This window comes from Amblyomma mixtum, chromosome 2 (assembly GCF_055824585.1).
Source record: "Amblyomma mixtum isolate Tamu chromosome 2, ASM5582458v1, whole genome shotgun sequence".
NCBI classification, from domain to species: domain Eukaryota; kingdom Metazoa; phylum Arthropoda; class Arachnida; order Ixodida; family Ixodidae; genus Amblyomma; species Amblyomma mixtum.
Window position 1 is genome coordinate 248008390 of NC_143013.1, and position 144179 is coordinate 248152568.

The 144179-nt window shown below is 47.4% G+C and overlaps 6 protein-coding genes across 6 annotated transcripts in view; 4 read left to right on the forward strand and 2 right to left on the reverse strand.

Moving 5' to 3' along the window:
* Nucleotides 1-334, forward strand: part of LOC149363374 (uncharacterized) — a 15483-nt gene extending 15149 nt beyond the window's left edge. The window contains exon 3 of the mRNA XM_089568496.1: nucleotides 1-334. This exon is cut by the window's left edge and continues 604 nt beyond it. Within this exon, the coding sequence (XP_089424622.1) occupies nucleotides 1-334 (334 nt within the window).
* Nucleotides 335-22223: 21889 nt separating this feature from the next.
* Nucleotides 22224-22820, reverse strand: LOC149363375 (uncharacterized). Its single transcript, XM_089568498.1, has one exon. The coding sequence runs from the start codon at nucleotides 22818-22820 to the stop codon at nucleotides 22224-22226; it is 597 nt and encodes a 198-aa protein (XP_089424624.1).
* A 2889-nt stretch (nucleotides 22821-25709) lies between these two features.
* Nucleotides 25710-29277, forward strand: LOC149363376 (uncharacterized). The gene is made up of 2 exons (XM_089568499.1): nucleotides 25710-25730; nucleotides 28450-29277. Exons 1-2 carry the CDS (start codon nucleotides 25710-25712, stop codon nucleotides 29275-29277), a joined length of 849 nt encoding a protein of 282 aa, XP_089424625.1.
* A 7137-nt stretch (nucleotides 29278-36414) lies between these two features.
* Nucleotides 36415-81158, forward strand: LOC149363377 (uncharacterized). Its single transcript, XM_089568500.1, has 8 exons — nucleotides 36415-36447; nucleotides 41150-41960; nucleotides 53942-54748; nucleotides 59947-60292; nucleotides 60413-60509; nucleotides 66250-66306; nucleotides 66767-67529; nucleotides 81136-81158. The coding sequence occupies exons 1-8, from the start codon at nucleotides 36415-36417 to the stop codon at nucleotides 81156-81158; spliced, it is 2937 nt and encodes a 978-aa protein (XP_089424626.1).
* A 1111-nt stretch (nucleotides 81159-82269) lies between these two features.
* LOC149363378 (uncharacterized) lies at nucleotides 82270-83912 on the forward strand. The gene is made up of 2 exons (XM_089568501.1): nucleotides 82270-82298; nucleotides 83063-83912. Exons 1-2 carry the CDS (start codon nucleotides 82270-82272, stop codon nucleotides 83910-83912), a joined length of 879 nt encoding a protein of 292 aa, XP_089424627.1.
* A 24771-nt stretch (nucleotides 83913-108683) lies between these two features.
* Nucleotides 108684-114745, reverse strand: LOC149363379 (uncharacterized). Its single transcript, XM_089568502.1, has 3 exons — nucleotides 114627-114745; nucleotides 111452-112334; nucleotides 108684-108688 (listed from the first exon to the last, which is right to left on the reverse strand). The coding sequence occupies exons 1-3, from the start codon at nucleotides 114633-114635 to the stop codon at nucleotides 108684-108686; spliced, it is 897 nt and encodes a 298-aa protein (XP_089424628.1). The 5' UTR covers nucleotides 114636-114745.
* Between the last annotated feature and the right edge of the window lie 29434 nt (nucleotides 114746-144179).

Sequence of the window (144179 nt, forward strand, 5' to 3'; positions counted from 1 at the left end):
AGCTGTTGCCACCACCACCGTCCACCACGCCCCAGCTGTGGCCACCGTTGCCCACGCTGCCCCAGCTGTCGCTGCCTACCACGCCGCCCCAGTGTACGGCTACGGCGTTGGCACTCTCGGCTACGGTGCCGGCCACTACGGCTTCGGCCACGGTCTCCTCGGCTACGGCCTGAACTACGGCTATGGCCTCGGCTCTCCATTCCACTATGGTGCCCTTCTCCGCAAGAGGAAGTGTGAGTACATTCGTATTTATTACGCGGCGTTTTTAACGCTGCTTCCCAAAATGGCTCAATGTCTTCAGCGTGTTAGAAGCAGTGTTCTTCCGCATGTCTAAATTCTAAATGGATAGAAAATGAAGTATTTCATGCCGATTTTTGCCCGCTCTGGGTTAAGCGCCTCGTAACCCGAGACCATGTATGGTTCGCTTAGTGTCTTTATATACGTGTACATTATTAAAAACTGCCGACATTTGTACTTAAGGCTAGCGGTTGAGGGATCCACAGATTTGTATCGTGGAAGTGTTAGGGATGTTTGTGATCCTAATGTGTTTGTTTTTATTTTGCTCGTTTTTCAGAGGTTTTCCATCTACAGCTCGTTGGAATCGAGCAAACAGAAGTCGTGGCTGCCCATCTCTCTTCTTTGTGGACATCGTGCCCATCGCTGAGGGAGAAATAAAGCTTGCTCACACAACAGTACTTTCCTTGGATCAAGGTTGTCACTCTAATTGCATCTGCGTTCACATAATTATTTTTCCAAACTTAGTTTTTTGATATCCCTCCGTCCTGATGCTCCTCGTGTATTTTGCGAAAAAACCTTCTCCCTAGGCCGCATTAAAGGTCGATAAATTTGTTTGGTTGTTAATTGCATTGCATCCGTCCGAAATTATGGCTTGCCGGTTGGGTCACGGCTTCGTTCTTTAAGGCAGTTCACACCGCGATGTCAGTCACTGCGTCACCTGCGTTCCTTCACGGCATTTCTTTGTTTTTACGTTTTCACAAATTACGCTCGACAGCCACAAGGCAGGATGAATCACGCAATCAGAATTACGTTGCCAGATCGAAACACCGTGATAAACAGAAAAGAAATACATTGTTATCCAAAATTAAAACCAATACTGAGGTCAAATCTTTAGAAGAATCTCCAAAGGTGGAGTCGGTTTATATAAGGGGTAGTTCCCACTTGAGCTATTCTTCAATTCCTTCTCGTCTTACGGTAAGCTTACCGTACAGGTTACCTCACTTGGTACAGCCACTGCTCCGGTGAACCGGAGGCTCCTGATTCGAGCCCCGGGACAGAGAGAATGTTTCTTACGCTATGAAGCTTCGGAGAAAGCTGTATATTTTTCCTCTGCAGCCGTGTGACTGCGCTTGCGTGGGTGTCAATGAGCAATTACACCCTTATTAAAAGAAATACGACTGCCACTGTAACTTCAATATTATTGTTTTATTCTTCCCGAGCAAAACATATTTTATTAGGTTGTCATCAATGCTAGCTTTTGCGCAGATATGAGAGCAACGACTGAAGGAGCGTACAAATGGAAGCTATATCTCCAGAGTTCACCCGCGTCCTCATCTATTGGGATATTGTGATGGCAGCAGTGCGTTCTTGACCTACGGAACAAGAAAAGTAGATATCGCAAATATTCTTCTTGCTAAATACCTCTTAAGAGCATGCAAATATTCTTTTCTCGAATGGGCACCGGAAGAAAAGAGACCTCAAGATGTTGGTAAGGTGTGTGCAAGGCCTGAACAGGACGTGTTTTTAAAATACACAACAGCCGACGTAGTCTCGCGACATGAACCATCCTTTGCAACAGAAAGGTGCCATTTTTAGTGCGTGAACACTAGCAGCCACCTAACCCGCAAAATGCGTCTGCGTGAGTGAAGACTCTGAGAAAATTACGAAAGGGGAGCAACGGCAGAAACTGGCCTCCTGGATCTATGTACGCCTCAATTGCATTTGAGTTGCGTGGTGGTAGCCGCCATGGTGGCTCAGTTGTTAGGACGCTAGGCTACTGAGCCGATGTTCCGGGCTTTGAATCTGGCCGCAGCGGCCGCGTTTCTGGAGGTCGTGATTTCAGCTCCGACCCGGCCTTGCAACTGAGGCTGGTGGAGTGGAAGGAGTAGGTCGCCGTCAGACACTGGCTGCCGGCCCCCACCCAGGACCAGGAGCCAGCCCACCTATAGAATTTTGAGCTTCAAGGGCTCCGCCAATAACAAAGTTTTCACCACCACCTCTTTTTCCCTTTCTTCTTTCACTCCCATCTTCCTGACTTTCCTTGTAGGGCGGTTAGTGTACCTAACGACAGGATAGGAGTGCGTAGGATAGGATAAACTTTATTTGCTGTATTTTACTACTTATTACGGCCGACAGAGGTCTTCCATCTTCCTGATGGCTTGCGCCCTCTGTCTTGCAAGGTCGGCGCCCCTATTCCAAGGCACCGCTGAGCTTGGCTGCTCGCTGGGCATGGATGGCCAGTTCCCTCTGGAGAACCGGGTTGCCGCTGGAGAGAACCGGGTTCCCGCTGTTCCGCACTCGGATTTTGTATTCTATGGAAAGCCTCGTTTCTTTTGCATTCCCACGTGATATGATACAGGGTGTGTTTGGCCCCACACCATCGGCATATGTCCCTGTATTGATCCGGGTACATTATGCTTAGTATATGTAGGTCGGGAAGGTTCCCATTTGCAGTTTCCGCCAGCATACTGCTTATTGCTCATCTAAAAGGTTTTAGGGAGGAGGATACTTTGCCCTGATTCTTCTGTAACAAATAAATATCTGAATATTCTGGGACTACCCGCGAGAACTCCTCGGAGGCCGCGTGTTGAAGCGCTCGATTCGTGTGCTCACGAGCTACTTCGTCGGCCCTCTGGTTGGCCTCGATTCCAGTGTGTCCCGGTAACCAGAAAATAGTGCGTCTGACTGGTTCTTTAGGAAATTCTACGCGGAGGAGAATGCGAAGTGCTTTCCGACTGATTCTGCGCTTCATATAGTTACGGCATGGCTCTTTGGAGTCTGTGAAGATCACTAGGGGTCTGTTTGCACGGTATCCCTCCACGGCCGCTAGAGCAACAGCCATTTCTTCTCCTTCGGTTATCGTGCAATGCCATGCCGATGCGCAAGTGATTTCCTTATAGTCTGAATTTATCACTGCAGCTGCAGCTTTCTGCTCTATCTTCCCCCTTTTGTAGGGGTATTGCGCGGTGTCGGTGTATACCATATTTGCCTTGCCTGCCAGACACTTTCCTACATATTTTCACCGGGCGTTTCGCCTGGCTGCGTGTAGGTTCGGATCCATGTTTTTTTTGGCAGTGAGCTTACCTTGAGCGTGCTGCGGATATCATCTGGCATGCTCGCCGTTTTTCGTTCCCTTCTTTTTAATTTCTGGATACCCTAATGTTAATACGAGCGCTCTGCCAGTGGGAGTCTGATTTCAGCGCCATTTCTTTTTCTCAAAAACTATTTTCAATTTCAATATTCCCCGCTTAGCCATGCTAAACCACCAGCAATTTTTGCAAGAAGTACTTCGGTTTGGCCAAGTTGGTTCATAGCTGTAGTTGATGTCAGGACGGCGCCAAAGGAACAAGGACGAGAGAGGCACAAGAACACAACAGGACAGGCGCCAACTCCTGACTGGCAAATGGATACGGCAATAAGGTTGGAACATACATCGACAGGGTCTGTACGGAAACATCTATGGAGGAAAGGGCGCAATGCAGAAGAAATATGCTCAAGAAGTATTTTGGGTTGAGCTAGTAGTTGATGTCAAGCTTATTGAACCTTATTATTGTTGTTGTTCCAACCTTATTGCCGTATCTATTTGCCAGTCTCTCGTCCTTGTTCCTTTCGAGCCGTCCTGACGTCAACTACAGCAATTTTTTGTTCGGTGCCACGGAGCGAAAACTAAGGTTCTAGTGTTTTTGTGCACTGCCGTCCGAAACAAGAAACCAACGAGAGCCGACGTCTTAGGTGTTTTAAAAATTAGGCAGTGGCTCAGCTCTGGTTAAGCCTGGATATACAAGCGAAAAGCTTCAGTTACGCTTGGTTGACGTCATGGCTTTCCCAGTTCACGCACAATGCACTCGGAGCACCACGATAATGATGGAGGCGTTCGGCCGTCCACACTGCCTGTGCGGAGGCGGAGGAGGAGACGGAAATCGGCGCGGTTAAAATTCAGGGGGCACTTTGGTTCTGTAAAGTGCTGCAAGGCGAAAGGGTTTCCTGGCGCAGTGTTTTTATTTCTCATATTGTAATTTCATTTTAATTTTTTATTTCTTTTTGTTTTCGTCAAGTTTTTGTTTGTGTACATATTATTTATTGTTCTTTTTCATTTTTAACTTTTCATATTTTATTTCCGTTTTAAGTTTTGATTTCTTCTTGTTTTTGTTTGTTTCGTTTTTGTACTTATTATTTATTGTTTTCTTTTTAATTTTTAATTTTTCGCATATTATTTTGTTTTATTTTTATTTCTTTCCATTTTCTTGTTTTATGTCTTTATTTTTATGTTATTTTTATGTCTGTTTTCCTTTTTATTTTCGCTTTTTTGTTATTCCAGTTTTATTTTTGTTATTTTTACTGTTCTATTCCTTTAATTTCATTTATGAGAGGCATGCATTCACTCGATGCGCCTTTATTCATACCCAAACCTTGGACATTTGTGGCGGAGTGGTAGCGTCTGCGCTTCAAATGCTGAAGGTGGTGGTGGTAGTGGTTTATTTAAAAATAAAAAGGGAAGCAAAAAGGGTTGCCGGCCGCGGCAATTGCTATCTAATATCTTAAGCACCCGAGCTGCAGGCGGCGGAAATGAAAGGGAAAGAGAGAGGATAGTGAGGAGAAGTATAGACGGGAGCGACAGCAAGAAAGGACAGCGGAGAGCTTTGTACACTAAAATGCTGAAGGCCCTGGTTCGATTCCCAGCCTCGACGCAGTTTCTTTGTAAGTAGCGCGCGGCTGCATAGAAAGGTCAAACGGTGGGGAGGAGGAGTAGCGCGTGACTCGGCGAAAGGTCACGCGACGGAGTGGTCGGTGTGACGTCACTCGGTTTCGCGCATGCGCAGAACTGGCAAATCTGCGCACCGGCTCACGGCTCACGGCTCACGCGAAGCTCGGCGGCGACCCTCGTAGTGAAGCTTTTCGCTTCAAAAACTAACGCTTAGATTCAGCAGCGATGAGGACCGTTTTACGTATTATATTTCGATGGTCAAGATTTTCGGCGCCTTTCAGCATGGGGTTGCAAGCGCGCGGGGCTTAGAAGGTTAGAATGCACCACGGAACAAAGCAAGTGGACAGCAAAGGTGAACGACCCAAACATCCGCAAGCGCTAGAGAAGTAGATACCTTTGAACTATGAATAAGGTGAAGTAGTGTAATGTGTGACCTGAAAAAAAAACTGTCAAATGTGACGTCATCACAATCCGCCTGGTACACACACACACACAAACCAGGGCAGGTTGCCCGCACCCCACTGGGCAGGTGAGCAGCCCTGCGCAAAGCAAGCTTGAAGCAAACAAAAACACACTATGGCTAAACGCTGGCATTGACCTCTCTAAGCGCTAACGCACTAGAATAAAATTAACGCGAAAGCACTAGCGGCCACAAGCAAATATGTCAACGGCAACTCATCAAAATCGTAAAATAAGTAAATGACACTGAATGCAGTCGGCGACATCATTACCGATGGAGCCCTCCGAGGAGGAGTTAAGAATTGACCTCCACCTTCCTCTAAATTGCTTAGTGTTCAAGGTTAGTTCGAGGTACTTCGTTACACAACAGAGTGGGTATGCATACATTGTATGCACCTGCTCTGCAACGTGCAATGAAATGTTGGTACATGACGCTCTCGCTGGTTAGTTTAAGTTATGAAGCTTCCAAGGCAGCCAACAGTACAGACAGAAGTTAGGACATTCAACAACAAATAAATAAATTATTGATGATTGAGTGGCGGGGGGGGGGGAGTGTCAGTCTTCAATCTAACGTTTTAACAAGGTCTTTAGAGGACACCCCCTCTCCTCCCTATAGAAAGGCAAATACTGCAGTTGCATCGTATGCGGCGAACAGCTACAGCTTGCTGGTGCCAAAAAAAAAAAAACACTGGGAAATGATTATGCCAATTTCTGAATAAAACATTGCTTGGTAGCTCTCCTGTGCGATTTTGAAATGCCAGTTAGTCCTGCGACATGCCTAGAAACGAGAATCTATTTGTTTATTTAGATATCACTCAGTGGCAGTGGCAATACAGAGGGAGAGCGGTAAATATACAAAAGGAGAGAAAAATAAACAGATGGGTAAATGAATGTTAAATCGCACCTCAACATACAATGTCAGCTACCGCTACGCGGAACTGCTAACAAGTTTCAAAGCCAGCAATTTCTGTGGTAAGCTGGTTTCAGTCAAAGGCACAATTCAAGCTTTGTGATTATGATAAATGTAGTGGCATATATAAATTGGCTGGGGGAGGATTTGGTCCCGCAGAGCGGGATTATGATTTAACTTGTGGAACAGCGCAACAACGAATACTTTTCTACGCGGTGTCAGCGATGAGGGGCAGAGATTAGACCAAGAGCAAAACCTGGGTGGCCTTCGGGTTATTTTTTATCTTAAACGAGAAGCACACTTAATAGTGATGAATTTCTGTTAACAATCGGCTGACCTGAAGGTGCAAACTATAAATTCTTTCGGGCTGGCTGCACTTATCTCCCGCTCAGTGATACGACCGCGCGCATATCGTTCGTGCTGCTGTTACTATTTCTGGGCAGCACTGCTGAGATATACAAACTGCAAGCATTGTTCTTTTTGCCTTTGAAAATTCCGGGCATGTACTTCCGTCAGCCAGTTTGAATCTCCCCTTATAAAAACGGTCTATAGACAGTCTATAGACTTCTTATTGACTCTATTCACTTCCTATAGATATTGCTTTCTGTCTATTCATAGTCTATAGACTGTCTATAGAGAAAAGTATACTAAAAGTGTATGGCCATAAATCTGTAGATTGTCTATAGACTATCTATGGCATTTGTATTGCCTATGGACTGCTCTCTAGAATTTGTCTATAGACAATCTATAGACTTTATAGACAGAAGTCTATAGACACTCTATAGACTGTCTAAAACTTTGTAAGGGTTGCAGGTGTAATTGCAAAAAAAAGCGCAAGCAATACCGATGATTCTACTATCGAAAACAAAAGCAGAGGTTCCACTTCCGGGACAAGCACACGGACTTCCATTAGCTGTGTGAGCGCTCGACCCCGAAAGCAGTGATGCGCCATCCAGCAGTACCCTGGTGGAGACCAGTGCGATAAACATATAAAAGAAAGTACCGACAGTGTGATCAATTAAGTCATGCATTGTCGACAACCCGCCAAACACATGAGATGACACCCAAGTATTGATGAGCCCCGGTTGACTCTGATAACCCAGCAAAACTGTTGGAGTGCCGAGAGTTGAATTTTATGTCTTGATACTATCAGTTGTTTGTTCCAAAGACGGGGCCAGAGCTTGGAGAGACGCCGAGTGTCGGCGTCTAGGAGCATCCTGCATAGGCCTCAGCGCACAGCACCCAGCGCAGAGAAGGTAGACTACTATGCCGCGCGTCGATCAATTCTGGTCACGTTGTGATTGCCGAGGAAGTAGCCGTAGCCCGCGCCATCCCGGAGCACCCTCAGGCAGTCGTGATCTCACTCTGTCAAGACGCGTGTAGATAGTATATCAAAGGCTGGATCAGCGCGCTGGCCGGCAGGATTTTCAAGGGCACGAGCTTTGAAACTGCAGTCATAGCATGGTTCCCCTAGACATCATTGTGCGCGAGGCAACGTACTTGCCCACGACTTTGCCCGTGAATTACTACTCCGGGCACCGTCGCAGTTGATCATAATCATGACATTTCCTGCTACTGATTTGCTCAACTCCTGCACAAGGACAGGCTAGACTGATTTGGATTTCCCAAAGTGTCGAAAAAAATAAGCAAGGACGAAGAAATAACATTAAGGAGGATATACACAAACAACTTCACTGCTGCAACACATAATCACACATGGTATTAAAACTTTGCACATCGAAATTTCGGCGGTGTGGAGAAATTGCGGATTCTACCATATGCCGTGGACTTGCTAGAAAAACAAGGCCGTATGCTCCATCCTTTCCACAATGCCTAACCCGTGGGAGGCCACTCTCTGCTAACACAGGCACTGAGGGCCACAAATGGCTCCTAAACCGGGCCGGCGAGGCATTTTGGACCAATGGAGCGCTGAAACCGGGACTTCAAACAAGGGGCTCATACCCAATGCGGTCAATAAGCAATTTCAACAAAACTGTTATGGTATGAACGTTAAAGCGAGTATACTTGCATAGCATGTGTTCAGCCTGACTGGTTAAGGGCTTTGCTTTGCTGGGTCGTAGCCAAGTGTGGCGACGATATCCCACTCAGGTTAAATTGTGATCTTGGTTAAGCTGATGTAATCTGTTCACGCAGCATAGTTAATTTGATAAAGACGACGGTGTGCAATGCACAGCTGCAAAACAACAACAGCGACTGTGTCCCGCCTTCCACCCGCGGCCCGTGGCCCGGATCGTGTCGCTTTTTCTATGATTAAAATTTTGTTCGAGGAATCTCCTGCCGACTTAGTGGTACTTATAAATTACTCTCTTAAAGCGCCATGGATTCCAAATGAATGTCGGTCATTTCAGAGAATGGGTTGCTGAACCTTTGCCAAATAGGTTTCAGGCCAGAATGCTCTTTATGGTGTGCCCACACGGACCTGGAGAGCCGCATATAGCTAGCTCGTCACCGCAAAAAATACGATGCATGTGTTAATTTAGACGTGTCTATGAAAGCGTTGAGCACTGGACGCTCTTGCCAAGTTTACAGGCTGTTAGACTTCCGAGATACTTTGTGGCATTGGTTTCAGAATTTCTGGCTTACAGAGAATTTTACGGCTTCCAGATTGGCGTTTGCTCAAGCATATTTGGACAAGCGAGAGGAGTGCCTATAAGTGTAGTCCTCTCCCCTGTACTTTTCATTACCTTACTTAGCAGTATTCCCTGCAGTCATAAGGTGTCAACCTATGTGTATGCAGATGACATCGCCTTTTTATATACTCTCTGTACCAGTCCTTAGACTGTAGTCTTACCTCAGTGTCACGGACCAATGGTTAGGGGACATTAACCTTTCGCTTAATGTCAATAAATTAGCTTTATTGGTTCTTCCGCTCTCTTATCTAGTTAATATCTCGACTGTTTACAAGCACAATGTAAATCCTCAAGTGCAAACTATTGAATACCTAGGAGTAATTTATGATCCTTCACTTTCTGGCGCGCCCTTATAGAGCGGATCACTGCGAAAGGAGTCCGAGCAATCGGTATGCTGCGCAGGCTGAGCAGCATTCGTTCCAGCATGGGAAGGCATTCGCTTCTGATAATTTATAGAATGTATATCACGCCAATGTTAGAGTTCGGCTGTGTCTTATTCTCTGGAGCACCTGCGTGTAAACTGCATCTCCTTCTTCTCTTGGAGCGAGAGGCGTTGCGCTTCTGTCTGAGTCTTCCTAAATTTGTGGCTAATTCCATTTTGTACCTGGAAGCGCGTATTTATTATTGCCTTCAAGATTTATGCTTTTAACAGTCCAATCGTTTGTAACAAAAGTGCAATTCGTCGCTTCATGCCTCAAATTTCATTTGCCTTCGTCAGCCTAGGTCATTTTTCATCGAAAGTTGGTCTCGGTTCCATACTTCACAGATATGTTTTGTGCAATCTCTCCTTGACCACTTAAACGCCCGCATTTCGGTCATCCTTCCGATGTGCGCCGCCAATTTTACATGTATTCGTATTGTTTCTCAGGACATATCTTTCCGAAACATGCAATATTAGTGCCTTTCCATTTGCTCAGTGGTTTATTAAGGGATTACTTGATCAGCGTTAACTCTCATGAGCTCGATACGACATACGCCACATAGTGCGAAGAAAAGGCCGGTGTTAATATTTTATTTCTGTCCCTTTAATTGTCACTCTCGTTCCGCCTTCCCGATTACACTCCCATTAATTTGGCCGAATTTCTAGCAGTAGTCCTCGCCTTGCGCAGAAGCACCTCTTTGTGTTCAGTCAAAATTATGACGAATACATTATCCCCGTGTTCCTCTCTCAACGCATCTACGTGATCACAGACACTCAGCTTACTGAAATGCTTGATGCACCCCACGTGTGTTCATTAAGCTTCGTTTGGGTGCCTGGGCATAAATTAATTCATTTAAATGAGATTGCTGATACCCTGGCGAAGGCATCGATTCCAGGCATAGTAATATCTTTCTTTTCGCCCTGCGCATGTGCTGCCAGGCTTAGCAGGTACCTGTTCTTGAAGAATTTTCAGCATCAGCACTGGCCTCATCTCCAGACTTCCAGCGCCTTTTCTGCCCGTGGTGCAGTAAGGGATGGCGATTGCGCAAGCTTCAGTTTTCATTCGCGAGTCTACGTTGTCGCGTGCCTCATTTAAACTAGTACCTACATAAATCTGGTCTGGCGGTCTCCTCGTTGAGCTCGCTCTGCGCTGATCCTAAAAGATAGATCACTTCTTGTTGACCTGCCGTCGCTTCTGCTCGTTACGGAGGCGCCTGCTAGAGCACCCGTTACTATAGCTCGGTCTAAGTCTGTCTGCTGGTGTTCTGTCTCTTGGTGCTGCTTCCCTTGGGCACAGTAACTGGAATGTGCTCTCCAGCATTCAAAATTCCCTTTCAGAAACAAAACGGCTGGCATCTTAAACTCTTTCTCATCTTCAAAATTTGTTTCCAACCAAAGCTTCCTAAACACGGTACGTTTAGCCCCGTTCCCACTTTCAGTTACCCATCTCACAGTGTTGGATTTGTCTATTTGAATTAAAAAAATCTTAGTTCAGTCTTATTTCTTTACTCATTGTTATTATTGTTAATCCTGTTATTCTTTGTATTATTACCTTAATATTTTTCATTCCGTTTTATTTCATTTTTTAACGTTTTGACCACCTGTCAGTCGCTGCCTGCTCTTGGCCAATCCCCCGCAGTGGGTACGCGCCATTATCCCCTTGAGCACACCGACAACAACGACTATGTTGCAGCTTAACTGGAGGCATGAGTGGCTGCGGCGATAGCGTAGTGCTCTTGTGCAGTGGCCAGCGCAGCTGATGTGTTCGCGCTGCCGCGGTCTCTAATGCCGGTCGCAGCACTATTTATTTTATTTTTTTGTATAAGGTAAATGCTTCAGCTATGACCAGACTCCTACAGCTTTGGTCGTGAAGCACGGCTTTCGCTTTCAAACAACGCACCGAGCAGAACAGGACAGGCAGCACGCGCCCAACCGAGATACTTCGTGCCCATGGTCGTAATGCGTAATAATCGTGCACCCCCCCCCCCCCCCCCCCCCCCCGGGCGCAGAAAAGATGACTCTGTAAATTTCGGCGGTACAGGGGGCGGCGTGAGATAGGACTGGATGCGAGAGACTTGCTGAATGTTTTGTTGCGTGGTTCATGCGAAGGAACAGACAAGTTTCCAGGGGCGAAGCGACGTTTATTGCCACATGTTTGTCGGTGCGTGGCTGGTCGAGATAAGCCCGCGCGTAGGTTGCGGCGCACGCCTTTTATTCGTTTTGCGTGTCTGCGTATTAGCGACGGCGGCGATAAGCCGGACACCACATCCCTCCCCTTTTATATTGGCTAATTTAACAATCTAAACTCCAGCTTGTTATCTGTCCGGTGGTCGACGGTCTCTAGTCGGGTAGCGTCTTGCACCCGCCGTCGGGATCTCTTGCGAAGCGGCAGGACCACTGCTGGTAGGAGCGGAGGATGTCACTGGGTCGACGTTTGGAGGAAACGCCAGGAACTCGTATCCCTCTTAGTTAGATGCCTCGGGGTCCGGATTCATGGTCCGCGCTAGCAGCTGTTCCTTGTGACGACGCCAGGTGAAACTGCCTCTGGGTATGGTAGCACGAACGGTAAAAGACAAAGGGCCGGACTGCCCCACAACAACACCAGGGACCCAGTTTGGTCTCCTCGATAATTGCTAGCCATCACTTGGTCACCGACTGCTATGTCACGATCACTACGTGGGCGAGCCACGGATTGCTTGAACTGGTTATATGCAACCCTTCATCCCACCGCTGGCTTGACAACATCGAGTCGATTTCGCAGCCGTCATCCTAGTAACAAGTTTGCTGGTGACTCAGTTGTCGCATGGGGCGAGTTTCGATAGGCAAAAACTTTTGAAGCCTCAGATGTAATGTGTCCGCTCCGCTAGATTTACGAAGAGCGTTTTTAAGTGTCTGAATAAAACGCTCTGCAAGGCCGTTTGAGCTGGGATGATACGAAGCTGTAATCACGTGACGACAGCCCAATTCTTTTACAAAAAGCTTGAAATCTTCGGAAGTAAACTGCGGGCAATTATCAGTGACAATGGTTTCTGGGAAACCAAACCGCGCAAACAGCTCTCTGTCGACTGCAGCATCCGACGTATTCGAGCGCATAACGAACACTTCCGGCTACTTGGAATGCGCATCCACGACTACAAGAAACATTGCGTGCAAAAAGGGGCCAGCAAAATCGATATGTATGCGCTGCCATGGTGCTGTTGGCCAAAACCAAGGATGCAGGGGCGCTCTGCACGGCTCGGAACGTTGTTCTTGATGGACGGCCTCGATGGACGGCCACCACACGTAGCTGCGCGCCAATTGCTTGCTGCGCACGATGCCTGGGTGCCCTTCGTGGAGCTCGTCCAGCAGCAAGCTGCGCAACTCTGCCGGCACGATCACTCGCATCCCAAGCATGATGCAGCCTTGGTGAACTGTGAGCTCGTTGCGTCTGTCAAAAAAGGCTTCAAATCTTTTTCAGTCACAGACGCCGGCCACTCCACGTTTATGAAATCTATCGCTTTACGAAGCAAGGGGTCCCGAGCTATTCGAGCAATGTCCTGGCTTGAAACTGGCATTGATTGCAACCGCAATGAAGAAAAAGTTTACTTTCTTTCTTGTGTTTCTTCTTTCACCACTGATAGCGGCAGTCTGAAACAGAAATTGGCTTCAGCGTTCTCGCTTGATTTTCTGAAGATAAGCGAATAGCGGTAAGGTGACAATGTGACAGCCCAGCGCTGCAAACGCGCTGCTGCGATAGTCGGAATACCGATTGTTGGGCACAGGATTGTTTGAAGCGGTTTATGGCCGATGACCAATGTTTGGTTTAGGTTTGGTTTATGGGGTTTAACGTCCCAAAGCGACTAAGGCTATGAGAGACGCCGTAGTGGAGGGCTCCGGAAATTTCGACCACCTGGGGTTCTTTAACGTGCACTCACATCGCACAGTACACGGGCCTCTAGAATTTCTCCTGCAAAGAAATTCTAGCCGCCGCGGCCGGGATCGAACCCGCGTCTTTTGGGTCGGCAGCCGAGCACCATAACCGCTGAGCCACCGCGGCGACGATGACTAATGCGAACGAACGACCGAAAATGTAGAAATGAAACTTAACCCCAAATATTATTGCAAGGGCCTCTTTCTCAAGCTGGCTGTAATTCTTCTCGGCATCGGTCAAGGTACGCGATGCGAAAGCGATTGGCTTTTTGCTGCCATCATCCAAAACATGAGAAATAACCGCGCCTAAACCCTAGTGCAATGCGTAGCATGATAGCTGCAACGGTTTGCACGGGTCGTAGCGCGCCAAAATCGGCGGAGAGGCTAGGAAGCTCTTTATCTTGGTGAACGCTTCCCGGCAACGCTCATCCCAGCACCACGGGGCGTTTTTACGTCGCAGCCTGAAAAATGGTTGCGCCACCGTTGCTAGGTTAGGAATGAACTTGCCGTAGAAATCGGCGACTCCCAGGAACGACTGCGGAGGAGGAGGAGGATGTAGAAGAGGAAAGGCAGGGAAATTAACCGTGTAGGGGTGCGTTTATTAGGCGTCCTCAAGAGACCGAACCGCCGTGCAGGATCTGGCAGCGTAGACGGGCGTAGCCAGCACCAAGAGAGCGGGGCAACTTCGTCGTCGTCAGGCGCAGCATAGTGTCGGCGCATATCTTCGTCGTCGTCAGGCGCAGCGCAGTGTCGACGCATGGCGGTAGCGGAACCTGTCACAGTAGGCACACTACAGTTTCGCCCGGGTGAAAAGGAGCCATCCTGGCGTCTTAAGGGGAAGGAAGAACAGAGGGGTCGTAGTACGGCTTCAGTCGGTCGACGTGGACGGTTTCGCGGCCACGGCGACGCAAGTCCGCAGCGGGTGCAACAGCGTCAACAATATAATTGACCGGAGATGTTTGCTTGAGAACCCGGTAGGGACCATGATACCGATGCAGCAGTTTCCGCGAAAGGCCGGGAGTTGTGGGAGGCACCCATAGCCACACAAGGGAGTCGACAGGGTAGGAGGTAGAGGCCGCGGAAGTGTCGCGGTCATGTTTTTGCTGCCACTGGGTCTGCGTGGTAAACGAGCGAGCAAGCTGGCGGCATTCTTCGGCGTACCTGGCAGCGTCGGACAGTGGCGTGAACTCGGAAATGTCGGGTAGGTAGCGAAGAAGAGTATCCATCGTGCAGGGGGGCTCGCGGCCGTACAGAAGAAAGAAGGGAGAGAATCCAGTGGTGGTTTGTGTCGCAGTGTTATATGCGTAGGTGACGAAGGGAAGAACTTGGTCCCAGTTGGAGTGGTTGGCGTCGACGTACATGGACAGCATGTCACTGAGCGTTCGGTTGAAACGCTCGGTGAGGCCGTTGGTCTGAGGGTGGTAAGACGAAGCGGTTCGATGGATAATGCGGCATTCCTTGAGGAGGGCCTCAAGAGCGTCAGACAGGAATACGCGTCCACGGTCGCTGAGCAGTTCTTGAGGAGCACCATGGCGAAGAATCAGGTTCTTTAGAAGAAAGGAAGCCACGTCGCGGGCGGAGGCAGATGGTAATAGAGACGTTTCAGCATAACGTGTGAGATGATCCACGGCCACGATAATCCAGCGGTGACCAGCGGGAGTGGGAGGGAGGGGGCCGTAGAGGTCTATGCCAACGCGGTCAAACGAGCGGGCAGGGCAGGGTAACGGCTGCAGTGGAGCAGGCGAGGTGTGAGGCGGACATTTACGCCGTTGACAGGATGGACAAGATCGCACAAAGTGGCGAACAAAGCGGTACATGACACGCCAGTAGAATCGGAGACGCAGACGCGTATAGGTTTTCAACACGCCGCCGTGGGCACACTGGGGGTCCGCATGGAAAGCGGCGCAAATGTCGGTGCGTAGATGGCGGGGGATCACTAGGAGCCATTTGCGTCCGTCGAACTGGTAATTGCGACGATAGAGGAGATCGTCCCGAATAGAAAAGTGACGGGCTTGACGTAAGAGGGAACGGGACGAATTATCAGTCGTAGGACTCGAAAGGAAGTTAATAAGAGTGGCGATCCAAGGGTCTTTCCGCTGCTCGGTGGGCATGTCGGCAGTGGCAAGCGAGGAAAAGTCGTAAGCAGACACAGGAGCAGGCGATGAAGCACTAGGTAGCGGCAAGCGGGAAAGAGCGTCCGCGTCATTATGCTTGAGGCCAGAGCGGTAAATGACATGAATGTCATACTCCTGCAATCGCAGAGCCCAGCGAGCTAGGCGGCCTGACGGGTCTTTGAGAGAGGCCAGCCAGCACAAGGCATGGTGGTCGGTTACTATACAGAACGGGCGACCGTAGACATAAGGACGAAATTTTCCAATGGCCCAAATGATGGCCAAACATTCTCGTTCGGTAACAGAATAGTTGGCCTCCGCTTTGCTCAAGGTCTGACTGGCGTAGGCGACCACATATTCACGGAAGCCAGGTTTGCGTTGAGTGAGAACGGCACCCAGTCCAATACCGCTGGCGTCAGTGTGGATCTCAGTAGGCGCAGTCGGGTCAAAGTGGCGCAGGATGGGAGGCGAAACCAAAAGGCGGCGCAAGGTGTCGAAGGCGTCATTGCAAGCAGGCGTCCAAGCGGAGAGGTTGGAGCTGCCTGCGAGTAGCTGGGTCAGAGGAGCGATGATCGTGGCGAAATTCAAGATGAAGCGACGGAAGTAAGAGCAAAGGCCAACGAAGCTACGGCGCTGCTTCAGTGAGGTGGGCTTCGGAAATTCGGCAACTGCACGAAGTTTGGCGGGGTCCGGAAGAATGCCGTCTTTAGAGACTACATGTCCTAAAATGGTGAGTTGTCGGGCAGCAAAGCGCCACTTTTTCAAATTCATCTGGAGCCCAGCGTCAGTAAGACAAGTCAGAACGCTCTCGAGGCGGATGAAATGAGAAGAAAAGTCCGCAGAAAAGACGACGATGTCATCGAGATAGCAAAGACAACTCTCCCACTTGAGTCCACTAAGGATAGTGTCCATCAGGCGTTCGAAAGTTGCCGGGGCGTTGCAAAGGCCAAACGGCATGACGTTGAACTCATATAAGCCGTCAGGTGTTATGAAGGCAGTTTTTGAGCGATCAGCGTCAGCCATGGGCACCTGCTAGTAGCCTGACCTCAAATCCAGCGAGGAGAAATACTCAGCTCCCTGCAAGCAGTCCAGGGCGTCATCGATTCGTGGCAGGGGATAGACGTCCTTGCGTGTGATGTTGAGCCGACGGTAATCAACACAGAACCTGATGGAACCATCTTTCTTTTTTACCAACACAACAGGAGACGCCCAGGGACTGTGGGAGGGCTGTATGACACCCCGACGGAGCATGTCGTCCACGTGATCAGAAATGACGCGGCGCTCAGAAGCCGAGACACGATAGGGGCGCTGGCGAAGAGGGGCGTGTGTACCGGTGTCGATGGTGTGCGCAACGACAGACGTACGGCCCAAGGCAGTCTGAGGAAGATCGAAAGAAGAACTGACGCGCTGGAGGAGGGCGACGAGTTGATCACGTAGCGCGGGTGGAAGGTCGGCATCAATGGCACGGTGGAAGACGTCGGAGAGCGGTGGATCATTCTTAACATCACAAGAGCTGAGCACATCGACATCGAAGGAAGCGGTGGTATCAAGAATAGGGTAGGGAAGGCAGGTATCAAGTTCTTCAACACGCCCGAGGCATTCACCTCGGAGCACTGCTGACGGGCTCGAAGATGGGTTCGAGACGTAAATCGCACTTTGTCCATGGTCGATCGTCAGAACAGCAAAGGGAAGCAGGAGGCAGGGATGGCGGGAAGCGGTTTCGGAAGGCGTGAAGAAAACAGTTGAATGAGGGACGCCGACACAGGAGAGCGGCACGAGGGCAGCAGAAAACGGAGGAATGTCGGTATCAGTCGCGACCACAAGTTTCGCAGACTGCGTAGGTACGTCGCAAAAGGGAGCGTCACACAGCGGAGAAAAGGCGATTTCAGCTCGAGCGCAGTCAATAACGGCACGATGAGTCGAAAGGAAGTCACATCCCAGGATGATGTCGTGTGAGCAGTGAGACAGCACAATAAACTCGATGGTGTACAAAACATCTTGAATGAGGACACGGGCCGTACAGGCGGCTGAGGGATGAATGCGCTGTGATGAGGCGGTGCGAAGCGAAAAGTCAGAAAGTGGAGTAGTCACTTTGCGGAGTCGGCGGCAGAGAGCTTCACTTATGACAGATACTGCAGCGCCCGTGTCGACGAGGGCGAGAACCTTGGCACCTTCCACGAACACTACGATTACATTAGCGGGACGACACGGAGGACTTGAGGAGTTCGAAACAAGCGCAGTTTTTGCCCCCGGAACTGCGGCTGTTAGTTTCCCTCAAGCGCGGAGCTAGAACGTCGCAGCATCGGGGAAGGGGAACGGCGTCGAGGGGAAGGCGATCGGCGAGAGGTGTAAATTTGGCGATCAGGGGAAACAAAGGGGGGACCAGGTGGCCTTCTCGGCGAGGACAGTTCGGCATCGTACGGGTAGGAGCGCAGATCAGGTCGAGAAGGCGGAAGGCGCTGGCGGCAAAGCCGCACGACATGGCCGGGCAGACCACAGGCGTAACAGATGGGTCGGTTGTCCGCAGTACGCCAGGGATTGGTAGGGTGTGGGCGAACCCCTGAGAACGGAGCTTGAGACGGGGGCTCAGACGGCGGCGGAGGACGGAAAGAAGGGGCGGCCTGGTAGCAATCGGGTGCCGGCGTATGTCGTGGCCTGGCCACCGCTTGGGCGTACGTCAGGGGTGCTGTCACAGGCGCGGGCACAGGGCTGGACGGTAGCAGATCAGCGACTTGGTCTTGTACGACACGGCGAATGGTAGGAGCCAAAGACGGGGTCGAGTCAGGAACTTGGCGGGCGGGGTCTTGAAAATGGGATATGAGGGACAGCTGGCGAGCGACCTCTTCACGAACGAAGGCTTTGATTTGGTTGAGAAGAGGGGAGTCCTCAGGAGTAGTACCGCCCAGGACCAGTGTGGAGAGGGCTTCGTCGCAGACACCGGCACGCCGTGTAGAAGCGCGCTGCTTGCGCAGCTCGTCGTAGCTCTGGCAAAGCTTAATAACCTCACTGACGGTGGTGGGATTTTTCGCGAGGAGCATCTGAAATGCGTCGTCAGCGATGCCTTTGAGGATATGGTGGATCTTGTCCGCTTCTGGCATGGCGGCGTTGACACGTTTGCAGAGGTCAACGATGTCCTCAATGTAACTTGTGAAGGTCTCGTCGGTGTGTTGAGCGCGGTCCCGTAAGCGCTGTTCGGCACGGAGCTTGCGCACCGCAGGGCGGCCGAACACTTCCGCAAAGCTCTTCTTAAATACGGGCCAAGTGGGTAGGTCCGCCTCATGGTTTCGAAACCAGAGGTTCGCCACGTCCGTGAGATAAAAGATGACGTTACTCAGCTTGATAGTGTCATCCCACTTGTTATAGCTGCTCACTCGCTCATACGATGACAACCAGTCGTCAACATCTTGGTCGGCAGTCCCACTGAAGAGGGCAGGGTCACGCTGCCGGATGGCGCCAGAACAAATGACGGTGGTTGAACTGGCCGCCGGTGTTGGGGCAGTCTCATCTGGCATGGCTGACACAGGCGGCAGCGTACGGCTGCGGAGTTCCAGGTTGGTAAGGGACGTACCCCGCACCTCCACCAATTGTAGGGGTGCGTTTATTAGGCGTCCTCAAGAGACCGAACCGCCGTGCAGGATCTGGCAGCGTAGACGGGCGTAGCCAGCACCAAGAGAGCGGGGCAACTTCGTCGTCGTCAGGCGCAGCGTAGTGTCGGCGCATAACTTCGTCGTCGTCAGGCGCAGCGCAGTGTCGGCGCATGGCGGTAGCGGAACCTGTCACAGTTGGCACACTACAACCGAAAGAATAATCGGTTTGCTACCCTACACGGGGGGGGGGGGGGGGGGGGAGGAGTTAGGGGATAAAAAAAAGAAAGAGAAAGGAGAGTAACAGAAAATTGAAGTCACTCTAAAATGTCAGTGTTCGTTGGAGTCACAGCCTATCGTGCAGGCAAGAAGTTCTCAAGAAGCGGAGCACTGCCTTGCAGGCCTTCTCTGCCGACGACCGCCGCGGCCAGTGGCCGAGAATCTGGAGCCTTGAGGAGTGCGTCAACCTTCTCCGACGTTGCCGAGATGCCTTGTGCGCTGATTGTTTGTCCGAGGTAGCGAAGGTCATGTTGGAAAAAATAACACACTCTTTCTTGACACGAACGCCTCTTTGAAGAAGTCGTTTTAACACAGCTTCCAGATTGGCGAAATGCTCTTCGCCATTTTTACCAGTGACCAGAATGTTGTCTAGGTAGCATCAAACGCCGTGCAAGCCCTTCAGCATGGTGTCAATTATTTTTTGGAAAATCCCAGGTGCGGACGAAATTCCAAACGTGAGTCAATTAACAGCAAGCAATCCTTTCTGCGTATTTAACGTGAGATATTGTTTTGACAAAAACTAGCCACCCTGTATACGCAATGCCTTGTGACCTCGAGAGTACAAGAAGCTTAGAAGAACGCTAACATTATCTTAATTCATAAGAAAGGAGACGTCAAGGACATGAAGAATTACAGACCAATCAGGTTATTGTCCGTTGCCTACAAGGTATTTACTAAGGTAATCGCTAATAGAGTCAGGACAACCTTGGACTTTAGTCAACCAAATGATCAGGCAGGCTTTCGTAAAGGATACTCGACAATAGACCACATTCACACTATCAATCAGGTGATAGGGAAATGCGCAGAATATAACCAACCCCTATATAAAGCCTTCATTGATTACGAGAAAGCATTTGACTCAGTGGAAACCTCAGCTGTCATGCAGGCATTGCGGGATCAGGGTGTAGAAGAGTGTTATGTGAAAATATTGGAGGATATAACGATTGCACAGCTACTATAGTTCTCCATAAAGTCAGCAATAAAGTTCCAATACGGAAAGGTGTCAGACAGGGAGACACAATCTCGCCAATGCTCTTCACTGCCTGCTTACAGGAGGTATTCCGGGGACTGGAATGGGAACAGTTGGGGATAAGAGTTAATGGAGAATACCTGAGTAATCTGCGATTCGCTGATGATATTGCCTTGCTAAGCCACTCAGGACAAGAACTGCAAAGCATGATCAATCAGTTAGAGAGGCAGAGCAGAACGGTGGGGCTAAGAATTAACATGCAGAAAACCAAAGTAATGTTCAACCGCCTAGCAAGGGAACAGCAGTTCGCATTTTGTAGCGAGGTGCTGGAAGTAGTAAGAGAATATATCTACTTAGGGCAGGTAGTGACCGCAGATCCGGATCATGAGAGGGAAATAACTAGAAGAATAATAATGGGGTGGACCGCATATGGCAAGTTATCTCAGATCATGAATGGTAGCTTACCAATATCCCTGAAGAGAAAAGTATACAACAGCTGTATCCTACCGGTACTCACTTATGGGGTAGAAACGTGGAAGCTAACAAAGAGGGTTCAGCTTAAGTTAAGAACAACGCAGCGAGCTATGGAAAGGAAAATGATAGGTGTAACGTTAAGAGATCGGAAGAGGGCGGAGTGGGTGAGGGAACAAACGCGGGTTAATGACATCTTAGTTGAAATGAAGAGGAAGAAATGGGCTTGGGCAGGGCATTTAATGCGTAGGCAAGATAACCGCTGGTCCTTAAGGGTAACGGAGTGGATTCCAAGAGAAAGCAAACGTAGCAGGGGACGGCAGAAAGTTAGTTGGGCGGATGAGATTAAGAAGTTTGCGGGGATACAGTGGCGGCAACTGACAAAGGACAGGGTTAATGGGAGAGACATGGGAGAGGCCTTTGCCCTGCAGTGGGTGTAGTCAGGCTGATGATGATGAGATGATTGTTTTGACGACTCAGACATGACCACTTGCTGATAGGCCCGGTTGAGATCAATCTTCGAGAAATGCTTACCCCCGACAAGGCTGTGAACAGGTCGTTCACCTTCGGTAATGGGTAGCGGTCGACATCAAGGCACGGGTTAACGGTCGTCTTGTAGTCGCCGCAAATCCGTATGCTACCATCTTGCTTGATCCCGGGAACCGCACACGTAGCGTATTCTGACGTCGTAACCGGCGATATAATTCCCAGTTGTTCTATTTTTGCCAGTTCAGCATCGAAAGCTTTTTGCAACGAAAACGGAACATTACTGGCTTTTAGGAATGTCAGCTTCATATCAGGTTTAAGAAAAAGTTAGGTGCGCTCTTCCGTTATCGTGCCTAAATCGTCCTTGAAAAGGGGCTGGTACTTCTCCAGCAATGCGTCAAGCCTCATTTTTACGCTGATATGAATAGGAGTGTCTGACATTGTAATGTTGTTCAGGTTCCAGATTTTTGCCCACTCCGGCCGAACGGCGCGGAGCCACTCCCGGCCCAGTAGAGGTGGTCCCTTGTGGTCTACGACGTAGAGTGGAAAAATTGCAGAATGGTCGCCGTGCTGCACGTTGACCGAAGGGACCCCCTGGGGTCGTACCAGTGCTGTTGTGTACGTACGAACTTTTACAGCCGAAGGAAAGAGCTGACGGAACTGCGTCCTTGACATGAAAGAAGCAGCCGCTCCCGTGTCTAACTCAATGTTCACCAGCACGCCGTCGAGGGTCATTTGTACGGTGACAGAGTCGCTCTGAGCTGACACGCCGTTAAGACTGAGGGTCGAAGCTTTCCGCGAAATAACCGTCATCATCTTCACATTCTTTTCCATTTGTTTTTTCTTAGAAAAAGTCTTACCACTGCTTCTGTAGGCTCTCTGGATATGCCCTGTTGTGTTTGGCGTCCAAATGAGGGCATGCTTCACTCGTGTGTTTTGGCGAACCACAGCGAAAACAGCTTTTGGGAGTTTTCTGCGCCTCAGCCAGCTCCTTTTGCCGATCGCTGACTGCGGCATCGATGCCGCGTGCCTAAACAGCACTCTTCTTAGCCGCTTCCATTGCAGGAGCCCTCTCCACCGCTTTCTGGAACGTAAGCTTGCTATCTTCCGTGAGAAGCACTCGCTGAATGTCTTCTCGTAGCAGGCCACACACGAAGCTGTCCGGAAGGGACTCGTCAAGGGCGCTTCCAAACTCGCACGTTTCCGACAATTTACGAAGCTCGGCAACATAACTAGATATGGACTCGCCTTCTCGTTGACACCTCCGGTGAAACTTGGCCCGTTCTTCAATGACGGATGCCTTCGGGGACAAGTGGTCGCTCAAAACTTTCTTGAGGTCTTCGAAACTCTTCGTAGAAGGGAGGTCTGGAGCAGTTAATAACTTCAACAACCCGTAGGTCTTCGGACCGATAATGCTCAAAAAGGCGTGTACCTTGACGCCGTCGGGTACTCTGTTGACAATCAGGAACGACGTAAGCCGCTCTTCGTACGAAGCCCAATCGATGGTGGAGTCTTCGAAGGGTTCCAGCTGGCCCAGGCGCCAAGCGAAGTGCGTCACTGCTGCCTCGGCCCCAGTCAAGACGACAGTCACCGGCTCCGCATACTGCAAAACGACAGTCTTCTTCATCGAGTGAATTTCGGAAACACTTGCCTTCCAAACTGAACAACGGCGTCTTCTATCCCATCCTCATCGCCAGTTGTTGTGTTGCGTGGTTCATGCGAAGGAGCACGCCTTTTATTCGTTTTGCGCGCCTGCGCAGTACCGACGGCGGCGATAAGCCGGACACCACATAGAACATCACGCCGAGCTTGATGTGAGGTAGTCTACGGGAACGTAAGCGTGATTTCTTATGTGTCTGCGTTGAGCTTTAGCAAGCACATGTACAGGCGCGAACAAAAGTAAACGGAGCACGCAACGGTCTTCGAATATTTTTCATGCGTCACCTAATTGAAATTTCCAGCAGTGGTACGCGCATGCTAGTAGAGGAGGTTGTTGGGCTCTCTTGTAGACAAACAACGCTTCTTCATTAACAATGGAGAAAGCGTGATTGCACTTCGAACGCAATAGCGTGCTCCGTTTACTTATGGCCGCGCGTGTACACCCTTTGTCACTGGTTTAGAGCCCAGGGGGTTTGCTTCTTAGCCGGACCATTTGGCTTGTATGCATCCTTAGAACCTCCTGAGGATAATATTGTTGGTCCTACCGCCTCCAATCTGCAGCACTTCCCCTATGCTACAGGAACCCCACTACACGTGTTAGAAGCGAAACCCTTCTGCGTTAAACTTTTGACAAAAGCTGTACATGCCAACATAAGGAGAAAAAAGTTCGTCGGATTACCCACATCGCCAGAGTGTAACCAAAGCAAGACAAAGTAGCCAGTAGAAAAAGAGACATTGCGGTGAGATTGTTTGTAGGATTCCTCCAAGGAGGCCTCCGTCGCTAGTATTCAGGTGCGTCCTCGGCGACCGATTGACAACTGTGTCGTGGGCTCATTCAGACGGCACAGCAGCATGACAAGGAAGAAGCTTCTTCAGAAACAGTTGTGGCTCGCAGCCGTACAAAAGGTAAAAATCAGTGAACGGAAATGTCATGGCGTACGCCGAATGTAACATAAGGGAAAACGATATCCCAGTGACGGTGACCTTGTGAAACGTTCAGGTACTCATAAAATAATTCGGAGAGTAGCATTGGCGGCCGCTCGACGGCGGAGCACGCCTTCTGGGCAATATACACAAGGTCTGGTCGTGGTCGGAGTTTCTTTGTGAGAAAGCATTGTTTCGAATTGAGCTCAGACGATAGCGCTGCGTTGCTCTTGATTGGCAAACGCTAAAAGACTAGGGGCCCTCTTGGCGTTGTGCAGGGAGGTGAAAGATAGCAGAGGTTACGTAAAGGGCGCTGTGCGTTTTCAAGTGAGCCGTGTTTTGCCGCGCGCGGCTTGCTGTGAGTTTGGCGCCGACATTTGCAGGCACGGCGCACGAAAGACATTCTCTATTTGTTGCGCGTGAGATCTGTGCTCTGGCTAAATATCGCATTGGCGGATCCGCACTAATGCGAGTGTTAAGGAGCTCGTGAAGTGGCATTGCTTGTGTCGTCATCGTCATCGCGCAGTCTACGGCCACATTCTCGCAGCAGGATTTTCCCTCGCTCCATCGCGTCCGTCGCGCTCGCAGCTGACGGAGGGACCGGTTTTTAGACTGTTTTTCGCCCCCCCCCCCCCCCCAAATCCGGCGGCCGGTGCCGCTGGGTCCTTCTCTACGTTTCCGTCGAGCGGCGGCGGCGGAGCCCCGCCGCACAGAGAGCGCGCCAGTCACAGCGCGAGTTCGCTTCACGTGACCTACCGCTTGCTTGCTGCGACCAAGAGATGGCGCTGGCGTGCGTCGCGGCTTCGGCGGCGATGCGCGGGTGCGTGGGTGCGCGGCTTCCTCCATGGTGCGCGGGCACAAAGAAAGCAGCGAGAAGCAGAGAGCAGCGAGCGCCCACCCAAACTGGTTTGCCGGTGTGCGGCGCCTCTTTCGATTAGAACACCACTCCGTTCCGTTGCGGCCGCGATTTCCGCCTCCGTCGCCGCCGCGCCGTAGAGGAGACCGGCTGTGAGAATCAGGCCTAAGGCTGCCGCGGAATCGCGTCGTTCGTGCCTAAAAAATCCAAGGAGCACCAGCGCCAGAGGACTTCCGCAGCTGCTCCATCAATGAGCGAAACTGGCAGCCACCCTCCTCGCACGCTGCTGACCACTGCGGTTAGTGATAAGCACTGGCGGCCCGGTAACCACCTCTATTAAACGCCAAGCTCGTATCCTTTAAGTTTTACCGCGCCAGCGTTTACAGCGCCAGCATGACATCACAACCACATGGCCTCTCGCGGGTACTTCAATTAACGCCATGCTATCAAAATCTTGCTCAGCCTCAATGGATTTTATCCACCAAAGAGGGCTAACCGAATACACGGACCCCATGTAACTTACCAGGATAGGCAACAGCGTGAACAGGGACACGGGCCTGGACCTCACGACACGCAAAAATCTCCCAGACTTCTCCCAAAAATCTCCAAGCTGGAGCAACACCAGACAAAATCTGGGAAGTGACCATTATATCATAAAGTCTAAAATCTCCATTGGCAATCTAAAACCCCAACCCAGAAAAAACAAAACCATCGAGTGGCACAAACTTAGGACGATCCGCGACCAAAATCAGGAACCGATCACAGACCCAGAACAGAAGACAAAAACCCCCCTATCGTATGTGGGAAAGGCCATTAAAGAACTAGTACATGACCTAGGAGTAAATACTGTTGACAGCCGACTGACACAACACAGCAGCTCGACTTCACTTGGTGGAGGTTTTCTGGGGTCCTATTTTAGCTTTGGGGGCCATAAAAAAACACCAATTGTCAATGAAGCTGTTACTAGCAATAAATCCTCGTTTCGCAGGACCGAGATCAATTATCTGGGGGAATATGGGAGACCGTGTTTCGGAGGAAGACAGCAGTTCTGAGTCGTTAGTGATGATAATAGTCGCCATGTTCATCAACCACGAAAAGGTTTTGCCTCCTCTGTAGATCAAAGACGAGTAAACAAGAACATACAGGTCTACAGGGAGCACTGCCCGACACCTGCGTTTAGAAATGTCAGTAAAATGAATATCACTCAAAGGACGAATATTTTTTTTATTAATACGAGCGCGATTCATTCCACACTAACCGAAAACTATGTGCCCTTCCTTCGGACATCGGGAATCCCCAAACTAAGCCATCGGATATTGCTAAAGCGGCCCGCATTTCCACGAAAGCTGCTGCACAAAAAAAATATTGCAAAAACCTTCGAGCAAAAACGAGGTTTTTGCCGCCATAAAAAGAGAAAAGGTATTTGAAAACACGTGATGAATAATGAATTTATCCCTCGACATACAGAATTGGTAACGCTTATGTCTAGAAATGGCGAATGAAGGCAACTGTTTTTTACTGCAATTTTAATTTATCTTAGGTCACCCATGAAAGTGCACTGGAATTTTGATCTCCGCTTTCAATCGGGCCAAAACGCTGCGTACCAGCCACCTAAAGGAAAATTACAAAAACTAGTAAGTAAAACATGAATGAAAGAGGGTCATCAAGAGAAATCCCTTCATGATTGCACTGAACAGCGAAATAATGAGCGGTAAGGAGCAGAGAATGCGACGGCCGATAAAGATTGTTAGGCAAAATCTCAGTTCCGTGCACTGGCGCTGTGTGGGTATTGTTTTGCGTTGTTTGTCTTTTAAATACTAAATAAAATTTTTATTTCTATCATCGATAGGGGAGATGCGGATAAAAGTCTCCCGAGAAAAGTGACTTGACTGAAGCCCACAACCTCCCTTACAATACAGCGAGCATCAAAATAGAAAATTATCAAAACAATCAATCATCAAAGCAAAAATTATCAAAACAACAAAAGTTCACGACGAAAAATGTTCTCATTTGAAAATATAAAAAATAAAGCGTCTTGACACGAAATATTCACAGAGTAACATAGAAAAAACTTAAAAATCACACACATTTTTTATCTTATGTCATGACTAAAAAAAACTTTGGCGTAGAGTTAGCACGAAAATATTTTTGGACAATCATTGCCTAATTTATTGAATTTAGAAGTGTTTGCAGTGTGCATATCATATTTTGTGCAAAATAATTTGTGCAGTGACCCTTCCTCTCTTCCGCGTAACGAGCTGCGCATGAATACGTGTTATAAACGAGATCCGATAACTCATAAAAAAACTTTCAATTATATTTTCCTTCTCGCTTCAAGGCCAGTCTTCAGTTATAACGATAAGCCACCCATGTTCCACCTACGTTCAGACGTCATCACAACCTAGATTATATATGGACACACAAACACATATTACACACACGCACGTACGCACACAAACACAATCACCCACAAACCTTCACAGGTTTCCCAGAAAGCGCTGGAAAAGTGTGCAGCCTGCCGCAAAGTTGGCTTCAGACAAACAAATACAAAACGGCTAATTGCGAAAGAAGGACCAGTGTAAGTGCTGTTACGTTGCAAACACTGCTGGCCTGTGGGCCAGAGATCCGGAAACTGTGCTGTGTCGCGTTCCGACCCATACTCGGCGTCGCAGAGTGCCGGCCTCGTCGCGGACGCGGGTCTCATGTTCGGCGCTCGAAAACGCGTACGTAAAAGCCGAGGGACGCGAACACGGGGACACGGCGTTCAAGAACACGACCGTCAGCGCCCAGGGACGCTTCCTCCCGTGAACCCGCTGCTTGGTCTCGTGGGAACAGCGTTCGAGGGAGCAGAGTGAACGCACGGGAGTCAACGAGGAGAGTCGTCCTCCAGCAGCGGAAGTGAGCAGCTGCTCGGGGAGCCAGCCTGTACCTTCCAAGGGCCTGGGGCCCTCTTTTATTTTGGATCAAATTCTTTTAATAAAGACCCAATTCCCAGCTATCACCGAGTCGACAGCCAGAACCTCCCAACAGTGCAAACACAAAGAAATCATTATTAGTGCCACCGCATTATAATGGCAACAAGCAAATTTAACTGTAAGCGTTCTGATCGTAAATAAGCATATCAAACTGAATACATTCATCCACACCACTGCCATTGGAATGTTTCGATGAGGATTTTAGCATTATTATCCTCCTTCCTCGAAATTGCTCGTCCGTCAAGGTTAGTGCGCGGTTCTCCCTTACACAGCAGAGTGCGTATGGCCTCTTAACATGCGGCGGCGACGTCCGTTTAAGGAGACGTACGGAATGACAAAATCACCGAAATTCCTAATACTTTTTTTTATTTTCGCTGAAGTTTCCTGGAACGGCTCACGTGCGCACACTGCGAAGGGCCACTTTTCTGTATAAAAGGGCCCGAGAACTGAGCTCAGTCAGCAGTCGGCTCAACAGCAGCTCAAAGTCACCATGGTAAGCAACTGAAGCCTTGTATTGCTACGATACAACGGTCCTATACTTATATATAAAGCTACACCTTGATGAGCAAGTGTACAGCCTTCTAAAATGTTAGAATTATCCAGAGCAGTCACTGACTTATTTCGTATGGTGTCGGTAGCAGTTGGCTGAAGTGCAAGCTCAGAGCATGATGTCTTTCAATAACGGCACCGAACAGATGACAGAACAAATGAGGCTCCTCTGATGTGCGCAAGTCCAGGGCTACATAGTTCTGGAGGTGCCGCAGTTAGTACTGTAAACCTTAAATACGCAACGTTCTTAAAGCCTGACTGCCGCATGCAGGCCTTAATTTTTGGAGTTAAAGAGCTATAAGCAACGACTAAATTGTAACAATATTGTTTTGCAGATCCGTGCTTGCGTTCTCTTGGCTCTTGCCACCAGCGCCTTCGCTGGCTACACTGGCTACGGCCTTGGCTACGGTGGCCTCGGCTACACCGGTCTTGGCTACGGCCTGGGCTACGGTGGTTATGGCCACGGCCTTGGCTACACTGGCTTCGCTCCATCTGTGGCCACCGTCGCCCACGCCCCAGCTGTCGCCACTGTGGCCCATGCTGCCCCAGCTGTCGCCACCGTTGCCCACGCTGCCCCGGCCGTGGCTAGCTACGCCGTCGCGCCAGCTGTGACCCGCGTTGCTGCCTACCACGCCGCCCCAGCTGTCGCTACCTACGCTGCTGCCCCAGTTGTTGCCGCTGCTCCAGCCGTGACCAGGGTTGCCACCACCTACGCCGCTGCCCCAGCTGTCGCCACCTACGCCGCTGCCCCAGCTGTTGCCACCGTCGCTCACGCTGCTCCAGTCGCCACCTATGCCGCTGCTCCAGTCGCCACCTATGCCGCTGCCCCAGTCGCCACCTACGCAGCTGCCCCAGCTGTTGCCACCACCACCGTCCACCACGCCCCAGCTGTGGCCACTGTTGCCCACGCTGCCCCAGCTGTCGCTGCCTACCACGCCGCCCCAGTCTACGGCTACGGTGTTGGTACTCTCGGCTACGGTGCCGGCCACTACGGCTTCGGCCACGGTCTCCTCGGCTACGGCCTGAACTACGGCTATGGCCTCGGCTCTCCATTCCACTATGGCGCTCTTCTCCGCAAGAAGAAGTGTGAGCATATTCTTATTTTTTACTCCTGGTGTTAAAAATGTATGCTCGATATGGCTCAGTATCCATTGTATTGTGTAGAGTGTTCGGCCGCTTGACTACACTCTACATGAATAGAAAAGTTTGGACTTGAAGCCTAACTGCTCTGTCCACGAAACCTTAAACGCGTCCTTAGCCGAGAACGTACCTAGGTAGCTGGGTGTCTTATGTAGGTGCTGTAAGAGTAAGCGCCTATATTTTTCTTAAAGGTTGAGGTTGAGTCCCGGGACTTGTATGTTGCAAGTGTTGGAGATTTTCCTTATTCCTAATATATCGTGTTTTATTTCGTTTTTATTTCAGAGGTTTTCCAGCTACAACTCGTTGGAATAAAGCAAGCAGAAGTCATGGCTGCCCATCTCTCTCCTTCGTGGACACTGCGGCCATCGCAGAGGGAGAAATAAAGCTTCTTCACACAACAGTACGCTCACTGGAAAAGTTCTTTACACTCGTATTGCAGCTGTATTTCAATAATTATTTTTCCACGATCAGTTTTTTTCGTACCCCTCCCTCCTGGTATTCTTTGTACGTTTCGCAAGCCGACCACTATGCCACATTAATCGTACAAACGTTTATTACGGTGTTGATTGCCTTCCTTCTATAGACGCTTTCGCTTCTTTTAATTAGAGAACAACCATGCCCATTAACATCTAGCTGTGATAGGATGCTGTTGGAGAAAGGCGCATGTTCTATACCGCCGCTCCATCAAGTCGTTGTCCAAGGTATTGCCTTGTGAGCAGCTGCAGTGACGTGCCGACAGCTTTTGCGAAAGCCCTACATCAGCTATCAAGCCTGGAAAAGCCCTTTCTCGTTGATGCCTCTCAGGATCCTCCAGGAATAAAGTGAATACTGCTGCGACTTTGTTTCCAATCAGCGGAGGCTCGAATAGATCAGCTTCGTTGATCTCAGCACAAGAGAACTACTCTATCGTCAAATACGATGATGTCTTGTGTAAAACTGCCACACTCTCGTGCTGTGTACTGCAGTTCGTAGTCTTCATCAACTTTGTCCTTTATCTGTGTGCGAAAATCATGAAAGGAGCATTAACGTATCTAACTTGCTACCTGGATCACCGGACAACTCATTCGTGCTCGTAGCTGCTTAATTGGCGGAAGTGACAGGGAGATATCCCCTCATTGCGTTTGCGTTGACAACGTTTTAGTAGAATCACGGCACTGGAGTGACAGGCCGCCTGAGTGATATGGTTTCATTAGCGTTGGCGTTGACAATGTTGTAGACTCCGTTGATTTTGAGTAAAAGAGAGGCGCATAACTGGCTCCCGCGGTCAGCGAATACCTCAATAGCGCTTTCAGGTACGTGGCTGTGGTGTCAATATTAAAAATAACGGCTTTCGCACAATATTTCGTGCATAGCTATGCTAAACGTCCAGCATTTTTTTTTTTTGCTGGGAGCTACTTAGCTACAACGGAGGTTGTAGCGCTTTTATGCACATTACAGTCCAAGATTAAAAAAAATGGCTGAGGCTTAGCTAAGGTTAAGCCTAGTCAGATGCGAAGCATATTGATGGCTAGGCTTGGTAATACATGGCTTCCCTTGGTTGACGTTCATCCCGCTCTTCATCGGTCTCTGTGGCACGCTGAAGCTTTCGCTTCTCGTTCAAATCAGCCCTGCTTCTAGGCGGCATCCCAACACCTGGCCGCCTCGTAAGTGCCCGGAGAGCGAGGCAAGCTCAGCTTTATACCACTGCTGTAGCGTCACGTGGTCAGCTGCAGCGCCTCTGATGTGGAGCCTCCACCGCCGCGGCCGACCGCGCAAGCCGGCAGCCCATCTCTCCTCTGATGTGACGTCATGTTGTCACGTGGTGTCACGTGGTCACGCTAAAGGTCAATGATAGCTCCACCGCCGCGCTCGACGGGCTGTAGTGTAGGTCTAGTAATATGCTTCGCATAAAACGAACGACAGTCGACAACCTAGATGTTTTCAACGATCACGCTTAGATTCAGCAGCGATGACGAATTTTTTGCTGTTATATTTTGACTGTCAATATTTGTTGATGCCCGTCAGCATGGCGCTGCAACCGCAGTGGGCTTTGCCTACACGTTACATGTATGCTCCTGAGATAAACTCTCCAAGACTGGAGTGCGAAATATAGTTTTCTTCGACAGGCAACTCCAGCCAAACTCGCGAATGGTGAAAACACATGAATTGAACTCAGCACTGTCATGGCGGCGCCAGCCGCTGCCTGCTGGAGCCGAGTAATGACACGTCCAGCGAAAATTTTTAGCGTAATTTTCGGCTGCGACGCGAGCTAGGCGTGTTGGGCGTGAATCGGTCACGGTCGAAGAGCAAGGCCTCTGTGCCCTGCGATTCTAAAGGAGCGCAAGTTAAGAGGGAAGCGTCGGCTCGGACCTGTGCATTGGAAGTCATCTGAACACTAAGTAGTTGTGTAAGTGATGTCTCCGACGCGCTGTGGAGAAGGGGGGCTCACTTGCGCCAAGACTGCAGCCAACCGCGCCGATATAAAGGAGATTCCTTGTTCATGGCACAGTTAAAGAAGTCGTGGGATAAGCTGGCGGCACGTACATCGCAGCAACGCCTCCTTTAAACTCTCACCGAGACGCGATCAAAGAACAAAAGAAATAATCTGGCATGAGAAAGGCGGACAACGACAAAAGGAGTTATTCCGCGCACGTTCACTCACTTAAATTTGTAAAAGATGCAGAGACACGGAATGAAAGCAACACCATTTATCGCAATTATCAAACTCTTCCACCTGTTTATGTTTTGGGCGTTCATAATGAATACAACTGAACTGTGAAGGCGTGTACAGACGTAGATTAAAACCCGGTTTTTTTACGGAAGCTTAACTGTCTAGCTTTCTATGCAATTTCTTTATTGTGTCATTAAGGTATGTGCGTACGCAAGGTTATTTTGTGAAATATACTTGCTGCCCAAGAAAAGGCAACACGAAGATAGGCATACGGAAATCAGCCACGGCCTCAATTTGAGGTGATTTTCCTTAGATATGAATTGCAGAAATATTCTTTCAGTCAACGTGTCACTCGCTGTTCTGCATAACGTTTAGGCATAGTTCAGTGTTGCGATTGAAATGTGTTAGAAACGGTCACAAGTGACCTAGCCCTTAGCCTTAACAACCCCCTATGTCCCCTTACAACCCCTTACAAAATGAACTCTAGTCAGGGTGTAATCAGAATTCAGTATACGTATTTCTGACAATGTAGACTAAAAACAGGTGCTCTCATGTGCTCGCATGTGCTTAATTGCGAGAGACGCCTCACCATGTGAAGAATAGGCCGGTGCTGGTATTTTCTATCGCTCCTTTCACTGGTCATTCTCACTCCCCCTTCCCGATTACAACACCGTTTGTTTGGTTGAATTTTTAGCAGTAGTACTGGGCCTGTGCAAGATAAAAAGCTCTTTTTTTTCTGTGATAATTATGACGTATTTATTCCCCCCTGTGTTCTTCTCTCACCGTGTCTGCGGGATCTCAGGCACTCCGCTTACTCAAATGCTTGATACCTTCCAACATGTGTTCATTAAGGTAGGTTCCTGGACATACAGGAATTGATTTAATTGCGTTGCTGATGCTTGCCAAGCTTGATGTGAGGTGGTCTACGGGAAGGCCAGCGCGATCTCGTAGGTGCCTGCGTTGACCTTTATAGCAAGCACATGCACACCCTTTGTCACAAGTTTACACCCCCGAGGGTTTGCTTTTTCGTCCTGTTCCCTCCAATGGACAGGGCTTCCTGAATGCTACAGGAGCTCCACTACACATGTTAGAAGCGAAACCCTTGGGCTCTATAAACTTTTGGCAATGTCTGCACATGCCAACATAAGGAGCGAAAAGTTCTTCGGACTGCCCACGTGGCCAATTTGCAACCAAGGCAAGACGATGCAGCCAGTGGAGAAAGAAACATTGCCGTGACGGAGGCAAGATTCTTGCTGGGAGGCCTCCGAAGCTACCAGTCAGGTGCCTGCTTGGTGGCCGACAATTGTGTCGTGGGCTCGTTCAGAAGGCGCAGCAGCAAGATGAGGAAGAATCTTGTCCAGAGGCTGTTTCGGCTCGCGGCTGTGCAAAGGGTAAACATCAATAACCGGAAATATCATGGCGTACGCCGAAGAAACGTAAGAACAACAATATCCCAGTGACAATGACCTTGTGAAATGTTCAGGTGCCCAAAAAATAATTCAGAGAGTAGGATAGGCAGCCGCTCTCCGGTGGAGCACGCCTGCGGGAGAATATACACAAGGTCTGATCATGGTCCTGTCTGCGCTATGAGCCAGCATTGTTTCTTAGAGAACTCAGACTATGGCGTGCGCTGCTCCCGGCTGGCAAACGCTAGAAGACTAGGGGCCTTCTGGGCGTCGCGCAGGGAGGTGAAGAATAGCAGAGGTTACATAAATGACGCTGTGCGCTATTCAAGCGAGTAATCTTTTGCCACGCGCGGCTTGCGGTGAGTTTGGTGCTAACATTTGTAGGCATGTCGCATGAAAGTCATTCTCTACTTGTTGTGTGCGAGCTCTGTGGTCTGGCTAATTGTGACAATGGCGGCTCCTTTCTAAAGCGAGAGATTAAAGGAGCTCTAGAAGTAAGTGGCATAGCCGGCGTCGTCATCCTCGTCGCGCAGTCTAAGGCTGCCGTGGTTGCCACGGCACCATCTAGTCGTTCGTGCCTGAAAAAACTACACAGAATGTTTACTACATTCAAATCGGAGCTAAAGCAAGGATTTGTGCTGCGTAGAAGGCGACGGTGAGCAGGCAGCGCCGCGGGACGGAGCATATGGAAGTTTATGAAGACGACGCTCTCCAATGCACAGCGCGAGAGAGTATAGTGCAGTTTAACACGAGGTGGTGGTGGTGTAAAACATTTATTTATACTATATACAAGAGAGGTATTGCTTGGACCGGGCCTGAAGGGCCCGACCCTCACAATCACTAGGAGGGATCCCTAGTCCGGGACCCCTGTGGCCTCCGCGGCGGCCCGGGCTCTTGTCACCAGGGCTCGTTGGTACTGGAGAGTTGAGCAGCCGAGCAGGGCAGCCTCCCAGTCCTCTCGGGTGGGGTGGGGGTGGGGTGGGAAAGCAGGATTGGCAGGGCATGCCCACACCATGTGATACGTGTCCGCAAACACTTCCCCACAGTGTGGACACTCACCCGAAAAGGCCGAATTGAAATGTTTGAGCACTGCCGGGCACAGTACCGTGTTGGTGTAGAGGCGAAGTAGCCAACGCTCCTCTGCCTTCTTGAGGCCTTTACAGGTGGGTGGGTATCGGCCGTGAGCGTTTTGATACAGGAGAGAGATATCCCGAAAAGTAATAGCCGGATTAAAATCAGTAGCCGGATCAGGCGGCGAGAGAGGCGATGCCCGGTGGTTAAGCGCGCGGGCGGTAGTGTCCGCTACCTTATTTCCCTCTATCCCCGCATGTGCTGGGGCCCAGATGATGGTGCGCCGGGTTGGGAAATCCCGGTACTCACATCTGTGTAAAATTTGGAAGGCACGATCTGGAATTTGGCCCTGTTCAAAATTGCGGCAAGCTTCCCTTGAGTCGGTGATAATGACTCGGGACGCTGGATCCGCAGCTGCAAGTGCGATAGCAACTTCCTCCGCGAATGTAATGTTGGGGGCATGGAAGGTGAGGCCCTGAACTGGGTCGTTTTGGTGGACAACGGCACCCGTGTACCAACCCCCATGGTGTGGACCGGCCGCGTCCGTGTAAAATACCCCTGGTCGAGCACCATACTGCTTGGAAATAGCCTCCGCTCGCGCGAGGCGGCGACCATCATGGGCATCTTTTGTCATGTTATTGGGGAGGGGGCGAACCTTTAGTGCGAAGCGCCAGGCCTCGGGCGTGTTGGCTTCGGCGATAGCCTCCGATCGTCCAATTGCCGTCTGTAATGTAAATTGCAATTTTTTTGTAAAGATTCTTTGCAATCGTCTGCAGCTAGTTGTAGTTCACTTAATTGGCACTCAACAGGTCTGCGGTATCAGAGGCCGCCACAGCACCCAAATCCATATTCATATCTCGTTCAATATTAGAGACAGTATTATATGAGACCGGAGAAGTAGCTGCAATTAAAATTGACCTTGCCAAGGCCTCTGACAAAGTTCGTCACGATTTCTTGGTTGCGGTCTTAGAGCATGCAAATAGTGGAGATGTTTTGCTGAGGGGCAAAAGACAGTTCTCTAAGAAGTACTATACAAAGCTAACTGTTAACCAAGAGCTGACAAAACGTTTCTATTGCATTGAAATTATCTGTTCGCCAAGGCTGTCCATTATCGCCTGTGTTGTTTGCCCTATATCTTCAACCCCTTTGCCTGAGTATTAACAGCGCAATTATCCGTGGTTTACCCGTGCTTATTAGACGTCTCTGTGCTCATTCGCCTTTCCTACTTGCACCGCCTGAACACACTCGTGAGGGGCTTTTATGGGTATTCCTTAAGGAAGTTGCTGACGGCTTCAGTTTCCTCACTGTGCGCTTTTCTTAAACTACCTGTACAGCCTCTCCCGAAAGCAGATGACTCAGGCACTTGGAGAGTATTTATTTCCAGCACCGTTGCATCGACAACCGTTTCTGCAGTTCCGTGGCACTAGTGTTTTAAAACGTGTTAAGCGAATCTGCAATATCTTCTGCTGCAAAAACATTCTTCTTTAAACTGCACACATCAAAGCTGCCTGTGAAGGCATGACTTGATGCTAAGTAGATGCTTGCGCCATGGGCGGTGAATTTCCGCCTGTTCTGTACACCTCATACAACTGATCATTGTTTTGCTCTGTGCATTGATGTTGTGTTGTTCTGTAACATATTACAACGAACAATTGAGAAGGGCATTGACATTACACCCTACATTATCCGGTTTTTTGCCCGCGGAGAAAAACTGTGTTGTGCCATATTGTTACGGTATGATCTATTAATGTGATCTATTAATGGTATGTGAATAATATGATCTATTCATGTTGCTGGGACTGTTTAGTCTCAGGAAGAGCCGCATGACGGATCGCTACGCCGAATCACCACGGTAGTCGAAGTCTTCGTTTCATGAACAATGCGCTTCGGTACGGGGACTATATGTTGCCCTGCAAGAGCTGCCTAGCTGGCTCCCCTGTCTGGATGCATGTGTGTGCCGCCAGGCTTTTGATGCTTTGGAAGTTGGGGTCATGAAGGAGTATGGTGGGCTGCTGTCTTGTGGCGTAAGCATTCTTAGATTTTTCTTTTGGGCACTATTTCCATGCAAAACAGAAAAGTGCGGTGATAACCTAGTGGTCTCGATGAGCAGCCCTTAAAGGAGATCTGTTCGCGCGGCCGCGGGTTCGAATCCCAGTCGTGGATATTGATTTCATTCCTTTTTTGTCTTTTTCATGGTTGGACCTCGTACTCGCATCTCCCGCAAACTAGGTTCGTCCCTGATTTCGAAACATTAGTCGCCGCGGGAGGGAGCAGATGGAAGTTGAAGAAGACTACGCTTTCCAATCCGCAGCGCGAGAGTGTGGTACAGTTTAGCACGAGGCATGTAGGCTGCGGCGATAGTCTAGTACGGAAAGAATATATATACATATACAGGGTGTCCAGGCTAACATTAGAAAAGGCTTGAAACATAAAATATTTGAGGTAGGCTAGGGAAACCAGTTTCATAAACCTACGAACCGGCTTGTGCGTCATAGGCAACTTTTTATTTTGCAATTAATAGCGAATAAGATAATCCTTAAACGGGTAAATATTGACTTTAGACAGAAAATGTAAAAAGCAAAGTTGGAGAGCACCTTCAGAAACCCCTATTTCCGAGCTCCTAAAAAAGTGCGCGAAATAAAAAAAAATCACATGACTAACACATTCGCGCGCCACGATTGTGCTGCTCTGAATCCTGGCTTGAGTCAACGAAATTAGCTGCTGGCAAGGCACGACGGCTTCATTCCTCCGGCAGGCCGATATGTCGAAGGTGGTTGTGGCGCAACTTGCGCCGTCACGCTTGCAGACTGGCTATCGCGGGTGTCGCAACCAACGTCGGCATATCGGAATCCGGAGCATTAAGGTCGTCGCTCTATACCAACAGCTGATTTCGTTCACTCAAGCTAGGATTGAGAGCAGCACAATCGTGGCACCCGAATGCGCTAGTCACGTGACTTTTTCTTTATATTTCGCGGACTTTATTTGGAGCTCGGAAAAACGGTTTTCTGAAGCTACTCTTCAATTTTGCCCTCAAATGAGATCTGTTCGCGCAGCCGTGGGTTCGACTCCCAGTCATGAATATTGATTATATTTCTATTTCTTGATTTCATGGTTTGCAGTCTAACCCAGCTGGAGGTCAAAACTAGGCACCCGTCGTTCGAAGCACGAGGTCCCGTAGTGTAGCTCTCGCTTCAAAATCCAAGGAAGCACCAGAGCTGGAGGCCTTGCGCATCTGCTCCGTCAACGAACGAAACCAGCAGCCCCCCTCCTCCGACAGTGGTTGCCGATAAGCCGCGGCGGCCCGGTAACCGTGTCGTGTTCTGCTCTCAAACGCCATGCTTAAGCGTCCTCCAAGATTTAACGGGTCAGCGCTAAAAGCCCCTGGCTGCATAAAAAGCGGGGTCGGCGTTCACTGGCGGCGTGCCCGAAAAATTGCAACGAACAGAGCGGTTTGTGACGTCACAATCAAATGACCTCTCGCAGGCAGTTTAAACAACCCTGTGCGATCACACTCTTGCTTCTGTATATGCTATATGCTGCTCCGTCAACGCGCGGAACTGGCACTGTGAGACTTAAATTGGTGCTAACGTGCTTGGATTGGTCTCAACCGTCATAAGGACGTCTATGTATGCAATGTAAAGTGATTGTGGTGAAACGTCAAGTAGTGTAAATTAGGTGGGATTAGAACCCACGGTTCTTACATTGCGAGCCGGGAACGCTATACATAGTAACAAATGTTCCTCTATTTAAGCGGCAAAGAGGTGGCCTGGGAAATGCGTTGAGCGCTTTAATTTGCTCTGCTGTCTGAAAGACATGTACAGATGCGTGCATAGATAATTTTGACTATGCTGAGTAGTGATTTTTGAATTCAACTGATATAATTCGATTTCTGCCATGGTTCATTGTACTTCAACGGTTCGATGTGCGTGTATGTGCGATATCTGGATGATGTAAGGTAAGATTCGGGCATCAGTAATCGGAGAAAGAGAGATAGATATATAAACCTACAGCGGGGCCTAAAATAGAAGCCACAATGAATCATCGGGAGGAATAAGGTATACCCAGTTTTGGAGGAAGGCAGCACTTTTGAGTCGTTACAGACGATAACGGTCGTCATGTTCCTCAACAGGAGAAGCTTTTGCCTGCTCTGTAGTTCAGAAACGAAGAAACAAGAACTTCCAGGTCTACGGGGAACACTGCCTGACACTTGCGTTTAGAAATACCAGAAAAAATGGCAGTCGCTCAATGGACGAATATTTTACTTGCGAAAGCAACACTACGCAAGTCGCCGAGCCATTTTGCGGAGCTGTGGAAAGGCCATACTACGCATGCGCGAGGACGGCGCACAGCTGGCGCGCCGCTGCCGTTACAGCGCGGGTGACTCAGAGGTGCCGCCGCCGCGCTCGCCAGTTGTGGATGCGCAGTAGCGGCGCATAGCTAGGGTGCCGGGGCCGTCGCCGCTGCCGCGCGCTCTCCATCGCTTCTATCTCTTTCCTCGTTGCTTTCGCAACCCTCCAAGTTTAACCAGAGCTAAACCACCGCCAATTTTTGCACATTTCCAACGCGATTGCTTTCATGCTGAACAAAAACTATGTGCCCTGCCTTCGAACATCGGGAATCCCCAAGCTAAGATATCAAACGACGCTAAAGTGGCCCGCATTTCCACTAAAGCGTCTGCAGAAAAGCAATATTGCTAAAGCCCTCGGGCAAAAACGAGGTTATTGCCGCCATGAAAAGAGAAAAGGTATTCGAAAACAAGTGATGAATAATATATTTATCCAGTGTCCAACGCAACAAAATTGAAAATGCTTGTGTCTGGAAATGACGAATGAAGGCATCTGCTTTTCACTGCACTTATAATTTATCTAAAGTTAAGTCACCCACGAAAGTGCGCGAAAATTTTTGATCTGCGCTTTCAATCGAGCCAGAACGCTGAGTACCGGCAAAGAGAAAGAAAATTACGAAAATAAGTAAGTAAAGCATGAATGATAGGGGTTCAGCAAGACAAACTCCCGTTAATGATAGCACTGAAGAGCGAAATAATGAACGGTAATGCTCAAAGAATAGGACCACCGATTCAGGTTCTTAGCTAAATCTCAATTAGGTGCACTAGAGCTGTGAGCACATCGCTTCGTGCTGTTTAACTTTAAATTAAGAGTAAGTAAATTTTTTATTTCTATCATAGATAAGGGAGTCTGCGGGTAAAAGTCCGTTGAGAAAAGCGACTTGACTGAAGTCCACAACATCCCCTGTAATGCATGGAGCATCAAAACAGGAAATTATCAAAGCAAAAATTACCAGAACAGCAAATCTGCACAACGTAAAATGCTCTTTACAGAAAATATAGAGAATAAAGCGCCCTGACATGAAATATTCACAGAGTAACATAGAAAAAAAGAGAGAAAAAAGATCACTCTTTATTTAAACCGCCATTTTTCGTGTACAGATAGCACGAATGTTGTTTGTCAATCAATGCCTCATTTATTGAAAATTGAAGTGTTCACAGTGTACATGCTATTTTTTGCGCCTTAATAATTTGAGTAGTGACCCTTCCCCTTTTCCTTGTAACGAGTGGCGCATGAATACGTGTTTTTAACGACATCCGATAATTCATAAAGAAATTTCAAAATTTCTTTCCCTTCTTCCTTCAAAGCCAGTTTTCAGTTATAATGAAAAACCACCCATGTTCCACCTACCACCCAGATCACGGGACGTCCAAACGTCATCACAACCTGCTGATTAAAAATGGACCCACAAACGCATATTACGCACACGCACGTACGCACGCGCACGTACGCACACGCACGTACGCACACAAACAAACACCCACAAACCTGCGCAGGTTGCAAACAACCCGCTGGAAAAATGTATAGCCTCCCGCAAAGTGGGCTCCAGACAAACAAATACACAGTGGCTAAATGGGAAAGAATGACCAGTCTAAGTGCTAACACACAGAAATCAATTTATGTGCCTGCGCACTATAGTGACAACAAGCAAATTTAACTGTAAGCGTTCAGACACATAAATATGTATATAAAACTGAGTACATTCAGCCACACCACTACCAATTGAACGCTTCGACGAGGATTTAAGGATTATTATCCTCCTTCCTCTAAATTGCTGGGCCGTCAAGGTTACTGCGCCGTACTCCCTTACATAGCAGAGTGCGTATGCCCTTTTAGCATTCGGCGGCGACGTCCGTTTACGGATACGTACAGAATAACAAAATCACAGAAATTCCTATCACATTTTTTTTTTATTTTCAGCTGAACTTTCCGGGAGCCGCGCACGTGCGTACACTGCGAAGGACTGCTTTTCTGTATAAAAGGGCCCAAAAACTGAGCTCAGTCAGCAGTCGGCTCAACAGCAGCTCAAAGTCACCATGGTAATCAACTGAAGACTTGTATTGCGTCGATACAACGGCCCTATACTTAGATATAAAGCTACACCTCGATGAGTAACTGTAGAGCCATGTAAAATGTCATGAATATCCACAGCGCTCACTCAACTGTTTCATATGGTGTCGGTATCAATTGGCTGAAGTGCAAGCTCAGAGAATGATGTCTTTCAATGACAAGAACAAATGAGGCGCTTCTGATGTGCGCAGGTCGAGGGCTACATAGTTCTGGAACTGCCGCAATTCATTGTTAACCTTAGCTACGCAGCAACCTGAAAACTTGCGTGCCGCATACAGGCCCTAATTTTGAGAGTTAAAGAAGCTATTAGCAACGACTAATTTGTAACAATATTGTTTTGCAGATCCGTGCTTGCGTTCTCTTGGCTCTTGCCACCAGCGCTCTCGCTGGCTACACCGGCTACGGCCTTGGCTACGGTGGCCTCGGCTACACCGGTCTCGGCTACGGCCTGGGCTACGGCGGTTATGGCCACGGCCTTGGCTACACTGGCTTCGCTCCATCTGTGGCCACCGTCGCCCACGCCCCAGCTGTTGCCACTGTGGCTCATGCTGCCCCAGCTGTCGCCACCGTTGCCCACGCTGCCCCAGCCGTCGCTAGCTACGCCGTCGCCCCAGCTGTGACCCGCGTTGCTGCCTACCACGCCGCCCCAGCTGTCGCTACCTACGCTGCTGCCCCAGTTGTTGCCGCTGCTCCAGCCGTGACCAGGGTTGCCACCACCTACGCCGCTGCCCCAGCTGTTGCCACCGTCGCTCACGCTGCTCCAGTCGCCACCTACGCCGCTGCCCCAGCTGTCGCCACCGTCGCTCACGCTGCTCCAGTCGCCACCTACGCCGCTGCCCCAGTCGCCACCTACGCCGCTGCCCCAGTCGCCACCTACGCTGCTGCTCCAGCTGTTGCCACCACCACCGTTCACCACGCCCCAGCTGTGGCCACCGTTGCCCACGCTGCCCCAGCTGTCGCTGCCTACCATGCCGCCCCAGTCTACGGCTACGGTGTTGGCGGTCTTGGCTACGGTGCCGGCCACTACGGCTTCGGCCATGGTCTCCTCGGCTACGGCCTGAACTACGGCTACGGCCTCGGCTCTCCATTCCACTACGGCGCTCTTCTCCGCAAGAGGAAGTGTGAGCATATTCTTATTTATTACGCCGCGTGTTGAAAACTTATGCTCGATATGCCTCAGTCTCAATTATATTGTATAGAGTGTTCTGCCGCTTGACTACGCTCTATAAGAATAGAAAAGTTTGGACTTCAAGCCTAACTGCTCTGTCCACTAAACCTTAAACGTCTCCATAGCCGAGAACATGCCTGGGTTGCTGGGTGTGTTATGTAGCTGCAGTAGGACAAAACGAATACATTTTTCGTAGAGGTTTAGGTTGGGTGCTCCGCAGATTTTTATGTAGCAAGTGTTGGAGATTTTCGTTATTCCTAATATATCGTGTTTTATTTCGTTTTTATTGCAGAGGTTTTCCAGTTACAACTCGTTGGAATAAAGCAAGCAGAAGTCATGGCTGCCCATCTCTCTCATTCGTGGACACCGCGCCCATCACAGAGGGAGAAATAAAGCTTGTTCGCACAAGTGTACACGCCTTGGAACAAAGTTTTTTTACTGGTATTGCAGCTGTATTTACCTAATTACTTTTCCACGATTCATTACCTTCATACCCCTCCTTCTTGGTACTCTTTTTCGTTTCGCAGTGGGGATGAACACAGAAGAGAAGAAGATGCATGGCTTGACATCACGATGAAAGAGATGAGTAGATGATGATCGATGAGCGCTGATCCTAAAAGCTTCCAGGCCGCAGGTCACCTTGAGCAGACGGCCCAGGTCCAAGGGCGCACCAAATGACATGGGCAGGAGAAGCTGTGTGCGCACGTGTCTCGGATCGGTCGGGTCGGGTAGGGTCTGGTCGGCAGGATCAGTTCGTGGTGTCTTGTGGTCGGGGCGGAGGACCGGACTAGGGCGAATGGCGAGGACGGTACTGGTCAGGCGGGCTGGGGCACAGCCGGGCGGTGTTGTCCAGGGACACAATGCCGACGACCAAGACAGACGCAGCACCCTGAAGTGCCAAGACCAGCATGGCGCAGATTTCCCAACCCCTCACGTCAAATGTTACGTGACGGCAAGCCCGATGAAGACATGACTAGACTGATTGATTGTAAAACATTTTGTTCGCCGGAAAGAGCTTGGTAAGAGGTCGCGTTAAGTGGTCGAAAGTACATAGCTCTCGACGACTTTGTCAGCCCACTCCACCGCCAAAACTTGCGTTCTTGGGTCAGAGCTAGCCCGCAAGGTCACCCACAGCTCGAGAGAAGGAGCGGTAACTAGACCACCCGGAGGTGGCTCTATTTTGCAGTCCCACAGTATGGGATTGTATTTGGCTCGTTTGCCACAGTGTTTACAGTTTGAGTTGTAAAGATCAGGATAAATGTGCGCTATGAGTGATGTGGTGCGTATCGATCTCGTCTGCAGACGACGCCACGTAACCTCTTGTTCTTTAGTCAGGCTATTGTTATGAGGGGGAAAAACTCTTCTCTAGTTTAAAATGATTGGTGAGATCATGATATGTGATTATGGAGTCTTTAGTGAAATTCAGGAAGCTAGACTCGTCCACTGCCCGGTCGGTGAAACCTCGGGCTTTATTGTGGGCTGCTTCGTTCCCCGGATTCTCCGAATGGGCTGAGACCCATATCAGTTCGGAATAATATGGTGAGAATTCGGTTTCTTTAAGGATTCTAAGAGAGGTGTTTGTAATTCGCCTTTTTGCGAAATTATTGATACCCATTTTGGAGTCGCCGAGGATGATGCTCTCTTGGGTATGCGCTAGTGCGAGGGCTGTACCCGCCTCTTCTGCCGTTTCAGAGGATTTTGTTTTGACTGTTGCCGAGACGATGTGGTCACCATTCTCGTTCACAGCCACAATTGCAAAGGCATTGGCATGTTTGTATTCTGCCGCATCTACATACAGTGTTCCAGCGCACTGTCCGTATTTATTATGTAAGGCTTTGGCTCGTGCTTGTCTTCTACCCTCATGGTGTAAGGGGTGCATGTTTTTGTGGAGTGGTTTGATTAGTAGGGCCGTCCTATAGTCGCGGGGTACGTCTACTTTAGCATCTTTATACGGAGGTTGAAAGTCAATTCCGAGCCTGGTAAGAATACTCCTGCCAGTTCTGGAGTTGGTTAATCTCGCTGTTTGAGCCATTAAATGGGCTTCTTTCAGTTCACTGTAGGTGTTATGAATTCCTAACCTCATAAGCCTTTCGGCTGAGGCATTTAGTGGTAGTCCTAACGCAGCCTTATAGGCCTGCCGTATCATGCTATCCAATTTGTCCTTTTCTGCTTTCGCGAATTTGAGATAAGGGGTGGCATATACTATCCTGCTTGGCGCAAAGGCCTGTACTAGTCGGCATAAATCGCTTTCCTCACTCCTTGTCTTCGATTAGCTATGCGGCGGATTAATCGCGCCGTGGCTCTGCCATGCGTATTAGCTTAGTGAGTGTGTCAGTATTCTTTCCATTTGTTTGCAAATACAACCCCAGTATTCTCATGGTTTGTACCTCTGACGGATCGTCCATTAAAATGAAGTTTATTTGCGGTTATGACGTATTGCGAAGAGTTAACATTTTTGCTCTTAATAAGTAAGGCCGGATTCGCATGCGCGTGTCTCAATGATGTCCACTGCTTCTAGGAGTGTGTCTTCTATGTAGCCTTCGCATCCTTTGGTTACCCAAAGAGTGAGGTCGTCTGCATAGAACGTGTGATGTAGGTATGGTATATATACCAGATTGATGGGAATTTTGATGAGGAAGAGGTGAAAAAGGAAAGGGGACCGGACGGAGCCCTGTGGTGTTCCTTTACTTCCTAGTGTGATTGGGGTAGACTCTATTGTTCCGACCGTAATCACTGCTGTTCTGTTAGTGAAGAAGGATCGGATGAAGTTGTACGTCCTTTCTCCAGGGTTGATTTCGGACTAGTTTGTCAAAATGGCTTTGTGGATGACGTTGTCGAAAGCCTTAATAAGAGCTAAACCCAGTATTGCTTTCGTTCCTTTTCCGTCGTCAGCTTCAGTTACGCACTTGTTAAGCTGCAAGAGTATGTCCTGGGTAGATAGTTGGGCCCTGAGTCTTAACATTGTTTCAGGTAGGAGGTTCATGTCCTCCGCACAGTTTTGGAGCCTGTTGAGCATGACATGCTCCATGAGTTTGCCTAGGCATGATGTTAATGAAATTGGTCGTAGATTCTCAGTGCTGAGTTTCTTACCCGCTTTAGCAATAAAAGTGATTTTTGCTTCTTTCCACTCTTGTGGTATGTTCCCGGCATGCCATAATTTGTTCATAAGGTCTGTAACCGCCACGATCGACTTTGTGTCTAAGTTCCTGAGTGTCTTATTTGTTACTTTGTGTTGCCCTGCCGCAGATGTCCGCAGTTTTCCAATTGCGTACCAGACCTCTGCGTCTGTGAAGTCTGCGTCTAAATTTAGATTAGGAGTCCCCTGGTAGTCTGGTTGTCTGGTACCCTCATCCGTGTTTAGATAGCGTTCTGCTAGCTCTTTGATTGGGTCTTCACTTGTACTCTCATATTTATGTATGAGTCTGTACTGTTGACTTTGTTGCACGGGACGTGTTTGTTCTAGGGCAAGCAGGCGCCTTAGAAGATGCGATGTCTTCTTATTTCCGTGCTGTCCGTTGATGCTTTCACATACCTGGTTCCATTGTTGTGTTTAGAGAGTTAGTGTATGTTCCTAGATTCGCCCCTCGATTTCAGCGATCTTTTTGCGGAGTCGCTTATTGTGTTTTTGCTTCTTCCAGCGTTTTTGGGGGCCTTTTTGTGCTTGCCACAGGGTCTAAGAGTTTTGAGTCTGCAATCTGCTCCTCTTTCTCAACTGGCACCACGACGCTAATGAAGCTGACATCCTCATTCAAAGAGATTACCCAGTCGCTAAGGTTAGAGATCTCCTTTGGAGCTGTTTTGTTGCGAAATTCCCTGAACCTGTCCCTGTCCGTTAATTCGTATTTCTTTAGGTTTGTTTCTTGAGTTTTGTTGTGGGGAAGGTGATGTTAAGGATGAAGTGATCACTACCAAGATTTTACCCGGTGTTGATACACTTTGAGTCCTTGACATTTTTAGGGAGGGATAAGTCTAGCCCCGCCGCGGCGGCTCAGTGGTTACGGCGCTCGGCTGCTGACCTGAAAGACGCGGGTTCGATCCCGGCCGCGGCGGCTGAATTTCTTGAAGGCGAAATTCTAGAGGCCCGTGTGCTGTGCGATGTCAGTGCACATTAAAGATCCCCAGGTGGTCGAAATTTCCGGAGCCCTTCACTACGGCGTCTCTCATAGCCTCAGTCGCTTTGAGACGTTAAACCCCAATAAACCAAACCAGATAAGTCTCAAGATGTGTCTACACATACACTGTTACCCATGCATGTGTGAACACTCGGGTTGTTTAGCGTTGTGAGCTTTAGTGATTGAATGATTTGCCAGAGCAAGTTTCCTTTCGGAGTTGTTTTGGTATATCCCCATACTGGGTGTTGAGAGTTGAAGTCTCCCACCAATATTAGTTGAGCTCTAGCAGCCAGCTTTATTGTCTTCATCAACAAGTGTGGGAGTCCATTGCCTTAGTTTCTGGGCGTGTTGGATACATTAAGGATGAAGAGATTTGATTCTCCTTTTTACCTTGGTACTATCTCAAGTAGGGTGTTATCTTCTTCCGATTCGTTTATAAAGTGTTGAATTGCGGAGATGTTTCTATGCACCAGCGTGGCTGTGAAGGAGCCGGCTGCGTTACGAGTGTCGTAATGGGATGGATGGAAAACTTTATTAAGCAAGTGAGTTTGGACCGTACAAGGTCTCAGGGCCACCGCACAGCCCTCACATTACGCGCATGTGTCCAGGCCACGTAGGGCCATGGCACTGGCACCCCGGTTCACACAGCGAAGTTGCGCGTCCGGGTCCTGCGACGCAAGGAGGGCCTCCCATTCCTCCCATGTACCGATGGCGGGCTGTCCCTGCGGGGGAGGATCGGCAGGGCAGCCGAAGAGGATGTGGTCAAGGGTGGCGTGAGGTTGGCAGATATACTTTATAGACTGGCAGTGCAGCCCTGCCGCTAGCTCCTTGCAATGCAATCACGTTTGGGGTTGTAACAAACGGTGTTTGGTGGATGTGGAGCTGCAAGTATGCCCGCTTACGGCGGAAGCGCCTGCAGATCCATTGCCAAATTTCAAATTTTTGGCGTGGTGCCATGTTGGGTTATAGATGGTTGTGGCGTCGTGGACCGATTCAAGAAGGCGGGCCTCGATGGTTGTAAGCTTATCCATTATTTGCTGCATGCAGGTGGCTATTTGGGATACCTAACTTTCTAGTGTTGCAAAGCGAATCTATCTCTGGAAATATGGTGGTAACGAGGCTTTGGAAGGTTGATTGTTCTGTTGATATAGCTCTAGTTCTCTCTGACAGAGTATTGATGTCCGCCCTGAATTTGGCAGGCGCTTTCGACGGCTGCGGCGTGTCGGCTTCCGACACCTCAGCCTTTGTTTTGGATTCCTCGCCTTCTTTTGTAGGAAGCGGTCTCTTCATTGCTATTCTGGCGTCTGCAGAGGGACGCGGTAGAGGGAGTGGGGAAAATGGCGTCTGTTTCCATCGCGTTATTGGTCGAAGCCTGGGACGCGGTGGGTGGCGTTCTAGACGCAGTGGCTGTCTGTTCCGGAGGCGCTTGTAAGAGGCGTTTAATTTCAACCAACCCCTTTGTAAAGCTGGCAGTTTCTCTGTCTCGGGATTGTAATTGGATCCTAAATTCCTTCTCTCGAGCGTCAAAAGAATGGGAGGCCTCTGCTGGCCAGCTCACCTTTTTGTTGGAGCGGCTACCGCTGCGTGCGCGGCTCGAGCTTCTTTTCTCGTTCCCTGCAGGGTTCCCCAGGGCCGGTAAGGAGCTAGAGTCGTTCTGGTTGTGGCTGCCTCCTTTTCCGGTAGCTCCGTGTTCCTTCTTCCTGGGCCTTGACTGGTGTCCGTGTTGTGGTGAGTGGTTGTCCCCTTGCTTGGGTGTCTGGTTGCAATGGGGCGTTCCTTGTTTGTTCTTGTTGATCAGCCGGAATTTTCAGTTCCGGCTTCCTGTGTTGTGGCCCCGTTGCAGACGCTGCAGACGAGTTGGCAGGTTGGCTGTTCTCCCTCAGGTGGGGGTGACTGATTTTCTCCGCAGCGGCGGAAGAGGTGCATGGCAGACTTCGGCCCGGTGTCCTACCCTCCAGCATTTGAAGGAAACATCATGCTGCTCCCTGAAGGGGTGGACCCGAAAGACGCCGCATTGATAGATTACTTGGCTGGGTAGCTCCTTTCCAAAAAAGGCGATTTGTATCATTCTGGATTGTCCGATCCTTCCGGCATCCACCACTTCTATTCCTTCGTTTCTGTTTCCGAACCCTCGGCGAACCGCTTCGGGCGAGTCTACCGCGTAGGCGTTGTAAATGACCCCTTTGACAGAGCCTTCGGGAGCCGCCACGCACGACGTCGCGTTGTAAGTTTTCCTTGCAGATGCAATTTTTCAATCTTGGCGCATGCAGTCGGCCGTTGACGATCGGGCGTGCAAAGCGTGAAGGTGGTGTTGTCCGAATTGACTCTGATAATGTCTTCATTCTTCACCGTATAATATGGTAGCCTGGCCACCTCGCAGGCGCAGAAGAGTAGTAGTCCGGGCGCAAAGTCCCTCAGATTCCAACCTTGCTGTCGGCTGACGATTTTGTGATCATCAGTCGGTAAGCGCTGGAGAAGGGCTTTATTGCTGAGTGAGAGTAGCTTTTTCCCGTTCTTTCGCGATGGAAAATTTGCGTCCGACTTGCCTTGGCCGTGCCACTACGCAGGCTTGTCGTCAGTTGAGGCGGACCCTTTATTCTTCAGGCTCGATGGATAGGCCCGGAGACGGCCGGCAATATGCCTAGGTGTCCGTAGATTGGCAAACTCCGGTTTCAGCAGGCACTAGACAATGGTCCAGTGCCCGCTTCCTGCAGGCACTGGACCATGCAGTGCTTCCAAAATATTCGTGCCCGAAGGCTGACTCTTTCCTCCGAAAAGTGGCTTCCAGGACTAGATGACATATAATGGCGGCTGGCCCAGCGCGAGCGCTCCTTGCCGCGCCACTGCACACTTTATCGTCTTCTAGTGCGTGACAATATATTTGTTCCGCACCGATAAAAGGTGTGCAAGCAACTGCTGAAACGAAAGAAGCTCGACAAGCTGCACAGAAAAAGACTTTTTCGCCGCTCCTCTGCCACCGCTATAGGCTCTGCGTCACTATCGTGCACACATGATTCCGCACAGCTATCCTTCAGAACCACCACTGCACCCAAACAATGCGCGTCGTTTGCCAGGTCACGGGAAAAGAGGACGCCCCCGACCTGTGGTATTTTTGCATGAAGTCAAAGGCACCACAGCATAGGACGCGATCATGGCTTTTCCTTGCCGTACAAGAAAAACTGTAATAAATCTAAAATTGTTCGAAAGTCCAGTGAGTATGCGTCTTGCGCAGTTAAAATGCTTAATGAGTAGTACGAAGTGCGTCCTAATAATGCACTAAACATGGTTTCCATTCTTTACTTCACAAGTAACGCACTTGGGTGAAAGATAAACACATAAAAGAAGGCGCTGACAGTGTGATCAACTGAGTCTTACTGAGTCGACAACCCGCGAAACACATCAGATGACACTAACGTTGTAATAAGCTTATTCTGATCAACCAATAGAATTGCAGGAGAGCCGAAGATTGAATTTTGTGTCCTGATACTTTTAGTTTATTCATCTAAAGGCGTCACCACAGCTCGGGCAGATGCCGATCGTCTCCAAACGCCGCGGGGTGCTGCGATCCTGTTCGTCTCCCGAGAAAGCAGAAACATGACGCCTCCCGCTCCACTCTCCCACACGCGCGGCTATTGCGTTCAGCCGTTAAAGGCGAAGCTTCAGCGTCCTTCAAGTTTTGAAGCGAAAAGCTTCACTAGGCCACCCCTGGGCGCCGCCGCGGCGCGCCCTTCGTCCTCCTCGCCACCGATTTACCCCTCGCCTCGCCACGCGGTCTGCGCGGTCGTCCCAAGAGGAGAAGATTCTTTCGCAAGGTGTTGCGAGAACGCGTGAGCGGTGGCGGCGGCCATAAAAGAGGCCGCGCGCTACCTCGCGCGCCAGCTGCTTGCTACTACTACTCTGATCACCGGGCCATCTTTATGGCTATACAGAAAGTGCAAGACATTGTGTCCATTGAAGAAGAACAAATAAAGAGATTTTAATAGCCTTGTATAACGATTGTACAAGCTTTGTATGCCTAATACAACCCATTTTGGAAAAACTAGAAAGCTATACTCAATTTGTAACCTGCTCGCCGTGGTGTCTCAGTGGTTATGGGGCTCGGCTACTCACCCGAAAGGTGTGGGTTCGATCCCGGCCGCGGTGGTCGAATTTCTACGGAGGCGAAATTTTAGAGACCCGTGTACTGTGCGATGTCAGTGCACGTTAAAGAACCCCAGGTGGTCGAAATTTCCGAAGACTTTCACTACGGCGTCTCCCATAGCCTGAGTCGCTTTGGGACGTTAAACCCCATAAACCAACCAACCAAATTGTAACACTATGCATTTAATTTAAGCTAAACCATAAGCATCGCCACGAAGCTTTTCGCTTCAAGATATCCAGGCTTAACACTTTAGCCAAGCCTCAGCCCAACTTTTTTTCTTTTGCTTCTTGCGCGATTCGCTTGAGAGCTGTCTTTCTACGCCTCAGATAAAAGTTGGTTTCCATGCGGTAGAATGGCAGTAAAGAGTTAGCTTGCAACGCCTTAACCTGGCATAACTGGGGACCCCGATCCAGTCCCTTGCTGCCTTATTTGCATAGCACATTATCCGCGTTTCTGCTCCACCCCGTCTAGGCAGGAAACCCTGTAGCGCCCTGCTTGGGCTGCGCCTAAAAAAGCGCTCGGATGTAGATTAAAGTTAAGCACGCGCTGGACGAGCGCACTTGATACCACCACAGAGCACTTTGTTTCTATCCTCGATAAGTCTTTATTGCTGTTTTCGCTTCGCGCCGTGCCTAGAGTCCACCGGTCGGTCCTTTGAGCTTATCATTTCTTTGAGATTCCTTTCTAGATAAACAAGTTGACTGGAAATACAAACAGAGGTGCTGTTAGTGGAAGAACCCCTATCACATTCTCGAAATATTAAAAACGAATAATTATGCTGCACCATTCTGCTTTCTGGATCAATTCCAACAAGTGACTCAGAGATCTTTGCCTTCATCTTAGAAATAGAGGTTCATTTAGAATCGTGCTTTTTGAGCGGTTCTGACGATTCTATGCCAGAAGCTGCTATTGCACAGATGATCAGCAGTGCAGGATGAATAACTTATGATGTTGAACCTGAAACGTGAGCACTTCAGACATGGAGAAACAGCTCGCGTTGATTTGTACCTGAGGTTTTCTAGAATTCCATTTTAGTTTTGGAGGCCACGGAAAACCACCAAGTTTCAATGGAGCGATTACTAGCGATAAATCGTGATTTCACAGGATGGATTAAAATAGAAGCCGCAATCAATTATCCGGAGGAATAAGGCAGACTGAGTTTGGAGGAAGGCAATACTTTCGCGTCGTTAGTGATAATGGTCACCATGTTCCTCAACCAGCAGAAGCTTTTGCCTCCTCTGTCTTTCAGAGACGAAGAAACAAGAACACCCACGTCTACGGGGACCACTGCCTGACTACTACGTCTAGAAATATCAGAAAATAGGCAATCGCTCCACAAAAAATATTGTGTGCAGATTACGAACAGGATTGCTTTTACAGTGAACAAAACTATGTGCATTTCCTTTGAACATCTCGAGTCCCCAAGCTAACCCATCCAATCTTGCTAAAGCAGCCCGCATTTCCAAGAAAGCGCAGAACAAAAGCAATACGCTAAAGCCTTCGGGCAAAAACGACGTTATTGCCACCATGAAAAGGAAAAAAAGGTATATGAAAACATCTGATGAATAATAAATTTACGCTGTGAGAAACGCAACGAAACTGGAAACGCTTATGTCTAGAAATGACGAATGAAGACATCTGCTTTCACTGCAATTGCAATTTATCATAAGTTAAGTCACCCACGAAAGTGCGCGGGAATTTTAGGTCTCCGCTATTAATCGGGCTAAAACACTGCGCACAGGAAACCAAAAGGAAAATTACAAAAATAAGTAGGTAAAACATGAATAAAAGGGGGTCAGCAAGAGAAATCCAACTATGATAAAGTGAACAGCGAAATAATAGGCTCTAATGCGCAAAAGGAAATCACGGCCGAATGAGGTAGCGAAGCAAAATTCGAACTAGGTGCAGTATCCTTGTGTGGGCATTGTTTTAGACTCTTCATATTTAAAATAAGAAGTAAATAATTTTTTATTTTTATAATCGATGGGGAGATTGCGGTTAGAAGTCCCATAACTACAGCGCAACGAACGGGACAAGAAGAAGGACACAGGCAGAGACACAACACAGCGCTGTGTTGTGTCTCTGCCTGTGTCCTTCTTCTTGTCCCGTTCGTTGCGCTGTAGTCATGGAATATCAGAACCAAATCGCCCAGCAACTTGCCTGGTTAAAAGTCTTTTGAGAAAAGCAACTTGACTGAAGATGACAACTTCCCTACAATACAAGGAGCATCAAAAGAGAAAATTAATAAAAAAAATTATCCAAGAAAAATTATCAAAACACCACATCTACTCAACGCAAAATGTTCTCTATGGGAAATATAATAAAGCGCCTTGACATGAAATATTCACACAGTAACACAGAAAAAAAAATCACAGTCTTTGTTTAACATTTAAGCAATGACCCATCAATTTTTCGTGTAGAGTTCGCTCTAATGTTTTCGGCAATCAATGCCTCATTTATTGTATTTAGAAGTGTTCACAGTGTACATGTTATTTTTTGTCCAGAATAATTTGAGGAGTGACCCTTCCCCTGTTCCATGTAACGAGTGGCGTATGAATACGTGTTTTTACGAGTCTTCACTTACAATAATAAGCCACTTATGTTCCACCTGCCACCTAGATCACGAGAGGTTGGGAGGTCATCACAAGCTGCAGATTATATATGAACACACACACACACGCACGCATGCATCAGCGCGCACGCACACACGCACGCACACGCGCGCACACACACACACAATCCTGCGCGGGTTGCCCACAACCCCCTGGAAAAATGATTAGCCTGCCGCAAAACGCGCTTTAGACAAACAAGTACACAACGCCTAAATGCGGAGAATGGCCAGTATAAGTGCCAACACGCAGAGATCAATATAAGTGCCACCGCACTATAGTGGCAACAAGCAAATTTAGCTGTAAAGGGTTCAGATACGTAAATAACCATATCAAACTGAAAACTTTCAGCCACACCACTACCAATGGAACGCTTCGACGAGGATTTAACGATAATTATCCTCCTTCCTCTAAATTGCTCGGCCGTCAAGGTTAGTGCGCGGTACTCCCTTACACAGCAGAGTGCGTATAGCCTCTTAACATGCGGCGGTGACGTCCGTTTGAGGAGGCGTACGGAATAACAAAATCACAGAAATTCCTATCACCTTTTTTTTTTATTTCACCTGAACTTTCCTGGAGCCGCTCACGTGCGCACACTGCGAAGGGCCACTTTTCTGTATAAAAGGGCCCGAGAACTGAGCTCAGTCAGCAGTCGGCTCAACAGCAGCTCAAAGTCACCATGGTAAGCAACTGAAGACTTATATTGCTTCGATAACACTGCCCTATATTTACGTATAAAGCTACACCTCGATGAGTACAGCCTGTAAAATGTTATGATTATCCAGAGCACTCACTGACTTATATCGTATGGTGTCGGTATCAGTTGGCTGAAGTGCAAGCTGAGAGCATGATGTCTTTCAATAACGGTACCGAGCAGATGCCAGAAGAAATGAGGCGCCTCTAATTTGCGCAGGTCCAGGGCTACATAGTTCTGGAGGGGCCACAGTTAGTGTAATACTTTAAACCTTTATAACCTGTAAATACTGTAAACCTTATATATGCAACATCATTAAAGCATGACTACCACATGCAGATGCAAATTTTTGGAGTGAAAGAAGAGATTAGCAACGAGTATATCGTAACAATATTGTTTTGCAGATTCGTGCTTGCGTTCTCTTGGCTCTTGCCACCAGCGCTCTCGCTGGCTACACCGGCTACGGCCTTGGCTACGGTGGCCTCGGCTACACCGGTCTTGGCTACGGCCTGGGCCACGGCGGTTATGGCTACGGCCTTGGCTACACTGGCTTCGCTCCATCTGTGGCCACCGTTGCCCACGCCCCAGCTGTCGCCACTGTGGCTCATGCTGCCCCAGCTGTCGCCACCGTCGCCCACGCTGCCCCGGCTGTCGCTAGCTACGCCGTCGCCCCAGCTGTGACTCGCGTTGCCGCCTACCACGCCGCTCCAGCTGTCGCTACCTACGCTGCTGCCCCAGTTGTTGCCGCTGCTCCAGCCGTGACCAGGGTTGCCACCACCTACGCCGCTGCCCCAGCTGTCGCCACCTACGCCGCTGCCCCAGCTGTTGCCACCGTCGCTCACGCTGCTCCAGTCGCCACCTACGCCGCTGCCCCAGCTGTCGCCACCGTCGCTCACGCTGCTCCAGTCGCCACCTACGCAGCTGCCCCAGTCGCCACCTACGCTGCTGCTCCAGCTGTTGCTACCACCACCGTCCACCACGCCCCAGCTGTGGCCACCGTTGCCCACGCTGCCCCAGCTGTCGCTGCCTACCACGCCGCCCCTGTCTACGGCTACGGTGTTGGCGGTCTTGGCTACGGTGCCGGCCACTACGGCTTCGGCCACGGTCTCCTCGGCTACGGCCTGAACTACGGGTATGGCCTCGGCTCTCCATTCCACTACGGCGCTCTTCTCCGCAAGAGGAAGTGTAAGCATATTCTTGTTTATTACGCTGCGTGTTGAAAACTTATGCTCAATATGGCTCAAAGTCGCTATTGTATAGAGTGTATATTGTACAGCGTGTTCTCCCGCTTTACTGAGCTTTGTATCAATAGAAAAGTTTAGGATTTGCAGCCTAATTGCTCTGTCCCCTAAACCTTAAACGCCTCCTTAGCCGAGAACTTACCTGGGTCTCTGGGTGTCTCATGTAGGTGCAGTTGGACAAAACGCCCATATTTTTCCTACAGGTTGAGGTTGAGTGTTCCCTAAATTTGTTTGTTGCATGGGTTGCTGATTTTCGTTATTCCTAATAGTTCGTGATTTTTTTCTCTCTTTTTCAGAGGTTTTCTAACTACCACTCGTTGGAATAACGCAAGAAGTCATGGCTGCCCATCTCTCTCATTCGTGGACATCGCGCCCATCACAGAGGGAGAAATAAAACTTTTTCACACAAAAGTGCACTCCTTTAAACAAAGTTTTTTCACTCGTAGTGCGCTTGTATTCAGATAGTTATTTTTCCACAATTTCTTTTTTTCATACCCCTCCCTCCTGGTACTCATTCTGCGCTTGGCAACCCGACCTCTATGCCACATTAATGGTGGAAAAGTTTTCTACATTGTAAATTGGCTTCTTTCTATTGACGTTTTCGCTTGTTTCGATTATAGAACAGTCATGCCCTCTAGCAGCTACCTCTGTTAGGATGCTGTTGGAGAAAAACGCACAATATATACCAGACCTCAGTCATCGTCGTTGTCCGAGGCTATTGTCTTGTGAGCAGCTCTAGTGGCGCACCGACAGGTTCAATTTCGAAAGCACTACTTCACAAGCAATCCTGAAAATGCTCTGCCTGGTTGAGGCCTCTCAGAATCTGTAGGAATAAAATGACTATTGCTGCGACAGGATTTTGATTTAGCAGAGGCGCGAATAAATCAGCTTTGTCACGGCACAAGAGAACTTCTCTATCGTCACAGACGATGATGCGTTTTGGTAAACTTCCACACTCTCGTGCTGTGTATTGCTGTTCGTCGTCTTCATCAACTTTATCCATGTGTAAAAGTAACGAAAGGAGTGTAAACGTATATATCTTGCTATTTGGGTCACTGGACAAGTGACAGAGATTTGCGCTCATTGCGTTTGCGTTGACAACGTTTTGGCAGAATCACGACACTAGCGGTAGGCCGTTGCAGTGCTACGGTGTCATTGCCGTTGGCTTTGCCAATGTTGTAGACTCCGCTGAATTTGAGAAAATGAAAGCCGCAGAACTGGCTCGCATGGTCAGCGGACACCCCAGTCGCGCTTTCAGGGACGTGGTGCTGGTGTCAAGCTTAAAATAACTGATTTCGCACAATATTTTGTGCTTAGAAATGCTAAACCGCTGGAATTTTTTTGCTCTCTGATACGTATCAACAATGCAGGTTGTAGTTCTTTTATGCTATAGCAGTCCAAGATTAGAAACGAATGGCAGTCATCGCCTTATGTGTTTTCAACAATCACGCCTAGAGTCAGCAGCGATGACGGCCTTTTTCCTATTGTATTTTTTCTGTGCAGACTTTTGATGTTACTCAGCATCGCGATGCAATCGCGCTGGGCTTGGCCTAAACATTACCTGTGCGCACCTGAGAGCTACTCGTCAAGAATGGAGTGTGGGGAAAACACATGAGTTAAATTCAGCCCTATCTTGGCGGCAGCAGCAGATTCCTACTTTTGGAGTCGAAATTCTAGAGGCCCGTGTACTGTGCGATGTCAGTGCACGTTAAACAACCCCAGGTGGTCGAAATTTCTGGAGCCCTTCACTACGGCGTCTCTCATAGCCTGAGTCGCTCTACAGTAAATTACAGTAAAATTTTTACAGTAAAAAAATACTGTAAATAAACCGACGCCTCTAAAACCTACAATTGGCAGAACCGTTACTCTAAATAAATATGAAGCAAACTTACTACTCATACGCTTTATTATAGGCAAGGTGAAACGAAGCGAAAAGCAGGTGCCCTGTTTATGGCCAGTAAACGCACTAAAAAGGCAACAACAACGATGAATTCCGTTGGAAGCTAGTGGTCCTGCTTCAAAGTGCACCGCAATGTTTGTCGCCGTAAATTTTTTCCGCAGCACGAAACGGTCCTCGGAAAACGGTCAACGTTCCCCGAGCGGTGGCGTCGCGATAATGGTAAAGTGTTCTACTCTGAAAGGCGAAATTTAGATGCACACTAAGTTTTTTTTTCTTTTACTTCTTGTGCAATTCGTTTGCTAGTTGTATTAATTTTGCGCTGCAGAGGAAAGGTGGCTTCTAGATGATAGAATGGCAGCGAAGGGGTACTCTGCTTGCATCGCCTCAACCCGGCGTACCTGGAGACCCCGATTCATTCTCTTGCTGCTCAGGCCGCCGCGGTGGCTCAGCGGTTATGGCACTCGGCTGCTGACCCGAAAGACGCTGGTTCGATCCCGGCCGCGGCGGTCGAATTTCTTTGGAGGCGAAATTCTAGAGGCCCGTGTACTTTCCGATGTTAGTGCACGTTAAAGAACCCCAGGTGGTCGAAATTTCCGGATCCTTTCACTACGGCGTCTCTCATAGCATGAGTCACTTTGGGACCTTAAACCCCATAAACCAACCAACCATCTTGCTGCTCAGCCTTGCTTGCAAAGCACACCGTCCTCCGTGTCTGATGCACCCCGTCTAGGCGGGGGACCTTGTAGTGCCCTGTTTGAGCTCCGTCTAAAAACATGGTCGGACGAAGAAGAAGAAATTGAAGCACGCACCCGGCGTGTGTACTTGATGCCACGGCACGCAGTTTGGTTCCAGCTTCCATAGGTATCTGACATTTTCGCTTTGCGCCCGAGCCTAGCGTCCACCATTCCTTTAGGCGTATCATTTCTTCGTGGTTCCTTTCTAAATAAACCAGCAGATTGGAAATATTAATAAATGTGCTGCTAGTGTGAAGACAACCATCACATTCTCAAAATAGTGAAAATGAATAATCATGCTGTACCATTCTTCCTGGAGGGTCAATTCTATCTAGTTACTTGTGGAACAGCAGCAACATTTTGTGAATAAAGCTCCATTTATAGTCATGCTTTTTGACTGGTTGTAGCGATGGACGCTGCTGTAGCACAGATGATGAACAGAGTGGACGACCTCGACTGTCAACAGATGATTTAAAGTTTGCTGTCATTAAGAAATCCGTGAGAGGCGTCCAGCAGAAACTGAGAACTCTTATGAATACATTCAATTTTCAATGTTTTATTGTTAAAACTGAAACATATTAGACTCGAAACCAAATACAGCATGCTGCACTCTGGATTTCCCGAGACTTTAAACCTCAAAAGCAACAGCTCGACTTGATTTCTGGCGGAGGTTTGTGGGATATATTTTACTTTTCGGTGCCATGGAAAATCGCCAAGTTTCAATAGCACTGTTAACTGCGTTAAATTGTGGTTTCACAGGATGGGTCATCATTGATGGCGCAATAAATTATCCAGAGGAAGAAGTTGGGCCGATTTTTTGATCAAGGTAGCCGTTTCGAGCCGTTAGTGAAGATAATTATTGCCGTGTTCTTCAAACAACAGAAGGTTTTGCCAGCTTTGTCCCTCAGTGACTACAAACAGTAACATCCGCGTCTGCTGCGAACGCTACCTGAGACCTACGTTTAAAATTATCCTCAAAAATTGTAATTGTTCAATGAACAAATATATTGCACACTAGCAATCTGCTTGCCGTCACACGAGCTATATTACCCTTCCCTCACCTATCCTTTCCTCGAACATCTGGTATAAAATAGCTAGACCATGGAATATTTGAATATATGGAATATACAAAAACAAGATGACTGCCACCATGAAAATGAAAAAGCTATTCCATAGCATGTGGCAATAATAAATCTATCCGATGGAAAAAAAATAGCTGATGCTTTAGCATTGCTAAGCACAAAAGTTTGTGCGAAAGCAGTTTTTTGGCCGTGGACACCACCGCCATGTACCTGAAAGTACGATTGAGGTGTTCACTGACCCAGGGAGCCAGTTATGCGCGTCTTAAACTTGCTTATCGTCAGAGCCAATTTACTCTAATTTACGCCCGCGGCCTACGCTCCAGCGTCATATTTCCGCAGCAGTGTTGTCACCACCAACGCTTGTTCTTCTATAGTGCCGTGTTTTTTTCCGAAGCGTTGTCCACGCAAACACATTAAGCGTTCTCTCTTTCACTACCGGCACATAGCTCAAAGCGCGATTATTATTTTAATAATGGTATTAATTGATGAAGAAGATGATGTGCAATGCAACACGCGAAACTGTGTTGCAGTTTAGCACGAAGTGTGTCTGGCTGCGACGACAGCCTAGTGCTCTCTTGCAGTGGCCAGCAAAGCTCCTCTGTCTACTCCGACGCGGGCTCGAATCCCAGTCATAGATATTTGTTTGATTTATTGTTTATTTCTTTCACTTGGAACAAAACTACAAACACCGCAAGCTCTTGCTCAGTGTATACCCACAAAATAGTGCTTTTGCAATAAAATGCTGCGAAACTGGAAACGCAGGAGAATGGAGCTGCGATCGCCGAGGTGAGCGGACGCGTTCACATCGGCTCTGTCTTCTACAGATGTTTTCGCAGCGATTTCAACAGCATTTTACCGCCAATATTTCACCAACGGATCCGTGAAGTCGAGAGGCATCGACGGATACCCAGTTTTGAGGTGGGCCACCATTCTTCTCAGAGATATTGAATTATCTACATTCCGACCACGCCGTAGCTTCGCTGGGCCTAGGCGCGTTCGCCAGACGCTAGGCCTAGCGGCCGCAACAGCTGCGCGCCGCCGACGAACGCGGCGCCAAGTGTACGGACTGTTTTGAACGAAGCGGCAGAAGCCGACGAACGTCGCTCAAAAATGAACGTCCAAGTGATGGGGGAAGACATTTCCGCCGAAGAAATTACCGAAGAAGCCGGATGGAAGACCGCCGGAGAGCGGCGTTCGAAAACCCGAGACCGCGGTACGAATTCGACGCACGACATCGAGGCAAGAACGAACGCGCATGGCACCAGCCAGCAAGGTACGAAACCCAAGAATGTCAAAGGAAAGGTTATTAAAGCGGGACGCATGCCCAGACTACCGAAGGAGGAAATCAAAATCGTGGTTCGACCACAAGGCGGTCTCGACATCGTTAAGGTCGGCGCCCCGACGGTCACCGCCGCAATCTTCGCAGCCGCTGGCATAACGGGAGACGAAGGTGCAGAAGACACGGTCTGTCCCAACTCACACCAGAACATCGTCGTCGTCAGCACAGCGAAACGAACGAACGCGGACCGCTATGCCAAAATACGGCAAATTGACATCCAAGGAAAATCACATGCAGTCAACGCGTATGAAACGGCACCCGATAATACAACCAAGGGAGTGATTCATGGCATCCCCATTGCGCACGGACCCCAGGCACTGGACGAGAACATCGTAAACCCGAGAAACCCACTTGCACTGGCGGCCAAACGCATAGGCACTACGACCACGGTCGTTATTGCCTTTGACGGACTCAAGGTGCCCAACGTCGTCAGGTACGGCGCAACACTCGTCCGTTGCACGTTGTATCGCAAGCAAATTGACATCTGTTACAAGTGCGGACGCCTCGGCCACCGCATGGACGTTTGCCCAAATCCCGCCAACCGCATATGCAGGGGATGCGGAGACCGCGACCCCGACAAGGGACACCAGTGCTCGCCCAAGTGTAACCTGTGCGGCGGCGCTCACATGACGGCCGACAAGGGCTGCAAGGCAAGGTACAAGACTCCGTACGTGATTCGCAGGCGACGATGGGAACGCCAAAACGCAAATGCCCAACTAACGCAGCAAGACTTCCCGCCCATCCAGCCGCCCAGATTGAGATCAACGTCGAGTTCGCGTGACGGATCCCGCTCCCGCAGCCGGCAAAGGGACAGCCGCGATCAGAAAACATCGAGATCCAGGACACCAACTCCCGGAGACAAGGTGAGCTGGGCGGATACTGTCCGGGGCACCGCGCGGGAGGGGGTCGTAACAGCGCCTGTAGTCCCAGGGCAAAATCAGCAAAATCACAAAGCCGATAATGGCATTTTAGAGGCGCTCAGGAAAGAGAACGCAGAAATACGAAAAGAGAACGCGGTAATGCGCGAACTAGTGCAAAAGCTCATGCTGGAGGTGCAAGAACTCAGACGCGAGCACGCCGTGGTGGAACAAAACAAACAAATCGCACAACAGCAGGCGCCAACGAGCGTTCCGGACGCGAACGCGCCCGCCCCGAAGAAACGCGCGCTACAACAACAGCACGAGGGTGGTTTCGAGACCCAGGTTCCAGCCGAAATTACAGACATCAAGACAATGCTGTGCACAATGCAAAGTACCATTGAGACCCTTCACGCAACAGTCCTCGGGCTAGCAAACAGGACCACTAACCTCGAGGGAAACATGCAGATAATAATGAATCACTCCGTATTCACGCAACACGGACACGTGCCGGCTAGCTGTGATGTGGGACCGAGTCACCATCAAGGGCAGGCGGACAACTCGCTTCAGCATCAACATGGCCAATGACAACCAAGGGATAGTAATATGGCAGTGGAACTGCCGTGGCTTCGCCGGCAAAAAGGCGGTTCTACAGCAACACATCCGGCACGCAACACGTAAACCGGACGTAATATTACTCCAAGAAACACTCACCAATGCGGCTACTTTGACTGGCTACAAAACGCATGACAGCAAAATCAAGGGGAGGGGTGTATGCACGCTCGTTAGGAAGCGTCTCACATTCGTTGAACACGAACTAAGTGGCGTCCAGATGGAACACGCTTTCATCGAACTGATACCCACCAAGCAGAGGAAACAAAGTATATTCATATTGAACGTTTACAGCAGCCCGTCAAAACACCGCCAACGCTTCCGTGCGCTGTTTCAGAAGACGCTGAAGATTGCCGGGTCCCGGACGTTGATTGCAGGGGGCGATTTCAACGCGGCAGACACAGCATGGGGTTACGGATACAGCACGACCAAGGGAAGACAACTCGGACAAGATGCGCATGAACTCGACTTCATGTTACTTACGGACCCGGCGCACCCGACAAGAATCGGTAACTCTACTACCAGAGACACGACCCCGGACCTTACGTTCGCCCGAAATACCGGGACGACGGCCACCACGTGGAAAAACACGTCGACCGACCTTGGGAGCGACCACATGATCGTCGAAATATGCGTCCAGACGCCAGACAAGGCGCAGGGCAGTAAGCGAAAGTTCCAATGGACCGACTGGGAAGACTTCAGAAAGAAACGAGACCAAAAAGAATCTGCAGGTGATACAATCACGGACATCGAAGCCTGGACCCGCTCGCTGGTTGCAGACGCCAAAGCGTCAACCAAGACCGTCGAAACTGAGGTTGAAACTGACAAGATGGACAGCCGCCTGGCGCATCTCATCGAGGCGAAGAATTCGATCCTGGCCAGGTGGAAGGGCCAGAGACTCAATCGGAGACTTAGAAAGAAAATAGCTGAGATCAACCGCAACATCGAGGAGCACTGCCGAACGCTCAACCGCCAGCAATGGGACGAGTTATGCAATGCAGTCGATGGAGAACTGCACAACGGGAAATCGTGGAACCTGCTCAGGTATCTGTTGGACGAAACGAAGACCAAATCCCACCAGAGTGACTGCCTCGCACGTCTATTACACAGGGAGCTCGAGAAGTACGGTGAAGATGCAGTGACCGACCAGTTACTAGCCAAGTACTTGCCGCACACGTCGACTGCACAACACGGCCCTTATGATGGGGATCCGAATGTAGAATTGGATAAGGACTTTAGTGCAGAAGAGATCAGGACGGCGCTGCACAACCTACACAGCAGATCGGCGCCAGGCCCTGATGGTGTGTCGAATCGCGCCCTGAAGAATCTTGACGACAAATCCGTGGAACAGTTAACGGCATTTATCAATGACTGCTGGCAGCGCGGCACCCTCCCGCAACAATGGAAAACTGCGAAAATGATACTAATCCCGAAACCCGGAAAAGCACCGAGCCTCGAAAACCTTCGCCCCATATCGCTGACGTCCTGCGTCGGCAAGACCATGGAGCACGCATTGCTTAACCGCTGGCAAGCCCACTTAGAGCACAAAGGGGCATACCCACCATCCATCATAGGATTTCGCCCACAATTGTCCACGCAGGACGCAATGATACAACTGAAGCACCACGTTCTTGATGGCAAGACGAGAGGCACCAAAGCAATTCTCGGCCTCGACCTTGAAAGCGCGTTCGATAGAATCGCGCACTCGGCGATCTTACACCAGATATCGCGGCATAACCTTGGTGTACGCACGTACAACTACGTTAAAGATTTCTTGACAGACCGGCGAGCTGTTTTAGTAGCAGGGGACCTCCAGCTAGAAGAGCAAACGCTGGGGAGCACCGGCACCCCGCAGGGCTCTGTCATCTCGCCCACGCTCTTCAACCTGGTCATGATCGGCCTAGCAGAAAAGCTACAAGAACTGAAAGACGTCCGGCACACAATATACGCCGACGATATAACCTTTTGGGTGCACAAAGGCAGCGACGGCCACATCGAAACGGCACTGCAACTAGCAATCGAGACAATAGAGGAATACATAGAGGGTACGGGTTTACGATGTTCGCCGAAAAAGTCAGAACTCCTACTCTACCGCCCCACGCAGAGGGGCAGACCACCCGGGAGTGGTCGGAATGCGGCAACGACAAAGCGCGAGTACGAAGAGATCAGACTACGTACGAGAAACGGAGCAACCATCCCGATAGTACACACAATTAGGGTCCTCGGCATGATAATCGAGGCCAACGGCGTCAACGGCGAAACGATCACTAAATTAAAGCACAAGACAGCTAACGCCATGCGAATCCTCAAGAGGGTCACTAGCAGAAGAAACGGAATGAGGGAGGAGAGTCTCACACGACTCATACACTCTTTCGTCATTAGCCATATTGCGTACGTTGCGGCATTCCACAACTGGTACAAGGGAGAAGAAGCCAAGATCAATGTCCTCATTCGCAGGGTGTACAAGATAGCACTGGGTCTACCCGAGTCCACCAGCACGCATCGCTTGCTCCAGCTCGGACTTCACAACACGCTTAGCGAAATCGCCGAGGCGCAGCGCACTTCACAACTGGAAAGATTAACCGGGAACGACTGCAGGCCGCCAGATCATGGAAAGTCTCGGCATCCGTTACCACGTACAACAAGGCCAGAAAGTCGCCATTCCAAACGCGATCAGACAAACGCTAAGAGTCGACCCGATTCCACGAACGTCACCCCGGAACACAACCGGGGAAGAAGAGTGGCCAGGGCCAGAGCTCTCCTGCACAGCCACGGAGACGATACGGGGACAAGGTTCGTTGACGCCGCGGAATACGCAGAACGTTCGCGATTCGCGGTTGCGGTCGTCGATTCGTGCGGCAAAACGCGCATAACGTCAAGTGTAGCGTGCGAACGCGCAGAAGAGGCGGAGGAAGCGGCGGTGGCACTCGCCCTCACGGATCCGACGTGCACCGTGGTTCTCTGCGACTCGCGTCAGACGGTTAGAAACTTCGCCAAAGGATGGATCTCACAGAGAGCGGCCCAAGTCCTGAGGAACCGGCAAGTCCAGCAGGAGGTAGAATTCCAAACCAGAATTCAATGGTTCCCGGCGCACATGGGAGAAGTATCGAGGACGTATCGCAACCGCAACGAGACGGCACACGCCAAGGCGCGCGAGCTCGCGAACCGCGCCGGCGACCGTCGTCCGTGGAATAGCACCAAAGACTGCTTGACCAGCTACAACGAAATTACCAAGGCCCTCTGCCTGGCCCGCCGAACCTTCCCTCCGCCCAGCGACAAGCTGGACAGGGCGCACGCGGTGATCCTCAGACAACTGCAGACGCTCACGTACCCCACCCCGGAACTATACCACAGGCTTTACCCCGGTACATACCCGACAAATATATGCAAGGTCTGCCACACCAATGTAGCCACTTTAACTCACATGCTCTGGGACTGTAACAAAAACCTTCACGGTGCTAATTCCGGAACCCTCCCGCCGCGGTTGGCCGCTGCCTTCCGCAGCCCCAGCCTCGGGGACCAACTCTGGGCCGTCCAGCAGGCCCGCGAGGCGACGGCGAGGCAGCGCCTCGACGTCCCCACGTGGGAGACCTAAGGCCCCGTCGGCGAAAGCTCTGCAGGACTATGAATAAAGTTGTTACCAACCAACTGGAAACGCATGTCTGGAACAATTATGAATGATATCCTTTGCATTTCAACTGAAATTAAAGTTTTGTTACGTCATTCACTCAAGTCCGCGGCAGCTTCTGACCTGCACTGCTAATCGGGTATAGGCAGACAGCAGGAACATAGAAAAAGTAAGCAATTAAATCAATTACGGAGAGAAGTAAAACCATTTTATTGACCCATTCAGTTTATTGGGGTGCTGTCCAAAGTTCGGGAGTCCAAAGGCGATTGCTACTGCCGAATTGTGCAAATGAACAACAAGCACATCCTTGGAAGAGACAAAATGTATACCGACTCCCGCGCACAGGGGCTTAGCAGGAAACAAAAAATAAAAGTTGTCCAAGAAAATTACCTATTATGACGGCACTGAAGCCCAAAATTAAGCGCAGAAATGTGCAATGAAAATGACAGTGGATTTGTCTAGTCGGGCCAAACTAGAATTAGGTGCGCTAGCGACGTGTAGACATTCTTTTGCATTATTTATCCGCCCGCTTCCACTTGGTTTACGTAACCTTGTGACGTGATCAGAACTTGCCATGTTCATACACGCCAGGAATGAACACAAACCCGGGCAGGTTGCGCACTATCTGGTGGGTAGATGGGCAGCCTGCCGCTAAAGCAGACCTCACTGAACGGCTAAGTACGGCTAATGGACACTATAAGCACTAACGCATAACGCATAACGTGGCAGCGGGTCTTTCGCCCGATAATAGTACTTCATACACCGCTTGGACACAAGGACCTCATCATCGTTCACTGCTCGATTTCATTCGATCAGCGAACCTTTCCTCATTTGTTTAGGCATCCACATTAATCATTATATGCCGTTTTATGGCCTGAGGCAATCAACATCGCAATAAAAAAAAATAAGCACTAAAGCTCTAAAATCAATATTACTGCCAGCGCCCTTCTGACCGAAAGCAAATATCTTAACGGTAAGCGTTTAAATACGTAATATAAGTAAACTAACAGAACGCTGTCAGAGGCACCAATACAAATGGAGCCATTCGACGAGGATTTAAGAAATGACATCCTCCTTCCTCTAAATTCTTTAGTCGTCAAGGTTAATGCGCGGCCTCCTTACACAACAGAGTGTGGATGGAATCTTATCATGCTGCCGCGAAGACCGTTCGCGGAGACGTATGGAATGATAAAATCACAGAAATTCCTACAGTATTTTTTTTTATTTTCAAGTGAAGTAACCTGGAGCTGCTCACGTGTGCACAATGCGAAGGGGCACTTTTTTGTATAAAAGGGCCCGGGAAGTGACCACAGTCAGCAGTCGGCTCAACAGCAGCTCAAAGTCACCATGGTAAGCAACTGAAGCCTTGTATTGCTTTCGAACATAAATAGGACTGGATTCTGACAGTCCATTATTCCAGAAACTTCAGCGCTTGTTTAACATGGCCTTCAACTTATATCTACACCTAAGTCCCCGTCACTCACTGCAAAAGCCTGTAATATCTTCTCCTTAAACCGAGTTCTCTCTAAATTCCTTTCTACGGCTTTGCCTGCAAGAAATACTTAGTTGCAAGTTCATAAAATTATGGCTTTAACTGACGATATCGAATAGATGTCAGAAGAAAACAAACGCCTCTAATGTGCGCTGGTACAGGGCTATGTAGTTCTGGAGGTGCTATAAGTAACAGGTAATTCTGTACCATTTAAATATGCAACATCTTTCAAAACCTAACAACCGCATAGAGCCCAACATCTTTGGAGTTAATGAGGTAGTTACAAAGGATTAAATGCGAACAACTTTTTTTTTGCAGATTCGTGCTTGCGTTCTCTTGGCTCTTGCCACAAGCGCTTTCGCTGGCTACACCGGCTACGGCCTTGGCTACGGCGGCCTCGGCTACGGCCTTGGCTACGGTGGCCTCGGCTACACCGGTCTTGGCTACGGCCTGGGCTACGGCGGTTATGGCCACGGCATTGGCTACACTGGCTTCGCTCCATCTGTGGCCACCGTCGCCCACGCCCCAGCCGTCGCCACTTACCACGCTGCCCCAGCTGTGACCACCGTCGCCCACGCTGCCCCAGCCGTCGCTAGCTACGCCGTAGCCCCAGCTGTGACTCGCGTTGCCGCCTACCACGCCGCCCCAGCTGTCGCCACCTACGCTGCTGCTCCAGTTGTTGCCGCTGCTCCAGCCGTCACCAAGGTTGCCACTACCTACGCCGCTGCCCCAGCCGTCGCCACCTACGCTGCTGCCCCAGCTGTTGCCACCGTCGCTCACGCTGCTCCAGTCGCCACCTACGCCGCTGCCCCAGTCGCCACCTACGCTGCCGCCCCAGCTGTTGCCACCACCACCGTCCACCACGCCCCAGCTGTGGCCACCGTTGCCCACGCTGCCCCAGCTGTCGCTGCCTACCACGCCGCCCCAGTCTACGGCTACGGTGTTGGTACTCTCGGCTACGGTGCCGGCAACTACGGCTTCGGCCACGGTCTCCTCGGCTACGGCCTGAACTACGGCTATGGCCTCGGCTCTCCATTCCACTACGGCGCTCTTCTCCGCAAGAAGAAGTGTGAGCATATTCGTATTTATTACGCAGCTTTTTCAACGTTCATTCACGAAATGCGTCAAACTCTTCAGCATATCAGAAAGAGTGTTCTTCCGCATGACAATGTTTTAAATGAATAGAAGAGTGCCGTACTTCAATCCGATTTGCTGTGTCCGCTCAGGGTTAAGCGCCTCGTAACTGAAGACAATATATGGGTCTATTAGGGTCTTTACATATATACAGAAGGCGAAAATGCCGACATTTCAACTTAAGCTAGCGGTTGAGGGCTCCCCAAATTTCTATGTAAGTGCTAGCGATGCTTGTTATCGTAATATTTTTTTTTGCTTGGTTTTCAGAGGTTTTCCAGCTACAACTCGTTGGATTAAAGCAAGCAGAAGTCACGGCTGCCCGTCCGATTCAATCGTGGGCATCGTGCCCATCGCTTATGGCGAAATAAAACTTGTTCATACAACAGCACACTCCTTGGTGCAAAGTATTGTATCTATTATTGCACTTGCATCCACATGATTATTTTTCCTTTATTCGTTTTTCACACACATCCTTCTTGGGCCTCTTCGTGCAGTTTGCGAAAGCATCATTTTTCTGTGCCGTCTTAGCGCACGATAAATTTCTTAGGTAGGTAATTGTATTCTTTGTCTCGAAATATTGCCTCTCCGGGTAGCGAGGTTGCTTTCTTCGTCAAGGGAATTATTATCTTGGTGCCTACCATTGCATAACCTACATTCGTCCCTCGGGGACGTTGCTCTGTTGTTTTTACGTTTTCGAAAATTACGCCCGATAGCCACAAGTCTGGATGTAGAACACAGTCAGAAATACGTTGCGAAAATGCAAAACAATCACAAAAAGGGTGTTTTAACGTTGTAGAACAGAGTAAACGTCCCAAAACAAGAGATGCGAAGGCACCCCTTTTTTGAAAGGCGTGAAACCAAGGGTCCTTGAGGGTACAAAGGTCACCCTCAAAGTCATCATCTCATTACATACAGCTTACGGGACTGTCCTCCGAGCTTACCCGAGCTTCCTCCCATTGGCAGTTGCTTCCGCGCCGCGCCTTTCAGCTAACACTGGCTTACCCGAGTTACTCCGAGGCTTCATACAAGTTGTCTGTTGCGACCCTATTAAACAGTCCTTTGTCACTAAAGTAAAATGTATAGTGAACTGAAATAAAAAGAAATACGAGTACCCCCGTAACTTCTTTGTTATTATTTTATTTTTCACGAGAGGAACCGGGTTGTAATGGACTGACATTCATGGTAGCTTTGGCTTAAGTGAGAGAGAAACGACTCAAGGAGGATTCTGATGAATGCTACGTCTCGAAGAGCTCCCTGGCGGCCTTCTTTGTGAGGAGATTGTGAGCAAGAATTGTGAGCGCACCACTCTATTCCGTATCTATAAAACAGGAATGAAAAAACGAGGTATTAGGATCATTCTTGCTAGATAACTTCTAACCGCGTAAAGTGCTTCAGTCACAAAAAAGGCACCATGAGGACAAGTACCGCTTTCGTCGACAAGATGGTAATCTTCGTGCGGGTGGCCTGAATGGGAGGCGTTTGTGCAAAACGCAGAGAAGGTCGGCGTAGTGTGTCCACAGGAGCCGTCCTTTCTCGGAGAAAGGCGGAAATTTTTGTAATCTTATCCAGTTCCTCTGATAACAGAGCTGGTATTCTTGGTACGCTGTAAATAGTTCCTAAAAAAATGTCATTTTATGGATTTTACAGGTTGAATCCGCTCAGGAATACTATTTCTTTATTTCATAAGCGGCCAAAAATATCACCCGTCACATGCTGGATGATAAATCTTGTCTTCCGTATACCTGAACCGTCTCTGCACTTCCTGCCCGATTCAACTGTTCTCAGCTGCCAGGCTAGATTTTAAAAAGCAGACAGGCAATCGATGGGCCAATCCAACGGGGATGCGTAACATTAGATATTAATTCCTTTTTTATGACACCATGCATCAGACACATTTCTTTACGTCGACCTTTACTGCAGACTTAGAATTCTTTATATTTATTTACTCTTCATTCCCTTGCACATTTGTTCTTCTATTCCATATCTGAACCCTGTGCCAATCGACACAGCGTTTCGCAGATCGCTCGCACGCAACCACTTTAACGGAAGAGTAGGAACAGGCGTGGGCTTGCTGCTGTGCTATCTCCGCTCCCCTCCTCCGTCATACTTCTGATCCTTCGCCTTCCGAGGTTGGCACCCCCAGGGCTGTTGCCGTGGCAACCAAACCCCGCTTGAGCATTCCTCCGGCATTATGAGAATATCCTCCGTCCATGTTAGCCCCCATCTGGGCTCTTCCCGCAACAGACATCCTCTGGCCTCTCTCTCTCTATCCTCTCCCCTACAAGAAAGAAGGGAATTTAGCTCTGGCCACTTTGCTATTTATCAGCTGTTAAAGGTGGTTCTTGGAGGAATCAGAGAACTGGGGACGCCAGGCTGTTCCCCTGCAGGTTCGAACGCAGTCGCATTAAAAATATGTTACTTTTTTGGAGATAAATGTTACAAAGAGTTTTCAGAGGGCCACGTGACTGCGTTTGAGACAATGACCCTTGTCCAAAAAGAAATTGACGGAGGACGACGAGGAGGAGGAAGAGCAGGCAAGGCAGAGTGGTTAACCGGAACAATACGAATACAAGAGTAGCAGATAATTGAAGTCCCTACGAAAAGTCAGCGCGCGGTAATGTCCTAGCCTATCATGCAGGATAAAAGTTCGCAAGAAGCAGAGCAGTGCCTTACTAATTACTAATTACAAATTACTAATTAGCAACCATCAAACCGAAGCCCTACGGCTATAATGGTAAGTATACGGCATTAACAAAACATTCGCAGATGAAAAAAAAATTCATCCTGGTTAGTGCATAGATCTTGAGACCTCAATCTTTGTGGGCAAGTGGCTCTTCCCAGGATGCATAATAAGTGCGCTAATGAACAACGAGCTTGCAAAAACACTGGTTACTCTGCAAACAGCGGAGATAGATGAAAAACGTAGGCGCAAAGCAGTGGACCAGCTCTTTGAACGGTCATAACCAAAAAATAACTAAAATTTAAAATTCGAAAGCCCATAAATTTATTGGATATGAGCTGATGTAGTCGATGATAAATCTTGGGCACATAACATCGCATTTGAAACTCACAAAAATCGCACACAGTCGAATTGGTTAACTGCTACATGGTTTGATGAACACTCCCACGAGTCCGTATTTTTTTTGTCGCGTTCTTTGTTTACCGCAGGTAGCACGGCTCCTCGTCAAGATTTCCTGGTACGCGAGACGCGACCAGGGAGCAGACTTAGGATGATGATAAAGACCGGCTGCTTTTACAGTGTTAAAAATTTTGTTTTCGTTGACAGCTAGTCTCGAATGCTTAGTTTCAATTTTATACTGATCGCTCTCCAGATTGCCCCGACGGCCTTCGATCGCGCCTGCTGCTATCGTCGCCGCTCGAGTTGTTTTCCGTTCGTGGGTACAACTTCGGCATGTAAACAGCTTTCTGCCGAAGCCTTCTCATGCATGCATGCGTGTCGTCCCCAACACGGGACAATTTGTCCTTATAGGATATTGGCACGTATGAGCCCGGAACACAGTATTATTTTAATTGACTGCATCAAAATATTGGTTCGAAGAAAAGCGCGATTTATAGCGAGAGAATGCCGACACAAGCAGGTACCGATCTACAGCACAATGGACAAGGCACCATTATCATTTCAGCATCCAAGCTGCGGTGCTCAAAAGTAAGAGGCAATGAGAAGTAAAGCAGTTTCTAAACGAAATATTAATGGGGCAACTGCTTGAGAAACTGAGGTGCCTACGGGTGCTTTCAATATAAGAAACCACACGCTCGATGCCTAATCCGTGCTTGCTCCACAAGATATTACAAAAGCAGCACATCCCCTCTGCCCCTAGTGGTGGTCTCAAAACACCCTTGTCAAATAGAAAAGACTGACATCTCAAAAGTACCAGCATTTTCAGGTGTTTACTGCAGATAGATGACACCTGTAATACCAATATAATAGAGTGCAAAACCAAAGAACAACAGAAACCTAAGCAGCTATTTGTTTACGGATGTCAGTCTTTGCTTCATGCGCTGTAATTCTAAAGAATTAATAGACTAGAAATTTCTGCATTTGCAACATTTGGTTGAACAGTTGTAAAGTGAGCGCCTGTGGCTGGAGCGTGGTGGCACACGCGTTTTAGTGAATATGATCCGCCAATCGCTTTGGGCTAGCCTCTGATGAAACATTTAGGGCAGCAATCGCGAATGTTAGCGATCACTGTTCCGTTGCACGACCGCAAGCTTACAATAACCACGGGCATCTCGGCTATCGAAACTGTATGAAAAAGGTTCCTTAGAAATGACGGCAGCAAATGAAGGCTTTACAAATGAAAAATACCGCGAAACCTCTAAAGCTTGTGCAGAGATCAATATGCCTTGGTACACAGGGCAAGTGGCAATTCCACTTTACTCGCTCGTAATGGTACGCTCAAATTTTACCCCAGCAGTGTTGTTAGAAGCTGTTTTTTAAAAGCAGCCTCTCTTCGCGGTCTCTGAAGTTTCTTCATTTAATAGTAGCACCTCGCACGAGTGCAAAAAGATCTCCAGCCACGTGTGATATAAGAACGCAGCTCAGGAGACAAGAAAACTGGCAAGCGTCTCAACACAACGCGTGATCGAACTTGATTGGAGACGTCCTCGCCGCGAAAGACAGCGCGGCGACCTTGCCAAGGAAGCGCAGCCGAGAAAAGTGGTTCATTGCCATTCCAATGCGGCCACACACGTCACCTTGTGCCTGCTCCACGGAGCAGCTGCTTTTTACTACGTGGTGTTTTCGCATTCTGCCCGGCTGCGGCCAGTCTCTTTCCTATTCTAAGGCATCTTCTGTTTCTCCCCCGCTGGGGCACTATCGGCGTCGACGATGCATACCGATTCGCAGACAGTCCAGCTGCCCTGCCTCAGGTCTCGGCGCTGTTTTCACAGTGGCGCGATGTCTACGAGGCAGGCTGTTTGAAGTCGCAAGGACACAACGGTATCCGGATGGCTCAACGCAGCAGTGTCTTCGAAAGCGGTCCTTTCGTCATCCTCATTTGTCTCCCGGTCTCTGATGATGTCATCGATGGAAGAATACTGCACATCGCATAGCACATCTAAGTCACGCTGAACTGCCACTTCACTGAATGAAGGACGGACGGAGTCACACAACTTAAGTGCAGTACCGAGAGCGATGCAAACGTTCGTACTACATTTTATTAACAGGCACACGTCGTTCACACTTTACATGATTGCACGGCAACTCTTTCTCTACACGTTTCTAATAAATGTACTCTTCACCACAAACGATTCGTTTGGGCCAGCGTTAATTCGTCTACGTTCTTACGATTCACGTGAGCGGTCGCAGATGATATTCTCCTAAAGCATAATTTGCCTTCTTAATTCGTCTGAACGCATTTTACTTGCGAGTAGCGCCATTGCAGCAAAGATTCAGTAGCCTTCAGTGGACGTCAATCAATCTGCATCCTTCCATTTTCAAAAACTCCATCATGACCCGTTGTTACCCCTTGTAATCCATTAGGTACATACACACACTGAACAAAAATCCGTAAGTAACCAGCAAAAAAAAAGAGAGTGTTTATTGTAGACGGAATGCTGCTCCACAAACATTTAAAATTTTAAGGATGTATATCGGTAATGAAGGCGTTATGTCAGCGTTTTCGTTACGTTCGGTACAGTTCCCTTACTTTAAGAATGTGTATTGAGAAAACGAAAAAACACCGCCAACGCATTTCCTAGCAGCAGGAAGCTTTCCGACACGTGCAGCTAATAATGATGAGAAGCGTCCGCAATCGGCGCTAAAGTGGTTTGGTACTTTGTGCTTCGCTAGCATAAATACAAGTTTCTTGACGGCGCATATAGCGTGTTAGGGCAAGTTCAATACCATGTTAAAGTTCGTCTAAGGTAGGACCGGTTTCCTTACCCTTACAGGTTATGTAGCTTTTCTACGACCGATTAGGAGACGTCATCGGGCAAGCAATATGGCGGACAAATATGTCCATGAAAATACTGTACAAGAAACCGCAGTGACAGCCTACAAGAAAATAGCACCCAGGGAAAAGCTCATGACGGTATTGTGTCGTGTGCTCTTCTCTGGGTGCCGTTTTCCTGTTGGCTGTAACAATCTTTTCGCTATGCAGCAACTTCCTAAAGAATCGATTCTTCTACAGTGCAGCACCTGTTCACTTTGCAATTCCGTATCTAGAAGCGGGGCCTACCTCTACGAAAACTTGCATCCCTGACGTCAAAACAACACGGCGGATATGGGATGCACTCATGAGTTCACTATATTAACACTATGGGTCCGTTCCTGGGTCTTTACCGCAAACGTCTCTGCTACGTATTAAACAGAAGACAGAAAAAAGGTACAACCAGGGTCTGTCGTATGCCTTTGTGTGTTGTGTTTTCTAAGTAGTCCATATGTTTGCGAAAACTCATGGCTTCACATTGAAATAATTACTCTCCTTAGCGAACAGTGAGTGACCACCAATACAGCAGGGGCGGATAGCCAAATTATCTAGGAGGTGAGGACACGGAACAATTCCGCATTAGACAAGTTCGACTTTCGAACTTCCTTTTCTACTACCGGCCTCTCCGTAGCGAGTTCTTCAAAAAAGATATCTTAAACTGAAATTGAATCTGAAAAGCCATACTTTGAATATTAGCCTTAAACATGTTAAAAATAAAGAAGAGCCAGCGCTGTTCCTTGACCGTAAACGTTTAGCTCGGAAAGTGGTGAGGGCACCCGGGCCCCAGTAGTCTTTCTTACGAGACCAGAACTATTATCGCATGTGCCACAATCCGTGTGATCTTACTACCAGAGCGTCGAAATGATAGATGAGATTAGCGACGCCGTGCTGTACAATTCGCATTGTTGCGAACAAGTTCAAACCATAGCAGTGCATGCCAAACGAAGCAGTAGGGTATTTATCTGTCAATTAGCAAACGTCGGGAGCATTGTACGTGCAGCAAATGGGAATCCGGTATGCGATCTTACAGAGAACCAGGTTCAGAGATTAAAAACCAAGCGCTTTATTATCGATATTTTAGAGGTTTTAGGTTTTTTTTCTGGCTGCCTGCATGCTTTGATCACTCAAGGAAACACTGACGTAAAAAAGTAAAGACAGGAGCAGGCGCGGGCCTGTCTCTCCTTTGCAGCATCCCTGTTTGCTAATTACTTGGGTCAATATAGGCTTTCTGTTTCGAGTCATCAACTGGGCCGCCGGACTGTGTTAATTCCGTTCGTTTTCCACTTATTTCTGAACTTGACCTACGGTGCTTTCTTTTCGGCAATAATGGGGCTCTATGGCCAGAAGTAGCTCCTGCGCCAGAAATACCAATATCAGCATCAACATAATTTCTACTAGAAACTCTAACTCCTCACACGTAAGTGGCAGTTGCGTCAATAGAGTCAATTTAATCGAAAGCCATGCGTCGAGGCCGCCTCAGCGGCGTTTTAAACTTGCACAGCGATATACATTTTTCTCAGGCTGAAGGCGGCTATAATTGTTTTCCTTCAAATATGTTAAATGGACAGCCGTAATGTTCGTAGAGTTAATCTCGCAACACTAAAATTTCGAGTTTTTCGCACGAATACTGTGTTTACGCTTCAGATACTGAAAGCAAGATCGCAAGAATACCAGCACAAGCCGAACTGCGATATGTTTCTTCGGCCAATTAGGATAGCAGGTCCTTGCTTGTATCTGAGTACTCGCCGTGGAAAGCAAAAAGTGGGCATGCACACAGTCGACTCTGACAACCGGAGGCTTAGCCAACTTTCCCTGACATGAATGCAGCAACCTCTTGCAAGCAACCTTAGGTGCGTGCGTTGTTTATTATTTTGTTCTCATTCCTGGTTTGGTTTCTGCTAAATTTTATGCTATGCATACATTACAAAACGTTTTGAACGGAGAAAAATACTTCTGTATTCAACTGAAGGCTGCACTCCCCGAAGCTTAAACCCGGGTAAGTCAGTAAGTATTCTTTGCGCGTGTACCCCGCAAACAAGAGAGTACGTAGCGTGCATGTCTGTGCGTTTCCGGGTACACCACGTCATTGTTTGCGCTGTTGATGCAGAATGAGTACATTCTTCTTGTTTTCATGTAGCCTCGATGAAAAGGAAGGAGGGAGACATTACACGTGTAAAGGTTTTCTGGTGAACAAAAGCTGGCCTCAAACAAGTACGCAAAAGCATCAAGCTAAGTATATTGAGAGTTTTGGAAATCAACCGCAAGTCAGGATATATTTGGTGAGGGTGTAATGATTTTTGAAGTCAGTGTTATGTTTTCATTATACATTTTTTTTTGGGGGGGGGGATGGCGATTCCCAAACAGTTAAATTTGAAATAAAGGTATACAACTTTTGAATAAGGCTGAACTCAAGGCAGGCGCGGATTTTAAAACAGAGAAGGCAATAAAACATACAAGGGTACAGAGACGTTCTTTTACGGTGCAGTCTATTACCATTTCTGTAATGCTGAAATTTGTGATGAAAACCATTACACAGGCACATAGAAAACGCAAATTTAAAGCGAAAGAACCACGTATTCATTTCGTTTACCATGAATATACACGTATTTTGCACTGCATAAGACGTCTGTGGTATATGCGGAAGTGCATATGTACCTGTTCTGTTCTTCACCTGTGACAGCCGGCCATTAACATTATTTCGTGACTGCTCGCTGAGAGCAGTGATGAACTGACGCAATTTTTCTTTCTTTGGCCGTATAGAACGCTTTATATATCTCTCTGATTTTGTTCTCTTAGCCTCGTAGCAGAAAAGTTTTTTTTTTAACATAGGTGCACACTTGCACGTTTCGAACCGACCATCCAAATTTCCTAGGGTCACCTGTTCACCCTTGTTTCTAGTTTTTCGGTAATCTATCTTTTACATAGCACCCCATGCACCAAAGTCCACTCGTCTGATTGTCAAAGGGTACCCTCTACATTCCGTTCTGTGCATATTTCACAAACATTTCCACATTAAAGACACCGTTTGTCCTGACACAGTTTTCCTGTACTTTGCTCGTGTACAGCTTCTAGCGCATCGGTTACAACTTCCAGGCAGTATCTACCGGCAATTAATTTTCTCTTAAAGGACATTTGTGCTGATATTCAATAACGAATGGGCGTTTTCTGCTGAACTCCTTCTGAGGTCTTCCCTCGCGTATTCCTTATTTTACTCAAAAATGCAATATTTATTTTTTATTTAATTCGAATATTTAAACATACTGCTGTCTGTTCTGTTGGATACCAAGCAGGAGTTGGTTATTGGACGCTTGAATACAACAAATCTAAAGTATTATGATTAGGAAGCTCTTTCTGACATTGATTATTAAGCAATAAATACACAGAACCACCTAAATTATTTCGCAACTCAGCAGTCTGGGGGGATATGACAAAATATAAAACAATTTAGGGATTGAATAAATAGAGCTGTATTCTGTGGGTCATGCAGTCAGCCGCATAACGCGCGCAGTTGAGGTCATCAGTGAGAAATTATTGAGGTAGACATCATTGTGTGCTACGAAAACCGGCCTAATGCCAGCTTCTTCACTTGTATCTCTGGTTCTCTCAAACTCGTCGTTACAAAATGGTTCGTAAAAAGTTCGCGACAAAACACGCTGTCGCGATAGTTCCCTTGGAGACCGTGAATCCCAGGAACCGTAGCTTGGAAGCTTTCTTGCTAACCTTTTTCTCTGGAGCAGAATTTAAGTACACTGTTGTCAGGGATTGATGCCTAGAAAATGACAACCTAGTTTTTGCTCTTCAAAACGGGTAACTCATACGGCAAGCTAGAGAAAATGTGTTGATATGAAAGTAGAGTTATGCCGCCTACATGCCGCCTACAGAAAAGTATATAACAGCTCTATACCGGTACTAACCTACAAGGCAGAAACGTGGAGGCTAGCGAAAAGGGTTCAGCTTAAGGACAACGCAGCGAGCTATGGAATGAAAAATGATAGGTGTAACAGTAAGATACCGCAACCAGGAAGGGTGGGTGAGGAAAGAAACGCGGAAGGCTGACATCCTGACATGCTGAAGGCTGACAGGAGGAAGAAATGAACTTAGGCAGGGCATGTAATGCGAAGTCAAGATAACTGCTGGTCCTTAAGGGTAACGGAGCGGATTCCAAGAGAAGGCAAGCGCAGCAGGGGGCGGCAGAAAGTTAGGTGGGCGGATGAGATGAATATCGCTGGGTTCCAGTTGCCGCAGCTGGCAAAGGACCCGGTTAATTGGAAAGACATGGGAGAGGCCTTTATCGTGCAGTGGGCTTAGTCAGGCTGATGATTATGATGATGATGTAATGGCTTTGACGAGGTACAAACAAGAAATAGATTCTGAAATGCAATTTAAATGAACCGAACACTGTATTCAGCTCTGAGAGGGGAGTTATTGTTTCTATTTCCATGTCTTGGATTTCTTGAAGTTGATTAGTTTTATTGGGGCAAGTATATATTTTTCTATATATCTCCAATGGGACGAGGTGTTTTCATTTACAAACGATGAGGTCGAAGACCCAGTTCCCAAATGTTTCACATGCGAGAAACAGGGCATCAAGCCAAGCAAAAGCTGTACGAACCGGAAAACAGTGAGTAACCGGTGGTGCGGGAGATAGGTTCGATCACTGCTCCATGTGGACATGCGAGGTTCAGTTATCTCCAGGTGCAATCGTACAATGCCCCCACTACACAGATGCGAAGACGATCGAACTTCACATATCTCCCGTATACGAGGCTGCTCAGGCTATTAGACCACCGCTGGGGCGATCTTGAACTTCTTAAAGCAAGCTTAAACCATACCAAGACTTTCAATTCTGTGAATTTTGGATTCCATTCATATAGCGCGATTATTTTGTCTTTGGAGATAGCAATAAGGCATTGAATTTGAACAAGAACTGCCTAACAATATAATTTCTGTGCAACTAAAGCTTTGCGCAAAGAGCTCAGATAAATAAATCCACCTCGCGGAAGTACAGACCCTAAGGCCAAATTCCTAGAACAAACTGAATAAAGAATAGATAAAAAAACTACCATCGAAAGCGAATACCCACTGCAGTTATGGTATCAAAAAAAAAAGGCAAGAGCAAGGCTTAACAAATGAAGCTAGAGCACATCGCAAAGTTATAAGGCATTGATAATAACTTTTGAAAAGTAGCATTTGTACCACGCACTCGAAACTTTCTTTTCTACGCATTTGAAAAGCAATATCTCTAGTCGTCGCAATCACGTTGACCCTAAGATTCAGCTTTTCACTGACAGTAAAATGCAGTATTCGGAGAGCCGGAGGCATTTTTTTTAGCAAGTTTGTTCAATAAAGCCTTCATCCTGTTTTTGCCTTCTGGGCGCGGTGCGAGCCAAAAGGAGGCAAGAAGATGCAATGCTATTCATCACTGTTGTCTTCCAACTGTGTCTTCCAACTGTGCAAGTCTTTGGTTGCGGGATCGAATTCTGCACGCGGCGACCACATTTCTTTGAATGCACAATGCATTGACGTTTGCGTGGTGTTCGTTGTGAGTGAACTTTAAAAGCAATGAGTAGTTTAAATTAACTTGGAGACGTCTACTACAGCGTCCCTCATAGCTAATGTGCATCCTGAGCACCTTAAGCACTGCATACTGCAAATCTCGATGCCCTGTAAATTCAAAGGCGTAGCTAAATTAAGACCTGAACAACAGCCAATCTGGCTGTTTCAAATCAGAGAAGCAAGTGTAGCCACTGAGAACCATTCTATTTTTCTACCTAGAAGGTCAAATGATGGGTACTCCTGCCATCACGGATCAGTTGAAAATTGTCAATGACGTATTGATTAGTGAAGCGTGAGGCATTAACTTATACCATTTGGTCGTTCATGTCGTCCGCGTTTCGAAAGTGGCCTGTTCCTGGCTGGTGTTAGTAAAAAATCATGTACATAAATATTATTTTGTTAAACAGGTCTAGTCCCTTGTTCAATAAGGAGGTTCGTATTTTACGCACATGCGTGCATCTGTGTGGAAGTGTACTTATGGCGTGTAGCTCGTGCCTAGGAAATGAGTTTAGGCCAATGATTTCAATAGAGAGCTGCATTTATAATAGGCATCATAGCGCAGCTATCATGAGCAGTGTAAGGTGGATCCCATACCTGTGCCTCACATGTTATTTTACGCTTAGTACATTCAGAGTCATCTTTAGTACAGGTGGATTATTTTAAATAGTTTTTCTGAACCAGACTTCTCATGCACTTCGTAAATGGATGTCAACCCTCAGGCTAACATAGCTTGATATTTCTCTGCTGTATTAGCTTCCCATCAATGTTACTGCGTAAGAACTACAGGAAAAAATACCTTAATCGCAACTGCCCTCCTGATAGGGAAAGAGTGATCCGGTTTTCGGCTAGCGCCTGTAATCTAGACTCAGTGAGTAAGTACAACCTAAATATACAAATAAACATATCACGCTGGTAACTAAATCTGAACTCATAGTGTTGGAGCAAGAAGCTGCTAAGTAGCAGTAGCAGCTTCTGTCTATGAGATAATAATGCATGTAGAAGAACTGGTCGTCGTTTGCCGCAGCCATTCAAAACTGTACATGATGTGTGAACTTTTGACGTAGTCTATAATCGAAAAACGTGGCGCACATTTGAGGAAGAACTTTATTGATAAATGTACCAGCAGAATCCGTGCTTTGCTAGGGGTTTCAGATTTTTGGACAGTATTTAGCTGCAACAGAATTTGCCTCACTTTACGCCAATTAGATGGCATGATTGAACTATAAAAGAAATGCCTCATGCTCCCTTAAAATGCACAAATAAAATTACAGGCATCCAGCCATCACAAATAACTGACATCCGTGCGTTGCACCCAGGACACTACGCGACAGCAATAATTTACATACTTGAAACGTGTTATCAGCGAGACAGCCTTGTATTGTAAAAGATAAAAGATCGGATCCCGCACAGTCAGACATTTCCTCCAAATACGCGCCGCCAATAAGCGGTCTCGGACTTACTGGGTTCAGCGTCCCAAAGCGACTTAGGCTATGAGGGTCGCCGTAGTGGAGTGCTCCGGATGACTTCGGCAACCTGGGGTTCTTTGCACCGCACTGACATCACACAGTACACGGGCCTCTTGCATTTGACCTCCATCGAAATGCGACTGCAGCGACCGAGATCTTATCCGAGTCATTCAGGCCGCGCAGTTGAGCGTTATAACCACTGAGCCACCACGGCGGCTTTACAGAGCGTAGTAGTATGCAGATGGGTATAATGACATGCTATGTACCTTTCAGCCGGCACAAAATAAAGTATGTCCTTTTTTTGCGATGCTGAAATTAAATTGAACTCAATAAAGTACAAACGAGAAAAAAAGGAAAGGCACGGAGGTCAACCAGGCGATGCCGAGTGGGCTACCCTGAAGAACGGCAGATGTAAGGAAAGCAAGAGAAGAGAGGCTGTTTACCTCATTGACCAGACTCATTAACAAGACTCATTAGCGCATTGAAGACAATGTTATTCCCAAATTTAATATTAAATACCTGTTTGTGAAAGTCGTACTTTTTTCTGCATGCTTCAAATGGCTGTTTTTCGTCTGTGCAGTTGTCAAAAGATGGCCCTACTAGGACAATTCGGTGAATTCGCATCACTCGGAATGTACTGTTCAATATGTGTTCATGAAAAGATACGAGTAGTTCCCTCTGTTCCCTAACAAGAGCAGTATCGTCTTGAGGCAAAGTGACCAAGAATTCATAATAATGCTAACAAAACCTTCCCAGGAGAATGATCAACGTTAAAAATTTGTTGACGTTGCGTTTCATTTTAGCTTTGGGACTCTTAATAGCAGTTTAACGTTTCGTTTTCTTGGCGCTTCCCACCACCTAAAAAAGGTTGCTCATGGCTTCTAACATTATGCCAAAAGAAACCTCCTGTCTTCAGTCCGCATACGCGGAACGTAGGAGAGAAATTGTATTAAAAAAAAGCTGCTCAAATTTCTGCCGATCATAGACCGAAACATTTTTATATCAGTGCTGATTCCCATGATTGGTTTTTGATAGACTTCAAGTATAGGCAAAAAGTTCCAAGGAAAGACAATAGGATGCAATTAAGCTCTCAGCGCATCTTCACAAAAAGAATTTCTCCGTCTACCAAGATCGCTTCACGCGCATTTCAATTTACGCACGCAAAGCCTGTTGAACTTCTGGCTCTCTGGAGTCTTCATAATAGCCTTAAAGTGACGTAAAAATGTTCAAAGATAAGGTGGCTTCCCGCGGAGCTGATAATTAATCTTACGCATCTCTCAACGAATTAGGCACAAGCGTCGGACTCGTCTAAAAATGGACATCAGCCAATATCATCTCTTTCTTTCGTAACTCCACGTTTTCTGTTTTTTAAATGCAGGCCTTGGATCTAAACACAGAACAGATCTCACGCCACCGCCTCGTGTCCGTCCCATGGCCTTCCATACAAAATTATTTTTCTTTGTATGCGCACTATGAAGTTTCCTTTTCTCTGCCGTTTTCTTTCTTACACCTTTCGACTGCGCGCTCGTCGCATGCTTACACTCACGCGTCCTACTGCCTTGATGCCTCCTGACCCCTCTTTCGCAATGAGGAGTAGAGCACGTCGCATGGCTCTCCATTTTTACACTGAGATCACTCCTCCTCTCACCAGCGTCCTCGTCAAGGTTAGGGCGCGGTGCTTCATTACAGTTCGAAGCGCGTACGGTTTCCCATCATGATGCCGCTGCGGCAGTTTGCGGAGACGTGCGGAATAACAAAATCAAAGAAAATTTCATCGTTTTGTTAGTTTGTTTAAGACTGCTTGGGGCAGCCCACGTGTACACAGCATGAAGGAGCCCATTTTGCTATAAAAGGGGCCCCGAACCGAGCTCAGTCAGCAGTCAGCTCAGCAGCAGCTCAAAGCCAACATGGTAAGCAGCAATCCTTCCTATTCCTAGCGGAGAAAAACTCACCATAATTCAGACATTGAGCTCGGCCTGATCTCCTCCGTAGCGCTTTACCAAAAAATTCAGTTTGCTTAATGCTACAGCCACAAGCTTATCGCTTTGAGCAGGAGTGTATGTAACATGCATTATATCATTACTGAGGCTTTTTCATAAGCCCATTTCTACGGCGTTCTACGCGCCAAAAGGGCCAACTGTAAGCACACATGAGGATGCCTATTCGTGCCGGAAATAAAGACGAGAAAATGCAGCCGGCTCTTTTTACCGCAGCCAGATTTGAGGTTCCTTCCAGAGGCCCAGAGCTGCATATGTTATACGGGGCAGATCATCAGGATTCCCGGCAAGCCGCCTCTGGTTTGCTTCGTCTGCACTTCTTGCTTAAATTATTCCCACATTTTCGTTCTGACCCTTTGCATGTCTACAAGTCTTCCGTTACTTAACTAATAACGCATGTTTAAAAGTCGAAAATAGCTTAACGATTAAATATCGTACATCATTAACACTTAACTACGGCCCACGCCAACTAAGATTTGCAGTTGATTTAGTACTCGACGCACAATAAAGTCGAACCACAATTTTCTCTCTCCAGATCCGTGCTTGCGTCCTCCTGGCTCTTGCCACCAGCGCTCTCGCTGGCTACACCGGCTACGGCCTTGGCTACGGTGGCCTCGGCTACGGCCTTGGCTATGGTGGCCTCGGCTACGGTCTTGGCTACGGAGGCTATGGTTACGGTCTTGGCTACGCTGGCTACGCTCCATCTGTGGCCACCGTTGCCCACGCTCCAGCTGTCGCCACTGTCGCTCACGCTGCCCCAGCCGTCGCCACTTACCACGCTGCCCCAGCTGTGACCACCGTCGCCCACGCTGCCCCAGCCGTCGCCAGCTACGCCGTCGCCCCAGCTGTGACTCGCGTTGCCGCCTACCACGCCGCCCCAGCTGTCGCCACCTACGCTGCTGCTCCAGTTGTTGCTGCTGCTCCAGCCGTCACCAAGGTTGCCACCACCTACGCTGCTCCAGCCGTGACCACTGTCGCCCACGCTGCTCCAGCCGTCGCCACCTACGCTGCTGCTCCAGTCGCCACCTACGCCGCTGCCCCAGTCGCCACCTACGCTGCTGCCCCAGCTGTCGCTGCTGTCCACGCCGCCCCAGCTGTTACCACCACCACCGTCCACCACGCCCCAGCTGTGGCCACCGTTGCCCACGCTGCCCCAGCTATCGCTGCCTACCACGCCGCCCCAGTCTACGGCTACGGTGTTGGCACTCTCGGCTACGGTGCCGGCCACTACGGCTTCGGCCACGGTCTCCTCGGCTACGGCCTGAACTACGGCTATGGCCTCGGCTCTCCCTTCCACTACGGCGCTCTTCTCCGCAAGAAGAAGTGTGAGTATATTCTTCGCTATTACGCTTTGTATTGAAAACCCTAGCAGGGAAAGCTCTTAACTCAGTGCGAGAAGAGGAAGCGTTGCCCTCATGCAACATTACATGGTAATTTTATTTCTGAAGTTCATGTCGTTTCGGCAAGATGGCATATTTACTGAACTTTAAGAATTTCATCGGAAAAAAGTAACATTTGGCCTTGTACTTTTGTGTAGGTGCACTAATGGAGTGACATTATTATACCTAAATGCATAAGCTTTGATAATCGATTTACCTCACCGCTTGCACGCTTAAACGGCGTCAGTGTGTGATGAGTCTAACAGCGCTTTTCATGTTTCTTTTCTTTTCCAGAAACTGTCCAACTCTAACTTATTGGAACCACAAGAAGACAAGTCCTAGCAACCAATTCCTTTTCTGCGTTTGCCCCGAGCATGGCGCTGATGAGGAAATAAAATCAGTGTTTATGGCACTAAATTTTTTTGTGCATGTTTTCTTGTGCAAACTGCAAGTGTATTCCAATAGAAGCTTCATTACAGATGTAAGAATTTTTCCAAACTACATCGGCCCATCATGCCATGCGGCTCTCAGTTGTCACCTTAAATTGGCTTATGGATCCTCTCCTTATACTGCTACACTAGGAGGAAAACTTGAAAGGTTGACTTTTAACCGACGGTGATGACGTCGTCTTTATTGTCTCTTTTTGGAGCAAAGTTGCGCCGATCACAACGACACCATAGCGATGGTCTCAGGGAACCTGATTGCTGTAGAACTTGCAGCTTTTAACAGCACCTAGCCACTTTGCGAAGGTGAGCAGAAATGATAGCTTCAGGATTCCTATCGTGTTATCATTGCCTCGTTTCAATGGGTAAAACTCATGATTATATGATGTTTTTTTTTTCGAATAACTGCAGGGAACAGTTTCTAAATATGCATTAGTGAAATTTAGCATGTTTGTTCATGGTTTATGTCCGGTTAAGGTGCCAAAACGGCTCAGGCTATGAGGCTGAGATCTGGGCGAGTTGGTATGCATTCATACTGGTGAACAGCGCAAAAAAGGCGGGACAACAACAAGACAAGCGCTGTGTCTTGTTGTTGTCCCGCCTTTTTTGCGCTGTTCACAAGTATCAGGCTATGAGGGATACCATAGTGAAGGTATTCGGAAATTTTGTCCATCTAGGTTTTAACGTGCACTGACATCGCGCAGGAGACGGGCACGTAGAATTTCGCCTTCATCGAAACTCGACCGCCGCCAAGGGGTCGAACACGCGTCTTTCGGGTCTGCAGTCGAGCGTCATAACCACTGAGCTACCAGCGTCGAAATTATGCATGCCTCAGAGGTGAATCAAATTGGAAGGCAGCGCAGCCGCCTGCATGTTTATTATGCTCTCCTGAAAACACATTTTAATTCAATTGTCGCTGACGTTCTCAAAGCCACCAGGGCTATGGAAGGCAATAACGACTTCTCAGCGTTATCTGCACGGCCACAATTATTTATATGGCAACAAGTGGTCGGTTTCACCATAATTTAGCTCATCAGTATTTCTTAACATCAAGTTTGGTTTGAGATTGTAATGAATGAGGATTGAAAGTGTAGAACTGCTCAGCGAATGTAGACCAATCATTGGCACAGTCATTTTTTAAAATTAATTACCCTCTGAAGACACCATCAGTGAAGTCCTAAGAGCCAGGTAAGATGAAAATCAAGAGCAGCGAGCTGAAATTCCTACTCTCTGCCTGCCTACCCATACCACCTGAAAGCAGCATTGTAGCACATGTGTTTTTCGCTGCATCTATTTCCTCCAGCCGCTTCTTAAAATTCAGCCTCGCATGATAATAAAATACAGAGAATAATTACTACATGTGGATCAGTGGAAAAACACGTATTTTTGCTAAGTAGAAGACGACGATGAGCGGTTACTGCCATGGGACAGAGCGCTCGCGCTAGGCGAACGCATGTTGCGCGCAGACAACGAACGATTTTGTTCGGCTTTCGCAAAGATCGGATTAATACTTAGTCCCTAAGAATCATTCAAGAAGTTCAAACAGCACAATGTGTTCTGAGTTACTAATACACAAACTCTTTTTTTCTTCACAACGCGCAATGATTTGGGAACGTGTGGGCTGACTAAAGAATGTGTACTGAAAATTCAGCACATTTCCGACTAAGAAATCCGAGTCACCTCCCACACACATAGTTTTTAAGTATATGCTATCTATAACCGGAAAATCAAAGAGAGAACATATAGTGCCCATGCAGCACCTGAAATAGCTTCACGAGACGCCTCAAAACTGCTTCTGTTGGGCCGCTTTAAACGCCACACCACTTTCTGAAATATTCGAGGGTCGCATTTGGCTGATGACATTCGTTACGTGGCTCAGCTTAACGCATCCTATTTCGCTGACGCAGGCCACGGCTGGCTTCTACAATGCACGGAAGGTATTTCTTAATGCGCAGGCAGACGGCGCGGAAAAGCACTTCAGGGCATCAAAATTTGTTTCCACCCTTGTTAAGCTTGTGCTACTGTGCTGTTTCCTATGGGCAAAGGGGCGAACAGGATTGGCAAGAAGGGAGGATGTAAAACTAGAACAGAAAACTGGGCAAGTTGGAACGGATTCATCTTAATACAGCGCGATACACAGGACGAGAGAAAGAAACAAGAGACGACACGAGCGTCTCTTGTTTCTTTCTCTCGTCCTGTGTATCGCGCTGTATTAAGATGGAGGATGTAAAGTCGTAGCGAAGCTTCTGTAGACTCCCACCCGTCCAAAACATGTGGCTCATGAGACTCTCCAGCACCCCTCGGTACTGGAAGGTCAATTGATTTTAGAAATGACGCTAAGTGATGTCACGGTTAGGAGTCCTTTTGGCGCGGATTGTGAAGTTTTCTCCTTCTAGATTCGACGCACCGCACTTAAGGGCCCGTTCTTCTTGGAGATTTTTGGCTTTCTGCGCACGCCAACCTTTCTGTGTGCAGTTGACACCGAACGAAAGCGGCTGGCAGTGAAGGCGGCGTAGGAAAGAAGCCATCCCTCAAGTGAGAGATCCGCCATGGCGCCCAGCTGGTGCGTTGCACGGTTGCTTACCTGAAAGATGCGGTTTTTACCCGGCACGCGACAGCAGCCTTTAGATAGAGGCGAAACCCAAGAGGCCTATTTTCTGCGCAATGACAGTGGATATTAAAGCACCTGCGGTGCTCGAAATTATCCTGAGCCCTCTTCTACGATATCCATTATAGCATGAGAAGCGTTTGGTCGTCAAACCCCATAAAACTAAACCAAACTTTCGAGACAAACATGCTAAGCACAACCAACTCTATCCTGAGGTCTGCTACGGCAACATCAAAAAGATGTGCGAAGTAGCTCTCCTAACGTAGACGCCGTAATTGATAGGTGGCGCGATAAGTGCGCTGCACACAAATTTTCGCAGATCGTTTTAGGTAAAATGCTGTATCACGCTCATAAGTGAAAATATTTAAAGTGTAATTTTTGTTCCTTTTAGTATACGGGATTCGAATTGTTATTTAAATTATAATGTTATACGAGCATGTAGCCTGCACTAACCAGGTCAGCTTGAATCTCTCCAGCATGCATATGGGCCTCGGCTTCTGCACCATTTTGTCCCGCTTTTTGACAAGCGCCGCCGTAAATTTCTGTGGCGAATATAGCACGTTCTACCGCAATACTGAGCTCGCACTCCTTAGCTGTGCTTTTCCGGTGCTGAAAGACACTTCAGCAAAACCTATTTTGTTTTATTCTCCTAGGCCTAACTCCGGTGTCCGTGCCTGAAAATATCAGCAGCCGCTTCACGTGAACACCGTCGATGTCACTGGCGCCGCTGCACGAGTACCCAGTGAAGCCAAAAAACCCTTAGACGCTGTATGCTGGTACACTCTATTCGAAGATATTGCTACGCACTCAGCACGCGCTGTGCACGTACTAGGGCGTGTATTTTGAACGTTCTGTGACGAGGACAGAGAAATCGACTCGGCCAGGCCGACCAGCTTCTCCTATACCTCTACCCTCCTATTCTCTTTCGCTTCGTCGTCGGCACAAAGTACTTACAATGTAGTGAATACACTAGTGTGTGTGAGGCGCGTTGCTGCGACATAACGACCGGTAAGCAGCGCGATAGCCACAGAATACCAGCAGGTGATACGGATGAGCTCCGCTTCAGTGTCCTGCCGTGCTCTTGTGTCCTGTATCTTCTGCGCTGTTTGCTCATCGGCGTAGTTTATACTGTGTGACTGCTCATAATAAACCATGAAGAACAGTGCTGCATTTGTGCCATCGGGGGCAAATGTCTTTTGAGGCAATGAATTGCAAAAATAACGGAGTGGGTGAAGGTGCCTTCTGAGCGGTAATCAGCGCCCCGGTTTGTTTCTTGTATTTCTGCCGCGGTGTTCCCGAAAGGCGACGATCCCAACGCGCATGATGCTGGCCACATATAACCGGCTCATGCTCCTCATTCGTCCAACTTCATCGATAAATGTTTGGTGATCACGTGATCCGCCGGCAGGTATGGGTGGCTAGCGTAGCCGCGTTTCTCTATTCAGCATGACGCTTTGTAACTCCTCAGTATAGCTGTGCTGCAGTAAGAACTAGGGTACAGACGCGAGCTGCGATAGTTTTCTCACATTCATGTTTGATTGAATACAACCATGGCGAAGAAGAACTAATAATGAAAGAAGAGGACACAATACACCATGTGTGCTCCACTATCTTCTTGATAACAACAAGTATACTTTCTTCAGGGGCCAACAGTTTAAAAATTGGAGAATTGTAAGACACTCTTAGGGAACTATTGAAAGTAATGGTCCATTACTGTGATACGTAGCGTAATCTTTCTCTCAAAGTGCCTTCATCGAACGCATCGGACAGTTAACACTGACTTAAAAAAAAAAACAACGGGGAACGCTTTTGACGATAGCAAAATCCTGAATAGCAAAAATAAAAGACTGCCGTCGGTTGATCTGCAGACATATTGATTATTATAGTGAAATCTTATATTATATGAAAAAATTGCCTTCGTAAACGGTTTCCCGCTGAAAATGTTTTTGTCCAGAATTGCTGGGTATGGATTCACGAGAGATTGTAGCCCTGATTACTTTGCGGTCGTAAATGTAGAGCCTCACTGAGAGCCCGAAATAAGTAAAGGCTAGTGGTATAACGATACTAGATATCAAGAAAGCCACTAAAGTTAAAGTTTTTGTCAAAAAATCACGAAACAGAGCAACATTTCGCTGTAGTTAGTGAGGCACTGGAAGTAGAAAAGAATTGCCTTTGACTAAGACTGACAGCTACCGCAAACTTTGGTATAGCGAAAGGAATTATGGTTTGTGGTTTATATTGCTTTAACGTTCCAAAGTAACTCAGGCTATGAAGGACGCCGTAGTGAAGGGCTCCGGAAATTTCGACCGACCGGGGCTCTTTAACGTGCACTATTATCGCACAGTACACGGGCCTCTATAATTACTCCTCCATCAAACTTCGAAAGAAGTCAGAGTGGGTTGGTGCGCGTTTCACAAGCACACTAAAATTGCGAACATTACATTGAGGTCCTACACAGCGCGAAATGGTGAGTACGAACACAAAAATTGGACCCTTGTAATGAACATCTTTTCGCTAATATACCTCAGAAGCAAAGAATCTAGCAGTATCCGCGATTCCTGATGTCCTCCAAAGCAGGACAGCAGCCACGGTCTGCACAAGAGCCATGATAGACAAAGCCGGGACATTGTCGGGTCTAGCAGGAAAAAAATAGAGATAAAAAAAAGAAGCAGCACTGCTTGAGCACGCCATCAGCACTGTTAGCGGAAAACGTACTTGCCTTCGTAGGTATAATTCATAGTTTAAACTGCGCGAAGAAATGAGGATACAGCGGAAGAAAATACACGACACAGGCGCAGACTAACAACTGATTTTTATTCGCGGAAAGGTACCTATATATGCTATTTCATAACCCGCGTCTTAACAAAACACTATCAAAACAAAAACAAAAACGAAATCAATATTGCCACGGCTAGACAGTCGGGACCAACGTTACTAGATTACTTCTTTAGTTCGCAAACTCCGACGCCGCGGATGTCACCCTTGCCTGTACCGCCGAGCGGGGGCGCTCTCGTCGCTGTTTGACCAGCTGTCTCGGCAGAGTAGCCGCGCTGACCACGTCAGCGAACACTACAGCGAAACGTTTTTCTGCCAGGCGTTCCTTTTTTGGGTTGAACTGCGCTGCAAGTTGATCGCTGCTCCTCTGTGTCCTCGCCAGATTTATATACGTGCGGTTCGAGCGACGCAGCTCGTGCGGCGTTGGCTCCGGCTGCAACGCAACACAGAAGCGCAACAGCGTCGGTGCACCCGAGCTATGCCTCTGTGAGTCAGTGCGGCCGGGCTGTCGACCTGTCTGCTCCCAAACCAAGGGAAGATAAGCATTCTACGTAATGTGCGACCGCAATTCACACTGGCAATCGCCAAGGCTGCAAACATTTTCTGGAAAGTGCTGGAAGAGCTAGAGAAGTGCAGGCTTGCTTGCTTTGGTTGTGCTGAGCACGTGTCGGCATTCACTTGTGAGATACTAAAATTTGTTATTGCTAGAAGAATGCACTTTTTTTCTAGCACGTCTCTTGTCTCTTGTAAAAGCACGTCTCTTGTAACTGTTTGGCCCTTTAAAAGTGGCTCCCATTAAGATGTATATGTTTTTTTCCTATATGAATTGAATAAACTGCTTTCAATCTGACCTGTGCTATTACCGTCATTTTTCGCGTTTTATGACCTTAAGAACCAGATGTCTCGTCGAAATAGCTAATGATTCAGACATCCCAATCGTACCTCTGCCGCCCAGGACCGTTCGCGCAGCCACTCTCGTTGCACATTCAGAATAATATTTGTGCACTATCTTGGAAATATCTTCGTTAAACAGGAATTACCGGCGTAAAGTGGCGTTAAACACGGCGCGCTCGTCTGATAGCGATAGTTCGTGTGACGATAGACCGGCCGGAACAGGCCAGCAGCGTCGAAAGCACCACCCCACGAGAGGGAGCCGATTGGGGCCACGTTTGGCCGCCGAACTGCAGCGGAGTTTGCAAACTGAACCCGAAGAAGAGACGACGAAGAAGAAGCACTGCCCGCCACCATGGGTAAGGCTAGCCAGGATAGCGGTTAATGCAGTTCGGCCAGGAGACGGCGCCACGAGAATGTCCAGGAATGTGGCAATATTGCATTTTTCTTTTTCATGTGCTACGGAGCTACTGCCATATCATAATCACGCTACAGCGCCAAAGAAAAACCAAAGTCCGGATGATAAAAAAGTCAGACCATCCCTACATATTGCCGACTCGCACTGAGATATTTGCGCAAACATTCTACCTCCCGATTGAGCAGGCCGACAGATGGGGATGCGACGCACGTGTCCTCTTCCTTCTTAATCAGGTATGCTTCTATAAACTCTCTGCATGTCTGATCTTTGTGTCTGAATAAGACGCCTGCCCGGTTCAAATGTGGAGAGCAGCCTTTACATTTTGTGCAGTGTAAGGCGAGATTAGATGAAGCCGTACCCTGTAACGATCTTCGATGCACGGCCATCCGCTCATTTATACACCGGCCAGTCTGTCCTATGTAATTTTTTCCACACCAAAAACCCAGCTTTCCGTGATTAAAAATCATATAGGCACCTTTCCGTGAATAAAAATCAGTTCTTAGTCTGCGCCTGTGTCGTATATTTTCTTCCGCTGTGTCCTCGTTTCTTCGCGCAGTTTAAACCATGAATCCCCACCAACTCGCCCAGTTCTCCGTCCTTATTTTCTTAGGTAATGCTGAAGCAAGAATTAGGCCTGGGTGAATAAGGCAGCACCAAGTGCCATATTACTCTGGGGGAGCGTTATCTGCGTTTTCTTTACCAGCAGCCCTGTTATTTTTAGTAGAACAGTTTTATTTTTTGGTTATACCTTTATTTCGCGTTGGTGGTCACAGGGTATAAAAAAGCATGCGCACGCGAATAGAGATATGTCCTAGAGCTCGCTTGTGGGATTGTCTGTTTTTTTTTTGTCATACACGGTACTGGGGCCACCCCTTACCCTTGGTTGGAGGGATAAGATGGTAGCCTGAATTCATCTCATTCCCGTTTTCATGTGTGCCAAGATTTATTCGGTTTATTTTTTTGGTGTCAGCAAATTTCTTTTATTTTTAATTAGACTTTCTATAACCCGCCATACATTCGCGATGAGGGCAAGGTCTTCTATTAAGGTTAAGCACACGTTATCTTGTAATATATCTTGTACCATTGGGCGCAGCAGGGATTTTAAATCTAGCCGGCCTCTGTGACCCCACGAAAAGGGCTTAGATGCTTCCAAAAAACTATAGAGCACGTTTACTACATTCAAATGGGAGCGAAACCACAGATTTGAGCTACGTAGAAGACGACGGTGAGCAGGCAGTGCCATGGGACGGAGCAGATTGAAGTTGATGAGGAAGACGCTCTCCAATACACAGCGCGAGTGTGTTGTGCAGTTTAACACCAGGCGTTTTGGCTAGTGCGATAACCTAGTGGTCTCGCTGAGCAGCCCTTAAAGGATAGACTCCCAGTCACGGACATTGGTTAAATTTCTTTTTCTCTTTTTTATGGTTGTACCTCTAACACAGCTAAAGGTCAAAGTTAACCAGGCCGCGAATGAAGCCCGAGGTCTCGTATTGAAGCTCTTGCTTCAAAAAAAGCGTCTAAAGTCGTTTGCCCAATCGCAGATGCTGTGCACCAAACGGCTACAGTCTCTTCGTCCTCGATGCGTAGCGCAAGTTTAACCAAGATGAGATTGGAAAATGTTCTGGTTTAAGATTGCACAGGCTCGCGAAGCCAGGCTGATTTCAGATCGGTGTCGCCGCCTTTGTACTGTAATCAACCATAAGTGTTATAATGAACATGCAGAAAAGCAGAGTAATTTTCAAAAGTCTCGAAAGGGAATAGCAGTTCACCGTTGCTAGCGAGATGCTGGAATTGGTAAAGGAATCCACCTTTAGGGCGTAGTGGCTGCTGATCAGAATAATGAAGGAGAAATAACTAGAAGAATAAGAATGGGGTGGAGCTCATATGGCAGGTTCTCGTTGATCAAGAATTGCAGTTTTCCAATTTTCTTAAAGAGTACGGTATAAAACAGCTGTATCGGTACTCACCGGTACTCACCTATGCGGCAGAAACGTGGACTGTAACGAAAAGGTTTCAGCATAAGTTAAGCGCAACGCAGCATGTTATGCAAAATAAAAATGGTAGGTGTAACGTTAAGAGACCGCAAGCGTGCAGAGTGGGTGAGAGAACAACCGCGGGCTAAAGACATGCTGGTCGAAATCAAGAGGAAGAAATGACCTTGTGCAGCCATGAATTGCGGAGGCATGACAGCCGCTGGTCCTTAGGGGTAACGGAGTGGATTCGAAGAGAAGGCAAGCGTAGCAGGAGGCGGCAGGAAGATTGGGCGGATGAGATTAAGAAGTTTGCGGGGATACGGCGGTCGCAACTGGCAAAGAACAGGGTTAACTGCAGAGGTATTGGAGACGAATTTGTCCTGCAGTGGGCGTAGTCAGGCTGATGATGATGATGCAGATCCCTCACTACGCAGGCAAAAAATATACACATGGCGGCAAAAAGACACACTCAGAGTAAGCACACAGCAAGAGAGCGGAGCAGCGGTGGCGCATTTGTTGTAGCGAAATCGTGGTTTGAGCTAGTTGATACATCTTCAAGATTTCACCAGCGCTGCGACGAGGAACAAGAACAGAGAAGGAAGGACAAGGGCAAGCGCTACTAACAACTGAAAGTTTATTTGAAAAAAACACAGATTATATGCACACAACTGACAACCCAAAGCGCCTGCGCTTCCCGCAAAAAGCACGCAAAAGAAAGTTACGAATCTAGATACAAAATTTCACACTCATGTAAGTTTACAGATGGTGTGCTCACGCACGTGTCGCTGTTCTTGTGAATGTGATAGGTTTCACACAACTCCCTAGTCAGCTGATGTGGATGTCTGAATTTAATCTTAGCCCTGTTAAGCAGTGGAAAGCATGCTTTTTTATTAGACACCTTGGACACACCGGGTTTGGTCAGATTACAATCTCTGTAATTGTCAATCTCGCATTTGTTGTGCAAAATAGGTGAGAAATGCCAAAGGTCACGGAGCGTGCCCGCGAGCGTAGATTGCGCCATATGCGCAAAGCGAATAAAGTCCTTAGAAGAGGCAGTGGCGCCATCTGTGAGGTCAATCTGAAATCCACTGCACCACATAAAGGCCTCCGAGATTACCCGTCACGCTCGTTTCTCCGAGTTCGAAAGTAATCTCGGAGGCCATGGCCACACTCGAGCTTACACGTGCGCTTCCGCTTCGTCGAAGTCCACACAAGAAGTCTCTCTTTCATGAGAAGGCCGCCATGCGGCAGCTCTCGTCGTCTGGTGCACGGAGGTCGCCGTGCCTCTAAGTCGCACTTCTCGCGCCGATATTTGGATCTCCGAACTTATAGCATACTTGCGTCTTCTAGATCCGTTGTGTTACATTTTAAGGGCATGATCTCATGCCAAAACTCGCGTTCAGTTTGCAGGCAACCAATGCAAGCGCAAATAGGGCATAGTTCTCGGCGCGCACACTGGACGGCAGCACGATCGTGGCAAATGCTTTCATAGTACTCGCACTGTTTTTTTTTGTTTGTTCTGCGCCTTCTGTCGGCAAACAATCACTAACAATTAGCCGCAGTACTACGGCTGCGCGAATATTCGAAATTTTCGTATACAAATCGAAAGTACCTTCATTCGATTCTCTATCGGGATGAATAGCCCGCTAGAAATCATTCGAAACGAATCGAGTACGTTCTGAAGTTTTTTAATGATTGGCACGGAGTTCGAATAGTTCACACCATCGTTTTCTTCGACTTGCCGTCTCCAAACAGGGCCCACTCCGTCACCACGCAGCATGTTCCTGCAATCGGTAGGCGCGGGAACGAGGGATCTACGCCACGACGCGGACCATTCGTGTGGCGGCGTTCATAATGCTCGTACATAGGACAACAAGACTTCTCGACGTGGCGCTGTTCAGCTGGCTTCAGCAAAACCTGCCTAGATGCCCGATAGCAGAAGCCATGGCTGACAACTCTCGTGCCCCGCATCAACTTAGATATTTCGCTAGCTTGTTCACTATCACTGTCAGTAGCGAAAATGTAACTATACGCTGGACATGGCGGTCACAAACGATGTACTTACTTCCTTTTCCATGTGCCCTACTAGAAATCAGTGGGGCGTCTTTCGACAGCTGCACCTTTAACTTCGTGATTTATAGCCACCGCTAACGCCTCCTTGTTTCGTACAAATATTCGCTTGGCACCAATATGCGATTCCATATCAGAGCTGGGCTATTCGCATTCGACTCGGTTTTCAAAAATAATCCATTCGCACACGCCCACGCATTACAGCCAGCCTTGGCTACCCATAAGGGCGTCTGAATCCTGAACTGCAGCATAATTTTGCAACATTGTACTATAATAGAGTGCAGAGATTTTTGACAATTGTGTGCCGAAGCTCTCTCGGACAGATGGCATGGGCTAGTTTAGAAAGCATTGCATGGTCTCAAAAAGTGCACATCACTTTTGGCTCCTCCAGTTGCAAGCAGCGTATCTGATGCCTGTTTTTGCAAAGCGCAAAGAGGGCCAGTTAGTGAACGACACGTGTACAGAATTTATGAGTTATATTTCTTCGAATCACTCCACACATGCATCCACACTTTCATGCATGCATTTATACATACATTGGCACGTATACGTACGTAGTGTGTATTGCCTTTGCCTAACCAACCAAACAGGTTTGTTTCTATGCCGTGTAGCCCTTCAGCATTAAACCTTCGAATAAGCACAAAACATCATCATAAGATAAATAAGAATGGTTCAAGTGACCTGCACTCAGAGAACGCTTTCAGAGGAAGTCCCCGAGATGACGCTTCAGGACTCATCCCAAGAAATATCATAACTGGATCTATTCTGGAACACGGCGCACATTTACTTTCTTGTTCTTAGTAGCCCTGAAACATGAACATAAAACGCGAAAGACATCTGAAACACTCTCTGCGCGAAAATAGTGTGCATTTGCGTTTGCTAGGTACCGGCCAAAATGGGTGCATAGGCACCACTTCACGCCTATGCACGCAACTTTTTACAACCGAAAACAACTTTTTACAACTTGCTCAGCGCAGCATTAATAACATACGTAAGCACTATATCCGAGGCGTTTCTCACTGTAGCCAGAGGTCTCTAATTGTGCATTAGAGTATGGTCAGTAATTCATGCCTCCCTGCGTGCTGAAATGTTGAACGGTATAATTAGTTGGAAGAGAATTTTTTTTGCACTGAAATTCACAATATGAATTTCTCGTTTTTGTCTGTGCTCGTGCGCTCCAGCTGTGTAACGCCTGAAACCACGGAGGACAAGTGCCTTATTCATGAACCTCTATGTCTTAGCTAGTTCTGAAGTGCATTTTGGCTTAGCAGCCCAGCAGTATAGATTTCTGTGTGGATTGTGTCAAAGGGCAAAACTCCAGTTATTACATTTTAACTGCTACGTTCAGGGATCGACTTGGTAACTTCACTAAGGCCTAGAGGAAGTAGTATGAACGCCACATAGCTCCAAGTGTATTTCATTCTCCTGTACTGTCACCATCATAATCACCATCACCCTGACTGCGCCCACTGGAGGGCAAAGCTCTCTCCCATGTCTCTAATTAAGCGTGTCCTTTGCTAGTTGTGGCCACTGTATTTCCGCGAACTTCTTAATATCCTTCACCCACCTATCTTTCTGCCGCCCCCTGCAATGCTTGCCTTCTCTTGAAATCCACTCAGTTACCCTTAAGGACCAGAGGTTATCTTGCCTTCGCATTACATGCCCTGCCCAATTCTTCCTCTCGATTTCGACTACGATGTCATTAACCCGCGTTTGTTCTCTCACCCACTTCCCCGGTTCCGTTCTCTTAAAGTTACAGCTATCATTTTTCTTTCCTACCTCGTTCCGTTGTCCTAAACTTAAGCTGAATCCTACTTCTTTAGCCTTCACATTTTTTCCCATAGGTGAGTACCGGTAAAACGCAGCTCTTGTATACTTTTCTCTTCAGGGATACTGGTAAACTGTCATTCATGATCTCAGAGAACTTTACTTATGCGCTCCATCCCATTTTTATTATTCTAGTTATTTCCCTCTCATGATCCGGATCAATGGTCACTACTTGCGATAAGTTGGCATATTCGCTTAGTACTCCCAGCACCTCACTATCAAAGCGAACTGCTATTTTCCAGCACCCATACTTGAATCATAAATTTAATTCTTCTTTTTTTAGAATATTTCTGTCCTTCTCACCATTGTGATATGCTGCTCCTGACGGAAAGGCATATTAGTGTAAAGTTTAAACTCTGAATTAAGTAACTTGCTACCACAACTGCAAGAATTTAGGCTTTTATGAGCTCAAACATATAAGTACACTGAGATGCCATCATTCAAACTTTTCGTTTTGCTATCATCGTCCTCAGGCTGTTTTTTTAAAACACTGCCTTTCAATCTTCGCCAACTATACGAACTGCAAACGATATTGTTTTTTTTTCTATTCATGTATAGGTGCAGAGTTAATTGGCTGCTAGCGGAGCTTTTACTCGGCAGACATTGGAAGAAAGAGGATCCCAAGCCGCTGAAAGCACCAATTATTGCTATCGCGTTAAACCCTTAAGGCGAAGCTTAAGTGTCACTTCAAGTTTTTTTAACACTCTTTCAACCTGTCAAGCTGCCTTTCTTATAAAATTTTAACATCTTTGCCTCTAGCCACAAGTTTTGCTCTGAATTTATGCGCAAGTATACATAGTTCGTAGTATTAACACATATTTGTGTCTTTTTATACGCATGCGAACAACGCTGACGTAGCCTTGTATGTCTAGTTCGCGTTCATACAGATTGAAAATTTGTGGGAGCATTGTGGCGAACAACGCTGACGTAGCCTTGTATGTCTAGTTCGCGTTCATACAGATTGAAAATTTGTGGGAGCATTGAGGCAAGTGGGAAATTTTCAATAAGAGTGGCGTATGTCATTGAGCTCTTTGCTAACGCCTTTAGACAAATTGTGCTTACAGAAGACTAGAAGCAGAAGTAACAGCTAAAGATGCATCTTTTGCCATACTGCTCAATTATGTCAAGCCCAGCTCAAAGTATTCCTTAAAATTCATGCATAGCATGAAAGCAAACCTGCCGCAGTCAGTCCCGGAATGATACGGAAAACAGCCTGAATGTTCTTCTTCAGGACATTTTGATTACCTTCCCCGTGTTTTAATTTTAAGAGTTTTAATTTTACCATTGAACTTCCTGAAAACTCTTGTTTGCTATTCTTAGATTGAAAATAATTTTTGAACAATCCTGACCACCTCTGCTGGGCGTACATGCCTAGGTCGAAAAAGGCACTCTTGCCCTTTAACTCGCGCCATTCGAAGCTGGTCAAGAGGGGTATTGTATCAACTTGCCTCAGGGCTTCATTAGCCAAGTCCTGTCCACATAAGGTTCAGGTTAGCTTTGAGGCTCAGGTTGATCGCCTTAGGTCTGCTGGTTTTCCGCTGGCCCTTCTTCAGGCTGTCGCTGAGTCCCTGTTAAAGTCCTTCCGCCCAAACTCAAAACCTCGGGGGGTGGATGCACAGGAGAGGCGGAAGTATGAAGTTATGCCCTACGTTCACAGGGTCTCGCATGGCCTGAAGAGGGTCGACGGAAAATTCCGCGTTGAGGTCATTTTTTCTGCACCTTGCAAGTTGTCACGTTTGTGCAATTTGGCGAAAAAAGATAAGCAAAAGAAGGGTGTGTGTGGCATTAACCACAGGAATAAGTTTGTACAGTGTACATGCAATGTACTTTATCAGATTTCCCTGAGCTGTGGTAGGGTCTACATTGGGCAAACTGGCCGCTGCGTCAACATTAGATTATTAGAGCATGCAAATTCCTTAGATGATTCAAGCGGGTATCATCTGCCTAAGCATTGTCCAACTTGCAAGCATGATGACAAAGATTGTAATCCGCTTTTTGATAGGACTAAGGTTATCGGACGCTCGAGGGATCAGAAAGAACGGGAAATTATCGAAGCCTTTGAAATCGCGAGATTAGGGCCTGACAAATGTGTTAGCGATGCTTCAGTACACCTGTACCGCAAGGAGTTGGAGTTCCTTGATTCCACGAGATGAGTTTGGCTTTTGTTTTTGTTTTTGTGGTTGTTGCGCATGTGCTTTGCTGCTGAATGAAAGAGGAGTGGGTGGAAAAATCAGTTGTCAGTCTGCGTTTGTCCCGTGTGGTTCTTTTTCTCTTGTCCCGTCATTTTGCGCAGTTATTTTTTGCTCTCATAATGTCGTACCAACTAGCCCCTCACCGCACTCTTCTGCCTTCTCCGGACTAACAAATTGATCCTGTTTTGATTGCGTGGAGGCAAGGAGCACTATCTGAGGATGTCCGAATGACATGACTGAGGAATACTGAGGGGATCCACTGGACAAGTTGGCATTGACTGGGCTGTGTAAGGTAAGCATGAAACTTGTCCTCGCCTTTAGACACAGTTTAGTATTCAGAGTTGCCGTAAGGCCTACACGATACACCTGAGAAGCACATCCCTCCACGTGCACGCTTTTGGCATCCAGGTGACGGATGCTTCTCAAATCCGTCCGTCTGTACGTCGGGGCATGTAGGCATGCATGCATGTACAGTCTTTGTCAAAACTAGCCAGGTGGCAAGGTTTGCTTCTAGCTTGTACAGCGGAGCCCTTACAGCTTTCCTGAAGTTTAAATGGTAGTTAAAGGAAAGAACTCGGGGCCTTCTTACCTTCCAATAACTTTTGATCTTTAGGAAATTCACAAGGGCTCCACTATACAAGCTAGAAGCAAACCATGCAGCCTGGTTACTTTTGACAAAGACGCTACATATGCAAGGATAAATGGATCAATAACAGCATTGTAAATTATAATTTACGGTAGCTACGTTTCCTGCGATGCACATAAACTGTCACATCGATCTGGGGGTAGTGAAGACAGCCCAGAAATAACAGCGTTCTGCTCACGTCTACGGCTTTCGCTAAGGGGTGTGCGTGCCAGGTCAACAAACGCCGCAGGGGGCCGGCGCTTGCAGAAAGAACCAAGTCCTTGGCAGAGGCTGACTCACGCCGAATGTATGCTGGCCGCCTGTTGTGCAATGCTCGCATCCGTCCCAGTCAAGCAGCGTATACACCGTACCTCTAGTGATAACCGCAAGCATTGCCGATTCTCATTTATGCTGCTTTGGAGCAGACCGCTCCGTTAAAGTGTGATATCAGCCTATGTTAAAGAGCCAGAGATGGCCTTGATTAAATCCGCTCAGAACCCTCTCACCTAGGGATCTCTCAGTTACTCCGGAGGATTGAAAACGCCAAGCATTTCTGACCTCTTTACTGCAGCCCTGAGCAAAATTATCTGGTTTACTAATCTCTTTTTCTCTTTCCTGTAGTAAAATTCCGTCACCTACTATTGGCACTGCTACAAATATCTGCAGATAATTCCTATCCGTATGATGTGGGCAATAAACAAGTAATCTTTGCAAATATAAACTGCGAAAAGCTGTTCTCTATGGCGATTTTTGCACTGCCTTTTACAATGCGTAAGTGCAGCGATAGCGTTCTTATTTAATTATTGCTAGATTTACTCCACCTTAGCTTCTATCGCATCGCATAATAACGCTTCTACAGCTGTTTACCTAATAACAGCCAATATGAGGTTTCAAAGATTCTTGCAAGGATATGTTATAAAACTCTCAACGAGAAGCAAGACGAATTTTTCTTTAACTACGAAAAATATGTAGAAGCTGTACAGCTTTCCTTTGCAGCCAGCCGTTTGGCTGCGTTTGGGTGGATGCGAATGATTAATTAGTCCCTTATTTATAAATTAACTCCACCTTGGGAGATTCTCCTAAACATCCGACCAACACAGTTCGCACTTCGAGTTACTGTTCAATTACTCTCGCCCTACTGTACGTCAGCCGTCCCGGTTAGCTCAGTTGATAGAGCGACTGCTCCGGTGAAGCGGTGGTCTCGGGATCGGACCCCGGATCAGGGCGAATTTTTTATCTAACCTCGAAGTTTTTTGTGCAAGACGTATAAACTGTTTTGATGGTTCCAAACAAACATAAATGCTGATGATGCTACTAGCCCTAAAGCGCTTCCGGTATCAATGGCGCGGTGTTTGAAAAGGTTTGCGCCGGTGCAGAACTACGACTTCTCCCCTGCAAATTAACATCTATGTCAATGGACGATCCGTCAAAGAGGTACAAACCATGAGAACACTGGGGTTGTATTTACAGAAAAATGAAAAGAATAATGACACACTCACTAAGCTAAAATGCACGCTAGAAGCGACGCTGTGATTAATCCGCCGCATAGCTAATCGAAGACAAGGGGGGAGGGAAAGAAATTTATGCCGACTATCGCAGGCCTTTGCGCTACGCAGGATACTCTATGCCACCCTTTATCTCAAATTTGCGAGCGCAAAAAATGACATATTAGATAGCATGATACGGCAAAGCCGCCTTACGACTCCCACTAAATGCCTCAACCGAAGGGATTAGGAGGTTAGGAATACACAATACCTACAGTGAACTGGAAGAAGGCCCTTGATGGCTCAAACGGCAAGATTAGTAAATTCTAGAAATGGCGGTAGTATTCAAACTAGGCTTGGAATTCACTATGAACCTACTAGTCAAGGCGCTTAAGTACACTTGCCCCGCGACTATAGGGCAGCCCTACTAACCAAAGCACCTCCCAAAAACTTTCACCCTATACGCCATAAGGGTAGAAGACAAGCACAAGCAAAACCTTACATAACAAATACCGGCAGTAGACCGGAACAATTCTAGATGCGGCAGAATGCCACCATAAGAATACCTTTGCAATTGTGGCTTTGAACGAGGACGGTGACCGCATCGTATAGGCAACAATCAAAATTAAATCCCCTGAAACGGCAGAAGAGGCAGCTGTAGCCCCCGCCCTAGCGCATACTCAAGGTAGCACGATTCTTAGCGACTTCAAAATTTCTACCAATAATTTCACAAAAGGGCGAATTACCGACAGCTCCCTTAGAATCCTTAACGCCACCAAATTCTCAACACATTATTCCGAACTGATATGGTTCCGACCCAGCATGGGTCTCAGCAAGGGTTCCACATGGGGCTGGGACCCATATCAGTTCATAAAGCCCGAGGTTTCGTCGACCGGGCAGTGGATGAGTCTGGCTCCCTGAATTTCACGAAGGACTCCATGATCACATATCATGATCTATCCTTTTAAACTAGATAGGAAAACTTTCCCACTCCGGACAAAAGCTTGTCTAAAGAACGAGAGGCTACGTGGCGTCGTCCACAGACGAGATCGATACGTACCCCATTACTCCTCGCGCACATTTATCCTGATCTATGCAACCCGAACTGTAAACACTGTGGCCAACGCGCCAGCTGCGGGCATATGCTATAGGACTACAAAATAGAGCCACCTCCGGGTGATCTAGTTACCGCCCCTTCTCTCGAGCGGTGGGAGACCGTGCTGGCGAGCTCTGACTCCAGAATGCAACTTCTGGCCGTGGAGAGCGCTGACAAAGTTGTCGAGGGCTATGTACTCTCGATCACTTAACGCGATCTCTTAGCACCGAGCTCTTTCCAACGAATAAAATATTTTACAATCAATCAATCAATCAATCAATGAATCAATCAATCAATCAATCAATCAATCAATCAAAAAATAAATAAATATACCTATCGAGAAGCGATCGAAAAAGCGCTGATGTAGATGACACATGTCTAGCAGGTTTTGAAAGGCAGCGCGGCAGCGAAACATTCCGCGCAGTGTTTGATATGGCGCCGGTACAGGTCACGCGCCGGCTTCGTACAAACAGGCTGTGTTCTGAGGCTGAATCGCAGTTTTACCGGAGCAAAAAACGTTCGAAAAAGCTGCATATTTAGCTTTCCTTTGTACCTGTTTGGCTGGGCTTGGGTGTATGCCAATGAGTAACCACTCCCTTATTACAAAAGGCTCCTCCACCTTGGGGGATTTCCCTACAGACTGGACCAACCCCTCTCCTACTTCGACTTATTGATCAACTCGCTCTCACCCTTTGATATGCTAGCTGTCCCGATTAGCCCAGTAGGTATAGCGACTTCTCCGTGGTCCCGGGTTCAATCCGCGGACTAGGACGAATTTTTATGTTCTGCCGAAGCTTTCGAGCTTTCCTTTGCGTTCGTATGGGTGCGCTTGGGTGGATGCTAATGAGTAATCAGTCCCTTATCACAGATCAGCCCCTTTCTTGGGGGATTACCCTAAACATTGGGCCAAAATTTTTAGAACTTCGAAGATTTTCTTTTTCTGTAATTTTTTTATTCGCCTACTTGAGCAAAACTGTTTTGAAAACGAAGCGCTACGGTTAATAGAATTTCAAGGTGCATTGGTGCTACAGCGCCACCTTTCAATGAACGCATAGTGATCGTGAGGTAGACAGACTGAAGTATGTAAACACTCCTCGATATGGTATCGATTATGTACAAATGTGGGCTGCATGAACACGTGTTCAGTGTGTTTCCAAATGCATTACTACTTCAATGAAAAATGATTACTTCAGAAATAAGCACTGGGTATATTTCGAAGAGTATCTCGAGGTAGCCGAGAAGAAAGTCTCCATCTAACTGATACCGTCAAACAACTTGCTATTGCTTGTACCCTAGAATAAAAAAAAAACGCGTCATGACACTGTACAACAAACTTTGCTAGAGGAGGCAATATACCCCATGCATCTGACAAGCCCCCTTGTAACTCGTCTCGAGTGATATTGACATGACATCTGCCGCTGCACTCTCGAACGCTACCACTTGCTTTACAGCGGATACACCGGACCTGTGTAGACGGCCTTGAACCACTCCGTGTTGCGCACTCCCTCGTACGTCGACACCCCCTCAGTGCCGCGCACATGTCCACGTGTCGTGACGTCTATTCTCAGCCTTGAGCACTCTTTACGGTCTAAGGATTACCCTGGATCCAAATCGGCGAGCAGGCCCTCCTCAAGGGTTCACGAGTGACTGGCGCAGGCCAGCGAAGCTATCTGGTGCTGCCGAAAAGCCCATCTCATTAAGAGTCAGAAATTTGCATTGAGATATGTCCTGACTTAAGAAAGCGTGTTAGCGATATGTTATCACCCGTATTGCTGTTGGAGGTGTAAAGGAGAAAAGCTTGGAAAGTATAATTACTGTCACTATGACAACAGCGAAATCAGTGGTAGCACACTGCACGCCTCCGCCGACATATAGACTTGATTTCACGCTTTCCATGAGCCGCCACGCAGTTTCCAGCTGAGTGTAAGCGGAAAAATGAATAAAACGTTTACAGTTTGTACAAATTGCATATATGCATTATGGCTAGCATCATCTCTGCGCAAATGGACGGCGACGTAGAGCCGCAGAGTGCGCTGGCTGGGCGCGAATGTAGAGTGACTTCTTATGGAGGTCGCTTCATTGAAACCACCTACAATTACTCATAGAGTTTGAGTCAGGCCAACGAAGAGCTGTTTCTTAACACCCGCAATAAAAAACTTACCCTCTTGTCCTCCGTTATGTTTGGGCCTGCGCGACGGAAAGGCTGCTTCATGTGATGAAGAGTGGCAATTTTCAGTATTTCCTTCATTAGTGCGTCTGTTTCTATCTTCAGTCATCCTTGCACTACGCTCTGCTTTGCATCTTCACTTCATCTTTTAACGTACGCCTTCAAGCTGTCGTATGGATGCTATATGCTGTTCTGCGGAAGTAGTTAAACCTGTCCTTTTTGAAATGCGCTTGTGAACGTACGGAGCATTTCCGCCTTGAATGTGACCTTAGTACTGAGGCTGGATCGACGGTCTCATACAGTGTCCTCGATGCATATTGCACTGCGAAGTTAACATGACTCGTCTTCGATTAAGCGTTCCAGGGATTAAAGATTGCTACCCGGTGAAATTGGTCAAGCCGGAACTCAGCCTCCTCAAGGTGGTAAGAGATGGAAACCTGGTGGATCGCGCTGGCGTTGCAGCCGGGCTGGCGGTGCTAGTACCGGCAGATTCATTGTCACAGTTCCTGCACACCATGTTGACATTGGCCAGGGAGCGGTCCTTATTCGGGAAACAAGCACTGCAATGGTATACTCTCCCGATTAACTAGTGCCTCTACTTAGAGAATTCGTCTCCTGGGCTGGGCTGTCTGGGCTGCCTACTTGGGCTGGAGACATGGCTTGTAGGGGGCGTCGATTCATTAAAAGCATAGCCAGCACCTCCAGAATGTGTCAGGAGGATTAATAAGCTAGCGAAGCGTCCAAGGCCAAACCCACGAAATTATAAAGAGCAGCACTGTTCAAGAAAGACCCGCGATATACGACTCTACTTCGACTTCCATTCACGGGGTCTTTGTCTTCATGGTGGAAAAAACAGAGCAAACATAGACAGAAAACACAGAAAAGAGGGGAGACACTACAAGCGCTGACTCGCAACTAAGGTTTATTAGAAAGAACAGAACACAATATATACAAAAACCACCCACGACTGCGTACGTCATAACAGATTACTTCTTTGTCATAAGACATATGTCTTTGTAATAAAGACATAACAGTCTTTGTCTTCTTTTCGAACGCTTGTGGTCATAATATAATTCTGACTAATCTTCTGAAAAAGACAACAGGAATGCCGGCAAGATTAGCCAGAAGGTACTAATGAAAAACATGTGCATGCTAAAAAAAATACGTGAGAAAGAAAAATAAATGAAAAAAATGTATCAAAATATAAACTGCTGAAAATGCTTCTAGAATACTAAAGAAAGCGCTGAAAAAGCACGGAGCGGTGCCGTTCCTGGAACTCGCTGAAATCACCAGCGGCGGTTCGAACGTGGACGCAGGATGTAAGCGACCATATCTAGTGAAGCAGCGCAACGGCACAAGGCCAAGGGAAGAAGAGGACAAACACAGCGCTGAACTGACAACAAATGTTTATTCCGGATGCAATCAGCATATATATACTTCAGCACCTTCGAAAAAAAACAACAAAAGAAAGAGAGAGGAGCGGAAGATTTCATCCCAGTCACTATGCGCATGCAGCTGTATCGCGTGTACATCGGTCATATGACATGAGATAGTTGTACTCTTTCAACGAGATGGCTACGGAAGGGGTGCTGATAGAATTCGCACCCAGCTTCATGATTTCAGATGCCTCGATAATCTCTCTAGTAAGTTTATCCTTGTGTAACTACGTGGCTGTTTTTGAATTTCGGAAAACAGGAACAATCAGGACAGTGAATATCTATGTGGCGGACCGCATTCTTAGCGTTGTTTCCATGCTCTCTAAGTCTTTCATTCAGACAACGGCCCGTTTGGCCGATGTATGAACCACCACACATCAACGGGACTGAATACACCACGTTATCTTGGTATGGCACGTACTTCGTCCTGTGGTTTTTCTTGCAGTCATGACCAGATTCTGATCTTATATCCGGGCCATTTACCCTCGCACACAAGCCACTGAGTCTCACAGGCGCCGAAAAAACATCAACTCCAGCCTTTTTACCTATTCACTTCAGATTGTGGGACACAACATGGACATAGGGTATAACTGCCAGATTTCTTTGTTTAGAAAGAGGGACAGTGTTGCGCCCCTTTAGCTTTTTCAAATTCCCTTCTGCTACTGACGCCAGAATATGAAGCGGGTATTTTGCATCGGTTAGTCTTTCAACCTGATTGAAGAAACTATGTTTTATCCTGTGTGGACAGGATTTTTTCATGGCATTTTGAAAGCATGACGCCACAATGCCACAAAGAGGCATTGCTTCCAGAAGACACTCAGTGTGTGAGCGCGAAATTCCGGCAGAGGATAAAGGAGGAGGAGGAGGATATAGAAGAGGAACGGCAGGGAGGTTAACCGAAAGAATAATCGGTTTCCTACCTTACACGGGTGGAAGGGGGTGAGGGGATAAAAAAATGAAAGAGAAAGGAGAGTAACAGAAAATTGAAGTCACTCTAAAACGTCACTGTTCCTTAAAGTCACAGCCTATCGTGCAGGCCAGAAGTTCTCAAGAAGCGGAGCAGTGCCTTGCAGGCCTTCTCCGCCGACGACCGCCGCGGCCAGTGGCCGAGAATCTTCATTTCCGTGAAAGGGCGTGTATCTAGGCGCTCCAGCGCACGGCTGAGAGACTGCCTTTCGGTGGTGTAGGAAGGGCAGTCACAAAGAATGTGGGTTATGGTCTCGTCATGCCCGCAGATGGAACATGCAGGACTATCAGCCATACCGATTAAGAATGAGTAGTGGTTGGTGAAAGCTACACCAAGCCAGAGGCGACACAGCAAAGTTTCTTCTCGTCTTGGTAGGCCTGATGGTAGCCGGAGCTTCAGATCTGGGTCCAAGGATTGTAAACGGGAATTGCAAAATTGGCCGGAATTCCACGCGGCAAGCGTGATGTCCCACGCAAGTGCGCGAAGCCTGCTCGCTGCATCCGATCTCGAAATGGGGATCGACACAAGATCGCCGTCGTCGTGAGCAGTTCGCGCGACCTCATCCGCGCGGTGATTACCTGCTATGCCGCTGTGCCCCGGTAGCCATTGGTGGATAATGTCATGTCCTTTGTTGATGGCAGAGTGATGTAGCTGTCGAATTTCTGCGACCAGTTGTTCGTGGGCTCCACGGCGAAGAGCAGCTTGTAAGCCTTGGAGGGCAGCTTTCGAATCGGTGAATGTAGACCACCGCTGAGGGCGCTGCTGACTGATGTATTCAATGGCGACACGAAGAGCGGTGAGTTCTGCACCCGTCGAAGAAGTGCGGTGACCTGTCCTAACTCTAATTTCTGTAGTGCTTGCGGGTATGACGACGGAGCCAGAAGAAGAGATAGAGGTTGACTGAGCCGTCGGTGTAAACGTGCACCCGGTTTGCATGGTGCTCATGTAAATATTCAAGGGTGACTTCTTGTAGTTCTGTCGGCGATGAGTCTATCTTCTTCCTGATGCCAGGTATACAGAGGATAAAGACGACTACGATAAAGAGACTACGCAAGAGCTTGCGCTGGTCTGGTCGTCGTATGTGCTGTGTTTCGTTATTTTCAAACTTTTCAATTTTGGATGCCCCCCCCCCAGAAAATCAAGGCCTGTTGTGGCGTCCCTTTTGTTTAGTGAAATTACTTCTGGTTCATTTTTAGTGGCGCCCAAGGTGTCCGCCCATTTCAGAAGTGGCCTTGGCTCTGCCCCATACGCCATCGTGTTTGGAGCCTATGGGTTTCTATCCAAACAGAGCTATCCCTCTACCGTCTCTGCAAAACGTAACCAGGAAACAGTGTTTGCTTTGCAGCCGTGCAGAGAAGCTGTCGAGGCACCCATAAGGACTTTAGGGTCTCAGAATGTGAGGACAAAGGCTGTTTTTACACAGATTTGGGCCTTATGCGATGCCAAAAGTGCTCCACTACAATGCTGAAAAACAAACCTTCTTGCCTGGTTACTTATGGCATAGACAATATATCTAACTTATTTAGTGTTCAGGTTATACAATGCATGCGGTGCGATTATTTCATTCAATCATTTTTATTACCAAAAATGGCCTGAAGCCTCATCGGGACGAATAAGAGGATTAGGTGAAAGTTAGAACCCCAGGCTCTGAAACAAAGAACAGCAGGGCATCTTGCTTGCGCTTGTTTGCCGGGTAGTTACAAAAACGGCGGATAGATGGAAGCATAAGAAGAGGAGTGCTGTTACTACTGTTCGTATATCTAAAAATTAAGGAAATGCATCAGGCTGCGAAAAGAACAATTTTAGGGACAACATTACGATGCAGAGAGACAGAGATGAGCGCGCATCACAAAGCAAACTCGAGGTAATGATCCCCCGCTTGAATCCGAAAGGTGAATCTGTACCTAGGGAGGAGGGGAGGGAGAGAGAACCGCTAACGTGAATAAAAGACTACAAATAGTACGTCACAGTAGAAAATTCAATATCAAGGGGAGAGAAATGCAGCACGGGACGCCAGATAGTCACGAGGCGCGATGAAATGAAGGAATTTTATCATGGTGTGTTCCTTGTGGTTTAGTACCAGTGTAGTAGAGGAATAATTTTAACCACCAGTGAGATATCTGCAAATAATGCCAAGAAATGCTGGTTATCGTAGTAAACGTGGTCGTGCGGATAATAAGAAAATAACGGTGTATAAGCTAAACATTCAGATGTTAAAACACGACTCTCGCTGTGTGCGCTCTGAAGACATAGATCGTATCACTGCTGGCCTTCGATTTATCAAATGAGCAAACAGCCTTGAGACCACTTTCCCCGAGTTCTTCCTCGTTGCCCCGCAACGTGTTTACTAAGTTTGTGTTTGTTTTACCAAGATGCTCCGAACAATGTTTGTGCAACAACCCTTCACCTGGTGATCTGCGGTCAACGCGCCGTTCAAACGCCTGTTTTGTTATTTTTTTTTTTGCCCTAAAAGCGATTTCATCGTCTTTTCACCGCTGGTGTCACCTACGTTCTGTCTTTACTTTTACTTGAACGAGGGAGCCCAGTTCTTACTTCTATTGCAAGGTGCTGGGTCTTCTCCCAAAGAAACATGCGCATTCAGCTGGATGGCATTTGGATCTAATCCTGTCCAGCCTGTTTTCACATCGCTGATGTTGGGGTGGGAGTGGCTGCGTTAAGTAGCAGGCGAGGCTAGCCTCACATTCATAATGAGAGCGATTGCTCCGTCAGTTTCACATATTCTAAGCAAAGATTGCTGCAAACAATGTCCCAGGAGGCCAGTATTGTGTAAGAAATTAAAATGTAGCCATGCTACTGCGCATATCATCGTTCGTGAACTTCCAGAGATCACCCTGTTAGCGACGTTGACCAGACACCCATTCCTTCTCCTCAGGCTGCTTAGAGATATCATACGTCCGTAATTTGCAGACTTCACTGCAGACACCAGCGCAATAGACATGTATTTGAAGGCAAGAAATGCGGGACAAACGTTGACTTCCACTGCGCATTTTATAGGAAAATCAAAATTTGTTCACGAAGAAAAAAAAGACAATGGCAATCAAAGTGTCTAGTCATCGAAGCTGGGCCTGTGTCGACGCTAGGCTGTGTTCCATGCCCATATTAGGCAGAGTACGTGTTCCTGCTAGGCTGAGCATGTTTCCTAAGATATGTCTAGGAGCTATTATTGGAGCTGTTGTCGATAGTTTTTTAGCATCTCGTCTTGATATAAAAACTGTGCTTTACAAATAGGAAAGCTGACTTGAAATGAAGGCTTGTCTCATCTTTCTTATCTTGAAATCCGTGTTGTTCACCACGTGGTTGTCTACCAAGAATCTGTACGAACTTGCAAAACTTTTGTTGCTAATGGATATCTAGTTCGCATCGCCTATGTGCATTGCAATAGACCAGGTGGAGGTCACAGCGATGAAGTCTTTAAGGAAACGTGAGCTAAACTGTAGTTTCAGGAATAGAGCGCATGCATTCACTTTTCGCTCGCTCTAATATCCACTGCAAATTTTTTTTTGCTGCGAAGATCGAGGTAGCAGCTTCGTACGTAATATCGTACATGAATTCCCGCTCATTTCGTTATCCTAGGAATGAATGGAGCTGTACACAGCATTCATGAATCCTATTTGTGAAGCACGAAGAACTTTCTCTGACGTTTTGAATATTTTATTTAGTTCTTCAAAACAATCATTGGCACAGAGGGATGGTAGTTCCATAGAAACGTCGAAACTGCAATCATGCCGCTTCTTCTTGGGAGAATAATTTCTGCAATAAAAAAAAACAAACAATGGCGCCACTTAAATACGGCGAGTGCAGAACAATATGAGCTTTGAAAAGCGAAATAGTATTCCTTGAAAACTGTCAGCATATTTTATACCAGCCAATATCCTAATAGTACGTGGTCTCAATTACCAACCTCACATATTTATGATTTCAAACGCAACCACATTTCTCTGTGAGAAGCAATGAAGAACTCTATTCAGTGGCGCATGTCATCTTACCTTATCATGATTACTTTGCAAAGGAAACATGAAATATGCAGTAAAAGCCTATACAGGGTTCATCTTCACTGTATTCGAGCTAGGGCGAAGAGGTATTAAGGCTTGGTTTAGTAAAAGTGCACTTCTGTTCGACTGCTTAGGGGCTTCTGTTTTACGAGCTGACATAGCTCCGAGCTTCTTACATATGGCCTGTACTGTTACATGCAAGGATGTCAAGATAGTGATGCAAAACAGTATGCAACGGGGTTTACAAATTGCCTTGTTTTGAGAGTTGGAACTGGAGGTCCAAACTTCATCACCATCACCATCATAATCATCATCATCATCCGCCTGACTACGCCCACTGGAGGGGAAAGGCCTCTCCCATGTCTCTATAGTAAACCCTGTCCTTGGCAGTTGCGGCCGAAATTTATACACATTTGAAACAAAACAAAAGTGCATTGCTGCATCACTGGCTGCCTAAAACGTGTAAGTAATCCTGCTCTGAATTACCACATTAGTAAAAAGTGATGGCAAGAATCCGCCCAACGGAGGTACTTACACTTCTTCCTGCGGAGCAGACCCGAGTAGTGCACGGGAGATCCGAGGCCGTAGCCGTAGTTGAGGCCGTAGCTGCCGAGACCGTAACCGTATCCGTAGCTGCCAGTGCCGTAGCCAAGAGATCCGACGCCGTAGCCGTAGACGGGGGAAGAATGGGAGATGCCGTAGGAGGCAATGGCAGGACCAGCGTGATGAAGGCCGACACCGTAGGAGGCGACAGCTGGAGCAGCGTGAGCAAGACCGACTCCGTGATGAAGGCCGACTCCGTAGGAGGCGACGGCTGGAGCGTGGGCGAGACCGACGCCGTAGGAGGCTACAGCTGGGGCATGAGCGAGGCCGACTCCATATGAGGCGACGGCTGGAGCAGCGTGAACAGCGGTGGTGACAGCGGGGGCGTGGGCGACGCCATAAGAAGCGACAGCTGGAGCAGCATGAGCGAGACCAACGCCGTAGGAGGCGACGGCTGGAGCATGGGCGAGACCGACGCCGTAGGAGGCGACGGCTGGAGCGGCGTGAGCGAGACCAACTCCGTAAGCGGCGACGGCTGGAGCAGCGTGGTAGGAGGACACAGTGCGGGTCACGGCAGGAGCAGCAGCGTAGGCGCGTCCCAGAGCTCTGTAACCGTAGCCTAGACCACCGTAGCCATAGCCGAGACCACCGTAGCTGAGACCACCGTAGCCGAGGCCGTAACCGGTAAGACCGGAATAGCCAACGCCGTGACCAGAGAAGCCGTAGCCGTGACCGAGAGCGTAGCCACCGTAGCCTCCGGCACCGCTGGCGTAGCCTCCATAGCCGTATCCCAGGGCAGCGTTCCTAAGCAGGGAGCCGCGGACGTAGCCGGCGGCGGCACTGGAGACCAGGGCAAGCAGGAGGCAGGCGTGCAGCTGCAGAGTCGGTAAAACACAGGGTTCAGGGTAAATTATGAAGCACTTTATGATGTACATGGGCACGCATTCGTGTCGCGTTGTTATGGACGCCTCTGTTCCCAAGCAAAACGAATCGCGAAGAAAATAGCGTGAAAAACAATTTATGAATAAATTTTCTTCTGTGCAATAATTGATCGCCGTGAAGTGTAAATCAGACAAAATTTAGGTAGCCCATATTTCATTATGCTAAGAACCGTAAAGTTTAAAACAAAGCAGTGCAGCCTGAAAACATATGATGGCATCTCATGGTATGACGGAGTGTCTCCTACTACGATTTTTCATATCCTACAGACCCCTTTAATATATCTATAGTCTTTCTGCTAGCTACCAATGTAGCACAAGCTGCTGAGAGTGTTTTCCTCAGAGCCATTTACGTAAGACGACAAATGGTGATGCGTGTTACACCTTGGCGATCTACATCATGAAACTACGAGAAAATAAGGTTATCGCTCAGGCGTTGGCGCATTTTCACTGTATTTGCTGGTTTACTCCACTGAAGTAACAGGAAAAGAAAAGAAATATCTCATTGGGGCAATTGGGGTTTGTTTTCATTGCTCTCCATATTAGGACCCGGAAATACATGGGCCCAAATAGAATTTCTGCGTTTTGCTCTGTACATTGTCTGCACTGCGAGTTTCCATGTTAACGAGGCGTAAATACATTGGAAAAGCTTGCCTCCTTTAAGACTGTAGATAATTCGGGTCGCCCGTATAAACAAGCACGACTATACTTGAGAGAGGCGGTGCTGCCGCCGCCTTCTTCCCGGAATCTTAAAATTTTCAGGAAAATATAAATTGCCCTTGATGGGTTTTACTCGGCGAGAAAATTCGACAAATCTATTGCAAAAATAGGCTCGGTCTGTACAAGGTTTTCCAGAAATTTAGCCCTGCTGTTACTACTACAGCTTCTCGTCGGCTTTTCACAAAGCAGTGACTAATCTTAACAGGACTCCATCTTCTATAGTTGATCCCAATTCAGTCGCTTCAGCTCATTAACATCCTTTTTTTTTGTGCCTTGTGTTATTAGACAAAGTTGTCTTTCTATTTCGTTTATCCATACAATGAAAAGAATCAGTTCTCAGCACGATCAAGGTTATGAATGCTAAAACATTTCACACTGCATACACTCCTCCGTGCCCTATCATAAGAGAGCATATCCGGATATTTTTCTCAAACTATCGAGGACAAAACCATAAATTGTTAAGTAACCTTCTTAGCTTCCGTTTCTCGTGCATCGGCCAATTACAACACACTATAGCTTTCATCAAAGCCAGATGACTATGCTGGCTTAGAAATCCCTCATGCATGGCCATAAAATCAGCATTCTTGGAAGCCCACAATGTTTCCGCCTGTCTCCAAATTCTACCGCTTGTACTCATGAGCTCTTCTTGGAAAAAACACGCCTGCTGCAAAATATTCCGCGGCCGTCGCCAGTAGCTCATATCAATTCTCGCTGCCACGAACGAACTGCCAAAGGGTATCGCATTATCGGAAGCGTTTCGTTCTTGGCCCGTCCAGCTTATTTCGGGATTTCGGACTTCGTGCTGCGGTTTCACTTTCGCTTATTCTCAGAATAAAACTTGGCACGAAATCGATTGTTTTCTCATTTCAACCGCGAACTAAATTTAAACGCGGTTAAGCGAATAAACACGCCGTTTTTATGGCCACATGTCGACACTGCGTTGTCCTAGAACCATTTAGGGCGGGAAGCATTGCTGCGTCTGATAGGATACCGCTTCGCTTAAGCTGTGGCCTTGCTTTACCGCTTTTCGCTCTGACAAGGACGACGAAGTACATTGCAAAATGATCAAAGCCACGCTTCGTATATCTCTTTCAAGGTTTTCGGGCGGTACATATAGGCGTAAGCAGGCAAAAAATCCTCCAGATGCGCGAGCAGTCTGGCACAGAAAAGTGACGACGGGTACTTTAGTGCTTCTGTTCCCCCCGCCACGCGCACTACGAATCTACGCTAGGTCCGCGAGCCGCTCCTTCGAATAGGAAAGCAGGCACCACCAATAAGTTCCGCTTTGCCCAGGCTTGAAAGAGTCACGCGACATTCCCTGGCACACTGGCCAAAAGCAAGCGGCCCAGTAATTATCCTTGTAAGACCCTCCGCCCCGCTTCACTGCTCGTAAAAATATAATTTTCTTGCTTAGGCACGATTAGAAGGGCTAACTGTTAAGCTAGCGAAGAACCGACGACCAAGCGCGCAGAGAACGAAACGAGCTATAGGAACTTGGCGCACACTCACTCCAGTCATGGTTGTCTGTGTTCAGCGTACGGCGATTCAAGGTACACTGCTCGACATGTGGCAGCGCCGATGTCCTCTTATACATACTGGAGAGCGAGTGCCGGAGCTTCCGGAGAGAGGTACCGAAGAGCGTGAGAAGAAACTATTCATGTTTGTTCTCGTATCAGTACCCTCTTTTCACTGCTTCTTTCATTACCGGGCATCCTTCCCTCTTCCTGATCGCAGGCTTCGATGAAATTAAGTCACCTCGCGGAGAAGCGGAGGAGGACGGTACGCTTCTTATTCAAACTAAGAGTGCGGGGATTAGTTCGTTACTCGTTTGGGTCATTATGTAAGCATATGCGAGCCAGCAAACGGAGACGTATGGTGCTGGGCACGCGCACAAAGCGCCGTGCTCATCGCAAAAGATAGGGATGCAGCGTAGCCTGCACTTGCTGTGCGGAAAAAGCTAGTAAGAAGGCGACATCCGGCGCAGAGGAGTCTGTCTAGAGGAGATAACTGGAGCGGCAGTGCGCAGTTTCCGAAGAGTAGCCGATGGTGATGAACGGGGAATAGGCGTGGTGCCGACGATATAGGCGATGTTTCAAGCACATATAGATGGTATGAAAATGAACGTGACCCTTGAAAAGAAAATACTATATGTGCATACTTGGTTTCATTTAGCTATTGGAGGATATTGTGTTTTTTTTTCTGCGCGATTTCTTCAACCGCAGTACATAGTGAGACGGTCGAAGGTCAGCTGTAAGCCGATAAGCTATTGAGAAAAGCTTTTTTTACACCTTTCGGTGCAGGTTGACTATGCTAACGTCGACGGTTTAGAAAGCAGCCACAGCAAAAATGTCCCTCAAACAAATAATTATGACAGTAATGCCGGTGCTATTATTAGGCAAAACACCAGGAAGACACGACTACTTCTTTAAATTTTTTAAAAAATATTAGTGCTAAAGCACTAATTCGGAATTGAGAGCATGGCAAAATTTCGCGTTTTTCTGTCGGAGAGTAACCTGGATCATAAAAATTCTACCGGCGGCAGCACCTGCGATCTCAGGCCAGTGGCGCACCGCTTAACCTTTGCACCAAGGAGCTAGGAGTGGTATGAGGACTCCCAGGGATCTACGAATGTGAAGTAGAGAAAGACAAATTCTGCATATATAGATAGGCCGTGTTTCTGCATTGTATGCGAATGTTGTTGCAAACACATCTCTGTCAATTTTTTCATTTGATTTCATACTTTTTCTTGAAACAAACCTTGTGTGCCGTTAAGAGAGCAGGGTAAACCCCATCCTTCCGACGCATTTCACTCCATGTCTCGGCACACTGTTTTGAATAAGCAATAGAGATAAAGCCTACCTCTTTATGTCATTTCTATCGTTGGCTTATGCCCTATCGACTGAACCAAAACTATGTAATACAATGAGAACTCTAATTTCTTATTACTTCTTTTTCTCCGGGATTAGATAGAAAATCGCTTTTGTCATTGTTTTTGCCCATAAAATAAACACAAACTACTGCACTATACTAATTTTAGTTCACTGTATTCCTATTGCTCACTACAGACAAAAATTTGACCATCTGCGTCGTACCGGTTTGGAGATAATGATACCATCGTGACAAAAAAAAAAACTTTGCTTGAGATTAGAGTTCAAAAGCAAATGTAACTTTATTAGGAAGGTTTTCGCTTCGCCAGCATTTCCTGACCAATTTATTCCTGGGGCATGATCTCCATAGTAATTATTATACTCGTCGTTGTGTTTCTTTACGAATTGTTTAGTTTTCTGGGCTTTTTTTTAATTGCTGCGCTGCTCGGCTAGCAGAGGAGACTTGTCGCCGGTGAATTTCTCTCAGCCGGCGGAGAGATTTTCTCATTACGGTTAACGCAAAGGTCAATAGAACCTTTTATCTTGCTATGTTTCTATGTTTCTTCCTTTGGATGTTATCACAGGATGTGCTGTTGATGTTTTTAGTGCTAATGGTACTAGAGAGGCATTTTTGGGAGCTTGTTCCCGGATGATTGCAATGAGGAACTAAATGTCATCATGGAGCCTAAAACGTCCATGATTGCTTGTACGTATAATTTTCCTCCAACTGAACTGTGAAACATTCGGTTCCAATCAAGGAATTATATTTCAAGTGGCTGTTGAGACATTGCCTCTACAAAAATCGCACTCTTACCATTCGATTCCCGTTTTCAAAGCTGTTCTTTAAATAGAGATATACAACGCAGGAAAAAGTGCGACATTAGAAAACATACAGAAAAGAGTGTCCTATCAGGAATCGAACACAAGTGAAATCAAATTTTCTTTATCTTTAACCCTGCACCCTTAAATTATGTACAGTCTTCGTCAAAAGTTTACAGCCCAAGAGGTTTGCTTCTAAGCCTCGCAGTGAGACTCCTGTAACATTCGTGGTAGTTCTACTCATTAGAGGAGGCAGGATGAGATATATTCTTACCTTCAGCAAATTTAGAGCGCTGGTGATGCATTACGAACCAGACAGTGCTCTTCAGAAGCAAACCTCCTGGGCTCCAAACTTTTCACAAAGGCTGTACATTTTAACTACACTTAAAATTTAAGTTGTGTAGCATAAGCTTTTGAATTAAACGCATTTTTATAAGCTGTGATTTTTCTTACAAATTTACTTATAGTAAGCATATCATTAAACACTGGGTCAGTCTAGTTTTGCCGCAGAAATTTGTGCGAAAGTTTTTGTTATTTAATTACACATACTGCAGCCCCACAGGGGCTATTGCAGGAATGGAGATATAGGATACATGGTAAGCAGTTGTGTATATATGTTGATTCATGCATGCATACATGCAAAAACGTACGCACAAGATACAACATAACATGAAAAATGCATAAGTGTTAATGACATTAATGATAGCCAATAATTCCGGAAGCGAAAGTGAACGCATTTCACCGGGAAGGGGCTTTCAGCATGCGATGGTACGTGGGAAGAAGCTGTATTTGTATGTATCAGTGCGCTCTACCAGGGCACGCGCCTGCAGTTTAAGTATATGGCAAGTATATAACTGCTTTGACTTTCTAATGATAGAAAGAAACAAACTTACTTTTTCTCTGCCAAGTATTCATTCTCCAGAGAGGACTAAAAGCTCCTGTTGTTTTCCCTCCCACTCAAGGTGAGGAAGAGACAATGAAATCAATAAAAGTACTGCACCTGCCCTCCGTTCTTCGTAACCTTATATGCGCGTACACTTTCAAGCCCAACTGGAGAATCCCAAATCCGTACTTTGTACATTCTTTAGACAGCCACCTTTCTCTTTACCCGGCAAGAATTCTTAGCAGCCGGTAGTTGACCTCTAAGTTCTTCTTAAAGTCACACTGTGTTCGGTCAAGGTGTACAACGTCTTGCACAGAGGAGTTCGTCATACCAGTTATCGCTGTAGTGAAATTTTGCCTCCTAGCACTATGAGACAGTAGCCCCGGCGTTCCGATTCCTAGCTCGGTGCATCAGCCGAGTACATTTACAGGTCGATGAACGCCGACTTTAGAATGAAAACTCTTAGTAGCAGCGTCGCACGGTAAACAGGCGCGTCCCTTATCAGAGGAAACTCCCGGTGACGTGATGGGATTTAGGATTGGCCGTGCCGAAAATTCCTTCTCCCGCGAGGGGCGATCTGCGGCCATTTTCTATAATCTGTCTATTTTCTGTTGTGCATTTGTGCATGTATGTATGTATGTATGTATGTATGTATGTATGTATGTATGTATGTATGTATGTATGTATGTATGTATGTATGTATGTATGTATGTATGTATGAATGTATGTATGTATGTATGTATGTATGTATGTATGTATGTATGTATGTATGTATGTATGTATGTATGTATGTATGTATGTATGTATGTATGTATGTATGTATGTATGTATGTATGTATGTATGTATGTATGTATGTATGTATGTATGTATGTATGTATGTATGTATGTATGTATCTACGTACGTACGTGTGTATGTATGTATGTATTTATGTATGTATCTATGCATGCGTGATTGAGTGATTGCTCCCCCACTTCAAATCTCACCCCCCCCCCAATCGGTTTCAACTCATTGGGGTCTCTGAAACTTTGTACCATGTGCCAAGAACGCAAAACATCAGTTATGACAGTTATAACTGAAAATAACTGTACGCCATGACTTATGAGGACGTGCTGCGCAGCCGTACTTACCACTCTCGCTGTAATAGATGCTACTCGGCAGCGCAGCTACCGACGAAGCCGTATGACTGACATTGTGACGCACTCGGAATCAAGTAATCTTAACGGAGTAAGTGATGCGAGGCTAAAATGAAAGAAGTCAGTTTAAAGTGGCCGCAAAAGCGCCAGGAGAAAAGTGCTCAAAAAATAGAAACAGGCCTGATATACGCTCAGTAAAGGGAATGGCGAGCTGCGAAGGCAAAGAAAAGGTGAAATAAAGTTAAAAAGAAACTTGTAAACAGGGATTTCGTTGACGCCAAGAAGAAAATATGAACAAACATAATTGAGAGAAACTGTCCGCTTACTGTAATTAAGGAAACACAAAAGACAAACGAAGTTATCGTGCGAGCTCACTTCTAGAAAACAGTCTGCTTACTGTATTGATGAAAACAAAAGATTATCCAGGTTATTATACAAGCGGAAATTTAGAGAGCAGCCACAGGGCACACAAATGCTGCTCTTTTATGAACGGCAGCTCGAAATATCCGTGTCAGAATCAAATATCAAAATCAAATATCCGATCATGAAATATCCGTGGCATTGTAGGTCTCCGTGAGTGCCTGCAACCTCAATGGGGCATACGCTTACGCCAATCATTTTACAGCACTTACTGAGCACTAGACATCACATCTGCCTGCGGCATGACCAAACATGTCTCAGCTAAAAACCTATTGCAGTGTTTCCACAGGCCTATTATTAGAGGATACTCCATTGCCGGAAGGCGCTGTATTGAAGAAATGGCTTTTAATCGGCTGTTAATTATGCACAACGGCTGGGAACCCATTTCTGCAGCAGTTCCTTCGGGCCTTTCATATTTGGTGACTCTTACATAACAACACTTGACCGGACGTTACTCGAATGAGGTTCATCGCAACACGTTGCCAGTTTTTTAATGTGTATTACCATCACGGTTATTGCAAACACAGTGGTAGATTTATACTGCCGCCAGTTACACGCTGTAGCCAGTGTCGTACGCCTCCTGCTTGTATCTTGCAATGTTGCCTGAAGTTGCATTTCTTTATTTAAGTTTTGAAAAATGGAGCGTAGGACCCCTTTTATTTTGTATAAACGTCATTCTGCATTTAACTGCCACTGCTTGAAAAAATCTTCGTCACCCAGGTGACAAGTACAACATCATGAACTTGATAACATGGCTATATGCGCTATTTGCTTGTTGACGCTAATTTTTTTACCGTATTATGGCACTAGTACTGCACGATTTATTCTGAATACTCTGACAGCACTTCATAGCTTTATTTACGGTCCCAACAGTTGGAAAACAAAAAGCAGATTGGAAGCGGCAGCAAAGAATGTCTACGTCACAAAAGGAATCGTTAATTGAGGGCCGATGTAAGTATTACGTTTGCAAGGGTCACCTGTGTTCTCTTTCACTCCTGTAGGAACCTACAAAGGTCAGCAAGTAAATACAACAAGAAATGTCCGAGGTTGAGTCTCTGAGGGGCTCTGATGCTTACACCTTATATTTTCAAATAAACAAAGAACGCAGCCATTTGTATTGTCACAATTTTTTTTTGCAGTGTTCTCCTGCTCATCCACCACTGGTAGCTACTACCTGTGGTACCATTATCGATAGCTGCAGCGAGTAACTTGTGCCACAAGTATTATTATGAAAGGTGAAGCACACCGATAGTCCTAATAGCGGAAGGCATATAAATGCTACCTGTGCAAAATATGGCGGAAGAATTTTACCTTAATTTACAGCATTGGTTGTTATTGGAAAATTCCTCCTCTTTTTCGTCTGGCGTCGTTACCCTCAAGCAACCGCTGAACAGATATAGCCTCGCGGAAGCACTGCACATGCACAACTAGAAAGGAAGCACAGGAGGAGGAGAAGGATGCTTCCCTCAATGTTTTCGCTTATTCATGTGCTGCTAACCCCGACCGCTATTTTTCGGCCTTCGTTGCCCATTCGCGCTGCCTTGGCCGCCTTCTCACCTTGGTGCGCGGCCACAAAATGCTGCCATTGTCGAGCTTTTCGATCTTTTGATTTACGCACCTTCACTGCACGGGTGTGGCGGCATCACTACAGCCTCCAGCCATTTAGATCCGGAGAAAGAACAGGTGAAAATTTACGGCGGTGATGAATCGTGGTATTATCTTATAGGCAGTTCCACCTTGAGTAAATGTGATGGGTTAAGGGTGCACTACATGTGGTTACACGAAGCAGCTGCTGAAAAAAGTTGTATGATGCAATAAACATATATTTTCTCATAGAGATATCATAGATTATCATACAAATCATAGAAAATTACCATATAAATGTCATACATATCAGTAAAATCATACAGTCATCATAGAGATGTCATAGAATATCATACGAATTCTTTGATATATCATACAAATTGTATGATATTCTATGATGAAGCCTCTATGAGGTTATTGCATCCTAGAACTTTTTTTCAGCAGGGCTACAAGCACACTGTAAATGTCACCATCAGTTACGCGTATGTCGATTGGGTCCGTAACAAGTGCCTTGTACCAATTAGAACGCACAGCACTATGTGATGCGGTGATGGGCAGGTTTTTTCAGGCATCATGAAAGAATCTGCTTGGTTTACTCCGGAAGTGTTGCGTATTCTGCCAGGGGCACTGGGATGGGAAATTCTTTCTGTTGGATACCACTGAGAAAAAGCGTTCAATTTTAGTCCAGTCGTGCCGACGTCAAATTCTGCTCTTGCTTTGTCTTTCTCGCATCGGCTTCTCTGCAGTTTCAGAATGATCTTGGCTTGAATTTTCAGAGCATACGAGCTAAAAGAATGTCATGCTTAACAGCATTACCTCCGCAGCGCGCTCTGTGTTCCCAGTGCAGAATAATAACGAAACTGATGCAAGAAAAATTGGGTACTGGTTACGAAGTCTACAAAGTTTGTTTACGAGGTACAAAGCAATATATTATGTTTATAATATATTGTTGATCACGGACGTGTGGTTTACTAATAGAATGTGGCCCTCTTAGGGCTTGGCAAGCCGGTCGCCTGGCTATGTGGCAGTCATACCGTGTTGTATTTCTTCTCTTTTCTTCGTCTTGCAGCTCTTCACTCTCATGTGTGACTAACAGTATTATTGAATTTATTTGTAATGTTTCTTTGCATTCAATCTTGAACCGTGCATTTCATTCCAGAGAATTAGCGTCCTGGCGTAATCAATACTTCCTAACCGAAAAACCCGGTGTCCAACTGAGGGAAAAAGAGTTTTTTCAGATGTGCCCAAGACAAGGCAGGTTGCAGGGCAAGTTGGTTAAGGTATGTTCTGAGAAACACAGCGCTGATAGACAACGGACGAGAACAAGGAGAATACACAACTGTGCTCAAGTTGTTAGTGACCAAGAGCAACGTTCACTAACAACAGTTTTGGGACCCCCTTGTTCCCGTCCGTTGTCTGCCAGCGCTCTGTTTCTCATAATGCCCAATACATCAGAGGGAAATATACAAGCCAGTGGCTGCACCAGAGAATGCCCCAACTACGGTTATTTGATCCATGTTACCCACGAAGTGGACACTCCCGCAGGGAATTCGGGCTGTTTGATGACCTGTCACTTTTGTAAAGGCCAGTTAAAATGTTCGTGATCGCCGACTACCAAATCTGAGTGTGGGCACCAATTTCACTTTTGCATTCATTTCAATTCTGCTCACAATATTTCTGATCGGTTCGCAAGGAAGCGAGAAAAACAGCTTTACGTTTTACGATATATGCACGTCCTTGTCTTTTTCTCTCGTTGATTTTGAACTTAATGCAACTGGGGCAGGTTGTTTTTTTTTGTTAGTGTATAACCAACAATAGCTCTATTGCCAATGTTGTTTATGTAATTTTTCACTATACACGATACACCACCGCTGCTATGTATAGATTATATAGAATCTCTGAAACAATTCTCAGAATTTAGCCTCTTGTCCCATCATGCTAACAAAAAATCTAAAAGAGATAAGACACTAACTCTACAGAGTCCGCGGATGCATCAGGGCATCCGACTACGTCCGCTCCAGGCACACGTTGATCGCCTTGAGTGTCGCACGGATGCGTGCTGTCCCTGAAACCGTTTCTTCTTTTTCATCTCAGATCGGCAGTGGTTTCATTCTCATCCGACCGATGCGCTTCCCTTACCAACGAGTTTACCTCGCAGTCGTCCCAGGACGGACTGCGATTGTTCATTCGCCTTGCGTCCTCGGCGATCGGGGGAGGATCCTTCAAATCGACTAAATAACTTGAAATAAAGCGCAACAAAACGCGCTACGCTGGAGCGATGCAAGAAGATTGTCGCGATATTTTAATCAGACGTCGTTTCCAGGCCGTAGATCGCCCGCCTAGACAAAACGACTGCACACACGTACACAATACACGCGTCGGTGCCGCTAGTTCCGCCCAAACGTTTTATGGGTCCACCTATGGCCTATAGGCGCAGTAAAATGTGAAGCAATTGGGCGCGGCAATGGTTGCTGTTAGTTCAGAAACTGCTGTTCGATTTGTTGTTTACCACTACAAAGCCCTTCGGGAGAAGAACGAAACGCGTTGGGCAATGGTGTGGCTTCAATAGGCAGTGCGTTAGAGCGCAACGCTGCACGAGCTTAAGCTAATTGAGATAAGCCGCTCACACGAGCGCCCTCCTGGCGGCAACCGAAGCAAGAGCAAGGCCACCGCAATGTACGACGGCCAAGAAGATCGGGGACCCTGCTGTCGGCGTCTTTCACGTGGCGCGGCAGCGGCCTTCGAGCAAGTGCTGCGATATATCCCCAGCTCGCGTCGTATTTGGGTTTAGAAAAACAAGTTCTAGCTGGAATCGTAGGCGCTCGCATCCTCAAGGCGCAGCGGGAGGGCTGGCTACAGTGCCATTTTTCACTGCAGAAGCCGGCGGAAACTTTCTGATATTCGCGTGAAGGGAAGAAAAGAAGCCTAATATAAAAAGCAGGAGCTTAGTTTGCATAGTTAATCATTATGAACGATGGCATTATACGCGAGAGCTTAACAGCACTTTTATATTTATATAAAAGTGTCGCCAAGCTCTCGCATATAATATCATCATTCATAAATAGGCATATACGCTTAACTTGCTGGCATCCATATCGGTCCAGCGGCTCGAGAGGGAAGCGCTGTGATAATCTTTCACCTAGCACACGCATGCTCTAAACTTTTTCTGGTGACTCTACCCGATTTTGTTTTGAGTAAGAAAAATACTAGGACAGTACAAGGAAAAACAAACCCACACACAGGCACGCAGACCGATGATACTTTAGTGGTACGCATATCACGACCTTCTGCTCTCCCAGAGTTGTTACTCGTTTACAGACACATAAAAAAAATCGTGCTCAGTTAATCAGCTCATGTCGACAGTCATGTAAAAGACGACCTTTGCAGAGTATAACGCTGCGCGAGAGTTTGCCGTCAAACTTGTGATGGCACTTTTCAAATGTATGGCATCTTCTGTGTCCGTCCGCCAATGTGCCTGTTTACCTTTCTGGTACCGTGCCATGCAAGAAGTTCATTCCCGCAAGTTCGAACTTAAAGGAAACACTTAGTAAGGCGCACATCAAAATGGTAATTGAGCAAAGAAAAACCATCTTCCCGGTTACGGATGAAAACTTTGAGGGAATTAGCAGTTTCAAGCCAGTTTGTCGACATGACAATGACTTCCAGGAAGAGATAGTCAGAGGTGTACACTTGAATGGAAGGGACAGCTCCAGAAGTTATATTTTCTTGAAGGTATACAGTGTTTCAGATCAGGCTGACTTCTATCGAAAACTCCGTACACCTCCAGCTAAGATGACACGCATGCGATACTAAATTAGGGCCCAACAGATGGTGCCCTTGCACGCACGAAAAACAAAAGCGCTCAGTGTTAGTTTCATCTCGGGCCGACCCGAAAATGCGGTCTTTTGCCGGGCCCAGGACGGGCCCTAGGTTGACACTGTGTGTCTGGTTCGGGCTCGGGCCTGATCATTGGAAGCCTGCGTCCTGCTTTTGGTTCACTGTTGCATGGTGAGGGGAACTTCGGGTGTTTTAGTAGCGATACGAATGAAACAAGGCAATGGTGGGGGGTGAGAAGATTACTCACCGCTTACCTGACCAAACTGCTTTTCTTTTTAACCTGTGGCCTGGAACGCCTCGCAAATGAAGGAATCGCGGTGTTTAAGTTTCTTCGGACTATTGATCGATGGCGCGGAATAAGAGGCTTATCTAAAATGGGCATAAAATGGGCCTTTAAAACCTATGGAGTACCGTTTTTCTAATAAAATACCTTGATGAACTGGTTTAAAACCTTTAAAAATGGCTAAAAATAAAGCAACACTAAACACATTTTGATCGAAAGCTGAAAAACGTTCATCGGAGAACTCTTCCAAAAGAGCTACAGCACCACGACCGGCAACAAAATCAAACTGACGGGGTGAAAAAATAGAGACTTTTTCAACAAACGGTGAGATGCATCTGAAAACAACTTTTTCAATTATGTGGGAAAGAATAGTTAAGATCGAGATGGGTCGTTAGTTTTTAATGTAGTCTTTTTGTCCCTCTTTAAATAACGGTTTAACTATAACAGTTTTAAGCTCATCCGGGAAAAGCACAGTGTGCACAATACCTTTTAACATGAAAATGAGAACATCAGAAAATGCCTCCAAGTTCCTCAGGAGCAAATTTGCTGACATGCCGTCAAAGCTAGGAAGTTCATTTCGCTTGAAGCTAAAGATAATATGATGCAGTTCTTGTTTTGTAATTGTGACCAAAAAAGTGTATGCAGAGTTCGTTTCTTTGAACGTGTGCTGGTATGCCTCAGTCGCAGATGATCTAATAATAATAAATAATAATAATAATAATAATAATAATAATAATAATAATAATAATAATAATAATAATAATAATAATAATAATAATAATTTATTTTGTCACCCTCAATAGCAATACAAGCGAGACAGGCCGGTCTAAGCCTTTAGATGGCTTGTAGGACCGTGCCTAAAAAAAAATACGCAGTGACTCAAAAGCGTAAAAAATGCTTACATAGAAAAAACAAAAACAATAAAGATGAAAAAGGGCATACCAAAAAGTAGTGAGTTCATACAAAACAAAAGTGAACGGAGAATAAAGGCTTAAAATCAGACAAAACGAAACAGATTGCACTAAACCAAAAACTCTGCCATTCATTATTCAATAATTCTCGAAGCTTGCCTCTGGAACTAGCCGTAAAGGTTTCATCCGGCAATTTGTTAAATAATAATAATAATATTTTTCATTTCCATCGAGATGATGGAGGAGGCTCTGGGTAAAAGGGTAATCAGTGCAGTGTCCAAGTAACTTCGGATGCGCCCACCCGGCGACGTTGAACGTATAAGAATAGATGAATGTTCGTTTTCATTGAGTGAAGAGTGACAGCGAAAGTCGGTTCTCGCAGGCTCTACAGCACACGATCCAGCAGCGGGCTCCACTACTGAGCCCTTCTTAGTGGAGCGCTGTAACGCCCGACACGCGGCTCATTGCGTGAGCGGGTTCGCATCAACGCTGGCTTAGGCTGTCTCAGTTATCAGCGAGCAGACCGCATTCGTTTTATCAATAGGCGCTCCGCATCTGCTCCGTTTCATGTTGCCACTAGAGACTGGTCATTTGAAACGTCAAAGACCACCGGATAGGGACACCTACTCGCATCTGATTGATAGTGGATCACCATCCTTCCCAAGTTCGTTTACAGTGTTTGAACCTCCTAAAAGGACATTTGCACGCTAACGAAAATGCCGTTCGTGAGGAGCATTTTGTTAATGCCACTTTCAACCCTTCAACACATACGACTCAATTAAAAAGGCACTTTTGCGTTTTGGCCTCCACTTAAACGCTGGCTTAAACATGGTTACTAGCGCTTAAGAAAGAGAAGGGACAGCGAAAAGATACCGACCGGAGATACCTCGTCTTTTTTAAGCGCTAGTAACTTTGTTTCAGCGAGTGAATAAAAAACATACACTAGCCCGTCTTTCTTGTTTACGGTTCAAAATTTCCATACTCATAATTACTCATGAGCGCATCAGCACAGAAAGGCACTTAACGAAGTCAAAGACCACAACGCATGCATTAGGTTTGCTTTTTATTCAGTTCTAACCAACGAGCCTTCTTAGCGCGTTTATGAAGATCCTGCTCAACGCACAGGAATCGTATCTCATACGGCGTCAATGGTAAGTCTTTATTTATTGCCTGCTGGAAGATGTCCCAAAAGAGCACCGCATCTCAGCATTCATTAAAAACGTGTTCTATTGACTCTGGTTTATGACAGGCCAAGCAGTCTGCTCCCAGAGGTGAAAACAATCCCTTCTCTCCCATTCATGTTTTCGCCGGGAATGTACAAGTGTGAAACATGAAGAAAAATGTCTTCACACCCTCTGGCACCACCATTTTCCTTACTCTTTTCAAAACATTTCCTCCTTGACCTCCCCTATATAAAGGGCAGTACATTGGCTCGGCGAAGACACACTCAAGCAAATCTTTGAGCAATAGTTTACGCGTAACATTTGAAAGGTATGAATCCGGAAAGACAATATCACTGCTTTCAAAAGTCTATTTGTACTGTATCGCATCCCATAGGCAGCGGAAATAACATAATTTAGCAAGCTGAAGCATTCTTCACTTGAATAAAAGTCAATCGCGCTCATCCCGAAGAAACAAGTCTCGGCACCAGTGGCCTCAGGTAAAAGTGTGGCAAGGAAACACCCCTTCTTCTGAAACGTAAAAATAAATCATCTCGTTTAGTCCTCTCCCATGAGGACTGCCAAAGGAAAACTGCAAAGAGACGATGAAACATTTGAATGATAATTCGAGAGCGCAAAAGGATCTGTAAAAAATAGCACACTTTTGAAAACAAGTATACATAACATATGTTTGCGCGCACGAATATAGACAGTTCCTTTCCGGACCCTATTTGGTGTACGCGTGAATAATTCTTGAATTTTCTCCTTGAAAAATTACTCGTTATCTCGATACCTGTCGAGAAGAAAACCTGAGTATTTGGAAGGAGCATGTGACCATTTTACACTCGCATGAAACAAAGGCGCCGATGCCCAGTTCCCATGCCAGAATACCGCACATTTCTCTAGATTAAGAACGTTATTTGTTACATCACAAAACCTGCGAAAAACCGACGTCGCCAGTTCTATGCTGCTCTGGTCGCTACAAAAAATTGCCACATCATCGGCATTAGCCAATACTTAATTTCACATGGTTCAAGGTGAAAACCACGACTACAGGTGTTATTGATTACATTTCGGCAAAGTGGCTTTAGGTACAGAGCGAAAAGTAACGGCCACAATGGGCAGCCTTGCCGCACGGATGCTCTCAATGCTGTTCTGCCTTCGAACTCTCTGTTAACAACCATATTCGTAGTGCAGTTGCTACATGCTATTTTAAACCCTTTCAAAATTACTTCTCGAACAAACAACAGAATGAAAAGCTGGGCTAGTTGTAGGTTGTTCATGGTGAAAATTTGTGGGCGCGAACAAAGAAAAGACAGCGAAGAAACCGCAGGACAAGCGCCCTTTTCACAACTGGTTTAATGGGAAGGTAACAAACACTTAAATATGAAAAGATATCACAGGTAGGTATAGATAAAAACAGTTAAAATTCCATGTTATGACTGAACAAACTCAAAAATTACGCAGATAACCTATTTCCTTTTTCGTGAGCGATACTGACGGCTTACTCACGCAATTACCGTGCGAGGCAATCTGGAAAGCTTCCATCACCTCCCTGATTATTTGTTCAGGGTGGCGCAATAGAACCTGTGTTGCGCCTTTTTCACAAACCAGTTATGAAAAAGGCGCTTGTCCTGTGGTTTCTTCGCTGTCTTTTGTTTGTTCGCACCCACAAATTTTCATCATTCTCGAACAAAGAAATGTTCGAGGATATTAAACTGAATGTCATGATACACACGGTCAAAAACCATCTCTAAATTAATTTGCAGCATTGCGACTCGCATAAACGTCGGCGTCAAACCATTTCAGTATACTCTGAGCGGCATAAATATTCCTGAAGATGGTCTTCTCTTCAATTCCACACGTCTCTATTCTTCCTACTTGACCTGCACCGTATTTGGCGAAGCAGTATAGCTGTACGACACTGCGATGAAGATGCGCGGTCTGTCCGATATTACATCAAATAAAACGTATTTAAGCCCTGTGAAGTGTGCAAGGAGGTTTTGATTTTCTCCTTTGAGCGACACACATGTCCGTTCCTCGTATTTCAGAATGCTGTGCAGAACATAGTAACTTTGTGACTTATTCTTAACTGTCGGAATAGGCAAGAACCGAAAAAATAAGCGCCTGCGTAGCGTGTTCTGCGCGGGCTCGCCTCGCATTCTGAACGCCTTTGGTTTGATTCCCTGTATCTCCAAAAGATTTTTTTTTATTTAGATATTCCCGTGTTTCGTGTAACAACGCCGACACCGGCATTTCTGCGACAGGAGATACTTAACGCTGTTGAGTTTTAAATTCTTGCCGAGGGCAAGAATTTTAAGCGCCATACGCAAATTGATCATTTGCTGTGGAGCCGCATTTGCAAGTTCAGCTACCCTAGGGAACATTCATCGAAAATAATATTCATTAGTGCGAAAGCACTTTCCGATGACGAAACCCTGAGCAATATCTTGGCACGTTTGTATGCTAGCAGTATTTGTGGGTTTGTGCCGAGGAAAGCATTAAAAAAAATAATCAAATATCCACGACTGTGAGTCGAACCCGCAGCGCCGCGAGCAGATCAGCTCGCAGGCCACTGCGCGAGAGTAGTTGGCTATCGCCTTTTTTTAACACTGTATATCCGTACGCGCCTCCTGGTTGTTGTTGTTGTTTTTTGTTGTTGTAGCCTTTGAAAGAATGGCACATACCCACACTGGGGGATAGGCCAAGAATCGGGACGTAAAGGTTGCTATTCACCTGTACATGATAACGGCAAAAGAAAAGCACACGGGAGAGCAGCACCGGGGAGGTCTACCGCAAGGAGAGCGGGTAGTGAAAAAAAAAAGGAGTTTGGATTGGAGAGAGAAAGAGAAAGAGAGAGAAAATAACTGCAACTCATTCTCGCGCTGTGCATTTCACATCGTCTTCTTCGTCAACGAACATTGCTTTAAAACTTACATCCGCGCTTTGAGGTATGTGGTGGGAGTGACAGAGAGATGAGCGCTGCATGCGTTGGCGTGGACAACTTTGTGCCAGAAGCAGAGCACTTGTGCCTTACCTTGTGCCATGGCACTCTTTGACCCCTGATGTCCGTGGCGATAAAATCTATCATCATCAAAAACACAGTACTAGAACAGTAAGCGTCGGCGATGACAACACTGCTGCAGAAATGCGGCACTGGAGCACAGGCCGCCGGCGTACATTAGGTGAATTGCCATTCACGATCAAAAATTTGAAGATGCGTATAACTGATCACTGGGTTAGTGGAAACCTCAATCGCGCTTTCAGGTACGTGCATTGGTGTCCGCTTGGAAATAATTGTGTTTTCGCTCAATATTTCGACCTTATCAATGCTCAACCGCAATTTTTTCCAAAAGAGGACTACAAGGAACATCAAAGCGAGAGGAGGTTTAATAGGTTGTCGTTTTATTGGAGTGAGAGCTCCACTACGGGTCCTCGTGCTTCGATCGCCGGGTGCCCAGTTTTGACTTGCAGCTGAGTTAGAGGACAAACCATATATATGTGTGCGCGTGTGCGCGTGTGCGCGTGTGGGCGTGTGTGTGTGTGTGTGCGTGTGTGTGTGTGTGTGTGTGGGCGTGTGCGCGTGCGCGTGTGTGCGTGTGTGTGTGTGTGTGTGTGTGTGTGTGCGTGCGTGCGTGCGTGCGTGTGTGTGTGTGCGCGCGCGTGCGTGCGTGCGTGTGTGCGTACGTGCGTGCGTGCGTGCGTGCGTGTGTGTGTGTGTGGTTGTGTGTGTGTGTGTGTGTGTGTGTGTGTGTGAAAAAAAACATTTAGAGGGCAACTAGGTAGGCGCTACGTGGCACAAACATGATAGAAATCATAACTGAACTAAAAGGCCGGCAATGATATACAGCGCATCAGGAGAGGAAACCAATCCGATAAAAAGTCCAATCCTTCGTAAATGTTTGTTAACTGCAGCAACATTCCGCTAATTCTGGGTGAAACAACGGGTTCAACGTTGCGGTCTTGCATGCGCGTTTTCCATAGGCTATGAAGTCCTATCAGTAAAATTATATCATAGGATTTCGATTCAGGTTCGGAAACAACAAGGTAGCGCACGCTGTAATAATTTCGGAGAAAATCTTTCTGTAGCGTTCTCTGCCGGACATCCCAAAACAAAATCGCGTCTTTGCAGTATATAAAACAATGTTCAATTGTTTCAGGTGCATTGCACAAATGGCAATGTATAGAAGACACAAAAACGTTTTTCCTATCGAGTCCCGTGTTGACAGAAGAGTTTCGGTATGTAATTTATAAAAATTGTTTTAGTGCAAGGAGAAATTGGCATTTTACGCACTAATTTCAAAACATCATTAACAGTGAGACCAAAGTAGACAGAACGATATAGTGGGGGGCGTGAAGAGCGTCGTTATCTGATCCTTGCACAGATTTTTGCGCGAAACAGAATATTATGTACTCACTGGAAAACCGAACTGTCAAAAACCGCACGGAGGCATAAACTTCCTGCATAAAGCCTAGTAGACAGGGGCGTTCAGTAAAATTGTTAGAAAATACTCAGTTCAGAAGCAGAGCAATGAAGTTAACCTGCAAGAAGGCTCTAATAATCGGACGGGAACAATCACGAAAAAAGAAGAAACGGGATACCATCTGTCTCACATATAGGTGCTCTATGCCCAGTCCCCCTGCACAAACAGGCCTGAAAAGGTTAACACGCCGCATGGGCTCAACTTTAGAAGACCAAATAAATAAACGTCGCAAAAATACGATGGAAATGCTGCATGTAATATCTGGCGCAGTGAAGGACCTCGAGCAAGTAATAAATTGTTGTTTCCAGAATGGTGTTGCAAGCCTGGGCTGAGCATAACGCTGAACGGCCGGAACCAGCTCTCTCCAGCAATGCGCACTTTATTTCAAGGCATGAAGTGTAACACCAAGGTATATCGGAGGCATACAAGAACATTCTATTCGAGCCTACAGGGGCGGAGTTGTGCTCCTTGAACCGAGCCATAGGACAGAACTTTTGGAGAGATTCATTTGAGCACCAGAAACCATGCCAAACCGATCTACCGTGGACAGCACATCATCGATGTTGGGCTTGTGAATCACGAAAATGCAAGATCGTCAGCATATGCTAGCAATTTTACTTCGTTACCCTTAACAGGGAACCCATGGATGTAACTGTTACGCAAAACACTCGAACAAAGCTGTTCCAGGTAAAGAGCAAAAAGCAGAGGAGACATCGGACAGCCTTGCTTCACGGAAGAGTGGATCGCCACGGGGTTCGAGAGCTGGCCATTAATAATTAATCGCGTTGAACAGCTGCTGTACTTAGTTAGTGTTGCTGTAGCAGGCACTTCACTCCCAATAGAGGACTGGCAGTGACAGGACGGTAAGTGTAGTTAAACGCGGGCTAGACAGAAACCAAGGGATTACGTTGCGAACTTCGTGCAATGGAAGCGTTAGGGTTCCGAACTCTACCCAAAGAAATTTATTCAGCAAATTTCAACTAGAAAGATTACAGCAAGAGCCTTTTAAAATACAGGAAGTGTTTTATTATTGAACTGCACCCCCAGAGAACGAGCACTGGAGGAGCGTACGCTTAAGTAACGAAGGCAATACGGTAGAATTAAGGAAGAAATGCCCTGTGGAGTTCACGGGAAATGCTTAACGGCAAGTAAGTTCACGACGAGGCACCAATATACAAGTCTCGTAAATACAAGCTATCTGGGGATGCGGCTTCATTGAGCTTCATGCTCAGACCTGTCTGCCGGTGATTACTTTTTCCTTCGTAACCCAAAAAAATTTTCTGCGTCGACAATGATTTCCTGACGATACTGCAATCAAAAAATGTGGTTAGAAGGTTCCTGCGATATCAAGAAGCCACCTCAGTTCTAAGGGTGACAGCACAAGATGAAATGGAATGAGCGTGTTGTCAAGACAATTAAACTGACAAGTAATGATTCAGTTTTCTCCGAAAATTGTGTTTTCATATGCAGGTAGGCAACTTATTGGCACTTGGCGAACGAATTCACTCGCTCAGAGCTTGTACTGAGCAAAAAAAGAAAGCGGGCAGTATTTATTTTTGCTCACCTTGAGCAATGTAAAGCTTCTCATTGTTTTTTCAACTTCGGTACTTTTCGCCAGTTTTCTTTGAACAGATAATACTGGAAATCCTGGGGGCCTAGGCATTTCCATTTTAGATGCCAAATCGTTTTTGGTGGGTTGCAAATTAGAACTCCTGACAATATCTTGACTCCCCAGGCAGGGATATCCTGGGGAAATTTCAACGCCTAGTGAAAAGGCTGTGCAGAATGAGAAAATCCAGCTGAGGGATGAAAGTGAAGAAATGTAAAGACCAATGCTTGGCCCCATCCAGGTCAATGCTGCTTCGAGGTGCCTCCATAGCGTAGGTATTTTGGTTTAAAGTGCGCTCTTAGACACTTAATCGGGGAAGGCTTTGAGTGTCTGAATAAAAGATTGAGCTCATTTACAGTTAATAAAGGCACTTTATGCGCCCCGCCCCCTTATCAACTGCAGCTGCGCCCCCTGGGCTCTGCATCCTGTCGAACTTCGCGCGCGGAATGGTGCATGCTCCCCTTTGGGCCTGTAGGGACGGCGAACCCCAAATACACCGCTACCAGCTGAGTCCATTTGGGTGCCTGCGCACTCAGGCCGTACCGGGAACGAGGTTGCCTGTAATTTAGTCCGAAAGTTAATTTTCCAGGCCCCGGTGGACATCGTGCCTGAACGCTCGCGGGAGTGAATGCACACCTTTGCCGAGCTCACAGCGTCCCATTCCCTGAAGTGTCGTACCCATCCGCCGCACAGCCACACAACCATCCCTAAGCCACAGGGTGGGGCGGCGTGGAGGAGACTCCAGACGCGCACTCCCCCTACCTCCTCTATTCTCTCTCATTTTCGTCCAACAACCCCGGCCTGTGCTTTCTGCGTATCCCCAATGGCCACCCTTATACACATCTTTCTGGACTGCCCGGCGGATCTTCCCCCGCTGACCCGCAACACCGAAGACCTGGGAAGATTGCGAGGACACACTACGAACAGAGGATGCTGCTCGACAGAAGATCGCCGCCAGCAAGGCCATTAACTTCATGGACCGGCATCACATGGACGTTTGAACGCGGGTGGGCCCATGTAGGGGCCTAGAATTCTAACGGGTTGAACACCTTTGCCATAATGAAGATTTCATCACCACCACCAGCAGGTGCGGACCCGCGCACCCCCTTCGTGACGCCAGTGGTTCCATTAAGCTGATTGCAAATCCACTGACAACGCAAAATTCTAGAAGCCCGTTATAAGAATTTCCGAAATTGCTACTTGCGCACGCTCAGGGAAAGTTCCGGGTAATTAATTAACGTCTTACTTTTTTCCTGGGGGGGGGGGTGTTAAAGTTCGGCTTTCCAAGCAACTGCCCGCTTCTTTTTACTCTTCATCTACTCAGTCAACTAGTAGTCGTGCTTTCTTTCGTGGTGCCTTTCTTCCTGATCCGGGACCATAAATTGAAGCGTACTGAAGGCTAATGAAGTCCACGAGCCCGTTTTTACTGCCAAGCTGCACTCCATCTATCGCTGCTTCCTGCTATAATCTAAAGAGCGCTTATGACATGCGAATGCCAGTCGTTAAATCACTTGCTTCGCAACTCTTTAAGTGGAAAAGGGTCACCGTTAATTGAAAAGACTGATTAGATATTCCGCGCGCATTGCTTGGCGCCGCGAGGCGATGAAATGAGAATAATAAATGCGCGTACACGTGTAAAGAAGCCTAAAATGGGAGCATGAACGAAGTAGCAGAGAGCTTTTATCGATCAAGCGATGCCCAGCGTCATATACGTGGAAGCAAGAATAATTCCCGTGGAGGAAGTTTTCCGTCGTCTAAGTATTTCTCGCCGCTCTTTTCTTTTATCTCTCACTTTTGTTCTCTAAGCTGTTTAAGCAGCCTGCATGACTACCCCCGGGCATCGGGGCTACGGACGGACGTGTTTTGAAACTCTTTTCTTCTCAGCACGCAGACTTCGTTACCGATCGAAGATAATATGCGTATCCAGGAAAAGAAATGCCTAAGTACATGCGACAGGCAGGACTTGGGTTATACAGAAGCTGAAACAAAGAAAATTCTCCTCTCCATTTTTCTTTCACAACTCTCGCTTCGTCCTTGCCCTCTCGAGGCAAATATGGAGCGAGGTAAGAGGGAATGACGTCAACTGATACGATCCGATGGACGGCACAGCGGCCGAATTAGTATTCGGAGGTGCGGCGACTCCTGACTTTATAGTAACTTCTAGATCTGCTCGCTCCCTGCGACAGGCGCCTATTATTCACAGCCCGCAACGCTCCGGGCTCCCTAGGCACTCCGTATATAAAGGGAGCGACGCAGCGCACTAGAGCCTTTGTCGGTCGCGGCGCGTAGTCGAGGCGAGATCGCGAAACGCGGTCGGGGACGTCCGTAAGTTGTCCTGGTGTTCCCTATAAAAAGGCGCTGATGCACCAGAGTGAGGACCAGTTTTCCACAACTGCATTCTTCCGTGCGATTAGAAATGGGCCACAAAATGCAAGGGATCAGCCGCTATCACAGTTTAACTCAATTTGAACCGACGTACTCGCGACCAATTCATAGTATACGTGAGATGCGCATGATCAAGGCGTCGGCTTGCAGTAGCCCAAGGCCGCACTCGCCGTGTTTATGTCGCAGGGGGAGCAAAAAACCGGACGTTTTTCATCGTTTGGCCTTTTATGCAATAACAAGCAGGTTTTACGGGTGCTACGCGGCCCAGTTTTCTGCGAAGCCTAGGGTGAGCTATGGGCGCAATATATTCTGCGTTACCTTTGTCGGTAACACGTGCTGCATTCTCTGATGCACGGTTAATAGCCACTCCAAAGCGACCTCCAAACCGTGAGCGCCGGTTTCGCGAAACTTATCACCGACCTTGACATATGTATATAGCGACCTTAGCAGACTGGGAAAGAGTTGTGAAGGTGTAGGTTGCGCAACCACGGGACAAACCACGAAGAAAGACAGAGACACACACAAGGAAAGAGTGCTCACTGCTGGTTGCTTTTCGGTGGGCTTTGAATGCGTCCAGAATGTAGCAGTGGCGTCACAGATTTTGGCTAAGGCTATCAACACCATAGGCGTTCCTCATCACGTTTCAACGTTCGCTAACAACGTGCGTGCTCGTCCGCAACAGCACGAATTTAGTGCTTTACTGCAATATGCTCCGACATTACTCATATGCGGATTCTAGCTTCAAATTAGCGATAGATATCGAAGCCCTGTAGTTGTCTTCAAAGGAGCCTTTTCGTGCGAGACACTATGGGTAAACAGCTTTTCTCGAGGAATCACACGCATTTACCTTTTTCCGATAGTGGCCATTATTGCAGCCAATTGAATGTGGAAATAATGCTCCAGTCTTCCTCACGTAAATTACGAGGCACAGGCAGAACAACGAAACTTGTAAAAGGCGGGTATTGTCCTCATTCGAATGAAAAAAAAATCTGCACACCGGTAAAAACTGCGTGGTTACTGCAGCCGCAAACGTCTTAATCTTCTATCCTGACTCCCGGCAAGCATACAAGAAAGCGATAATAGCCCTTCAAAGACTTGGTGGGGTGGAACGACTACGGAGGAAATAAATTTGTACAATTGAGGAAAACACAATTTGTTAAGAGCTAAAATGTAAGTTTCTCTATATTTGTTATGATGCTAGTCTTTGAACTGGCAGACGGAAAGAAGTATCCTTCTAAAAGGGCTAGAACCAATTTACTCACAAAGCTTACAATTACTCAGGCTCCCCATTTCATGCTTGGTACTGAAATCCTGCCGATGCAAAAGAAATGCAGTTTAATGCGCTCTACGAATAAGCTACCCTAATTCCGGAATACAAGTGTACTTCGTTCTTTTTTTGTATCCGGCGAGGTTGTTCCTGCTCACACGGTTTGTCGGAACTCTCGCCGGTCACACGTGAAATGTTTCGGGCTCAAAGTGTTTGATCCTGCTCGTGGGAGCTTCCGCTCAGGTCGAAAGCATTTGGTTGTTCATGCCACGCGTATGTGTTCGCTTCATCTAATTAAGGAACGTTCATTTGGATTAATTTTCTGGGGCGAGTCTCACCGACATTCCTCCTCATGTTGCGGCTGAAAACAACTCCGCAGAAGTATTTCGCATGCCAAGAGCCAAAGATGGCTTGTTGTGATTTAGGGATCTCAACGAGCTGGCGCCAGCGTGGAAGTTCTCGCCGCTGATGATGACGCAGACGACGTATTTGTAGCTTGTTGTGGATGCGTAAGGCTCTTTTGTAGCGAGAGCTACACTACGCCACCCAGTCGAGCATTTCGCCGTGGGCCTGGGAGGCCGATAGTGCGCATGCGCGAAATCACAGAGGAGCAGCAGGTGCGCGGCGCATGACGTCAGAGTTCGCCGCCGCCGCAGCCGCGCGAGGAGCCGCGCCGACCCGACTACAGGTACGAACACACTAGCGGCAAAACGCGCGGCACGCTGATCGTGGCGCAACCCGCGCCGCGAAAGGGACGGCCACACCGGCGGCAAGGAATACGCGGGAAAGCGCCGCCGCGCAAAGCTCCCTCCATGCCGAACTGGTCGAGGTCCGACTCTGCAGGAGCGCGAGCGGCACCGCCGCCGCCGCGGGCATGTAACTTTAGTAGGAGCCAAGAGGTGTCGACACAGACGCTCCCCACGTAACAAAGCCGGGCGCCTCTCATTGGTCTCCCCGCTCCTCGGCACGCGGCAAGCCGCCGAAAATGGATCCTCGACCCATTCGCTGCGCGGCAGATCAGCCCGCCGCCGCGGCAGGTTTCGCGGCAAGCGGATTGGCGCCGGCGGCGTGCCGCGCACGTTTTGCCGCCAGAGTGTCTGTACCTTACGCCCGCCGGTGCCGCGCGTGAATGCGCATGCGCGGCAACCGGAGAAGCGCCGCAGGGGCGCGGCACATGGCGTCAGGGCTCAGCCGCCGCCGCGGCCACGTGTGGGGTCGTGTGGATAAACTGCGTATGAGCGCTGGTGTGTATAAAAGCTGAGGTGATACGACTAGGTGCATCACAATCGCTTCGTATGAATGACGAAAAGGAGACTCCAGCCGCCACTGTGCGGCGTTGTTTTTCTGCTGCCCCTTTGTTGCTATCACTGCTCGATCCGACGTCAGAGCTTCCTCTCCTCCTCCTTAAAGCAGCAGTCATACTTCCAAGAGGACGCAGCGTTTCCATTCCCATTTCAGGCGCAGCAGCCATCCTCTTCGCTTCGGTGCAACGCTTGTCATTCACCCTTTTTTCTTTCAACTCCCTTCTTTGCGCACGTGATACTGGTCATTCACCAGTTGGGGTTCGAATGCGGCCCGTGCGGCTAGTTTCGATTGAGGAGAAATTCAAAAGGCGCGCGAGTAAAGACATCGAAATGGTCTCTGTTATCAGCACTGTGTAAGAACAATTCTTATCACACATCCCTTTGCTATGGCGCTTACTTCTATTTCTCCTGTCACTCCCACCTTCATTCCGCCACCGAGAAGTGGGACTGTTAGTGCGCCTTTCCTATCCTCAAAAAAAAAAAAATCGATGGTGACAGTCGAGAGGCCCGCGCACTTTCCTCTTCTTTCTTCTTGCAGCCGCTTATTGTCACCAACGTCCCTTTTCTTTACGTGTTTTAAACTACACTTTTTGTTACCCCGTGCAGCCAAACAAATAAAAACAACTGAAGCTAGCTTGTTCAAAATTTAAGAAGTCACCCATCGTTAGCGTTTTTTCTTTCAATCGTCTGAGTTTTACGGCTCTTCTCAATGCATTTAGCTGTATTTTTGTGTCAGCTCTCGATTATGCGAAGCCTTTCAGTAGGCGACGCTAAGGTCTTCGCTTTTTGCAACCTAGGTTGGAGAGAGTGCGAATTAAACTGAAGTATCTGACCAGTTCTAAAAGAAACGAAAGACACTGTGGCGCCATCTGACATCTACGCAACGCACTCCAGCTTGATAGTAGGAAGGTCTTATTTTGGCTCGAAAAGTCCCACGCGATACAGCGTAAACTAAAATAAAGTGCACTGAAAAGGTTTGAAAGAAGTATAGGGCTTCCACTGAACATAAGGGGGCTTAGATAAGTGCTCGCCACAAATCATGGGACCAAGATCAAGGCACAGTGGCGCCATCTAATGTCTTGTTCGCGCACTTCATCCCGGTGATGCAAAAGACGTTATCGCATTGAGAGGAGCATTGGACAGAGCGTGAACCACTATAAGCTACATGGACCACTTTCTAAAAACTGTTGCACGTCTGCTGAACCGCCATTGGCTGAGGTAAGTTGAAAAAAGAACTAGAAACAACACGTAGAGTCTTCTGGGCATAGCCGAGCTGCGGAAAGCACCGTTTAGACACGTAAGAAGCGTATTTTCGAACCTCACTTGCAACTTTCAGCTTGTATTTTATTTTCGCTCCTTTTATATTGGTGTGCACGGAGGGAAGGGCTGAAATTAGCGGAGAAGGGTAGGTGAATTTGTGGCCTTTAAATGCATTCACGCATTAAAACAACCACAGATGGGCACTGTAGTTAGGGGGCCTACCAACCACCGCTTTCTTCAAATCTTCAACCGCTAGAACAAGGGCACACTACACTCTCCAGCCTGAACAGAGGTTTTACATCAAAACTAGACCTTTACTGAGGTACTGTTAGGCAGTGACCTCATTTTTCCGGGTGTGCAACTAGTATATCAGAAGGGTTCCTCCTATCACTGTCCCACGAGGTCACTCTCATCTGGCTACTTCAAGGGCAATTTCTAGAGTAGCAAATAAGCGTTCTTTACCGGAAAAGTATTATACAGCGTGCAAGCACACTGGACCAGGCGGATGCCTCATGTTTCTTTGCGCGCCATTGCGCTGCTCCTCTAAGGCAGCGCGTACAAGCTTTCTTTTGGCTGTAATCATGTGCCAAATAGGGCTTATATTCATAGCTTACTACCTTGTACTTGCCGAAGGAGAAGGAAACCTAGCTTAACGTTGCGGCATAACCGACAATAACAACGATGACACGCTGCACCCAAGCACTATGTATGTCTGATTTCCGCTGTAGCTGCCTGACACTGGATTTGAGGATGCTGTTTAGGACAATGAACGTGTTTCTTCTCGTCTGACGCAGCGTTGTACACCAGAAGTTGAATTCTCGGTGTTTCTTTTTTCTTTTGCGGCTATTTCTGTTAACTTTGTTAGCGAGAACAAGGTAATTACTTCAGAGTCTTATGTGAATCAAGTGCAAATGTTTACAACGCGGTGTGAAAGCACAACTGCATTTAACTGCAAAGGTTCTTCCGAGGTGCTCATCCACCTTGTGCATTTTAAAGATGAGCAAAAGCTCCCCCCCCCCCCGTTCTCTCTCAAAACGACGCAGAGTCTAATGTAACCACAAAAAGAAAGACGTAGATAATTATATTATGCTTTTGCCACTATCCAAGCAAACACAATTCGGACAAACTCTTCTGTTTTTAACACCTACCAGTAAGTGTAGCGCTGCACGCTGAACGCTAAGAATCAATGTGGGAATTTCGAATGTTGGGTACCGCTCGTTGATTTTCGATGGTCGCCGCAAAGAATTGGTTTCAGCGGAATAAAGATTTTATAGACAAGATATATCGGTGAAGAAGAATAGTAGGCCATGATAATCATCATGTTCGTGGTGAATCTCTGAAGACTCTCTAGGTTTCTAAAAAAGTAAAAGCTCAAAAAATCCTCATTAAGTAGCGTGGTGTCTGGTTCTGGCGGCCAACAGATGATGCTAGTTTCTAATTTCCGGAAAAGACGAAAATGCTCATCAGTTATCTTGAGAAATCTGCGAATACATATGCTGCCCGCACTAGTTCCATGCTCACAATGAACATGGGGACATTTTATGTGCGATGGTTTCCGCAATATTTCGATGTCGGACAAAGGCACGCGTAAAGGAAGGTTTGCATACAAAATTTAGCAACACTTAGTTGCAATGCGCCTGTGTTTTTGGCGGGATTCGAGAGCATCTTCCAAAAATAGATTCACAACTTGTTGCGTTGCAACAGTAGCAAAAAAGTAAATAAATACAGAATCTTTATACAGTAAGAGATACATATGCTGGGAAGAAATGACCAATGGTTTTGGGTATCATCCGAATAAACAACTTTAACGTAGCAAGAAACAATAGCCGGAACAATTTATTTACAATCTGGGGCGCTATGCCGGAAGGCCCGAGTTTGGCGCTCGCCCGAGTTTCATCCGAGTTTGCGATGACGGCAGTCAGTGAACGAAGATAGCACGGAACGTGCGCAGGCAGCGGACAATAAAATGTAGAGATAAGGCCACCTAAAAGCGATACAAGCGCACCCTGCGCGCCTGTTTCACTCTTCAAACACAATACACTGCGCAATACCAGTCCGCAGCGCTACCTGAAGTTATCAGCGCCATATCAGCAATCGTGAAACCGTGACTTCTCTGCTATCTATCTGCACACTCGCCGCTAGCTGTCTGACACGCCTTTTCGGGCGCGTCGAAGGCGTGTCTTCTCTTTCAGGCTCTATCTGTCTCTCCATTTCCGAAGACGAACAGTGCGCACTAGGTGCACTCTTATATCAACCCTTTCTTTTCTCTCGAATACGTTAAAAGGCAACAGATAATATTATGAACGTTTTGTTCATTTCCAAATGCATTTTGAAATCTGAATCCAATGAAGCGTTGTTGAAAAGCACAGCTTTAAGCAATTCACAAAGATTTGACACTTTCTGCCGCTAGTGGCGATAGTGAGGCCATAGCTTGCAGCGTGGCTTGCATACGAACTAGAGCGGCAGCCCACCGTGCCGAAAAAGAGAGAGCTCCTGCGCTGACACGCCGCCGGTAGCGCTGCCTTCGACTGGAGAGACTAGGCAACTACTACACGCTGAATCTGTATTATTTTTCGGCCATTGTGATAATATTTTTTATTGTGTCGTATATCAAAATATAACAGCCATGCATCTTCTGGCTTGCATAATACACAAAAGCAAAAAATTGAACTGCACTGCACCCCCCGCATCATTGCTGCTCTCTGCAGCGACCTCAGGTGGAGTTCTCCGCTGCTACGGCCGCTGCCGCACCCCGCTATGGCCAACCATAGCTTTTAGTACGCTCTTGGCGAGTCTCAGCGGTAGAAATTGGCCGTGCGAGCGGATGTAATGCGGTGTGAGAAAAGAATTGCTCTTTGCTGTATTAAATGATTCATTACGTATGCCTGTTGTCTGTGACGCCTCTTTAGGGCACTGCGGATGCGAAGAGCGTGCTACCCAGCGACACAACTCATTCTATGTCATCAGACGCTCACTAAAAGCTGTGAAGATGGTGGCGCGAGTATCTGCGTAGTATTTGTTAAAGTCGCGCACTTCAAGGTTTTGCGGACTGGTTTTGTCACTAACGTCGATCGCCGTTGTATACCGCAGTGACATCGCAATAATATCGTTCGGGCAGATGTTGGATCCTGTTTGTAATGATGGAATCGGACTTATAACAGAGAAAGGTGTTACGGTTGTGAAGTATGCGTCGCAGTGCTTCCGTGCTGGAAATTACAAACCCTTTATTACACTGGGTCTAGAGCAGCGACCGTTTGTCGATCCCGGATGTGTTTGACACATTGATGCTGAGCTTTATCACCGATGAAAGGACGGCCAAGCAGCGTTTCGTCATCGTGCTCCGTGTTTGACGACTTGCAAGCAGGTGTGACGCGCCATCAGCGTTGTGCTGTGTCTTACGTGGTTGCAACGGGCTACAGTGTTGTGCAATCTTGGTATGCGAGCCAAGAAATCGGCAGCTGTCGCCACTTTTCGTGTCCTTCGCAGAGGTGCTTTGATTAATCAGCGATGACGTCCGTGTTTCCGGCTATATTTCGATGGTCAACTTCGTCGATGTCTGTCAGCACTCAGCACAGCCGCGCAGCATACCTGTAGCCGGCAAGGATGTTGGGAGTGGCCCACCCATAGCGCGTACGTCTATAATTTATGTACGGCACGCCGGGGGCGTGACCAATGGTTTTGATTGACAGGTGAACTCGGAGCTAAACGCGTGAACGGTGAAGTGCCCCGAATTCATCTCGGGACTGTCATGGCGGCAGCAGCAGCAGCCTGGGTCATCGCTTCCTCTGACGGCAAATGTCAGTACGGCCGACTGGACCCGTTTACTGCCATGGCCGACGACGAATTCCAGCGATATTTTCGCCTCTCCAAAACATCGGTACGATGCTTGTGTAAACAGTTAGGCGACGACCCACGCCTGCGGAGAGTGCGTACCGGGCCTCATTCGCTTTCGGTTGAAGAGCAAATCCTCTGCACCCTCCGGTTCTTCGTGACCGGGAGCTTCCAGGGGAGCGTCGGCGCAGACCGCTTTATTGGACGCCACCAAACCACTGTGAGCCGCTGTGTTAGGGACGTCTCCGACGCGCTTATTGACGCGGCTGGGCATAAGTGGTGGCTCCTTTCCCCATGACTGCGGCCGAGCGTGCCTTTGTTAAGGAGCGTTTTCTTCTGCGCAGCGGCATCACAGAGAACAAGGTGAATGCGTCTACTAGCTGGCAATTAACAGAGAGCAGTGAGTTGTGATTGACCGACTCTCAAATCTTGCGCACAAGTTTCATACAAAACTCCCATGACATGCCTGATATTGAGTGCGGCAATGAGACTGCTTGGGTGTTCGACTGGCTGGTCGAGGGCTGTGGCTCCTGCAAAACATTGTGAAAAGAAGTGCATAAGATGCATAAGGAAAAGCAAATGTAGCAATCTGTTTAAAGTGTATTAAAGCGCTTATTTGATCATACTTTTCTGTTGAGTGCAAGCTGTGCAGCGATGCGTTAATTGCTTTCTCATCCCTATATATGCCATTTTGTAGGTGAGTGAAAATGGAAGAGTTTATGCTCTCTATGCACTGTGCCTGCATGGTGAACTTACACATATGTAACCATTAGGTGGCGACCCAACTTCAGCTGAAGCCTGCGTGATGGAAAGTATTCTTGTTTCAGGAAAGACAACAATGACAGAAATGGCAAGGACAAGTGGCAACAGCCAATCATTACTTTGCATGCTGTCCTCACCATGCTTTCAAGCATTGCACTGCTGCCCTCACACTGGTGCTGTCACATTATAACCATCACGTCGTCCTCGTCAAGCCATTTTCATTACGTTGTAATCACGACTTAGCGTCAGTCTCATCCTTGT

What these genes read in the sequence shown, in the direction of transcription:
- LOC149363377 (XM_089568500.1), top strand. Translation starts at nt 36,415, where the DNA reads ATGAAGGAGTATGGTGGGCTGCTGTCTTGTGGC. An exon ending in AGCAGCTCAAAGTCACCATG is followed by an intron (nt 66,307 to 66,766) that starts GTAAGCAACTGA and finishes TTTTTTTTGCAG; the next exon opens with ATTCGTGCTTGCGTTCTCTT. An exon ending in GAAGAAGTGTGAGCATATTC is followed by an intron (nt 67,530 to 81,135) that starts GTATTTATTACG and finishes TCGTCTGTGCAG; the next exon opens with TTGTCAAAAGATGGCCCTAC.
- LOC149363378 (XM_089568501.1), top strand. Translation starts at nt 82,270, where the DNA reads ATGATGCCGCTGCGGCAGTTTGCGGAGAC. An exon ending in CTGCGGCAGTTTGCGGAGAC is followed by an intron (nt 82,299 to 83,062) that starts GTGCGGAATAAC and finishes CGCACAATAAAG; the next exon opens with TCGAACCACAATTTTCTCTC.
- LOC149363376 (XM_089568499.1), top strand. Translation starts at nt 25,710, where the DNA reads ATGTTCATCAACCACGAAAAG. An exon ending in TGTTCATCAACCACGAAAAG is followed by an intron (nt 25,731 to 28,449) that starts GTTTTGCCTCCT and finishes TTGGAGTTAAAG; the next exon opens with AGCTATAAGCAACGACTAAA.
- LOC149363375 (XM_089568498.1), bottom strand. Translation starts at nt 22,820, where the DNA reads ATGAAGAAGACTGTCGTTTTGCAGTATGCGGAGCCGGTGACTGTCGTC.